General features: G+C 38.4%; 1 protein-coding gene across 5 annotated transcripts; it reads right to left on the reverse strand.

The window, feature by feature from the left end:
- Window positions 1-1,283: 1,283 nt before the first annotated feature.
- Window positions 1,284-108,057, reverse strand: RXFP1 (relaxin family peptide receptor 1). 5 transcript variants are annotated; one of them, XM_055144910.1, is made up of 20 exons: window positions 107,848-108,057; window positions 104,680-104,704; window positions 59,646-59,783; window positions 44,937-45,035; window positions 40,461-40,566; window positions 35,043-35,114; window positions 32,875-32,946; window positions 31,104-31,175; window positions 30,945-31,016; window positions 30,119-30,193; window positions 22,772-22,843; window positions 21,306-21,377; window positions 18,452-18,523; window positions 17,138-17,209; window positions 14,914-14,985; window positions 12,473-12,559; window positions 12,154-12,383; window positions 9,932-10,342; window positions 8,815-9,033; window positions 1,284-7,291 (listed from the first exon to the last, which is right to left on the reverse strand). In XM_055144910.1, exons 1-20 carry the CDS (start codon window positions 107,848-107,850, stop codon window positions 6,990-6,992), a joined length of 2,343 nt encoding a protein of 780 aa, XP_055000885.1. In that variant the 5' UTR covers window positions 107,851-108,057; the 3' UTR covers window positions 1,284-6,989. The 5 variants fall into 5 exon arrangements, with proteins under 5 accessions (XP_055000885.1, XP_055000884.1, XP_055000883.1 ...); XM_055144909.1 differs by lacking the exon at window positions 104,680-104,704 and having other exon boundaries at window positions 14,914-14,982; XM_055144908.1 differs by lacking the exon at window positions 104,680-104,704.
- Between the last annotated feature and the right edge of the window lie 36,122 nt (window positions 108,058-144,179).

Genomic DNA, 144,179 nt, shown 5'->3' on the forward strand with positions numbered 1-144,179 from the left:
AAATGCTTTGTATGAAGGAGGCCTGCATTTAATCCCCAGTACTACATGGTCCTCTAAATACTGAGCAAGGAATAGGATTCAAGCACAGAGTATAAATGGAGCAATGCCAGGTGTGGCCCCAAAGCAAAATAAACAGTAAGAGCAATGCAAATACATTTTAAAAAACCAGCAATTTGAAAGTGATTGTAATTAACAAAAAGCCTCACAAAATAATGGTTGCCAAAATTTTTGTAACCAAACAACTAATATTGGAAAAAGGAAAATTTTTAAAAGAATTACTGGTGTAGGCTGGGGCCTGCAGTTCATGTAGCTGAGCACACGCTAGTATGAATGAGGCCCCAAGTTCCATTCAGGGTGCCCATCCCCTACCCCCACCCGGCATACTGTCTGGTCCCCATAACTGACAATAGCAGAAGAGTCACTGGTGGCATAATAAAACATAAAATTTTATGTTTGAAATTACTATGCCAAAGTGTAAGTCATAGGAAAATAGGGTGTAGTACAACGTAGTACATCTAGCTGAAAGATGTGATTTACATTTCCCCAAAACCTGGTATAAACGTTATCAAAGGGAATAAACATAATGGTATGCATCAAATACATCAACTGATGCAAATCTTACTTGAAAGAAAAAACAGCAAACAGGGCTGGAGCTAGCTAGTATAGCAGAAAGGGTCTTTATTACATGCATTTAGAAATAGCTTTGGGGGGCTGGAGCGATAGCACAGCGGGTAGGCATTTGCCTTGTACGAGGCTGACCCGGGTTCGATTCCCAGCATCCCATATGGTCCTCTGAGCACCTCCAGGGGTAATTCCTGAGTGCATAGCCAGGAGTGATCCCTGTGCATCGCCAGGTGTGAGCAAAAAAAAAAAAAAAAAAAAAAAAAAGAAATAGCTTTGAGTTGACATAGGGAATGTGTTGGATCTGGAGTATGATCCATGAATTTTGGACCCAAGTTATATTCTGAGTTAACGTAATGCTTCATTTGCACCTCCAGGGAAGTTAGCTGTAGCTACTTATGTGGCATATTAGCAATTGCTTGCCAAGTTAAATTCAACTGAAGTGACTCTGGCAAGCTATAAGTATGGAAGCATGTGGAATGAGAAGACAGAAAGCCAAATCATTTCTGTAAGGTCATGTTCTTGTAGACAAGTGTTGTCTCTCTCATCTATGATTACTGTAGAGTTGATTATTGTAAGTTTGTTAGAAGTATACTGCATTCTTGTAAAATGTAGTATCCCAAGAGAGGAAAGAAAGGACTCAATGCAGTACATGCGTTTGATAGAATTTACTTTCAGGTAATTTATTTTCAAAACAATGAATACAACTATATATTCAAACATGTTTCTTATTCCAGTATTTTTGTTTCACTTTGGTGTGTTTGAAACACCCAAAACCATTTTATTCCTGTTCAAGATTTTCAAACTATGAAAGCAAAAAACTTAAGTAGCTTAGTTAGATATCAGAAGGATAACTAGTCAGTATTTACGAACTTGCTGGTTGTGCAAACAAGATAAATATAAGTCTATCACAACTATATCTCTCTAGATTAAAACATGTAAATACAGAAGTTGCATTCTGGAATTAAGGAATATTTTTCTTTTAGCGATTTTAGATAAAAATCACATACCGTTAAATTCATGGGAGATAGCAAAATATACATCAGTACTTCAACACACAAGAATCAGATTATGACAAATACACAACATATTTAATAGTGACACATTAAAAGCTTTTCCTTTAAGATTTGTAAAAGATAAGAATGTCCACTCTCACTATCACTGTATCACTGTCATCCCTTTACTCATCATTTTGCTTGAGTGGGCACCAGTAACGTCTGCATTGTGAGACTTGTTACTGTTTTTGGCATATTGAATACACCACGGGTAGCTTGCCAGGCGCTGCCATGCGGGTGAGATACTAGTGGTAGCTTGCCGGGCTCTCCAAGAGGGATGGAGGAATCGAACCTGGCTCGGCTGCATGCAAGGCAAATGTCCTACCCGCTATGCTTTTGCTCCAGCCCACTATTACTATTCAGCATAAGTTTTTTGTTCTAATGTTCTAATCAGAGCAATTAGGCAACAAAAAGAAAGGGATCTGAATTGGAAAATAAAATATTATTTGATATAGAAAATCCTGACTCCTCTGAAAAAACTACTAAATAATGCATTTAATAAAGTGACAGGATGCAAAAATCAACACACAAGTCTTTACATTTCTTCTTTTGGATTTTGGATCATACCCTGCAATACTAAGGGTTCGTTCCTGGATCTGCACTCAGGACATGCTTGGGGGACCATACAGGACCCTACGGGTTGAATTATGGTTGGCCGTGTGCCAGGCAAATGCCCTAGTTGCTGTACTATCTCTAGCCCTTATTACATTTCTGCACATATATAAATTAAATGAATTATAGGAAATAAATAGTTTTAAGAGAATAAAACCATTCATCATCTTTCATGCAAATAATTACCTTTTTTCTTGGCTGGTTGGAAGTGTAAAACTTAAAAGGCCATGTTAGCTAAAACTATAGGTACAATGTAACTCCTGTTTTTTTATCCTTTGGAAAATGGGACAAATGATATAGAATTTCAAAGGAAATAGAACAATTCCAAAATATGTATGTAGCCACCAAAGATCTGACTCAGCCAAAGCAATTCTGAGAGAAGAGAATAAAAAAGACAATTCCCTAACTTGAAACTATTACAAAGCAAGAGTAATTAAATAATATTGAAATGAAAAAGCACATAGACTAATGGTTTGGAAGAGTCTAGAAATAAATCCACATATATGTGGACATCTAATCCAAACTGCTTAAACTCTGGGTTGTGACCCCCTATTGGTGGGGTGAGGAGTCACATAAATAGGTGTGGTGTGTGTGTGTGTGAAATTCTTTCCTAAAATTTGTATCAGTCAATGTTTGATTTGTTATATTTATATATCCGGGGTCATTTCAAAATTTTTTTTTGGGAAAAAAGGGGTCTTAGTGGAAATGTTTCAGGAGCCCTGATTAAATCTACAATAAAGGAGCAAAGAAATACAAGGGGGAACGTGTCTTCAGGAAAGTGGCTTCATGTGCAAAACTAACAAAATGTATTAAAAGCTTTGATATTAAACTTGAAACCATAACATACACAGAAGATAATTATGATACACTCCAGAATTTCAATATCAGAGATGTATTTGGAGACTTAAATCCACTGTCTAGGAAGACATAAGCAGGAACTAAGGTAAATTCTTACAATTACAAAGTTTTTGCACAGGTAAAGAAGCTATCACAGAGCCAAACATTCAGCACAGCTATTGGGAGGAGATAGTACCACATCACACCACCTGGCAAGGAGTTAATACCTAAGATAAATACACACAACAAAAAGGCAAGTAACTTGGCTGAAAAATAGTTGAAAGACCTCAAAAAACACTTCCGGAGACATGGCCATTGGGACAGGACAAAGTGGCATCATTTATTACGGAAATGCTAATCAAAACCCCAATGTGACGTCACCTCACACTGGTGAGCAGGTTTCTTTTTTTCTGTGTCAAAAGGAGAAAATATGGCAAATGAAGAAGAGGGAATTGTGATGCACTGTTGATGAAAAAGTAACATGGTGAGCCTCTTTGGAAAACGGTATGGAGAGTCCTAACACTTTATTTTCATATGACCCAATATATTTTAGACTTATCTTAAGATGATGGAAACAATAATGTTCACATCTTCATGTTCATAGCAGAATTATTCACAATCATAAAATCTTAACATCAACCTAAACACTCATGGGCATATGGATGAACAGATGCAGTATGTATATGCAGTGGAATATTACTTTGCCACACAACAAGATGACTTGCTGTCATTTTTTCATCATATTTGCATCATATTTGTTTAAATATGATGACTAGCTGTCATCATATTTGAACACAATAGAATGATCTCTAGGTGATTATGCCAAGTGAAATAAAGAAGTCAAAGGCTACTAGATGGTTTCATTCATGTGGAATATGGTGGTTATTGGAGGGAAAGAAGGAAGGATATAGGAATAATGGGTAGAGGACTATTTTATTTTTGTGGTAGAAAAGCATAGAATCTCTGTAAATCTAAACTCAAGTTCCATAATGTAAATCCAGGATAAGTCAATGAAAATAGAACTTAAATGAGCTTAAATTATAAAAATATACAGTAATAGTTTGCAGTTTGATGACTTTTAATAATCTCGTAATTGTTTGTCAATCATCAAATATTTTCCAGAACCATTATCCCACTGAGAAGATTGTCTTTGAGACTTTTCCCTCCCAACTTCATCAACTCCCCAGTAGCCTATTTTTTGTTTTTAGGAGTTTGCTCATCTAATTTTCCCGTGTGAGCAAAATCACAGTACTGTGAAATCACTAGCTGGCAAAAATCACTGTCTGTGATAAACTTTTGATAAATCCCCAAACTGTTTCTACAGTTATTCTATCATTTTCTATCCCCACTAGCATGAAGAAAGATTTAAATATACTCCTCACCAACATTTTTTTTCTTTTTTAAAATTGTTACAGCTCTCTTAGTAGGTATGAAGTACTATCATTGTGGGCTTAGTGATATTTAGCCTCTTCATGTATCTTCTTTAAAAAAACAGCTGTCCAAAGCCTTTTCTCAACTATAATTTATGACTTCCCCTTTCTCTTCCCTGCATTGCAGTTACTGCAGTGACTGGAGTTTGCACACATACCTGTTTGCGGTGCTCAAATAGTCAATCAGGGTACTTGCTGGTGGTCACATGTGTCTATACACATACCTGCTGAGGATGGGGGGGGATGGGGCGGGAGGCCGTGTCACACTTAATTCTGTGGTGGTGCCCGGTGCACGTTGTGATTGTAATGCCTATTGGGGGAGGGCTTCCTGTGGTCCCAGGGGATGCACTTTTGACAGCAGTGCTTGTGTAGTTTTTAGTTGTGATTCTTTCTGGGCCTCCACATGTTATCTGTGTTTCCTGCAGGTTTGCCAGAGTTCAGAACTCTCTCATGGTGTGGGGACCCCAAACAGCAGTGCTGCTGGCAGCAGGCTCTTAGGAAACCCACATGCAAGTTAGGCACCCCCCCCAACACATACACCCGGCACCCCCACTGTGCTATCCCAGATCCCTTAAATTGAATTGCTATTTTAATTTTAATTTTTGTTGTTGCACAATTGTAGTTCTTTATTTATGACAACTATTAAGTCTATAATGTTATCCATAGATTTTCTTCTAAGATATATGACTGACAGAGAGTTTAGCCCATTTTGTGGGTTGTCTTTTTTCACTTTTTTTAAAATAATCCTCTTTGGAGAGATAATGTTCAGTGAAAACAAGTCTTTGATCACAGAATTGAGGTTCCCAAGGAGTGGTGTGGGGCAGTTGAGAGGGTCCATTGGACTGTGGAGGAACACGGATGCATCAGGCTTGAATATGGTATGATAACACTGCACCCCAAAACATAAACATTTGCACATTGTGAGTCAATCTTACCTCAATAAAATATAAATTTAAAACAAAATGACCAAAAAAACCCTTCTGATAAACACACTTAAATTTTTAGGTGAAATTCAATACCTTCCATTTTGTTGCTCATAGTCTTGTTATTTCCTCTTCTTCTTCTTCTTCTTTTTTTTTTTTTTGGCTTTTTAGATTACACCCGACGATGCACAGGAGTTACTCCTGGCTCTGTACCCAGGAATTACTCCTGGCAGTGCTCAGGGGACCGTATAGGATGCTGGGACTGGAACATGGGTTGGCCGAGTGCAAGGCAAATATCCTACCGGCGGTGCTATCACTCCAGCCTCAGTTTTGTTCTTTCTAAGTAAGAGTTTTCAAACTTTACCTACGAAAATTTACTTTTCTCCTGAGATTTGTCTCATATTTAGGTTCTTGATTCACTTTGACCTAATTCCTATATCTCATATAAAGAAGGGCTGCAACTTCTTTTGCACCCAAATTTCTGGTTGTTCCAGTATTATCTGCCAAAAAGTCTTTTTTTCTCTATTTGTTTTTGAAAACCAACAAGGTAAACAAATGTGATGTAACTATGAGGGTTTATTTTTATTTGATTCTCAGTTTTATTTCATTTAGTTGAATGTCTTTCATTCTAGCTGATTCATTCAACCTTTTTCAATCTCATATGATGGTGCTTTTCTAAAGCAAAAGAGACAAGTAGACAGAAAGTGACAGAGTAGTGCTGTTTCAAATTTACACCAGAGCATCTTCTTTTAATAGAAATAAATGTGTTGTTTTGGCTCTCAGGAATATCTGTATTTTGAAAACAGCATCACATTTATGATACTATTATATTGAGTCATTGGGCTGGAGCGATAGCACAGTGGTAGGGTCTTTGCCTTGCACTTGGCCGACCTGGATTCGATTCCTCTGCCCCTCTCAGAGAGCCTGGCAAGCTACCGAGAGTCTGTACGGCAGAGGCCGGCAAGCTACCCGTGGCATATTTGATATGCTAGAAACAGTAACAACAAGTCTCAAAATGGACACGTTAATGGTGCTTGTTCTCTACAACTGTATGGAAATTCCTATTATTTTTATATTTGCTGATACACAAAACTCTACCTTAAGGTAAGAGCTACAATTAATTGGATGTTATATATACTGTTTCTGTTAAATAGAACTTAGCACTGCAAATTGAAAACGCTCTGTACTGTCTCCTTTCAGGAATTTACCAAAATGCTGTGCACAAAATGAGCACTCAATAAATACCTCGTAAAAGAATAGTGAGACTGAAGGACATTTTTCTAAGTTTTCTAAGCAAAATATGTATAATGATATATACACATCATTATAATTTATTTCTCACGATATGGGCATCAGTCACTTTTATTCCTCCTAAATAATCTCATGTTACAAGCTACTTTATTTTAGTTATTTTTATAAATTATTCATCTTGTGGTATTCATTTTATAACAGTAACTCCATTAGCAAGCATGCCACAATATTCTCTAGGAAGAAATGGTTCCCAGAGGCAATTATGAATAGGAATTGAGTCTAGTTGACTGAGAAATCAGAGACAATTCACAGGGGTCTGTGAAAAGAGCTGGCTTCATCAACTCAGGCGGCATCTCCTGCAGTGGCCACATTTCTACCCAGAAATATGACGGAGCATATGTTTTCTGACTTCCTTTGCTGTCAACAGATCTTCGTTGCCTGAAGTTATACCAAAACTGATGGATCATTTCTTTGAATGGTCTTGTAGTCAGAGTATAGAGAATTGGGTTCAGAGCACTGTTGATAGGCAGAATAAAAATCACTACCCAAGAGTTTATGGTACCTGGAAGAGAAACATCAAATAGTTTCATGTTCAAGGGTAATTTGCAAGTTAGAAAAACTCACTTTCCTATCTTCTCCCCTAGAACCTTTTGACTCTTTGTTTTCTCACTTTGATGTGATGTAATTCAGTATCAAGTCTATATGCATTTTCAGGACAGCTTCCAGAGTGCAAGGGTTTAAGGGTGATGGTGGTGCTGCCTCCCCAAAGCCCACAACAGCTTCTTTACTAAGAAACTTTCCTTGAATATGTCGACAAAAGTATTTCCTTAGAAACATTTATGTTTCTAAGTAAATATTCATTAAATATTTAGTAGTGAATGATTTCTACCCAATGAGTGGCTATTATTATGATATGGTTCCATTATAGGAAATTTTTTGTTTTAATTATCAGATCGAACATTAGTATTTCTGAGAATATATAGATTTGTCTTTAAATAGTCTTTTTTTGGATGCTTGTAGTTCAAGATAGAAAAGTGTTTAATTTTTTTTCAAAACTTTTTGTACCGGAGGGCTGGCACGATTACACAATAGGTAGAGTGCTTGCTTTGCATACAGTTGATCCAGGTTTGATTCCCAGCACCAGATACGGTCCCTCAAGGCTCATGAGAAGTGATCCCTGAGCACAGAGCCCAGAGTAAGCCCCGAGCATTGTTGAGTGTGGCCCCCAAACAAAAAGCAAAACAACAACAAAATATTTATTATGAGAGTGCTGGGATGCACCCTGAAGTATCCAGGATCTATGCCTCTAGTCGTGTGAGGGGCTGACAGAAAAATATTTAAGGCTTTTTATTAGCTATTTATTTAAATTAAAATACCACTGGATAACCCAAGATATTAAAAATTACAATATCCAAGGATAAAGTTCAGGGTCAAGTGCCTCCTTTGTATGTGTGAGGTCATGGATTTGATTCCTAGGATGGCAAAAAACAAAAACAAAAACAGAAATGAAAACAAAAAATCACTATAATATATAAAGTGATATCAGACATCCAGATTTTTATTATAATTTAATTGATACACAAAATGTTTCGATTTCTCTAAAATTTGATAAGTTTCAGTTTCAAATAATTATTTTATGCTTTTGATAGTAGCCATCTTAATGAGTACATTGCACATTAGTTTTAAATATCGAGAGTGTTTGTGTCTATCATCTCTCATAACCTGGGATAATGTTATTTTAAATTGCCATGGACTCCAGGAAGAAAATTTTCTTATACGTTAGAAAAGCAAAGGAATTACACCTGATAGTGATTTTGACTTCTTTTCCTTTCTGAATGTCAACCACATCAATCTATTTCTTTCTTTTTATTTTTGTTCCAGTGTTATATTTATAAAAAAGAGCTGACCAGTTTTCTCCCTGCAAACATTCTATTGATGAATAGAGCCTGAAGTAAATATAATTCTGATGTATAGTTCTTGAAACAAGTAATCCTTCAGGCTCTTAATTTTATTTTTTAAAGGAACATGGTAGAAGCAGATATATTATTCCTTAATGAAAGTTTTTTTTCTAAAAAAAGTTTATACCTGGTATTTCTACCTGAAGCAATGAAAGAAATTTCAGTACAAATATGGGTATCCAGCATAATGCGTCAGTTAATACAATAAAGAAAAACCGTTTGGCAAGGATCATCTCTTTTTTAACTTGATTCCGTATTTCAGTCGCTGTTATGGCACTTTGATGAATGCTGTAAAACATGCTTCCATAGGAAAAAACTATGATGATAAATGCTGCCAAGTTAATACCTATGTGGGACACAAATATGATTATTTATGTATATGAGCATTCTTTAAAGACAAACACAGCACATCCCTGACTGCCCATTATTAAGGAGAGGACACAAAGAAAACAAAATTTGTATTTTGTTCTTCACAAGAGTTACCCAAAAGTCAATGAAATCTTAAATTTTGAAATATTGTTGAATGAAGAATGAGGAAATGTTTGATTTTGAATGATGAATTAAAATGAAATTATAAAGTAGATATTAAAACTAAATTAAAATTATTGTGATTAATTGACTATCCTAGGCCTGTTAAGTTTGTTCTTGAGTTTTTTTCATAATTCAATTATTTTGCTTTATCCCTGGGAATATTTTTAAAGAAAAGCACTGTGTTTCTACTTTGAACTCAAAGACTTATATGTGACTCATTTGAATTTGTTCAAGGCAACTGTTAAAACATATCTTGTTAAGCATAATTAGGATAACTGCATGAGACACAAGTGTGTAGTATCTTGTTTCTTATTGAATTCTATCAAGTTGGAATAAATGTGATAAAGGGGAAATTTAGCAAAGCAAATCCTTCTCAGGGATCCTAAGAGAATTCTCCCCAATATCAATGAGCAAAAGAAGTTAGAATAGTTGATAAAAATCTGTAAACAGGGCTGGAGCAATAGCACAGCGGGTAGGGCGTTTGCCTTGCACTAGGCCAACCCAGGTTCAATTCCCAGCATCCCATATGGTCCCCTGAGCACCTCCAGGGGTAATTCCCGAGTGCAGAGCCAGTAGTAGTAACCTCTGTGCATTGCCAGGTGTGACCCAAAAAGCAAAAAAAAAAAAAAATCTGTCAACATTAGAAGGTATAGTTTAATTCATGCTTTATTCTAACACTGGAATGAAAGAATGAATAATAGAGAGTTTCTTACCAAGAAAGATAGCTACTGAATAAATCTGGGCCCCAATGCTTTCTGCATCTTCTGAGTGAAGAGGGAAACACACTCCATTGGTGCCGTAGTAGTTTTTGAAAAATTCCTTATTACTGAAGGGAATAAAAGCCACTATAAATCCAGTAATCCAAATAAGAACTAGAACGGTAATTGTTCTGCATTTCCCAGGTCTTAAATATCTGAAAGGATATACAATGCAGATGTATTTCTCCAGTGTCAGAAACGTTAAAAGTAGCACTGATACTTCCGTGGAGAGAATGGCCAAAGACCCCACCAGCTGACAATGAATGCTCTCCATCCAGATCTGCGCATGCTTATTGTATTCGCCACGAAACTTCAGGTCAAAAGCACCAATCACAAATAAATATATTCCCATTAGGCAATCAGCACCTAGAAAAATAAGTAAATTTCACATATTTTGAGAACCAAATAGATCTGATAGAATAATTGGTAGTAATATGACTACTATAGTAGTATAAAAACAAGAAACAAAAAAACTAGTTTCTTCTAATTTTGGGGTTGGTTAATTTTCATTCTGAACTTTTTTTTTTTCTTTTTGGGTCACACCCGGCTCTGCACAGGGGTTACTCCTGGCTCTGCACAGGGGTTACTCCTGGCTCTGCACTCAGGAATTACTCCTGGCTCTGCACTCAGGAATTACTCCTGACACTGCTGAGGGGACCATATGGGATGCTGGGAATTGAACCCGGGTTGGCCGCGCAAGGCAACCGCCCTACCCACTGTGCTATTGCTCCACCTTCCCCCATGCTGAACATTTTGAGAAAGAACTTCTTTATCAACTTTCTTTGATAATCACTCCTATAGCACATTCATAACCAATTACATAGTAATTGTTTCTCTTTTTCCATCTAATATATGAAACTGTCAGATAGTGAGGCTACTAGAAGTGTTGAATAAATGACAAAAAATGTAATTCCATCCAACAGCAAGATGGGGATGTCATTTATTTCATATCATCCATTGAAATTCTTCTAGCTTAACAAGCTAAGGATATTATCCAAAATCCTAGAAGAAGTAATTCAAAAGTTTTATAGTGAAGTAATGATTATTAACATTGATGCCTGTAACCTAGAATAGAGGAATAGTTGTGAAGTACCATGCTCTTAGCGCAATTTAGGATGGCTATAATTATTTCCTTCGATCTGGTCTAAGCAAACTGTTCTCTCATCTTCCCCAAACTAGTTGTCAACATCATCCATTACTTAGTGCTTGGTGTACTTACTTTTTTTAGTTTGTGTTTTGTTTTTGAACCACACCCCATGGTGGTCAAGGGCTATTCCTAGCTTAGTAATTAGGGTCACTCCCAGCAATGCTTGGGGGACCATGCCTTGACTGAATTGAACCCAGGGCAGCACTCATGCTAGACAAGCATCCTTCCACTGAGCTAGACACTCTGCTTTTGATGCATTCACTTTCAAAGCAAATATCAAAGTGAGTGAGATTTTTTTTACCTTATAAAAGCATTTTACACAAAGTTCCTAAAATCATGTCACTATACAATCATGTGACTGACACACTCTCCTTAAACGCTGGTCACATTCTAGTCTTCATCAAGTAAATTGAGAGTACTCAAAAATATGTAGACACCCATATAAAAGACAATATCTGAGTTTTGTTTGTTGGATAACTTGTAATGAAAATTTAGTTTACAAAAGGGAAGGATGACATCAAACAGAACACATGAAACAGCAGAACATTGTGTTGATTGAGGTTTGCTTGAGGGAATATGGATAAATGACAGGCCATTTGAAACACATTAGTCATGGTTTCTTGCCTTTTTTTTTGTGGAATTCACATCAACAATTTAATGGAGAAAGTTAAAAAAAATTCTCATGATTCTCCTCTTCCTCCTCTTCCTCCTCCTCCTCTTCCTCCTCCTCTTCCTCCTCCTTCTTCCCCTCTTCCCTCCCTCTCTTCTTCCCCCTCTCCTTCTTCTTATTCTTTTTCCTCCTTTTCACTTCTTTGTGTTCAGGTTTTATTCCTGGCTCTGTGCTCAAGGATCACTCTTGGTGGTACTCAGGGAACCCTATGGGGTGCCAGAGATTGAAGCCGGGTTGGCCACGTGCAATGCAAGTGCTTTACCCACTGTACTATCCTTCTGGCTCCTGTTTTGTATTCTCTGACAGCATTGATATTATATATTTTAAAACAATAATGCCTCTCCAGTTAGAGATACTCACAGCAAAGAGAAATGATTGACATTGCATGCAGCTTGTTCTCAGATCTGATATAAGGTCTCATACAAATGACAAAAATGTTTCCAAAGCACGTTATTGCAGATACAACCCAGACAAATACTCTCTGAATAATGCTTGCCAAGAGATTCTCTAGAGAGGAGATTCCATCAGTATTTGGCTTACAGCTGCGAACATGTGGTGCATACCCGCAGTACTGGAATTTCTTAAAATATCTGATGTACAAAGAGAAGGAAAAATATTTTAAATTAAATTCTAAGTCACTATTAATATTTATTTTTTATATTAACGCCTGGCCGCCCACCTACGAGATGGTCGGACTTCTTTGTCAAGACCACGAACAAGCAGTTTGAGGCTCTTCGTGTTCCTGGAGCGAGCAGACGCCATCGGGCTACAGTAGTACATGACAGGGATGAATGGAGACATTACTGGCGCCCGCTTGAGCAAATGGATGAGCAACGGGATGACAAGTGATACAAGTAATATTTTCTCAGCAGCAAGGACATGTCTTATTATGAGACTAAGAGGAATATAAAACATTAGGGGTACTGAAGTTTTTAAGTAATGTTTAATTCTATAAAATTGATTTCACGATAAGAGAATGTGTGGGTGAGAATAGCAGATAAGCATACATAATATATTAGTGTTAAATATGTCTTAAACGGTTAGCATATGACCAACAGAATTAAACTGTCCAAGGAAACTGGGTTTCTAGTGTTTCATGTAACGATTCTGTTACACAGGTCCTATTGTTGCTGCAACTAATGGTGTTTTGGGGGCTTTGTTTTGAGGCCATATCCAGATCTGTTGGAAGCTTACACCTGGCAGAGCTTGAGAGACCACATATAGTGCTGGAGATTGAACAGGGCATGGCCACTTTCTTTTTTTTTTTTTTGCTTTTTTTTTGGTCACACCCAGCGATGCTCAGGGGTTACTCCTGGCTTTGCACTCAGGAATTACTCCTGGCAGTGCTTGGGGGACCATATGGGATGCCGGAGATCGAACCCGGGTCAGCCATGACCACTTTCAAGGTAAGTGCCTTGTCTCCTGTACCATCTCTCAGACCCTGATCTTGCATTTTTTTGCCATCAGGGGAAGAGAGGCAACTTCTTCCTCTTTTGTATTTCCATGTGTTTTCTACTATAAAAATTGTTTTAAACTTTATATATTCAATAGTGCCAGGAATTGAACCCAGGGTGTCATACAGGCAAGGCAAGTGCTCTACCACTGAGTTACAGCCCCAACTACTTTACCATAGAACTTTTTAATGTAATCTATTACTAGTTCACATTTCTGTCCCTTGTACTGGATTTGGCACACGGTATCGAGGAAGTATTTGAATGTTTTATTTCAGCAGGTGTTCAATAAATGTTTCAGTGAATTATTTCATTTGTAGAGAAACCTCCCTTTTTTTTTTTTTTTTTTTTTTTTTTGCTTTTTGGGTCACACCCATCGATGCTCAGGGGTTACTCCTGGCTTTGCACTCAGGAATTACTCCTGGCGGTGCTTGGGGGACCATATGGGCTGCCGGGGATCGAACCAGGGTCGGCCGCGTGCAAGGCAAACGCCCTACCCGCTGTGCTATCGCTCTGGCCCCAAGAGAAACCTCCCATATTGATAAAAAAAAACCCCACTTCCTACTGCCACAACCAGCACCATTTACTGAGGAACAAAAATAAATTCCTGAATCAATGTCAAAAGACAGACATAGTATAGTACAGGGTAGGTGACTCTTCAGGGACAAATTATTGGCTAGGATATTTTTTAGCAAATAAATTAGTATTTAAATTTTGTTTCTAAATCTATGTGTTTTTGCAAATTAATACGATTTTGCTAGTATGTATATATTAGCCATAATTTAACTAACTGGTAGTCTTGATTCCCTAAGTTCCTAAGTCTGTTCCTTCAAATTTATTTTTTGGATTTTGTGAGTTTCATACTTTTTTACACTAAGATTCCTTTTGATGAATTTAATCAGGATTCTTTATGTATATTATCAAGTAAATGTTTATAAGCATTCTCTATCAGGAATTATGGAGAAAATCACAGACAATCTTATGTTAGTCTTAAAATACAAGGAAATTGCAAAGTTCAAGATTGTTAATATGGTACCTGCTAAATTACTGAGAACTACCATAGCCTGAAGATAATTTTATACCTTATACAAGATTTTATTTAATTAAAACAAATGTTTTTAAAGCATGTGCTCAATGTTAAATAGGCCACAGAGTAAAACATTTTTCAAAGTTTATCTTTTATCTATACAGACTTGCTCAAATTATGCTTGGATATTGAGTGGGGGTAAGGGGCAGTTTTCACTGCATTCCTCATTTTATGGAAATTATCTGTAATTGTATATCACTTGTGTTAACTATTACTTCATCTTTTATTGAAGAAATAATAGAAACACTTTTATTGTCTATACAAATTGCTAACTCATTTGGCAAACATCAATATATGCATGATATTAGAACTGAGGAGAACTTAAACACTGAGTATGTACCTTCATATTCATGTTATCCGACATTCAAAACAACATCTTTGATTGTATCAAACATAAATACCTTGAGTGAATTATTATTTAGGCAATTTAATCATCATAAAGTAGTAAATAGTAAAGTATACAATAGTAAAGACTATAAATACATTGAATAGACTGAATATATTGAATATGGATGTATTAGCACAATACATGTGGAAACAAAAGATTAAAATCAAAGTAAAGAGCAAGAAAGACATGCTTACATATGAGAGAGATTCACAAGAGGTTTAAACATCCTTTGTTGAATATTTGGAATTTCAATTCCTTCTAGGCTGCTAAAAATAAAACATCACTTATCAAAAGAACACATATTATGCAAGAGACTTATGGCAATTTAATAAAATTCTTCCAGTTAGCACTTATTCTGTACCAAACATACATACTCACCTACCCTACATTATTCCTGAACTCTTTTTTGATTATTTGATACACATATATTTCCCTTAATTGATTACTCTGTGTCTTCAGTGACTATGTCACAATGCTTTGTTATAATAGCCAATCAATAAATATAGGTGGACTAAAATGAGCAAGTACTATCTCTTAGAAGATGTAACAATAACAGAGAAACTATATGTTTTTGAAATTTATGTAAAAGTTTTATTATTTGGGAATTATTTCCCACACAGTACCTAAGAACTCTGGACACCCCTCCTGGTGATTATTATCCAACCAGGCCTATGGTACAATGAGCACTTGAGGATGTGGTGATGCTTGAGCCCTGTGGTGCAAAGAGAGGCTATAGGGGGGAAGGGGGAGTTTGACTTAAGGCTGTACCAGAGATGTTCTGGGGCTTATGTTCTGGGCTTATGGGAGCCACGCCGGGGTGAGCTGAATGCTAGGCACACACCTTGGGGCTCAATGAACTATGGTCCTCTCACTGCATGCTTTCACCCCAAAAATTAAACATTAAAAAATAAAATCTAGGGCTGGAGAGATAGCACAGCGGATAGGGCGTTTGCCTTGCACACAGCCGACCGGGGTTCAAATCCCAGCATCCCATATGGTCCCCTGAGCACGGCCAGGGGTAATTCCTGAGTGCAAAGCCAGGAGTAACCCCTGTGCATCGCCAGGTGTGACCCAAAAAGCAAAAAAAATAAATAAATAAATTAAAAAAAATAAAATCTAGCTCTAGGCACACTTCTTAGCCCCTCATGCTCTCTTGGACCCCTATAATTAATTTCAAGCAATGTTTTGTATTGGGGAATTGTTTTGAGGGATTTTTTTTTTCTATTTTGGGGGCAAGCCAGAGGTGATCTGGGGCACCATGCATCTTTGAGGGTTGTACCCAGGGCTCTGCATGCAGAAAGTGCGCTCTAGCCCTTTGAGTCCTCTCTCTGGTCTTAGGGAGTTATCAAACTAAATGTAACTTTGTTTTTTAAAGTCAATAATTAGACCCTACATAGACTTTCTGGGAGGTGTCAAGTAAGGGTTTATATAATCTAGAACATTCCATCTTGAAATAAGAATGGCTGTAATAACACCTAATCAGAGAGAGAGAGAACAAAAGGGAATACCCTGCCATAGTGGCAGTGTGTGTGGGGGGTGGGGAGACGGGACTGGGGAGGGTGGGAGGGGTGCTGGGTTTACTGGTGGTAGACAATGGGCACTGGTGAAGGGATGGGTTCTCAAACTCTGTATGGGGAAAACATGAGCACAAAAATGTATAAATCTGTAACTGTACCCTCACGGTGATTCACCAATTAAAAATAAATTATTTAAAAAAAAAGAATGGCTGTAATAAATTCTTAGAATCCTCGTGCTGAGGAAGGAGTATACAAGGATAACTTACGTAGATCAAGACAAACAATTCAGTGCAGTTTCCTGGTGATTATAGAGAAATATAAAATGATTTATCATTACCTACTTTTTTTTAATTTTAAATTTATTTATTTAGTTTTGCTTTTTGGGTCACACCCGGCGACGCACAGGGGTTACTCCTGGCTCATGCACTCAGGAATTACTCCTGGCAGTGCTCAGGGGACCATATGGGATGCTGGGAATTGAACCCGGGTCTGCCGTGTGCAAGGCAAATGCCCTACCCACTATACTATCGCTCCGGCCCCTTACCTACTTTTTAATTTATAATTATATGAGAAAACTAACAGCTATTTTTCTAGCAAACACCATGTCTGTTTGTGGAGTTTAATTTCCTGGGAATAAAGTTTCTAGTTTAAAACACATGTTTAAAACTTTTTTGTTTGTTTTTGGGCCACATTGGTGGTGCTCAGGGCTTAGTCCTGGTCTGGGCTCAAGTATCACTCCTGACTTGGCTTGGATGCCAGGAATCAACCTGGGTTGGCTTGTGCAAGGCCAGTACCCTACACTCTATGCTATCTCTCCGGCCCCTTTAAATTTTATTTTATAGAACTATTAACTATATGTAACAATTTCACTATAAAACTCTCCCCATTGGTATATACTTACAGAGACTTGAGTTTGACAAGATGATCAAATTGGTTTGCTCGAATGTTCTGGATTGGATTATGTGAAAGGTTCCTATTTTAAAAAAGGCAGCAAAAGGTCATTTCTAAAATTTGTTTCAATAAAGAGAAAGCCTTTTATCATAAATATGGAAAAGCAATTCCTATAACTCAAAACCAATAAATCACATAAGTAAAAATTGGGCAAAAAACTTGAATAGATTTTTTTTCTCTAAAGAAGATATACAAGTGAGAAACTAACACCTGAAAACATTCTCAGTAATATCAATAAATAGGGAAATGCAAAACAAAATCACAATGAGATATAATTTCACTTTTATTAGGTGTCTATTATAAATAAATAGAAAATAGCAAGTGTTGAGAATGTGGAGAAATTGGCGCCCCCTTGCTTCACTATGGGTAATGACAGCTTATAGCCACCATAGAGAACAGTGTGGTATTTTCTAAAGAAATTAAAACTAGAAATGTATGGGTCAGAAATTCTACCTCTGGAGCTATATACTCCAAAGAATTGAAAACAAAGCTCTAAATAGATATTTTTGCACATGTTCCTAGCAGCATTACTCAAAATAGCTAAAAGATGGAAGCAACCCAAGAGTCCACAGAGGGTGAATATGTGGTAAAACATGATATAGCATATGATACAATCATTATTATTCAGTCTTATAAAGGAAGAAGATATTATCATGTGATTCACTCCATTATGAACCTTTCAGACAGTACATGAAATGAAATTGGCTAGTCATCAAGAACAAATATCATGTGATTCTGTCTGTATCAGACACTTATGTGGTCAAAGTCTTAAACACAGAGAGGGAGATGCCAGTGTGGTTGGGTTGATGGAGAGTCACAGATACGCAACTTCAATTTCACTGTATCATTGTCACTGTCATCCCATTGTTCATCGATCTGCTCGAGCGGGCATCAGTAACGTCTCCATTGTGAGACTTGTTGTTCCCGTTTTTGGCATATCGAATACGCCACGGGGAACTTGCCAGGCTCTGCCGTGCAGGTGGGATACTCTCGGTAGTTTGCCAGGCTCTCCGAGAGGGACGGAGGAATTGAACCCAGATCGGTCGAGTCCAAGGCAAACCCCTAACCTGCTGTTCAATCGGAAGAGAAAAACATTTTGGATATGGACGGTGATGATGGCTGCATAATAATGGGAATATGTCACTTAGGTGCTACTGAACTGTAAGCCTAAAATACACATAAAGCTCTAATCTTCACATTGAAATCAGTTACAGTTTTTAAAAATGAAATAAAAGAGAAACGACAAAATTAATAGCAGTCTTACAATTGCGAGAGTTCCTTCAAATTCTTAAATACATACGGTGGAAGATTTTCAATCCTATTATTTCCTAAGTCCCTAGGGAAATAATTACAAACATGTCATTTTTCAAGATTTAAGTCTTTGTTGTGCAATTCATTTGAAAACATTATTCAGCATTTTAACAGTGATGTTGACAAATTACAGTATCTACCCAAAATCAGAATTTTAAAAAGGAATAGTAATGAGAAAAAATATTTTATTGTATTTCATCTCTTCCTCAAAGGCAAATACTTGATTGTATTTGATATGGTTCAAATTTACCCGGTGTTTGACTTCAAGCAGTATGTGTGATATGGCCATTCTTACTTCCCTTAATACCCACCCCCCCCTTGTCTATTCCCTTTGTTTCTTTTTTTCTGATAAAATAGGGATATGTTTGAAACTTAAAAGCTTCCTTTGCTTGGATTTATTAGGACTATCAAGTAGAAGGAACTCTTTCAGCTGCAGCTTTCTTTCACAGATGAAAAATACTGTCTTATCTTTTCGTGGGGCAGGACAGTTACACCTTATGTTGGTCTGCCTAACGTGGTGTGACTTCGGAGCTTAGTTATAATGCTTTTCATGGCAGCAGCTCTTGTGGTAGCTTGTAGTAGGTGCCTACCTTTCCTGCTTCATTTCTTTTTTTTCCCCTACACTATCAAAATAACTTTCACCCTGGCCTGACAGTGCTTCTGTATTCTAACTTCTTTGCTTTGGTTTTTCCTTCTACCTTGATAACCTCTAGTTTTTGTCCTCCTGGTGAATTCCCATTGATCTTTCAAGATTTTACTCAAATGTTGTTCCTTTGTGACCAGAGGCTATAGGGATGTCTTTCCAATTTACTTCTTGCATTCACTAATATGATAGTAATTGTAATACATTTAACATATATAGCACATATAATAAAATATTAACATTTTATTCATATATATATAGTGCTTCACTCTTGATGGATGTGCAAACTCTTTTAGAATGAGAACCATATTTGTTGATTTGTTGACTGTCTGCTATATAAATTAGTGTTGGGCTAGCTATTCTTCCCATCCTTACCTAGAAGATGATTAATAGATTAAATCTGTATTAATTGATTAATTAATACAGTTAATCTGTGTTAACTAATTAGTTACTCTGTGTTAACTAATTAATCTGTGTTAATATGTGTGCTTCATATTTAGGTACAGCTGGAGGCACAATTCCAATTACTAATATGGGAAGTCAAGTATATTGGTCATCTTCAGAATATGACATAGAAACATACTAAAGTAGAATTATCACTGGGATATTGAACTTCCAGATATCAAATTCAACAATTTCTGGTGGGAGTGCTAGTTTTGGTTATCAGGCCAAAACCTGACATAAAGTTCTTGCATCTTATACCATGCATTGGGATACCGCTAGCATAGATTGTAAGTGACACGTAACACATAAAGTACTGTTTTCTCAGCTTTCCTCTAGGAAAATTGATCTATACTTAACTGGGTGTGGGGTCACTTCTGAGTATTCACTGTTGTCCACTGAATGCAGGCAATGTTTCCTGAGAGTTGTTCTGCCTATGGTTTGTGTCTTCTGCCTATCTCAGTGTGAAGGTAAGGACCCCCCCAAATATTCCAGTTATATTCTTTGTTGGGGGACAAGACATACCTAGAAATACATAGTGGTGCTCCAGGGAATATATGTGGTGTGGAAGACTGAACTGTGATTCCCATGCAAGGCAAGCACCTTACCCGGTGTACTATCCCTCTATCCCTAAAGGCAAAGTTTTTTTTTTTTTTTCTTTTTGGGTCACACCCGGTGATGCACAGGGATTACTTCTGGCTCTGCACTCACGAATTACCACTGGTGGTGCTCAGGGGACCATATGGGATGCTGGGAATAGAATCTGGGTTGGCCGCGTGCAAGGCAAACGCCCTACCCACTGTGCTATTGCTCCAGCTCCCGCTAAAGGCAAAGTTTCATCAAATTTTCAAACCATTTGAACCTCTCCATATTCCAGACTTGTTCCGGAAAATGCAAAAAATCAAATTAGTATCTAGCCTCTACTTTAGGAAAACATAATTGGAAAATAAATCTTAAATATTTAAAAATAAGCGTGCCTGAAGGATATATGCTACAATGATCTATATATACATATATACATATATATAGCTGATAAACAGATACTATGTGCTTGGACAACAAGGATTTGGTTTATCATAGAGTTGCTTTAGCGCTCTTTGGCATTGTGTTTTCTCTTAAAAGGGGGCATTATGGCTAGCTATTTTAACTTATCTTTCTCTTTATTGTTATAGATTGGGTGTGTCTGAAATAAGGGTATCATGGGACTGGAGAGACAGTACAAAGCTAAGGTGTGGCACGCATGCAGCTGCAGGCTGTAACTCAGGTCGAATCCTGGCACCATGGATGATTCCCTAGAACTGCAAGCTGTGGTCCAATCCTCTCCCCGAAGGTGGAGATATCTTCTAAAAATTTGCCTAATCTCGGAACCCTAACTTTTTAGTAAATTTAAAGAAAAATATGGGGTCCCTTTCTAACAATGAGAAAGAGTTAGATAGTGTGTATTATACCTATTAATTTTACTCTGGCTTATTCTTTTTCTATAACTATGTTCTTTATTATATCAGTTTACTCAAAATTTTTAAAAAAAATTTCCTCTCGTATATATTTTTGCTCACCGTTTGAGTTCTGTTGTGGCCTAAGATACATAAAAATAGTGCTGGAAATAAATAGCTAAAATTTAAAATAAAAATATTTCCCAAATATGTAAAGGCGTATGTGTATAATAAATGTAAAATACAATAGGAAGACATTTTGTTATCAATATATATTTAATCAAACTTACAATTCATCTAGTTTCTGGAGAGATACAAAAGTATTTTCATGTAGGTGATTGATTTTGTTTTTTCTGATAACCCTGAAAGTAAAAATGGAAAAAATAGCTGTAATTTCTTGAGAATATAACCCCCCAATTAGAGGAAGGTAAAAGACTGCTGAAATAAAGATAGTTATAAACAGTGCATTTCCCATGTCAAGATAGCTAAAATTACATCATGATAACATCATGATAACATTCCTAATTTTATTTTAGTCTTAAGCATGCCAAACATTTTGTTGATGATAACAAAACATGAAAACATTTTTATTAAAATAAGGGCCTGAATAGAGATGAAAACTTTAACACTTGAGAATAGGCTGTATATCATGCAACCCAGAGCACAGAAAAAGCCACCCCAAGTAGGCACAGTCCATATGTGAGGTACATATCCCATGTTCCGTAGCGCTCAAACTGACGTAGTCATTGATGTGATTTGGGGTGATGGATCACCTCAGTATTTCCAGTTTGGGCTGTTGAATCAGACCAGAACTCTTGATAGTTCATTCTGCACAAAGAACTAAACTATAAGAAAGTTTTATTCTTTTGTTTTTTAAATGTTTTTTTGATCTAGTTGTGCTCAGGACTTACTCCTGGCTTTGCACTTGGGAATAACTCTTGGCAGTGCTTGAGGGATAGATGGGGTGCTAGAGGTCAAACCCAGGTTCACTGTGTGCGGAGATAGTACCACCTACTATACTATCTGTCACTTCTGCTTTGAGCATAACTTCAAAAATTCACTTCACTTCTCTTCCAGATCATCAAAAATGCTGGTCTGGACAGACAGCATTGCTTTCATTACCAGCATGTGCACTGCAAGCCAAAGTTTGAAATCGCTGTTCTGGAAAAGTAAACTGTCAGTGAGGCAGCTCTATTTTTATTCTGAAGGAAGCTCAGCATCCTTTACTTTTATGGAAGAGGCAACGTGGAGTTAAAATAGCAGAGAGGAATAGGCAAAATTCCACTGCTGAACAATCTGAGACCCATCTCTAAGGATCATAATCATAGCCTCAGCGTTAGGACAATTATATACTATTTTTTCGTTTATTGTGATAAACTTCTTTTCTGAATCTTTGTAGAAATAATTCACACAGGGAGAGTGTTATTAGAAAATCAGAGTTCAAATATCCCCAAACGTGACCCAACGATTCAAGGTAGTTTGTCCATTAAAATGAACACGACTTAACTTACAAGGAAACAGGTTTTAGAAAATATGATGCCCTTCTGATGATTCATGTATGTTATGAATCTGCAGCTACTTTTGGTGTGAATTGCCATAATTTTTCCCACATGCTTCTATTTCAAAAAGATTTTAAGTTACATGTAAACTTTTATTATCATTACTTTATGCATTTATTCTAGCTTGTTGCCATGAATGATTGTGTTTATACAGATACATATAACATTACTTTAAAAGTAAATAAATCATTACTTACAAGACAGTCAAATTGTTGCATGAAATAAAGGTCAAATTCTTTAGATTATGGATATGGTTGCCTTCAAAGTCCCTAGAACATAAAAATAGGAGATGATAAGCCTGAGTGTAATAATAGGCAGAAATAAATTGGTTAAAAATTGTTGCCTTCCAAAAAATACCTTTTCCCACCATACTATTTATTTCATATAGATTTTTCCATATTCCTAGTTTTGTAATATTTGAAATAACATACTTAATGGTCTCTTTTTCTATGTTAGCAATAAATTGTTTTGAGCTAATATCTATAGCACTTATTTATATGAATATATATGTTATCCTGAAAAATATAAAGGAGAATAAAGATTTAAATAGAAAACCTTTATTATGGTAGATACTGACTTTGCTAACAGATAATTAAAAGTGAACCATACTAAATAAATACTAGTCTAGATTCTTAATTCAAGAGCTACAAATGATTGTTTCTAAGGGGTGGTATACTATTTCATGACAGCCTGAAGACTATTCTAATATTATTATTCAAATGACCACTGGCAAAACAATTTTTATCCTTTAACTCCTTTTTGCCGAAACACTCCTCCAAAATCCTCAAGTGCTTTTTAACTTACATATTCATTCATTTTTAAAAATAATATTTTAAATGAAATCATCATGACTTAAAAACTTATTTATGATTGCGATCTAGGCAGACAATGTTCCAGCATTAGTCCCTTCACTGGTTTTGATTTCCCTCCAATAATGTCCCCAGTTTCTTTCCCACACCCCTGTATGCCCCTATGAAAGTCCTGTTTTTCTTTGTTTGTTTTAGGCACTGTGGTTTGCAATTAAATTAGCTTTACAATACTGAGAAGGTATCATGAGTATCACTTTACTTCCTTTCAGCACCCAGTTCTTCTCCAGAGGGATCACTTCCCTCCATCATTGTCATAGTTTTCCTTTCCTTGCCAAGTGTTTCCTACAAAACCAGTGCGATCTCCTGATCTGGGTTATGTGTAACCGCCAGGCCAGCGCAGGAGCCAGGCCGTCCGTGGGACCTGCACATTGAGTCCCCTTGAGCTCACTGTAGTGTGATGTTATATGACCGTTAGGAGTTTTGTCTGAGTAGTAAAATTTGTCAAAAAACTTGTTTTGTTATCTTCATAGTTATGATGATTTTCTGTAATGCCCCCCTTTTATTGGTAGGTTTATAGTGGAAATTTATAGGACAAGACTTAGCTGAGGCAAGGGATATATTTTCACAAGAAAGTGCTGGTGGTTAAATTTACTGGGTCTCTCCTAAAACTTAACATGCCAGTTGTCATATAATATAGAGCCACTTGATGCTGGCAACTAAAATATATAAACTGAAATGTGCTGCAGCTGCTAAAATCTGTAAAGGAAGCATGAGTAGCACTGGTAGGAGTGCCTGCATTCTGATAAAAACTTCATTCTGCTGGGTAGGCTACTTTGGACTAAGTCAGCTGTATTTTGGAAGTGGAAATAAAAACGGTCCATGTTATAAATTATATCTGGAAGATTAAAATCTCAGGGGTCTACGTCAAGTCAACAGAAGGAAAGGGTGTATTTCTAACAGAGAATAGGGGAGGGGAAAGAAAAGAAAAAAAGAGAAATTTTCGAAGTTAAGTCAGAGAAGAAACAGGTTTATTTTTTATGTTTCTTCAAATTGCTAAATTAGATATACTGGATGAAAGACACAAAATCACTTAGATTTAGCTCATAAACTATAGTATCTAGAGTATAAACTAAAACCATTCAGATTTAACTCATAATATGGTATCTAGAGAATAAACCAAGTGCTCCAGAGACAGCGTACTCTAACACAAAACTTTGCAGATGGGATTTCTCTAGTGTACGGAATAGCACTGTAGCACTGTCGTCCCATTGCTTATCGATTTGCTCGAGTGGGCACCAGTAACGTCTCCATTGTGAGATTTGTTACTGTTTTTGGCATATCGAATATGCCCTGGGGAGCTTTCCAGGCTCTGCTGTATAGATGGGATAGAAATAATTACTAATAGGAGCACTGTAGGATAATTTATATAAAGTATGTAATGTAGGGAACCCAATTTGATTCTGGGAAGTGGGTGACCCCCCACACATTGCCAGAGGTTAACTCCTGAGCACAGAGGCAAGAACAGTCCTGAGCAGTGCTGGCTGTGGCACCAAACCTCTAAATAAAAAGAACTAGCTGGTAGCACATCATAAACAATACGTATTAGTTAAGAACACCTACATCATATTAAAAAAATCTGCATGTATAATTACATAAGGCACTCAATGTTTAAACATGTTATAACTGCTTATTCTTCATACCTTGTCAATAGGTTCACAACAGTAATTCAAATCAACAAGCTTTACTGGCACCAGTGGACAGCTGTTAAAGATGATATTTTGGGATCTGAGCATCCTGCCTACTATAGTATGCACCGCCAGGATTGATTCCTGAGTGCTGAGCTAGGAGGAACTCCGAGTTCCTGGTGTGGCCCCAAAACAAATAAATAAAATCTTTCAGCAAAGAATGTTGTATTAAATCTTAAATCTGGGTTCTGAGCATTCGAAAGAAAAATCCCTGTTACTGTACTAAATTGGAAACCAATCATTTTGGCTTCTTTCTGTTGCTGTTGCAATTAGGGACCGCCAAGACTGTGGGTCTCTTACGACAGACTAGCCATTTCTGTTCCTATTTTATTGCCATTCCCATTATCTACCAGCAGGTGGTGACGCTCTCTAAAGCTTCACAAAATCTTAAATGAGTTGATAGTAGCTTCCCCCTATAGTAAGTTAGCAAAAATAATTAAACTAGTTCAGTTAAACTAATTTATAGAGAAGTACTAACAGGCATGTATCAAAATACAAATTAGGAATTTTGTGGTGATATGGAATTTGATGATATGGTTATTTTAAGTTTAATTTCGAGTTAAACTTTTATTTATGAATTGGTTTCCACTTTCTCCTCTAGAATAGAGGTTTTTGGCCTTGAAATGCAAGGACAGGGTTTACAACACACTGATCAGCGGAGGTGTGCAAAGTTGCTTCGTATCCCCGGAGTTTTGTGTGGACCATTTTTGTCTAGATCCTGAGTCTAGATTAGTTTTTCACTTAGTGTCATGCCTCTGATTCCAACCACTTAAATTTTCTTTTTATACATGATAGAACTAATATCAAAATGAAAAATTGCTTCTTCTCGCTGAAGAACAGTAAAAAGCAGAATGGCTAAATCTCAGCAATCCTACCTTTTTCTCCCCAATTTTATTATTCTGTTGGCTTTTTTGGCGATACTCAAGGGTTACTTCGGGCTCTACTTTCAGGAATCACTCTTGGGGGTATTCAGGAAACTAAATGGGTTGCGGGAGATCCAACCATTTTTTTTTTTTGCCTTGTGCACAGCAAACACCCTACCTGCTGTACGTATCGCCCCTGCCAGACAATTTTGTTTCCTTTCAGCAGCATGAGGATCTCTTACTCTTTGCATCCTTCCCTATCTTTCTGGCTCCTATTCAAAAGAGCAAATGCAGAAAAGGAAGAAAAAGTGCTAAAGGAGGAAAAAGCCCCGACTTGTATGAACTTACCTGTATAGACACACTGACCTCTGTCTAGTCTCAGAGGAATAGATAACCCTGCTGCTTTGGGCTAATCCCTCCACCTGTTTCTTTTCTTTTCTTTTCTTTTTTTTTTTTTTTTGCTTTTTGGGTCACACCCAGCGATGCTCAGGGGTTACTCCTGGCTTTGCACTCAGGAATTACTCCTGGCAGTGCTTGGGGAACCATATGGGATGCCGGGGATCGAAACCGGGTCGGCCGCGTGCAAGGCAAACGCCCTACCCGCTGTGCTATCGCTCCGGCCCCTCCACCTGTTTCTTTATTTTATTTTTCTAGTGGGAGCAGGGCACATCAGGCGGTGCTCTGTGCTCAGGGATCACTCCTGGTGGTGCTTGGGAAACAAAACCTGGTCCGGATCAGGTCTGGCCACAGGCAAGGGAAGCGCTCTGCCCGCTGTGCTCTCTCTCTAGTGCCATGGTCTCCTATTCCCGTCCTTGTTCTTAATTAAATCATTATTTTTTCAGATTCTTCATATTACCTTATTTTGCCAATATCTAAACTTTTATAGTACATTTAAAAATAAAAGTGTATTCTCTCGATCTTTAGTTCATCTTTGGCTATTATACATTTCATTTGGCTATTGTATAGGTTTTTTTTTTCTTTTTGGGTCACACTTGGCAATGGTTTATTCCTTGCTCTATACTCAGAAATCACTCCTGTTAGTGCTCGGGGGACCATAAGGGATGCTGGATCTTCCATAATGCCAAAAGGAGAGAGAGAGTATGGGGAATATTATCTGCCATGGAGGCAGGGGAAGGGTGGGAAAGGGGGCTATACCCGGGATATTGGTGGTGGGGAATGTGCACTGGTGGAGGGATGGGTGTTTGATCATTGTGAGATTGTAACCCAAACATGAAAGCTTGTAATTATCTCACAGTGATTCAATAAATTTTTTTAAAAAAGGGATGCTGGGAATTGAACCCGGGTAGGCCTCCTACAAGACAGACACCCTACCTGCTGCGCTGTCTCTCCAGCCCTATTATGTAGATTTTTTATTACAAAAACTAACTTCCTCCCTCCTCCCTTACTACCTCCCTCCTCCCTCCCTTCCTCCCTCCTTCCCTCACTCCCCTTCTTTCCTCCCTCCCTCTCTCCCTCCCTCCCTCCCTCCCTTCCTTCCTTCCTCCCTCCCTCCCTCTCTCCCTCCCTCCCTCCCTCCCTCCCTCCCTCCCTCCCTCCCTCCCTCCCTTCCTTCCTTCCTTCCTTCCTTCCTTCCTTCCTTCCTTCCTTCCTTCCTTCCTTCCTTCCTTCCTTCCTTCCTTCCTTTCTTCCTTCCTTCCTTCCTTCCTTCCCTTTTTCTTTCTTTTTAGAACACACCCAACAATGTCCTGGGATCCTGGGGTCACTCCTGGCTCCGCCATCAGGAATTACTCCTGGCAGTGTGCGGGAGGAACATAAAGATGCTGGGGATCAAACCCGGTTGGCATCGTGCAAGACAAGCACCAGACAAACTGTACTATCATTTGGGCCCAACTTTCTTTCTTTTAGAATTTCCAAAGTTTCATTGTGATGTTTACAGATTTTGTTGCTTTGAAATTTCTGTGTTTTATGGGGCTGGAGTGATAGCACAGTGGGAAGGGTGTTTGCTTTGCACGTGGCTGACCTGGGTTCAATTCCCAGCATCCCATATGGTCCCCTGAGCACCACCAAAAGTAATTCTTGAGTGCAGAGCCAGGAGTAACCCCTGTGCATCACCAGGTGTGACCCAAAAAGCAAAACCAAAAAAAAAAAAAGAAATTTCTGCCTTTTAATTTGTAGTATGTTATATTGCTGTAATTTGTAAGTGTATGTTCCTGGTTAGTCACATGCCTTTTACTTTATGTGTATTTTTCTACTAAACTTGAGTAGATTGCATTTTTGCAAATTTTTAGTCAAAATCAACCAGAATTTTCAGTTTTATTAGGTGAAATTAATGTTCAGGGCAAAAATATTATAAACATTAAAAAAACTTGTAAAACAAAAACTATTATGACTGGAAATAAAATTGGGCTGTTTACTATCAGAAATTCATAAGGAATTAGTTCTTTTAGAAAGAAAAGATTTGTAGATGATAACTTTACTGATGAGATTTTTTAAAAGTCCATTACTTTAGTGACAAATTTTAGTCATTTGCATTTTCATCTGAAATGATATTTGGTGTCTTTTGAAATGCAAATTAGAGGTGTACAATTATATGTGCATAATATATCCTAATTTTGCTTCTGGGCTCAATGCATTCATTTTAAGTGGTATATTTACCCAATGTATCTATTAATTGTATTCAATTAGTAAGTTTGAATTATCGAACTTGTGGTAACTGTTAATGCATTCATTCGACTCCAATTCAGTTTGTTAATACAAACGATAGTGAAGATAGTTTACCCTTCTCTGATGATGTTAGCTTGCAATAATGGGTGTACTCTACCCTCAGATCAACATGCCCCCTGGATTGACAATGGGATTGACGAAGTTTGTCTTTCCCTTGATAGACCCAAACTAGTATGTTTTGAATTATTATGTCTCCTTTTTTAGAGTATGTCTTGCACCTGCTTTCTCTTTTATGGTGAGGAGTGTGGTGGGGATAGTTTAGGCTACACCTGGATATACTCAGGACTTAATCCTTGCTCTGTTCTCAGGAATCACTCCTGGTCACTCCTGGCATACAGAGAGGTCACATGGGTTGCTGGGTATTAAATGAGGGTCAACAGTTATGCATTGCAAGCATCATTTTTTTTTCTTTTTGGGTCACACCTGGCGATGCACAGGGGTTACTCCTGGCTCTGCACTCAGGAATCACTTCTGGCAGTACTCAGGGGACCATATGGGATGCTGGGAATCGAACCCAGGTTGGCTGCGTGCAAGGCAAATGCCCTACCCACTGTGCTATTGCTCCAGCCCCGCATTGCAAGCATTTTAACCTCTGTACCCCTTGTATCTGCTTTCTTATTAGATTAATCGTCATTTCTCACCAAAATAATTTTTTTCTGACTCTAACATTCCCCTGTATTTTTAATTTGGTATTTATGATGAACTTTAGAAATATAACAAGAAAGCATTAAAATTTGCTGCAAAATGAGAAAAAGGAAAATTTTCATGTAACAATGTAGATGCAGTTAATTGGTTGAACTTATCAATAACTATTTCTCTGATTTATCTCTTTATTTTGCCTTTTTTAACAGACAGTTTAAAATGCAACTTAAAATACTTAAAAAATTTATAGTTGATTATTCTGAATTTAGGGATGAAATGAAAAGGATGTTGTCTTTTTGTACAAAATGAATAGATAGACAGGGTGAAGAAGGGAATACTTTATAGACATGATGTTTTCACTTCTGTCTTCTTTCTTTCTGTCCTAAAGGTTTTATTTCTATTTAATTTAAATTGGCAAAAACCACTTTGGATTCTGAGTCACACTCAGGGATTACTCTAAAATCAGGGATTACTCCTGATGGTTCTTGGGGATCAGATGTGGTGCCAGGGATTTATCTAGGGTTGGCCTTGTGCAAGTCAAGCATCTTAACATCTGTGCTATTTCTCTGGCCCCTGTTTACTACTTTGTTTTTTAAAACAGACTTTCTACTTTTACAATGCATAGGAGAGTTTGTTTAGAATGTGCCTGTTTTATTGTAAAGCAAAATTGTGCTGAAGTCAATCAAAAAATAAAAAGTGACATATTAACAAACTATCATTAAATAAAGCCTAGTATCCAAAATAACTAGACCCAACGAGAAATGTTAGCTGCCTTTTCAGAAGATGATATAGCAACTTACAGCCAATGTAGCTTTGGCATGTGTTGACAAAGAGGCTTATCAGGTAAACGGGTGAGGGCATTGTTCATGAGCACTCTGAAAAGAAGAAAAGAAACCAAAGGAGCCACATATTTCTGACTCATTTCTCAATTTAATTCAAACATGGTATTAATACTATTTTTTAAATAAAACCATGAATCATTTGTTGCAGTCTCTGTGTTTCCTCTGAGTCTCCTTCTATTTAAACACCTGTTAGTAATAAAATTCAATTGAGAGCTTTCACATGAATAATGGAACAACGTTAGCACGTGGAAAAAACTTCTGCTCTTCATCAGAAAGTACTAAAAAGGAAGCGTTTTACAATTGTTTTTTTTTGTTTGCTTGTTTTTTGATTTTTTTGGGTCACACCCAGCACACACTCAGGGGTTACTTTTGGCTCTGCACTCAGGAGTTACTCCTGGCAGTGCTTGGGGGACCATATGGGATGCCGAGGATTGAACCCAACTCGGCTCCGCGCAAGGCAACCACCCTCTCCTCTGTCCTATTGCTCTGGCCCCTGTTATTATTATTTTTAACTGAGATTCATATAGGGCAGTGACGGTGATCTGTTATGGCAGTAATGGCCTAAGAATATTGTCATAAAATAGTCCATAAGATGAGGCCATATTTAGTTTGAACGGGCTGACATTTTAGAACACTGAAAGTTTTATGTGAAAAATATGATTGAGATAGATTTTAGGACTTCTCAAATTTTAATAATTCCAAATTTAGTACTGTCAAACTAAAACCATTACCTTATTTATGTTTTTTGTCAATTAAAAATTTTGCCTTATTTTTTAATACTTACAAGAGAATAAGAGAATTTAGTCCATAAAATGTTAGTGGGGAAATTCGACTGAGGTGGTTATCTTCAATAATCCTGCCAGTGCAGAAAAAAATTATGCAGTAAATATATTTTTAGAAAGTAAAAGCAACTAGTTTAATATGCCACAAAAATTAAACATACAGCCATTCCAGTCTATGTAGATCTTCAAAAACACCAGGCTTCAGGAAGGTAATTCTGTTATAACTGAGGTATCTGAAAAAGAAAAAAGGACTCTAATAAGTTTGTAGGTTTTGGTAGCTTAAAACAAGAAAAGGAAAATTAAAAGCCGTTCATCTTAAATTTTCTGCAGTGCAATTACTTCTGATCATCATATTTCCCTATCTCTGGTTATCTAAAATCTCTTTTTCTCACTTACCTTTTAATAGCAAACTTTTAATTTTCCATAAATCAATATGATTGATGATTTCATTAATCTAATCATTTATTCTTTAATTGATTTTGGATACTAGCTCCCTGGCTATGCAGTAGGCATATTATCCCTTTTTTTAGACAGGAGATAACATATGAAAAGCTTATTAGATCAACATAGGGAAAATATTGACATGTAAAACAAATGATTGGTTTATTGAAGAGTAGAAATCAGCTGGCTTTCCTGGCAGTGGGGAACTATGTATCTTGGAAGAGTGAGGAAACAGGAAGACTAAACTAAAGGAATGACTGGAAAGAGTCTTGGATGAAAACAGCTTCCCTAAGAAAGGTTAGAATGAGTGCTGGTGTGGATAATGACTAAAAAGAAACCCACATTAACTGTGAATGTGAAGGCAAATTGGCACAACAACTGTTGTCCCGTTGTTCATCGATTTGCTTGGGCAGGCACCAGTAACGTCTCCGTTGTGAGACTTGTTGTTACTGTTTTTGGCATGTCTAATACGCCATGGGTAGCTTGCTAGGCTCTGCTGTGCAGGTGGGATAATCTTGGTAGCTTGCTAGGCTCTCCAAGAGGGATGGAGGAATCGAACTTGGGTCGGCTGCGTGCAAGGCAAAAGCCCAACCTGCTGTGCTATCGCTCCAGTCCGGCACAACCACTACAAACAATATTATGGAGAGTTCTCTAAATATAACAGTACCATGTGATCTTTCATTTCTTTATCCCGAGAACAAAAGACAAGGTGAATATTCACAAAAGTATTCACCCCTATATTCATCATAGCATCACTTATGGTAAACCAGAAACAACCTAAGTACCCAAAGATAGATGACTGGTCAAAGGAAATGTGAGATAGATACACAATGGAATGCCAGCCAGATATTTGAATAAAGAAAATGTCTTTTGTTACAACATGAATGGAACTGGAGGAAAGGATGAAAAGCAAAATAAATCAGGAGAAGGAAATAGCAGATAATCTAATTTATGTGTGGTGCATGAAAATCAAACTAAGGGGTTAGTCCAATGAAAACTAGTCCTTGCTACAGAACTGAGGTTATGCAGGGCCAGGAAGAGGACTTGCAATGGGGAAGGGGATGGGGTGGATTGTGGTATAGGGATATTTGAACTTTAGTGTTGGGTGGGGTGTGATGACATTGTCTCCCTAAAACAAACATTTATACTCTCGTAAACTAGTGTTGCCTTGATAAAAAATAAATTAATAGAATAAAATAAAACTTCCTTTACCTAAAAAATCTTTGTTCTTTCAACCTTATAATGCTTTTTTCTTTTTTCTTTTTTTGCTTTTTGGGTCACACCAGCGATGCACAGGGGTTACTCCTGGCTTTTCACTCAGGAATTATTCCTGGTGGTGCTCAGGGGACCATTTGGGATGCTGGGAATCGAACCCAGGTCAGCCGCTTGCAAGGCAAATGCCCTATTCGCTACTATTGCTCCAGCCCCCTTATAATGCTTACTATATTGTACAATTGGTGAATGGGTGAACTAACCCTCACTGTTACTTACAGTTTTGTAAGGCTGTGCAGTCCTCTGAAAGCATAGACAGATATGGATCTAATCTTATTATGTTGTAGACACCTGTGAAAATGATAGTTAAAAAGGAATATAGAGAATCGTTTCAGTTTTGTAAGATTCAAGAATCCAGTGAATGGATGATGGTGATACTAACACAACCATGAGGTGATACTAACACAACCATAACCAACCTTATGCCTTTGTATGAAAGCTTTGACATATGGTACAATTTATATCATATGTATTTAGCCACCATTTTTAAAATTAGGAAAACCTAAAAGTATAACAAAAGTTATGTATTTTTAAACTATTAAATCCTTGTATTATTTTGCTAGTTTTCATTTAAAATTCTAGGTATAAAGGTGCATATATAATTTAGCTACAATTTAATATATGAATTTTCTGTGAGTGACATGCTTAACTGGAGTCAGAGTGGAAGTTTGATTTGGGCTCATTGGAAGTAGAGGAAACAAACCAGACCACAAGCAATGACATAATATATAGACACTAAAAACTTTGCACTTTCATGTGTATCCAGCTTCTGTTGTGGGGATGATAAAGGAAGAAGTTTCAAGACTGCTTTCTTGTTATTTGCAGGTCACTATTACCCTTCATAGTGTTCAGTTAAAATATAATTAAAAAATTAAGGCTTAAGATTATTAATGGAGAAAGCAGATGCTCAGCTAACTAGAAATTTATGACAAAAAATCTATTTTTAAATGCAAGAAATATATACTAATACATTATTATTAAATTTATTATGCACAATTTTTTTGTTTTCTTTTGGGGGTCACACCCGGCGATGCACAGGGGTCACTCCTGGCTCTGCACTCAGGAATTACCCCTGGCGGTGCTCAGGGGACCATATGGGATGCTGGGAATTGAACCCAGGTCAGCCGCGTGCAAGGCAAATGCCCTACCCGCTGTACTATCACTCCAGCCCCTTATGCATAAAATTTTTAAGAGAAAATTGTTGTGGATTCAATCCTACAGAAGGTAATGTCACCTTCTCACTGATCTACAGCAAAGCTTCAATATGCATTTGTTCATTTATCTCTACTTGTTGCAATGACCAAGAAATAAACTTTATTACCTGGAAACTGAGTCAGGTCACGCTTTTAAAAACCAGCAAGGCAAATCATAATACCCAAAAGTAGAGAGAGAGTATGGGGGAAATGATCTGCCATGGAGGCAGGGGGAGGGTGGGAAAGGGGGGTATACTGGGGACATTAGTGGCGGAGAATGTGTACTAGCAGAGGGATGGGTGTTCGATCATTGTATGATTGAGACTCAAACATGAAAGTTTTGTAACTGTATCTCACAGTGATTCAATATAAATAAATAAATAAATAAAAACCAGCAAGAGAGACTGAGTATATGCTTTGCAGGCCAGGGCCAGGCTTTGATCTATAGTAGTGCATGAGTCCCAGAACAGCTAGCTGTGATTCCTCAACACAGAGTCAGGAATAGTTCATGAGCACTGTCTGGTGTGCCCCACCCACAAACCAAAATAAAAACAACTACCAACAGCTACATATTATTTTTTAGCTATTTCTTTTTTTTTAAAAAAAACACTCTTATTTTTTTTTTGTTGTTGTTTTTTGGGTCACACCCGGTGATGTTCAGGGGTTACTCCTGGTTCTGCACTCAAGAATTACTCCTGGCGGTGCTCGGTGCTCGGGGAACCATATAGTATGCTGGGAATCAAACCCAGGTCAGCCGTGTGCAAGGGAAATGCCCTACCCGCTGTGCTGTTGCTCCAGCCCCCCAAAATCTTTTCTTTTTGGTGCCGGGCATGAAATATCATATGTGAAAGCGTATACTAAGCCACTGAGCTATATCCCTGATCCTGGACTAGACTCATTTGATCTCTTATTACTTGAAACAAATGGTAGAGTTACTCCAGTGTTTATTGTGCCAGAATGCTAAACTACTATGTTGATTAAACTAACTGAATCTGTTTTTTTCTTTTTTAAAATCATTTATATTTGAAGTCCCAACTCCTTTTAAAAATGTGGACATAAGGTGGTGCTGTAGATCAGAAAATATTCACACTCCAGCACTGGCGAGGGGTTATTCTCTGCAAAAGACACGGTGGAAGAAATAGGCACACACACAAAGTTAGCTAATTCTGATACAAAAAATAAACTGTTTCTCACAGCTTCTGAAGATCATGGTACTTCCTGAAGCCATCAGGAGGAAGTTTTCTTATTAAGTTCCACTGAAGTGACCTAAAACAAATGCAAAATTGAGTTCTTCCTAAGCTTTTTTTTAACTTTTAAATCTCAACAATACAGGTAATTATAAACATTATTTATTTTAGCACTAGATCCTATTATATTTATAGTAGCATCTAAATCAAGTCTGACTGTTGATTTTGTATTTTAGAATAGTTCTAAAACTTAGGTTTATCATGTTGTAATTATGACAAATCATTTTATTTATGGTTTCTTTTAAAAAGGGTCTCCTCAGCAATGCTTGGGCCCACCACTCCTTACTAGTGCTCAGGAGGCCGAGAGGTGCTGGGGATTGAACCTGGGGCCATCTGCATGGCAGACATGAACTCCAATCCTTCAAACTGTTTTCCTGCCTCCCCCTCCCAAGTTTTAAAGTGAATAAAACTGGGGAAATCATTTTCATTTACATTCTTCTTAAAATTTTTATTTGACACATATTAGGAGGCATCTCATATTTTGAGTGACAATGAAAAGTGTTTTTCTTTTAAAACACATTGAAGAACCTAAGTCATTTCTTCTTCTAAATATGTCACCACTCGTGATCCACCTTATTAGATTGTCTTTAAAATAATTCTAAGGAAATCAGTTCAATGGTATGTATAAGTGAACTGCTTTACTCAAAAAGTGATTCCATTCCAATTTCTAATAAACTATGCATAAATATTTCCCTTCTCTTCCCTTCTCGTCACAATGACCAGACCAATTTCATAAAAATGTACTTTTTTTTTTTTGCTCTTTGGGTCACACCCAGTGATGCACAGGGGTTACTCCTGGCTCATGCACTAAGGAATTACTCCTGGCAGTGCTCAGGGGACCATATGGGATGCTGGGGATCGAACCTGGGTCGGCCGCATGCAAAGCAAACACCCTACCCACTGTGCTATTGCTCCAGCCCCTAAAAATGTACTTTTAATAAAACCTCTATTATTATTAAAAATATAATGAATAAAGACAAAATGAACCAAGAAAACAAAACAAAAACAGTAAGTTTAGAGTGATGGTCGCTGAGGTCCCTTGCATGAATCATATACAATCTTTCCAAGCCAGTGTCTTAACTGGAAGAAAGGAATCTGTAGAGGATCTCCAAAAATTTATATTATTGTTATCAAAGAATTATGTAATATGATTGCATATTCTCATTGATATATGAGCAATAGGCTCTCTGGTACAAACAGAAATACTAGGTAGGCAGAAAGGACTCAGATTACCCCACTGTTACACTAGAGGTAATAACAACATTTGCTGTCATGTTGGTTTTGAACCAGTCTTGCTTAAAGCTGGTGATGAAATTTTACAGGAGAATATTTTCTGAGTCCCCAGGAAAAATTTTATGATATAATTTGAGAAATATTATTGCAGAGTAAGACTATACACTTTCAGCAGGGGTCTTACTGGTCTAATGGGATAAAAATTAGTTAAGTAGAAAAAAATATTAATTCCTTTATTTAAAAAAATTATTGAATCACTGTGAGATAGTTACAAGCTTTCCTGTTTGGGTTACAATCACACAATGATCAAGCACCCATCCCTCCACCAATGAAAAATAGTAATTCCTTAATGGAGAAAAAACAAGTATTCACGAGCAGTTATCTAGTATATCTTTAGTATTAGAATTTTAAGAGGGAATACATTGGTAAACTGCCCAAAAAGGGTCTGGAAGGGGCAACAACTAAAGGAAAAAGATTCAGAAACACTGTACTATACTTAACAAATCTCTCTTGCCTACTGGGTTGTCATCAAATATTATTTCCTTCAGATATTGACTTATACTGAGAATTATCTTGAAAATCCTTATATTGAGAATTCCTTTTCTACAAATGACTCTCACTTATTTTAGATCCTATTAATTTGTATTGTGTTATCAATAAATTATTATGTACCCGATTTTATTTAAAGACATTAATATAATTTGGTGTTATTGGTTTTGTTTTGGGGCCATACTAAGGGGTGTTCAGGGCTTACTTCTGGTTCTGTGTTGAGGGATCACTCTTTCGGGGTTCAGTGGACTGAATGGGGTATCCAGGATTGAACCTGGATTGGTCTGTGCAAGACAAGTACACGCGGTACTATCATTTCTGCCCCAATTTGGTGGCTTCTGAAAAGTGTACTTGTTGAGTCATTCATTCACCAAACATGTTGAATGCCTTTCATTTGCACCCTGAAGAAAAGCAATATTGCTTCCCTAACGTTCAGTACAAACAGATTTTTCTATTGAAAGATTTCTTTTTCTCTCTATATGTTTTTTCATATTTTCTATATGAAAATAAGGTACGCAGGGCTGGAACGATAGCACAGTGGGTAGGGCGTTTTTGCCTTGTACGTGGTCGGCCAGGGATTCTCAGCATCCTTTATGGTCCGGAGAGCACTGCCAGGAGTAATTACTGAGAGCAGAGTAGGAGTAATCCCTGTGCATCGCTGGGTGTGATTGAAAAAAAAAAGCAAAAAAAAAAAAAAAGAAGAACAGAAAAGAAAAGAAGGTACCCATGGCATGTCCTTGAATAATAAAAGATTTTCTACCGTTTAAGGCTAACTCCTAGCCTCTACTCTGCAACCTTCAGTTCTAATGTAACAATTTCAGGATGGGGAAGGGAAACTGCTTAGCCTAATTCATAGAAATAAGCCTAGGGAATCAAACAAAAAAAGGAGACGGAGGAATTCACATCATTTGATGAATCAAGACAAAACCCTTAAAAGTGGCTGGGACGGAGCGCGGGGAGGGGTGTCGGTGGGGAGGATTGTGTTTTGCAGAGGAAAGTGGGGGGAGGATTGTGTTTTGCAGAGCAAAGTGGAAACGGACAATCCGAACAAACTGCTCAATCAAAGCACAAGAAACTTTTTTAACAAGAAAATGAAACAAAGTGTTATAAACAAACTCCTGAGCCATTCCATTATCTGCTAAATCCTGCTGGAAATCGCAACTGAGTAGCTGGCTTGTTAACCTTAAATTGAAAACATTTGAAAATTGGTGTCTAACTCTTTTCCACTTCCTGTCACTGTCTTCCTATTCTTATATCAGTTTAATTCATCATGAAAACTTTGGAGTCTTGAACCTCTCCTTCTTTCTTACTTCCTAAAGCCAATCATTTGTGAGGGTTTCAACCCAGATTGTTTTCTTTACACAAAGGGCTTACAACTCACGACCCATTGGTTTGCACACGTTTTCATGAATCTCCATTAGAAATACCTCTGTCCTCAGGTAGTCTTCTATTGAGACTCCTGTTGTTTCCTTTAAACAGTTTTATTTTTAAAATTAAATGGAATACCTCAAGACATGCACTCTCTAGACATTGCCTTATTCTCATTTATTCTTCTAGCTATCTCCATTTCTTCTCTTTTTAAAAATAGGTAGATAAAAGTAAAGTTTAGTTGCATTGTTTAGAATGGATCAAAATTACTTGTGGGAAAATATAAAATGACAATGGCAGCATCAACATATTCTTTGGTTTGGACTTTCTAATATACCTTGATACAAGGAATTTTTCTTGTATATCTTGTGTTTAAATTTGTACTTAAATTTTCTTGTATTTGAAAATAAGATAAAGGCAACCATTGTAAACTTTATACCTAGCATTTTCAGCTATATTTAACTCCTGGAACATTCTCCACAAAAACCTTAGATTATTTTTTGGGGGATTATTATTTTCTAGTAGAACTAATTGTAATTTATAAGAACTGTGATGATTTGAGGCTAGGATAGAATGGTATCTTTAGTTCAGGTGAGAATGTCATGTCTTTGAAAAAGAAGTCTTTGTGGCTTACCTGTTTTATATTCTCAATTTATTATCAATTTGGCTAAATTCCTCAGATAACTATCAACTGGGTAAATTTCCCAGATTCTGCTAATTTGATGGTAACTTTATATACAGAAATTCTAGTTTTGATTCTTTCCCATAATTGATGTATGTCAAGCATATGAGTTGCAGTATTTAGTGATATTGTTTAAAAAAATCAGGATTTTCCAACCTTGGTAAATTTAAGAATTTTATTTTATTTTTGTCCTTATAACCCCAAAGTGAGAACACAAATCTGCAAAAAATCTGGATAAAAAAATAAGAGAAACAATAATCATGTTTGAAAGTATCTATACTCTACTTCTTTTAAAAATTTTAGCCAAATATAAGTGTTATTGATGTGTATATTGCTGATTTTTTTAAAGATTAAAATTAGTGCTGGGTCAACAAACTTCTATAATGAGCATAATTTTTTCTACATGTGTTATTAAGGAAAAAACCAGCATCAGTATCTCTGAGTCAAATGTCAAATGTGGGAAGTTTTATATGTGAAGCTCTGGAAATCTTTTATCTGTTTCTTTATACACATCAGTTTATAAAATTGGGCATTAAAATTTATGCCCAATAAAGTTTCAAAGAATTATTGAAATAAGCATCAAGTAAAATTTTTATGAAATAATGAAGCTATATAAACTAGTTTCTTGAACTGTGGATAGTTAATTTAATGTTGGGGTGTTTATAAATGTTTGTTATGAAATAAATTTATGAAAAATAAATTTATGATTTAATATCTATGTTTTTTTTATTTTTGGGACTGGAATGATAGCACGCGGCCGACTCGGGTTTGATTCCTCCATCCCTTTTGGAGAGCCCAGCAAGCTACCGAGAGTATCCCACCCAGACAGCAGAGCCTGGCAAGTTACCCGTGGCGTATTCAATATGCAGTATGCCAAAAATATTAACAAGTCTCACAATGGAGACGTTACTGGTGCCGGCTTGAGCAAATGGATGAACAATGGGACGACAGTGCTACAGTGCTGCAGTGCTTTTTGGGTCACACCTGGCTATGCTCAGGGGTTACTCTGGCTTTGCACTTAGGAATTACTCCTGGCAGTGCTCGGGGGACCATATGATGCTGGGAATAGATCCTGGGTCAGCTGCGTGCAAAGCAAATGCCCTACCTGCCGTACTATCGTTCCAGCCCCATTATGCATATATTTCTGATTTGTATAACCAGGGTCTTATGAAAATTTTTAGGTGAAAAGGAGACATAAATGGGAAAATTTAAGAAATCCTGATCTACATAACAGTTCAACGGATTGCTTACTTTCCTAAGCACATAAAATTATAATTGATGGCACCATTTATTTAGAAATAATGTGGTGATACTGGTTCTTCAAAGAACTGCTAAAAAGGAAATTTAAAGAATGGAAATTTAAAGGGTTTAGACCTTAATAAGTACAAAATAAAAATCATCAATCATTTTAATTGACAAGGAACAAAGACATAATTTTGAATAAATACAGTATTAATAATGACAAAACTTATTAATTACACACTTGTAGATGCCAGTCTGACTGTCAAAATGAAGCCATTCTTTTCTACTTACATTATAGTCACATTTGAAGAAATTGATGGAATAGCTCGTAACTTGTTCTTATCACAGGCAATTTCTAAACCTTGGCAAAGACATTGCATTGGCACAGACCCGAGCACTGAATAAAGAGGGAGCAGTAAGGAATGGGGACCGTGAGGGGTGAGGAGGAGGGGGGTAAGGAAAAGAAAGAAATGAAAATCTATGAGAAAATTATTAAGTACAAAAGCAAGTCATGTTTTACCTAAACAGTTTGGGCAAAGCTTTAAACTTAAGGTTTCAAAGTTAGCTTTTCATTTTATGTTAAAATGATGCTACAACATTAAGATAAGGAAATAAACACACTTACCAGCCCATGCATTTTTTTAAAAATGGAGACTGATCTCCATTTGCTCCAAAATAAAGTATTCTCTTAATTTTACTCACCCTCAAAGAGCAACTATATTCAAGGGTGACAAGCTAGTGAGAGAAGCTGTAATGCCTATAAGGAAGGCTCTTCTTAGGAATCGGGTGTTCATAGCATAATAAAACCTTTGTGGAGAACTATGTCAGGTTATCTGCTGAGGAAGAGGAGATCCAAGCACTATACTTTAGTGGTGACAGAATTTTATTTTCCTTGGAAAACTCAAAACTGTGTAGTTATCCAAGCTCACTGAATGGCACAGAGTAAGAGAATGGGATGTAGTGATTGTGATTGTAGTGATGGCTGTAAAGATGTGACTGGGTGTTTCTGATCCCAATTAAATACCTGCTCTACATACATGATGAGTTTATATAGCTAAAGAAGAAAGTGAAAGTATTCCTTAGTATCAAGTTTGCTTTATGTTTTGATAGGAAAGGGACGATTACTGGGAATGATGAAGAGTGTTTCTCTCCTTTGGAGACTTACCATGCATGGGTGAGCTAACAAAAGCAAACCTCTACAGGAAACAGGCAAACAAAATATCATTGCCCAGATATCTCAATGGAGGAGCTTCTCCATTATGTCACAATATTAAAATAGAAATGTGTGAAGCCAGGTCAGCCAACTTCCTCGAAGAAGCCAGAAATACCATGTTTTACATAGAATTACCGATGTTTAAAATGATAACAGCTAACTGAAAAGATTTTAAAAGAGCTTAGGACCAAAAAAACTTTCTATGACAAAGTTTTTACTTGCAGCCTTCTCTTAAAAAATCTTTATAGTAAGGCTTCTAGAGAGTTTTATGTGTTTTACAGGAAATAGGGACTGGATCGATAGCACAGCAGGTAGGGCATTTGCCTTGCATGTGGCCAACCCTGGTTCAATTCCTCCGTCCCTCTCCAAGAGCCCGGCAAGCTACCGAGAGTATCCTGCCTGCACTGCAGAGCTACCCGTGGTGTATTCGATATGCAAAAAAAACCAGTAACAACAAGTCTCACAATAGAGATGTTACTGGTGCCCACTTGAGCAAATCCATGAACAACAGGTCGGGACGACAGTGCTACAGTGCTGCAGGAAATAGAAGATTTCTGTGGGAAAACTGGTGGATTAATGCCATTGAGTGCACTTGGCTCTGAAACATTAGTATCACGTTGTTCAGATAATGAGTGATGGATATTCCTCCTCTCAAAACCACTGCATCCTCCTCTACAGAACAGGAGACATGTAGACATCTAGGTTGTAATTTGGGTTCTGTAACAGTTTCTGCCAAGAATTTCTAAAAAGTAATCATGTTGTTTATGGTTCTCTGAAAACTGATTCCACCTCTTAAGGTCCAGTTTAAGATAAGTGAGTGTTTATATGTGGACCGGGGGTGGGGGTGGGGGCGAAGGTTAGTAAGGGGGATAAAGGTCCTGAAAGAGAGAGAAAGAGAGAATAAAGAGGGTAACATGGAAGACAGTGAAGTTAGTATTGATTCCAGTGTGTTTTTGTCTATTGATAGAGCTTAATTAAGATAATTCATATATATTACTTATAAGGCTTTCTTTTAGAGGGGAAAATAAAAAAAAAGAAAATGCTTAAATTTTTTAAGTTTCCCAAAATTAAAGAATTATGAAAAGCTATATCACTTAAATATACATTATAGTACACTCTTAAGTGTATATAACACAGATACCTGATTATGTCAAAATGCTAATGAAAATATGATAAAAATGTCTGCATTTTATCAAAATTTCCAGGACATTTTTTTCAATCACAAAGGATGATATTTTGTGCCAATAATAATCAGACCCAGTATTTGCCTGTAGCAAAATTTCCTGGTCAGATTATGAACCTATAAACAGAAATTTTATTGTTGTGACAAAGATTCACCAGTCATTGAAATTATTCAGCTAAACAAAATATTTGTATTTCCCCCCCTTTTTTATAGTGAGCACACTCAGAAGAGCTAAGGGATCCAAGGTAACTCTCTGACCTTATTGTGATGCACGACCTGGTTTTGTGGTGCCGATTGGTTGGGGTGTGTGGTTCCACCCTCACATGCTTGCATTGTGCTCAACCACCTGAACAATTTTTCTAGAATAGTTATTTTTTTAAGTACCAGCAGTAAGCACTGGTAGCTTCCAAGTGGTGTAATTATAATCAACAACTCTTTCCAAACCTCTATATTTCTCCAAATCTCTAAAATTAAACCTGCGAATATATTGAGTCACGTTAAATCTAGCATCTTCCGTCATATTGTCTTGAAATGTAACTTGTAAAAGTTAAGTCTATTATATATTTTCATCCAGCCAGAAATGAATATGTCATTTCAGTTTCATTTTCAATACATCCTTAAACAGTAATCTAATTCAAATAAGTAAAACAGCAGAAACCTCACATTTTATTCCTTAGTTTTCATTCCATTCTATGCAGCTTTTTATTTTGGAAAACATATTTGATTACCACCACTCCTTGAATTAGGTTTAAAGCATAACTCTTTAAAAATGCTATGTTTGTTATTTAATAAATAGTGGTGAAAATTATCTCTGCATTTTTTTACACATCACTTGTTGGGTAACTCCATTCCTTCATGAAATTAGATTTGTAACAAAGTTCTCCTGGACTTCAATTCAGGCAAAAATTTATTTCCCTTTGTGACTTCAATTCAGGCAAAAATTTATTTCCCTTTGTGACTTAAAGTAACCCTTCCCCATTTGTTTGTTTTTGATTTCCAAGGCTACTTAGCTCATTACTTCCCCTTCTTGACTGGATGATGACAAATTCAGAACTAAGTTTTGAATGTGTGAACTTCATTAGTGAAGAACCCCTTATATTACTTTTCTTTCCCATTCTCTTTTCAGTTCACTATTGAGTTTTTTTTTTTTGGTCATGTTGATGACTTAAGTCTGTTAGAAATCAGATTTTTATTGTAAACTGCCAAAAATATTTTTGGGGACAAGGTGAAGAATAAAAAGATAAAATTAAAAATTAATAAGTGAAAGAATACACAGCAGAAATGTAAAAGTATATTTTTAACATAATATGATAAAATTCATCTTTTGCAATATGTAAGTAGTTTATCTTTTTTCTTTCCCTAGCATTTTTAGGTTTTTAATTACCAAGTAATTTTGTCTCTGTGCTATAAGAGATATAGCACAGAGTATAAGGTGGAGAAAGTATAAGGTGGAGAAAGATTATTGAGTAAACTGTGTATCCTCTCAACTTAGAGAACACCGACTTTCTTTTTAAACTATATTTTTCTTGAATACTGAAGTCAAATAAAATATTCAAAAAGTTGTGTTTTGCCATTTATAGTAGAACATGAAGGAAAGATTATAGTATTATTCACCAATCTCTGATTTATTTTAGTCAAGATTTTGGAAAACTAGGCTAAAAATGATCATTCCATGAGACAAATGTATATTTATTATAATACCAAACAACTATTTTAAAGCGTACAATTTACATAGATCTTTCTGATAGAAATTGGATAGAGTAAATTTTCAATGTTACACAGTCCTATACTTGTGGTGTTTTTTGCAAATTTTTAGTGTAAGACTTTTGTAGATCAAATGCAAAGACCTTTAACCTGATTTTGACCCTTCTCCGAAAGAAAATTGGTTAGCATCCCTTCCTCCAATCTACGTTATTTAATCGAACAAACAGAATGCACCTCATAGTTGTACCTGGAACTAATCTAGCCCTCCCAACCATCTCCCACAAGTGGGAAAATAAAAATTTGAAAAATAGCTTACACCCCAAAAGATTTTTCACTTGCAAACATAATCTTTAATCAACTTATGTTTTATTTCACCACTTCCTTTATATCAGAGCTTATTACAGCTTTCTGTGAAAAGGAGTAAATAGTAAGCCTGAATGAATGACAATAATTTTGCTCACAACAATACCTGACATAATTTATCACTTTTGCACTTAAGAACTTGAGTCATTTTTAAATAAAATTCTCAAACTATGGCTGTCTGACTAACAGAGTTTGAAACTAGAAAACTATAACTAAAACTTTTCCAAATATATTGGGTCTAGTTACTGAAAACATGGTTCCATAAGTTTATAAAGAACACAGCTCATTTCCTGAGATTACTTACAGCATTCAGATGTTTGTGTCTCAAAGGGATACTGAGAAGTAATTTTGTAGTAAGTGGTAAAGTATCGGTCAAATTCCACTGACCATCCATTGTTGTCCCCTAAGATAAAAATTAGAGAGTAGAAAAGTTCAAGAAAATAAATATTGTGAGGTATTGGAGAAAATAGTTACTCTTCAAAAATAAACAAGAAATACATTTTTCCCCTTGCTCACACCTGCAGGGCCTAGGGACTATATAGGGTACCAGGGATCAAACTTAGGCGGGTTGCTTGAATATAAATACCTGCTATATTATGGCTCCAGCCCCCAAATGAGTGATTTTTAAACTTAGGAGAATAAAGCCTTATGTAGGAATTTGTTTACAAGTGTATATATCTGGGTCCACACCTAGAGGTTCTGATTTCTTAAGTTTTGGATGGATCCCTTCATTTACATTACCAAAATAACACTATTGCTGATTTTTTTTTTCTTTTTGGGTCACACCTGGCGATGCACAGGGGTTACTCCTGGCTCTGCACTCAGGAATTACCCCTGGCGGTGCACAGGGGACCATATGGAGTGCTGGGAATCGAACCTGGGTCGGCTGCATACAAGGCAAATGCCCTACCCGCTGTGCTCCAGCCCCTATTGCTGATTCTTTAGCAAATAGTGTTTGGATCACACTTTAAGAAACAGTTGACTAGAAGTACTAAAACTCCACAATGATGTGCTGAAAAACAGTTTCAGTATATTAATTATTCTTTTAATCTTCATCCATTATTAGAACTGATGTTGAAAATGTATTGAGATGAAGAAATAGTCATGCTGGTTAAATTGCAAAAAGAACGAAGCATGATCTCATTCTTTTCGAAACCTTCCTAAGTTCATCAGAGATGTTAAGAACTATTATTCTAGGCTGACCAGATAGTTCCAATGACAGAGTCCATGCCCTCCATGTACAAGTTCCTGGGTTCAATCCCCACCACCTAAGGCTCCTCACACACTGAACCCTCAAGTCTGCACTTAATGGTGTGGTCCTCTTAGAAGAAATGAGTGATTATTCACATGTGCTTTCCTGTTGTCTGTCTATGTTTGTTCATTATGACATTAAATTACTATTTCATTTTTTAAAAAATAGCAGCACAAAAATGGTAAATATTCTCTGTTGTGGTGAAAAGAAAAAATAATTTTTCTTTACAAGATGCCTGGTAACTTTTCATATTTGTAAACATGGAGAAAATTAATTCAAGAATGAATGAGAGCAGGAATACAGGAGCAGTTTCCAAGGAGATCCTAAGAGTTGGTCAAAGCACTTTCCTTCTGGGAGAACTTTAAATGTGATCTTCTCCAGGGATTTAAAAAAATTTTTTTCCCCCAGAATGCTGTTTAGACTCTTTAAGGATGCAAACATGGCCCCCAGTGACAGTCCAAGGGTCAAGGCGCTTGCTTTGCATGAGGCTGACCCATGTTAGATCCTGGGTAGCATATCGTCTCCTGAGTATCACCAGTAAAGACCCCCCAAGCACCAAGACAGGAGGAAGGTCTGAGGACAGCTGGGTGTGGCAAAAGAAGCAAACATATAAGTAGATGAAGATAAATTTGAAAAATTTTGCTTATTTTTTATCAGTAATCAAATTTTATTTGATTTATCAAATCAAAGCTAGCATTGATTTGACAAATTACTTCTACCATGTTTATATTATACAGATAAGCAACGTTGCTCAGTTACATTAGTTTGGTGAAATTGCCTTTACTATACCATGGTTTTGACTTTTATTTTTTGTCACATCCAGTGGTTTTCAGGGATTCCTCCTGGTTCTGCACTCAGGGATCACTCCTGGCTGGGCTCCACGATAGAACCTGGGTCTGCCATGTGCAAGGCAAAAACCTTACCCACTGTAGTGTGTGTGGTCCTAGCCCCTCATGGTTTCAACTTTAAGGAGAGTACTTGCAAACTATACCTTGAACTTGCACTTTGCTTTTGAGTCTTAGGCAGTGGGGTTTAGGGCTCAGAGATTAAACCCAGGTGTCTGGGATGTAAAGAATATGCAGCAGCTTTTTGAGTCACCCCCCCAAGCCACCAATTCACACTATTTCTACTCTATGATATGCACTTGTTTGATTACAGATGCCTCAAATTCAATATGAGTAAAATGAAATTTTATTATCTTTCCCATTAAATTTACCATGTCTCCCAAATTTTCTAGAATTGTAAATGAGACTTAAAATTTGTTAAACTGGACAGAATAGAAAGGTTTAATTTTATCAGAATATGCCCATTACCAATTCAATATCATTTGTATGATTCACCTCTTTAAGGAGATTATTTGTTTTTATTTTTATAGCTCAGTAACTCCTCCATGAAGCTAGCAATAGGGAAAGAAATCCTCCCAAAATCTTAACCAGATTTTCCCCAAATTTTAATTATTTAAGAATTTTAACATTAATGTTATATATACTTGTAAGATTATTTTTATTTTTACACCAAGAATAAAAAAATTGGACATAGGTAACTTAAATTTATCTATAATATTATTCTTCCTTTAGCATTTCTCACTGGTCTCAAAGATTTTTTATAGTGGATGATTACAAAATACACAAAAGTAGCAGAGTAGTGTAATAATACACAAAACAATAATACAAAATAATAGTAATAAGTATTACAACAATTCAGAGGAAGATAACTCATGGACCTCAAATTACCTATTGTAGAATTAGCATGAAACTCTGCTGGGGTGGATAAGGGCAAAACCCAGAAAAGGGCAAATACTAGCCACTAGGTATGCAGGAACCAATTTAAGGTAACCCTCAGTCCCTAACATCAGAACATTTTTAGGCAGAGAAACAAGAGGCAGAAATGTGAAAGTTTGGGTTTATATAGTCAGAGAGAAGCTACAATTTGTGACTGGTGGATTTTGTGTGTTTGCTTCTTCCTCCAGCTACCTTCTGTTTCAAGAGCTTTCTCGTGATATTTAAATTTGTTTTTTCAGATCGCAAACTATTACAGTCCTAGTTTGTGAAAACAACTGGGGACTTCTGCCAATGATTTGCCCTAGAAACAACTTCTATGAAGTTGTTTCGATAGATAACATTTTAAATTCAGTCACTGTTATTTTCATCTGAGTCCATTTTTTTTTCTGTTGAATTTAACTCTTGTTTTCTGCTTGCTGGCTTTTGCAAGGATTTAGATTAACCCTTGATTTAACACCTTAATACCTTTCCATTTACCCGGTGCCATTTTTCATATATTTCTGGACACTCTAAGTGCCAAATTACTTAGCTAGGAAGTGCTGAGGGACCCGAACTTGGACTTAACTCCTGTGTCTTACTTCAGCTTCCCGGGGCTCTGCTTAGTGCCTTCAGTTCCCAGGACCCGGCACTTAGCCCGCCGTTCAGCCATCCTGGGCTTCCCTGCACCCCGCGGTGCGGCCGTCAGAGGTGCAGGAGGGCGTCCCTGTTCTGGCCACTCCAGCAGTTCCCTTGTACCCCTTCTGCACGGAGATCCGCTCTTCTTGCTGTCACAGATGTTTCTGGATCTTAGACTTCTGACTATGCAGGTGACTCCTTGTGGACAGTAGCAACATACTTAGTTGTTACATCCATAGTGTTCCATAAAAATTCTTCTGTAAAGAATGTGATTCTGTAAAAATTCTTCTCAGTATGAAATCTCTTTTTTACCTTAACCCCCTGACACCTCCAAATAAAATCCTGTGTGATTTCTGTTTCTGCTTTTCAGAGTGGGTTGAACACAACAGACTCTCAAGGATAGAAACGTGAGAGTGACTCTCCAGTACTTTTTTGGGGGGAGGGGTTTGGAGGGTGCTGGGGGGAGGTTAGGGGTGGTGTGTGGGACGAACCTGTTAGTGCCCAGGGTTTACTCCTGGTTTTGTGCTCAGAGACCATTGCTTGGAGGACCATAGGTGGTGCTGGAAATCGAATTTGGGTCAGCTGTGGGCAAGGCAGCACCTTCCCTACTGTACTATGTCTCCCTGCCCCCACCCCCACTCCATCCCAACCGATGCCTTAATCCAGTTTTAAAGACAGTGACAATCCTGTTAAGCCATAATGCCCAAAAGTAGGGAGAGAGTATGAGAATATTTCCTGCCATGGAGGAAGGGGGAGGGTGGAAAGGGGGGGTATACAGGGGATATTGGTGGTGGGGAATGTGCACTGGTGGAGGGATGGGTGCTTGATCATTATGTGATTGTAACCCAAACATGAAAGCTTGTAACTATCTCACAATGATTCAATAAAAAAAGTTAGTGACAATCCTATTGCCATTAGAAATGGAACTCTCATATATATGGTACTGTACTGTAGCACTGTTGTCCCGTTGTTCATCTATTTGCTTGAGTGGTCACCAGTAATGTCTCCATTGTGAGACTTGTTACTGTTTTTGGCATATCGAATACTCCATGGATATCTTGCTGGGCTCTGCCGTGAGGTCGGGATACTCTTGGTAGCTTGCTGGGCTCTCTGAGAGGGACGGAGGAATCAAACCTGGGTCAGCCACGTGCAAAGCAAACTCCCTACCCGCTGTGCTATTGCTCCAGTCCATTTATGGTATAAAGTGACAAAAAAATTACTGCAAGCAAATAACTTCAAACAAATTTTTCAGGTTTTTAAAGGATTTTGTTCTTGGTTTTTGTTTTTTCTTTCTATCTTCATTCCTTCTTTCCTAAAGCATTTTCTTCCTCCCACCCATTACTTTCTCCCACTATAAGGCAGAACATATGACATCGGAATTGTCTCTTTAGTTGCAAAGTTGGAAAGTGAGCATTTTAAAGAAAACAGTTTTTGTTATATGTGTTTGATATATTTCAAATGTTGTATCTTTCACATTTTAAGAGACTATTATGGGATAATGGAAAGAAAGGATTTTCAAACTTTAGCAATGTTTCTTGTAAAATTTTATTCTCTGGTTTTTCTTGAGACATTTTAGTGTAAAACATGTTTCACTAGAGAAATATTGTATTAGGGGATATGTTTTCTAGTACATATTGGGAGAGCTATACAAGCAGTGTTGGTTAGACAAGTATGTATTGACTAATTTTTTTCTTTTTAGCTAAAATGATTCAATGATATTGTGGATAAGAATTATATTTATCAAGAAAAATCCATTTTACTAAGCTGTGTGAGCTCAACAAATATTTGTAATTGAGTGAATGAATGATTGAATGGGTCACTGTTCTCAGAGGCACTTTAGAGAAAACCCTGTCTCGCTCAGGCTCCAAAACATTTGGGAGCTGGGACATTTATTATAAACATAATTTTCAGATTTCTATACTAAAATAGATCATCTATTTATAGGATCTAAATTCTCCCAAATGAGTCTTTGAGCTGTTTTGGAAGAGCTGCATTTTGAGATTTGCCGTGATCAGCTAGAACCCTTCTCATTACTCTGGAGGAGAGCTTAGATTTATTTTTTAAATTTTAGTTTTGGGACCATGCCAGGGTGTGTACAGGGCTTACTCCTGGCTCTGTACTCAGGAATCATTCCTGGCAGGCTTCGGGGACCATATGGGATGCTGGGGATGAACTCTGAGTTGCCTGTGTGCAAACCCAATGCCCTACCTGCTGTACCATCCTTCTGGCCATTAGGAGGGTTAAGATTTTAAAAATAGAAACTTGGGGGAGGAAATCGGCATACGTTGGTGACGGGTGTGGTATTGGAATTATGTCCATGAGAAACCATTATTAATAGCCTCCTAAATACACAAAAGTTAAAGAAAAGAAAAATCTTGTTTATCAGAGGAAGTGTATGTCCGAAGGCTCTTCGGAAAAATACAGATCCCATAAACAAATAACAATCCTCAGCAGAGATATCTTTAGCACAGTCGCTGATTGTCAACAAGCAACATAGTCTCAAATGCTAAAATCAGACTGCAAATACACTATTAAGTGACAGAAACGCTTTCCAACAAGGGGTGTGGGTGCCGAGGCTGTCTCCCCGCAGAAAGCAATTCTTAGACACCAGCAGGATGCTTGTGAAGTTGACTCAATTTTGACTTTTTCTTCCCATCGAGTTCCACAAATTCAAGACATGATTCCCTCCCCCCTTCCTGACTTTCAGCTCACAGACTACCCACAATCCTGGGTTATGTATCTCACCAACCCACTGTAGATCAGATGTTCTCACATCCTCTCAAGTTTCAAATTTCAGGGGCCTGGTGCGGGTCCAGATTATTTTCTGTGTTTCTGACACATACAGATTATAAACCAGAGGTATGTAGGAATTCTCTATTTGACAGGGAGCACACAGGATTCAGGAAACATGTCTACTCACTAAATTAATTTGCAGTCCCTAAAGAATACAGTCATAACCAGATAGATGTGACACTGAGGACAGATACAGAGTAAAGGCACAGAACTCCCATGTTCTCTCCAGGCATACAGGCATGTCATGTTGCTCAAATCTTTCCATGTTCATGGGGCTAGAGCAATAGCACAGCAGGTAGGGTGTTTGCCTTGCATGCGGCCGACCTGGGTTCAATTCCCAGCATTCCATATGGTCCCCCAAGCACCGCCAGGAGTAATTCCTGAGTGAATGAGCCAGGAATAACCCCTGTGCATCATCAGGCATGACCCAAAAAAGCAAAAAAAAAAAAAAACTTTCCATGTTCAAATTTAAAATTAAGATCTTTCTTAATTTTAAATTAATTTAAAATGGATTTCTTTGACCCTATAAAAATCATTCTTATTCAGGGCTGAAGAGATTGCTTAAGTGGTAGAGCACGTGACTAGCATCTGTCAAGGCCTGTGTTCAATCCTGGGTGACCCCTCAGCACCACGATGAGCGGAAATACAGAAATATAAAATAGATCTGGGATGTGGCTCAGCCAAAAAGCTCATGTGTTGCCTGCATGCAAATTGGGTTCGATCTCTGTCTCCACAAAAATTAAATAAAATTTAAAAAGCCCTTACAAATACATTTTAAAAAATGTTTGCTTTGCATAAGGAGTATGCTCAGATAAATGTTTTTCAAAACGTAGGTCCTAGGCTAGCGAGGTTATTGCAGGGAACTTCAGAGAAAATCAAGTTATTGAGCATCATCCCAAGAGGCATTGTAGGAACGCTGCTGATGGGGTCCAGTCATCTGTGATTTAACAAGCCCTCCAGCTGGTCTGATGCTTGCTAGAGTTTAAAAACCTGCTATAGCCTAATGGATCGCTTTCTAGGGCACTTGGTTTAATTCCCTCTATGACAAGAGGGACAATTGTAAACTGCCTTCTACTTACCTTATTTACGCATAATTGCTATTTTTACATATATCCCAGTGACTACCAAGATACATTTAACATAGTTAAAATGTGAGATTCTTAGGTGATTTTACCTGGGTAACAAAATTGTACCCATGAGTAAGTAAATTATTTGAAAACTGAATGGTTTAATATCTATTTGTGGTGTTTGTTAACAATAGAGATTTCTTTTGTTTTTCCTTATTGTTTGTTCTTTTGGGGGACACCCAGTGGTGCTCAGAGCTTGTTCCTGGCTCTGCCTCTGCACTAAGGGTTCAGACCAAGGCAGGGCTGAAAGTATAATATGGGGTACCAAAGATCAAACCTGGGCCGGACACATGCAAGGGAGCACCCTACCTGTGGTACTATTGCTCTGATCCCTAAAAAAGTCAATTTCTGGGTTTCATGCCTACAATTTCCACATTTCTGTGGTTGGTGCTTCCTCCAGGATTCTGTACCTTCCTTCAGACCCCAGGACTCAGAGCACAGTTCCCAACATTTCCACCATGCCAAGTCCCTCCAGTGAGGACTGGAGTTTTATTTTTTTAAAATTTATTTATTTTTTAAATTTTATTGAATCACCATGAGATAGTTACAAGCTTTCATGTTTGGGTTGCAATCTCATAGTGATCAAACACCCATCTCTCCACTAGTGCACATTCCCCACCACCAATATCCCCCATATACCCCCCTTTCCCACCCTCTCCCTTCCTCCATGGCAGGAGATATTCCCCATACTCTCTCTCTACCTTTGGGCATTATAGCTTGCAACACAGACACTAACAGGTCATCATGTTTGGTCCATTATCTACTTTCGGCACGCATCTCCCATCCCAACTGGTTCCTCCAGCCATCATTTTCTTAGTGATCCCTTCTCCATTCCATCTGCCTTCTCCCCTCCGCTCATGAAGCAGTCTTTCAGCGATGGGGCAATCCCCCTGGCCCTGGTATCTATGGTCCTTGGGTGTCAGCCTCATGTGATGTTATTTTATACTCCACAAATGAGTGTAAGGACTGGAGTTTTAATGCTCAATGGTTAAAGGACTTACACCAGTATCAGAGAGGAGGGCGTGAACAAAGAAGGGTGTGGAGGCAGTGTGTCTCAAGTAGCCCCATCCTTCACTAAATGAAAGAGTTTAGTCTCCTGCTTACAAAACAAGCATTCTTCTTGATTAATGAATGGACAGGTGGTTAATTTATCAAGTTTGCATATATGAAATGTTTAACATTGCTGATTCTCAAGATTTGCTTATTTTTTTAATTATTACTTTAAAATTTTTTACTCACTTTCCTTCATTTACAAGATTATTCATGATTAAGTGTCAGGAGTACAGTGTTCCATCACCAGCCCCTTCTCCAGTGTCCACGTCCCTCCACCTGTGTCCCTGGGGTCTCTCTCATCTCCCAGTCTACATTTATGAAAGGAGCTATTTTCTTTTTCTCTTCCTTACAAGGTACTGTGGCTTACAATAATATAAGTTATAGGGTATCATATGTGTTGCTTGACCTCCTTTCAGCACCCAGTCCTCAGATTTGCTTAATTCTTAACTCCCACTCTTGAAACACCAAGACTCTTGAGAGACCCGCCATTATAATCAACTTGGGTTTGATTCTAATGAGGTCAGGCAGAATCAGTCATCAAAGTGGTTGTGTGGTATTTCCTTGAGTGTTAATGACTACAGCAGTTTGCTATCTGACATGCACTCTGCATTTTTTGTATTTTTCCTTCCTTTGTGACTATACCGCAAAGAAATGAAGGAGTCTGACCTTAGTCCTGGCATACTTAAAATGATTATTAATGGGGTTCTATCTAGGTTGTATTGTGAATAGCAGCATTAATACTAATGTTTTTAGGACGATGTTGTTACTGTTCCACACCCACTGCCGGAGTGCCAGCATCTTCCTACCACTGTATCTAATTCCTCTCTCATTTCCTGTCCTTCCTCTGCATTCAGCAAACACAGGTCTATAGTCAGACTCTTAGTTGGCTATGCTGACCCTTATTCATTTCTTACTGTGTCTCCCTATCCTTCACAGATGAGTATTTGTCATTCCTTTTGCTCATTGTATTATTCATGATCTCCTCTAACTCTACACCAAGCATGTTTATGTTATTTGTTTATTTTGGGGCCTCACCTGGAGTACTCAGGGCTCTGTGATCAGGGATCACTTCTGGCAGGGCTCAGGGAACCATATGGGGTCCTGGGAATTGAATCTGATCTACCTTGCACAAGGCAAGCACCCTACCCATTGTAGCATAGCCCCAGACCACTACACATATTTTAAAGAAAACTGCCCTTATGTCCTATCTCATTGAAAGTGTTCTGAAGTAAAAGTCTTTAAGCAGTTAACTGAAACATCACTGAACCATTGTTCAAAATATGCAGACAAAAATATTTGAGGTTCTAATGAGGTCTGCATTTATAGGAAAGCTAATACTTTGGACACAGTTATTTCCAGTGATCTTTTAAGAATAGTAAATAGAAAACCAGTTATTGTTAAACATACAATGCATAGTTGTATATTAATACACATGTTTATGACCCAGGTTTAAGGTTTTTAACCTTAAAAATTAAAAAAATCCAAAAAAAAAATGGGGGCCAGAGCGATAGCACAGCGGGTAGGGCATTTGCCTTGCACGCGGCCGACCCGGGTTCGATCCCCGGCATCCCATATGGTCCCCCAAGCACCGCCAGGAGTTATTCCTGAGTGCAAAGCCAGGAAGTAACCCCTGAGCATCGCTGGGTGTGACCCAAAAAGCAAAAAAAAAAAAAAAATTAAAAAAATCCTCCAACTTAATGGAATATTCTAAAATAAGAATAGCTAAGTTCTATATCAAACTGCCTGGCATTGCCACTATGCTGGTAGCTGTATAAAAAACTCTATTTAGGAAATCTTTGAGTATTTAGTGTTCCAGAATTTTAAATGCAGGCTTAATTTAAAATAATGAGGTCAAAGATATGGTTCAAGTGGTAGAGCACCTTCCTAGCAGGTGTGAGGTCCTGAGTTTGATCCCTAGCACACTTACTTCCCCACACAATACAGTTGAGTGTGACCCTTATAAAAATTAAGAATCCTGAGGTTGGAGAGATATTACAGAGGTTAGGGCCTTGCCTAGACAACCTGGGTTCAGCACCTGGTGCCTGCACGAGTGATGACTGAATACAGAGCCAAGAATAAATCCTGTGCAGAGCTGGGTGGGGCTCCAAGCCAAAAAAGTAATAAATGAATTTATTAATAATTCTTGGATATATTTCAAATATTTTTATATTCCTATTTAAATATGTGTCTATAAATCATTATAAAATGAACCCCAAATGAGTATAGTTTAATTGACCTATATTTGTAAAGTGTAAAGATAGTAGCAGGAACACATTCAAGAAGTAACACAGATTTAAAAAAATTTTTTGTCCGTTATTTTGGGTCACACTTGGAGATGCTCAGGGGTTACTCCTAGCTCTATCTCAGGGTCCAGTGCTGCTGGTGGTCAGGGCACTGTATGGGATGCCAGAGAAAGAACCTGGGTCAGCCCCTCGAAAGGCAAGTGATTTGCCTGCTGCACTATATATCACTCTGGTCCCAGGTTTTGTTTTATTTTTGAGTTCCTCTTTTCCCAACCATTTTCTCTCTAGTTGACATATAGTCTTTTCCACTTTCATTGCCTTGGGAATGGAATCTCAGAAATTTGCAGACAACAAAAAGATTCAGTATTTGACTTTCAAAAGGGCAACTTGAGGCATCAACAGTAAATTTGGGAAAAAATATAAAAAAGACTTGAACCAAAGAAGGCATAAAGAAGGGGGGAGACGGGGCTGGAGCAATAGCTTAGCAGGTAGGGCATTTGCATTGCACTTGGGTTTGATTCCCAGTATCCCACATGGTCCCCTGAGCACCGCCAGGGGAAATTCCTGAGTATAGAGCCAGGAGTAACCCCTGTGCATTTCCGGGTGTGACCCAAAAAACTTTTTTCTTTTAAAAAGAAGGGGGAAAGTATCTCTCTCTCCTGTTCTCTCTCTCTCTCTCTCTCTCTCTCTCTCTCACACACACACACACACACACACACACACACACACTCTCCCATATCAACTACCTGGGCTAAATCTGGGGGATCCCACAAATTGCCAAACTGATCTGAGAACTCTAAGAAAGGGTTTGATCTGACTGTTTCTCTTTCATTTTGGGACTCCATTTCCTGGCCTGACTGTTTTAAAATCATAATTACCTGAAGTAGAGAGATAGAAAAAAGAAAATTCTTGCCATAGAGGCAGACCTGGGGTGGGGTGGAATGGGGGGGTGGGGTGGGGTGGGGTGGGGTGGGTGGGAGGGATACTGGAAACACTGGTGGGGGCAAATGTGCACTGGTGAAGGGATGGTCCTTGGAACTTTGGGTGACTGAAACCCAATCATGAACAGCTTTGTAACTTACCATGAGTCAATTAAAAAATTAATAAAAATTAAAAAAAAAATCAAAAGAATCCCTCTCCTACGCACCCTTACATTGACTGCTTCTATGAAGAAGCTAGGCAGAATAATCCATGAGGACTTGCCTGTGAGGAAATAAAACGAGGAATTTCTCAACTACTGTTGCTGCCCTTTCAGTAGTTACGGGAAGATCAAATAGGTAGTACCCAAGCCAATAGCTTGTAAGCAGGGTCAGGATAAAATGTAACTACCTTGCTGTTTTGTCTCTTCTGATGTATAGATCACAATAAGATTATAGGTCATAACAACCTGGAGAATTTGACACTACTAACCGTACAAACAAAGCCCAGAAACCCTGTAGGAACGGATTGTACTGTTCTTGATCACCGGACCATTTGATGTAAGCAATTGATGACCCCTTTCTTTCCTAAGATATAGAGTCTCACTCCGGTTTGCAACTGGCAGAGCAGGTTTCTCAGAGCAAAAGCTTTTGCCTGCTCCCAGGTTCATTTTGATACCAAAAACCACCTAATTATCACTGATATCTTTTTAGTTCGATTAATGTAAGAAAAACCTGCAGGTGTGCCATATCCCAGGGAATTAATTGTTCACTTGCATAGGGGGTAGACGGTGAAAATGGACATAGTTCCGTAGATCCAAATACTATTGTAACAGGGCTCCAGGGCTCCAGGTGAATATATTTCTTGTGAGTTTCAGAGCACTTATGATAAAGCAGAAGAGGTGCTGACTAATACACGCATGAGATGACAGTGGTGACCTCTGGCAAGGATTGATGTCTGATATTCCCACTCTCACACATGAAGGCTTTGGTAACCCCACACAATGTCCTACCTCTATGGAGACTCTTCATCAACTGTTGCGATCTGTGGGTTAATTGCAATCCCAGTGAACGGTCATGAATAAGACTTTGAAGAGCTTTGGTTTCAGTTTCTGCTACTTGGAAAAATTGACATGTAATAGTAAGAACTTTGGCCATAGTCTTATTTGGCCAAAGTCTTTGGCCATGCTTTATTTTTGTATTCACTTGTGAATGTGAACTGGTTGTTATATTTATCAGGTGTAGGTATGATTCAATTTTCCCATCTTTATTTATTTATTTTGGCTTTTTGACTCACACTCAGTGATGCTCAGGGGTTGATACTCCTGGCTCTGCACTTAGGAATTACTCCTGGAGGTGCTCTAGCACAGCGGGTGGGGCTTTTGCCTTGCACTCGGCTGACCTGGGTTCGATTCCTCCGTCCCTCTTGGAGAGCCTGACAAGCTATTGAGAATATCCTGCCCACACGGCAGAGCCTGGCAAGCTACCTGTGGAGTATTTGATATGCCAAAAACAGTAACAACCAGTCTTACAATGGAGACGTTACTGGCACCTGCTCGAGCAAATCGATGAGCAATGGACGGCAGTGCTACAGTGCGACAGTAGTCAAACAGTACTTCATTATGAATGTCAGTATTCACTTATTTTAAGACAGTATTTTTTTAAAGAAGAAAACACCTGTGAATAGCCAACCAAATTAAAAGTAACTATAGTTTAAGCTCACCGGTTTAATGCACTTAACCTAGAATTACCACTTAAAGATTGTTCCAGGAAGCTTAATTAATTCCTTCAAAATGGTATCTTAAAGTCTGTAGTATTTAAATGAGTGGAAATGGCAAACCCTCTTTAACACACCAGCTATCTATGTAGCAGGAAGAATTGTTATGCCTGTCTTGTCCTCTGAAACTAGTACCTTATTTTCTCAATCAGTGAAGAAATTCATCATATTACATTATTAATTTAAGCTCATGTTTCTAGTGAGTCAGCGCCAGACAATTGAAGTTTTTTCTTTAATAAACTTAAGTTGTACAGTATTTTACATTATTTTACATTATTTTCTCTGCCCATTTTTCATTGCTAATGTAAGCTCATAATTCCAGAGACTCAGAGCCAGACAATTGAAGTGTTTTCTTTTTAATAAACTTGAGGTTTTTTGAGAGTTCAGAAATTTAAGCAAGATCCTAGCTTGAAAGCCAAAGTTTCTTGATATTGAAATCTGGAAGCCCTATTTCTTGACTTTACAAAACCATTATAGGGTTTGTGGATTAAATAATAGGTAGGCTAGATTTATGTCTATACTTCACATTTTGTCTATTTTTATAGGGGGGTCTTCTTAGTGGTACTACAGGACCTGGGGCCACTCCAGGAGGTTCTTAGCCTTCTACTGGATTGACCCTTTGGTACTCAGTCTAATGGGACTCGACAACATCTGAGCAGAAATGCGAGAATCAAACTGGATTGATTGGAAGGCATTGCTGCACCCACCACCCTGGCTCCTTGACTTTTTATTTTCCTGGAGGTCTCTCATTTCTCCTCCTTAGAGGTGGTACGTAGAAGAGAAGAAGGGGTAGTTGCAGTTAATTCTTGGTATTGGTTGTGTCTGCATGCTTCTAATCCTTCTTGTTTAATCTAATTCTTCTTGTTTAATTATCCCAAATTCTCTTATTGTAAGCACAGAGGGAAGTGTTCTAACGTGTGCATAACTAGTACAATTCTTATGTTTGCATGATTGGTTAATGTTGTATCAGAATTCAAACCCAGGAGTCTGCTTCCAAGGGTTTATACCATTCTACTTCCATGACATTAAACAAGCAGCTTTGCAGATTTCAAAAGGGGACAATGTGCACATCATTATTTTTTCTAAAATATTGACTGTGATACTAATATGAAAGAATGGATATTTGGCGCTGGAGAGATAATACAGGGTATCTAGCCTTGCATGTGGCTGACCCTGCTTTGATTCCTGTTGCTACATATGATCCCTCTAGTGACCATTAGGACAGAGTCAGAGTAGCCTCTGAGCACCTGTGGGTGTGGCCCTCGCCCTAAACTTACTAGATATTTTAAGCTAATGAAATCTATGTGAAATTCCCTTACGCACCCCACATCTTCTATTTCCACTTTGTTTTCTCTTTTCCCATTTCTCTTCAGATTACAGGAAGTCTCCTCGACTTCACGTTTTAGTCCCTTTGCCCCTGGTCGGTCCTGCTGGGAACACAGGCGATTCACTCACCACAGTTGTCCTCATCAGCCCGATTCCCACAGTCGTCCACACCGTTGCAGTGAAGAAGCTGGGGCAAACACTTGGTGATATTCCCGCAGGGGAAGTAGCCGAGGGAGCACCTGACTTCCTGTCCACTCCCTTGAGCAACTGTGATGAGGAGAGTGAGTGAGAGTTAATACTCAGGCACTGCAAAATGTGCTTCCCTCCCAACATTCTGGAAACACTTATTCTTCTCATCCTGGTATGCGCAAGCTTCCCTATGGGTGTCTAACCCTGTTTACTAGCCTGCTGCCAACTGTTTTCCAAGACTCTCCCCGCTAATAGATGTTCTTTCCTGTGTCTGAAGAAGATGCCAACATCATTCTCCTCCTTGCCTTTTCTCATGCTACTTCCCATATGGAATGTACTGCGCAAATTAAAAAAATATTAAAATAATGGTTATTATTGTTTTTTTTGGGGGGGGGGTCACACACGGTGATGCACAGGGGTTACTCCTGGCTTTGCACTCAGAAATTATCCCTGGCGGTGCTCAGGGGACCATATAGGATGCTGGGAATTGAACCCGGGTCGGCCGCGTGCAAGGCAAATGCCCTACCCGCTGTGCTATCACTCCAGCCTTGGTTATTATTGTTTTAACAAAATTTAAGTTCTACCAAGCTGTCCTTTTCTTCAAATGCCTTTTGTCAATCCTGCTAAAAATCTTGAATTTCTTACATTTGTACCCCTGGCACAAAATAAAGATATCTGGTATTAGAGAAGGACAAGAATATAGAGGCTAAGAGAAAAATAATGGCTTTTTGTACATTGGAGAGTTCCTAAGTGGAGACTGAGCAAGATTTTGTATTCACAGCATTTGAATAAAATACAGTTTCCGCCCTTTTCATGTTAGCTTCATTATATGTCTGTATGCATTTAAAGAATATTCATGCCTTAATTTCCCCCCTCCCTGAGCACCCAGACTGTAAGGCAGTCAGAATCCTTTTGGACAACACCAGTGATTGTGTGTTCTAGGTTCTTTCTAAACCACTGAGATATCTTCCAGGGGATCAAAGACAGAAGGATTTCCCTGATGACCTAGGCATATATAGTGGACCAGGGTTTGAACTCATAACCTTGCACTTGTTAGGCAAGTGCTTTAAGCCATTGTGTCCTCTCTTGGACTCCTCCAGTCTTCTCATGGTTTAGCATGTATTTCTTTTATTTTTTTAAATGACGAATACTATTTCATAATTCAGCTGTGCAGCAGCATATTATACATGCACCACTAGAGGGAAGCTTGGTTGTATCCAAGGCTTGGAAATCATGAATAAAGATACCATATATACCCTAATGCAGATTTTATTGTTTGGCTATTTTAACTGTTACTTTGAAACTTTTCCTATAGTCTTCCCTTCTGGCTAGGTCTGGCAGTACCTGAGCCTGTACACACACCGGAACTCTTCCCTAGCTAGGAGCCCAGCTCCACAACTCCTGAACTTTACACATTGCCATGCTATTCCAGTAGAAACACAGCAAACTCCATAAGAAACAGAACACAGAGGGCCCAAACAACACCAGCCAGCTTAGTATTCCTTGGATAATGACTTTAGTGACTCCATTGTGACGATCTTTGGTGAGATCAAAGAAACAATAGCACAGGTAGTTAGCAAAACCAGACATGTAGAAAAAGAGTACTGAAGTGAGAAAACTACAAGCAGAAATGAAGAATATGGTAAGTGATTAAAAAAAAAAACTCAGTAGAAGCTCTCGAAAGTAAAAGCAGCCAAGCAAAAGATTAAGAAGCTCCAAGATGAGATGAAGGAAACTGCTAAAAAGCAACAGAAGATGGAAAATAGTCTAAAAGGAAATGAACAGCATGCCAGAGAACTACAGGATGAACTCCGGGAGGATCAATACAAGAATCATAAGAGTTCCTGAGGAACAAGAGAGGAAATTTGGTGAAGAAACAGTATTTAAAGAAATTATGAAAAGGAATTTCATAGAGTGAAGGATTACAGACACTGAGATCCCAGAGGCCTGAAGAGTCTCAGCAAATATAGATCCAACTAGGAAAACTCCAAGACCCATTGTGTTCAAAATGAAGAATAGAAGATAGAGACAGAATACTGAAAGCATCAAGATCAGTAAAGCAACTTACATATGAAGGAGTTCCCATAAGATTCACAACCGATCTATCAAGTGAGACAGACTGAAATGAAGGGATAAATTACAAAAAGTCAGTGAAATTTCCCAGTCGTAAAAATTGGACACTTTAGGAATTTTACACTTTAAATGATCATTTGGTTCTTTTCCTATTCTATTAATGCAACAAGATTTCAACAAATGGTCTTTAATCTTTGTCTCAAGATCATAAAAACAATTGTGTGAGTATAGGTACAGCTCCAGAGGGCAAGTAGCTTTAACTACAGGGCAGGGTATGATCTTCATGTAGTACAAGCAGTTTGGTTTCCCTGGAGTGCTTCAGACTGTCAATTACGTCTCCATGTAGGCCTGGAAAGAATGCCCCGTGTTTCTCTCTCACACTGTGTTCCTGCTGCGAACAGTGAGCCAGGCATCGGAGTTAAGCACTGCTTCCATTCACTGTTTACGCTGGAATTCTTTTCACCCCATGGAACATAAGTAAAATTAGTGCTTGTCACCAATAAATGATAATACTAAATCTTTTTGGTAATTTATTAACAAATACAGGGTTCCCTTCCAAACGCCCTCTTCTTCTTGTTCTTGTTGTTGTTGTTGTTGTTGTTGTTGTTGTTGTTCTTCTTCTTCTTCTTCTTCTTCTTCTTCTTGTTCTTCTTCTTGTTCTTCTTGTTCTTGTTCTTGTTCTTCTTCTTCTTGTTCTCCTTCTTCTTCTTGTTCTTCTTCTTCTTCTTGTTCTTCTTCTTGTTCTTCTTCTTCTTCTTGTTCTTTTTTTTTTTTAATTTAAATTTTATTGAATCACCATGTGGAGGGTTACAAAGTTCTCATGATTATGTCAGTTATACAGTACTCAAACACCCTTCCCTTCACCCGTGCCCATATTCCATCACCAACCACCCCATTATACCTCCCGCCCCCTCCCACCCCCCCAGTCCCCGCCCTTGTAAGTGATAAGTTTCACTTCGTTTACGCTTTATCTTGGTTACAGTCCATGTTTCAACACATAATTCACTATTGTTGCTAGGGTTTCCCCCCAAAAAAGAGAAGACAGTCCCACTGTCAAGGGAGCATTTGATGGCTCTCCATTGCTGAGAATGTAGAGATATTAAGTCCCGCTGTTTGTTACATAACTTTTCTATTTTTTTCCCCCCTCGTCCCGCGCCACCGAGATCACGCCTGTTTAGTAATCACCACGCTGCCTGACAAAGGGAAACAAACCAAAAGAGATGGTTATTTCTCGTCATCAGCCGGCGTGGGGCTCTAGCTTAGTTTATAGTCTGGTATAATGTCTGCAAGCAGTTTCTGGAACCAAAAGTAATACGATGGTATTGGCCCCGGCTCAAGGTTCCACCAGCGTCCCGCTGTTCCAAGTACATAATAATTTATTCCCTTGCATCCGATTCCCACGCCACCAGGTCCGTGTCAGCTTAATGGACATCATACTATGGTTAACGCCACGCCGCGTTTTTTCCCGAGAAAGAAGGATATTTCTTCTCAGCCGGCGTGGCGATATGGCTTAGTTCAGTCTATAGAGATGGCTACCACTTTGGTGGCCTTCAATATTTCAGCAAAAGACTTACTATTCTTGTTAGGATTTCCCACCAAAGTCCGACCCGTTAAAGTCCAGGGAAAATTCTGCCTAAAATTCTATCGCTGCAATCTTTTACCCTTTAACAAAAAACTTAGTACTATTGTTTGGAGTTTCCCCCCACGTTAAGCCCTGCCAAAAAGGAACATTTACACGTTGCTGACAATCAAACAATCAAAAGATATTAGGTCGCGCGGCTGCTATTGCAGCCGCGCGGTTTTGGATTTCTATATGAAGTCCAAGGAAGATTCTTTTGGTAATTGCATCACTCGCTGGCAACGCCTGGGCCAGAAGCTCCCAGCACACAGTTTGGAGGCATTTTGGGGGCGCCGCTCGTGTCCAAAGTGGTTCAGTTGCCTCCGGGGTCGATCTCGCGCGGGGCCGCAAAGGAGCGTCCCCACATGGCTCTCTGCTTAAATGTCGGCCGGCACAGGGCGGATCCGGGAGTCCCGCCCATCGGCTATCCCAGACTTCCTGTAGAGTCTAAAAACCGGCTATAGCCTCGCTGCGTTCAAACAGAAAGAGTTGAGAGAGAAAAGACCATACCCTGCCGGTAGCGCCTGGGCCAGAAGCTCCCAGCACACAGTTTGGAGGCATTTTGGGGGCGCCGCTCGTGTCCAAAGTGGTTCAGTTGCCTCCGGGGTCGATCTCGCGCGGGGCCGCAAAAAAAGCCTTCTTCTTGTTCTTCTTCTTGTTCTTGTTCTTCTTGTTCTTGTTCTTGTTCTTGTTCTTGTTCTTGTTCTTCTTCTTGTTCTTGTTCTTCTTCTTCTTCTTCTTCTTCTTCTTCTTCTTCTTCTTCTTCTTCTTCTTCTTCTTCTTCTTCTTCTTCTTCTTCTTCTTCTTCTTCTTCTTCTTCTTCTTCTTCTTCTTCTTCTTCTTCTTCTTCTTCTTCTTCTTCTTCTTCTTCTTCTTCTTCTTTTTTTAAAGAAAAATCTTTGTATTGCTTGTGAGTCCATCTGGGCAAAGTTCCAAAGAACTTTATAAGAAACCATTGATACATAAACAAATACTCAGGGGAAAAAAGCTCCACGAAAAGAACGCCTCATCAAGAATATTCATCCAGTTATATTATCATTCAGACTGAAGCAATGACAAAAAGCTTTATGGATGGGCAACAGCTTAAGAATTCATAGCCTTGAACAAGAAGCATCAAAGGAACTTCTTTCCCTCCCCCCCCAATTAACAAACTGTAGTTATTTTTCCAAAGATACATTTTCCTTCCATAAACATCCATCATATGTTGTAACTAAAAAAATACAGCAGCATACATGAAATAGAAAATTAATGAAAATTCCATAGCATGGTAAGAAGGACAGGACAAACTTCTCAGCACGTGGCACTGAGTATGACACTCACTCATGGTCCTAAGGGTGGCTTCTGCCAGGTTAAGGAAGGTTTGTCTATTCATAGATTAGTAAGAAATTTTATAAATTTTCAATCATGAATTAACATCTTTTACATTAAATGTGCTATGTCTTTTTAATATTTTCTTTCTCGGGATAAAACATTTTATTCTTTTATAGGTTTATTTGGATTTTCCCTTTTAAACTTTCTTAATTCTCTTAACTCTTATTAAATTTTACAGTTGTAAACATTACCTATTTCATGTCAAATATATTAGCAAAATAATATACTTCCTGAAATATATATTAGCAAAGAAAAAATATTTTATTAATGACAGGGAAGTTAGGATTATTACCATAATTAGAGCCAAGTATAAAATATAAGTTAATACAACACATTTGGATTATTGTCACTGTTCATCCCATTGCTCATTGATTTGCTTGAGTGGGCACCAGTAACCTCTCCATTGTGAGACTCGTTGTTACTGTTTTTGGCATATGGAATACGTCATGGGTAGCTTGCCAGGCTCTGCCATGCGGGCAAGACACTCTCAGTAGCTTGCCAGGCTCTCCGAGAGGGGTGGGGATACCAGAGTTAAAAAATTATCTGTGCAGACTAGATATTATATTATACTGCATTAAATGATTTTAATTTCTTTACTTACATTGGTTAACATCATATAGTTATAAGTTATTACAAGTGAACTTTTACTGATTTGTTTTCTGATAACTGTGTTTGCCATTCCTCTAAATTTTCTTGGGTCAAGTAATAGGAAATGAATTTGTTTTTTTTTCTTTTTTTCATCTGGACTTTATTGATCTAATAAAATTACTTTAAGAATTGAAATGAATTATACATTATTGTGCTCATGTTTCCCCCATACAAAGTTTGAAAATGAATTTGTTTTTTGCTTGCTAAGGGGGATGGTGGGGATGGTGTTGAGGGAAACTGAATATTGGTTGGGGGAAGGTCACACTGATGGTGGCATTGGTGTTGGGATATTGTATGCCTGAAACAATAGTCTGAAATGACTTTGTAAGTCACCGTGTTTTAATTAACATAAATTTAAATAAAAGACAGTAACTACATTAGAATGCCTAAATAATCAAGTATAATTCTATTGCTTATAATTTTTACAGTTTTTAAATCATAGAAAATTTCAAGAATAATTTTCCACTGTCAAGAAATGAATACAATAGTTTGAATAGTCAATAAGACTTTTCATATAAAATATATTTGTGGTTTACTATCAAAACATGAGAAAGATAAGTGTCTATAAATATATCTTGCTATGATTTAGTGGGGTATTTTAATAACAGATAAAGTACTATTCTCATAAAGAAGCAATTCATCTTTTTGAGGCATTCATTGTACTTAGTTGCTGTAGAGTTCAAAATTGATGAAGAAAATAGATCATTGGTTACTTTCGTATCAATGTGAAATTTATGTAATAGACTGTGTTGCAATTAGTGTGCTACTTGTAAATATATACAAAAAATTTTCAGGGTCAGTAAATTGATAAAAACAATAAAATAAAGGACTAGTGTACCGCAGGATGCCATTGAGTAGCGTATCACATGTTACAAAGACCTTGGGTGTAAAAAAAGTGATCTGTGCTGAGATTGGTTTTTTAAAAGCTTATTAATTATGAAGAAAAGGTATTTCAGGGTTGTATGAAGGCTCAATTTCTGGATTTTTAACAAATGCCAATATTTTTTCCAAAAAGGCTGGACCATTCGGCATTGCCACCATAATAAAGAAGAATCCCTTTCTCCCCACATCCATGCCAGCATCGGTTGCTCTTGTTCTTTTTGATGTGTGTCAGTCTCTGTGGTGTGAGATGATGTCTCATTGTTTTGATTTGCACTTCCCTGATGATTAGTGATGGAGAGCATTTTTTTCTATGTATCTTTTGGACATATGTATTTATTCTTTGAGAAGGTTTCTATTCATTTCTTTCCCCCATTTTTTGATGGCATTGGATGTTATTTTCTTGTTAAGATCCTTAACAAGTGCCTTATATATTTTGGATATTAACCCCTTGAAAGATGGTATTGGGTAAACAAATTTTACCAGTTTGTGGGCTGTCTTTTTGTCTTGATCACTGTTTCTTTTGAGATGTGGAAGTTCTTTAGTTTAATGTCCCATTTATTTATCTTTGTTTCCACTTGCTTGGTCAGTGGTGTTTCATCTTTGAAGATACCATGGAGGTTTATGCCCACATTTTCCTCCATGTATCTTATGGATTTAGGTTTGATATCGAGGTCTTTAGTTAATTTGGATCTGAATTTTGTTCATAGCGTTGGAAAGAGGTCTGAGTTCACTTTTTTTTTTTTGCACGTAACTGCCCAGTTTTCTCAGCACAAGTGATTGAAGATACTCTTCTTGTTCCACTTCATACAAAAAATGTCAAGGACTTAGAGAATTCTTTCAACTGTGAGCTATAGCCATTGTTACTATTTTTTGTTGTTGTTGTCTGTTTTGACCCACACTCAGTGGTGCTCAGGGCTTACTCCTGGCTCTGTGCTCAGATATCACTCCTCACGATGTTCATAGGACCATATGGGGTGCTGGGATTCGAACCAGAGTCAGCTGTGTGCAAGGCAAACACTCTACCCACTGTGCCCACTGATACTGTTTGAAGGTGCTTTCAATATTCATACCTGCAGTTTAAATTTTTTTTCTAAGAAACTTCTATGAATATTATGTTTTAATTTATTGCATTTAAAATTTATATTTTGAGTAAGATGTATCATTTTATGGTTGTGTCATAAAGCTGGCCTCAAATTTTATGCAATAATTCAACATGTATATTTAAATCTTCAATATAATTAATTTTTTTTTGTTGAATCACTGTGAGAGCAGTTACAAAGCTTTCAGGTTTAAGTCTTAGTCATACAATGGTCAAACACCCATCCCTTCACCAGTGCACCACCAAGAACCCCAGTATATCCCCCATCCCACTCCCCACCCTGCCTGTGTGGCAGATGATTTTCACCTTACTCTCTCTTTACTTTGATTACATTGAATGTTTGGACAGAAAACTCACTATTATTATTTGGAATTTTCCTCCAACAGCAGACCTACCGAAAAGGCATAAATTGATAATTTTTTTCCTATTGCTGGTAATGAATAATATATGATTTTGGATTTCTAGTATTTTAGTAATTAATTCTAGAGAGATTTCTGCCACAAGCCGCTAGGTTCTGAAATTTGTTTTTGTGCCTCTGGGATCATGGCCTTTCATGAGTGGACGAGCCGTTTGTGGGTGGGATCTCGTCTGGGTAGGGAGCAGTGTCGGCACTGCCACCCCCATCCACAGATTTCCTGCACGCCCCGTCACTGCAAACTCGTACCTCCGTCCAATGGGCTCTGAAAGATGGCGGCCATGCCGCTGCCGTGGAAAGGAAAGGCCGAGGGACAAAAACCTTTCCCTTCCTGGGGAAGCATGGAGCTGTATCTTAGTCCACAGTCTAGAGGCATTTCTGCAAGAAGCTGCTGGGTTCCGAATTTGGTATTTGTGCCTCTGAGGCTCTCTCTATAGTTTTGAGCATTATATTTTGCTTGGATATTCAAAACCACCATTCAAGCCTGCCTTCTAGGGTCAGACCCTAGATCATCTATTTTCCCTTGCTTACTTTGTATATCAAGAAGGGTCACACAGCCGTGTAGGTTTGAGAAATAGTCCTGGTCCCCACATACTGGACTCATGTTTGTAGGAGCTCAGAGTTGCTGGGATTCATCTGGAGAATGCAGGGAGACTGCACCTCCCCCATCTGGGGCACCCTCGTATTATCGGCTCGGTTTGGGGCTCGGAGCATTCTCCGGTGTTGCATTGCCCACTGGCCCTAAATCTTCAATATAATTTTAAAAGATAGCACTGTAGCACTGTCGTCCTGTTGTTCATCAATTTGCTCGAGTGGGCACCAGTAACATCTCCATTGTGAGACTTGCTGTTACTGTTTTTGGCATACCAAATATGCCACGGGTAGCTTGCCAGGCTCTGCCATGCGGGTGGGATACTCTTGGTAGCTTGTCAGTCTCTCTGAGAGGGACGGACGAATTGAACCCGGCTTGGCTGCCTGCAAGGCAAACGCCCTACCTGCTGTGCCATCGCTACAGTGCTTTTAAAGATAATTTAACAATTTTAAGATGCTCTCAAATTTAAGAGCAGGAAGTACAGTATAAACAATGGTTTCCTACCCTGATCATTTCAGGAATACCCTGAATAGATGCTCTATCACCCCTAAAAATACTTTGATACTTATATTTCTTATAAGCAAGAATATTCTCCTATGTAACTGAAGAGAACTATTAAAATCAGGAAATTAACATTGATACGTAACAACAATTTAAACCTCAGTACCTATTCATATTTCACATGTCATTCCCCCAAAAGTTCTTCATAGTTCACAATTCACTGTATCAGTCATCCTGTTGCTCATCAATTTGCTCGAGCGGACACCATTAAGGTCTCCATTGTGAGACTTGTTGTTACTGTTTTGGAACCATTTGTAACTATCACTTTTCTTGTCTTTCATGACCTTGACAAGCTTGAAAAGCATATTTTAGTTGTTTTGTAGAGTAGTTCTGAGTTTGGTCGTTTGATGTTTCATTACTGTTTAGTTTGGATTTTATAACTGGCAAGAGGTTCACATAAGTGGTGCTCATTGCTTTCTTGATTAAAATGATGTCCCCAAGCTTCTCTACTGTAAATTTAGCTTAGTAATCATTATTCAGAACACTTTGAAGCTATGTAAAAATTTTGTGATTCATCAGATTATTGATTTATTCACATTTTTATCAGATGAACTTGTCTGAGTAAGAGCATTCTACTTAGTGGTTAAATCCACTGTCATATTTAATTTTGATGTTTAAATATAGTTCAAGATTCATCCAGAAAGAATTACTTTAAGTTCATATACTTTTGGCATTTTCCCACCTCACTTTTGAGTTGCCTACATGCACCTTCAGAGTTGGTGTGTTGGCAATTCATACATGAAGTGAGCCAATGCCATTAAGGATGAAAATAACAGTAAGAGAATGTTTTCATTTAAAACTTACTTTAAAATTAAACACATTTAGTCCAAATATAATAGCAAATTCTTTCAGGTACAAAGAAAAAATTTAAGAAAATGAATTTAGTACAATGTTGCTAGGCTTATTTTTTTTTTTTCTTTTTGGGTCATACCCAGCGATGTACAGGGTTTATTCCTGGCTCTGCACTCAAGAATTACCCCTGGCGGTGCTCAGGGGACCATATGGGATGCTGGGATTCGAACCCGGGTCTGCCGCATGCAAGGCAAACGCCCTACCTACTGTGCTATCACTCCAGCCCTGCTAGGCTTATTTTATAAGAAAACTGTTATTTTTTTAAATAAGTAGATGTATTCCTACATAGGTTTTGGAAGGCTTTTTGAGAAAAATAAATGAGATATTAAAAATACTTGAGTATAGTTCTGTACTTGGGATTCGTAAGTCACTGAGACCAGGAAATTAAGAATTTCAACAGGTGGTTAGTAAGACAGGTTCAGAACTTTGTTTAAGTCTTTTAGAGGGAGCAAGAGATCAGTCAGTGGTTATAGCATATGCCTACGTGTGTCCAACCTGGGCTCAATCCTAGGCATCATATGGTCTTTCTGAGTATCACAGGGTATAGCCAGAGGCCTCTGAACACTGCTGAGGTGGCCTGGGTAATCCCGAGCACCTCAGAGATTCTACATTATCACATCCTTGAACCCGGGCTTTGAATGGCAGATCAAGTTAGCTGAAAATTAACGGTGGGACCTTTGGGCTACCTGAGAATAGCGTGGGAGTCTCTGCTCCATCCTTTTACTCCCTCACCCCCAAATACCACAGCTCAGCTCCAGTAATGTGGCTGGATAGCAATGACCGTGTGGTAATGATTGGACATTTGGCTCTAATAGTATGGAATTAATGACAATGTACAGTTTATATCACTACATCTAGTAATAAATGGTACCTGAAATAAAAATTCTGTGATTACAATGTTTGAGTAGGTTCATATAGTATAAAATCAATCATAATTGAAATTTATTTATTTGGAGGAGACTTTCCAAGCAGTGGTCAGGCCGATGGGCCACTTGGCTACTCCCTCAGCAGAGCCATGTGGCTCATTGCTAGGGCTGGGGTACAGCACTGCTAAGGTCCCACAGAACTGGGGCCACCAAGGACCACCTTAGGGTGCTCGGAGGCCATGAAATGCTGGAAATTAAACTTGGATTCTTGTACATGCAAGACATATGACTCTGACTCCTCAGCTATTTCCCTGGACCTTAGATTTATTACTTTTTAAGTAAACATCCTAACAGAAAAATTACTCTAAAGCATAAGAATGCACATAAATATTACAACTAAAAATTTGAAGAAACTTGGAAGAAAATAATCATTTTAATGGCAGTAGCAGAAATATTTTTTGATAAAGCATTTAAATCTTTCCCTTCTCCTGGAAATCCTTTGATGTTAGGTTGATGGAAAAACAGAAAGTCATGTAAGCTGATTGCCAAGTGAGGTCTAAGTACTGAGTGAAGATTAGTGAATTTCTTTTTTTCTGTAAGAGTAATTCAGTCTGCTATGTGTAGACATTTTCCTATGTCTAAAAAAATATGTGTGATCCAAAAGAACAAAAGCAACCGCTGTTGGAGAGGATGTGGGGAGAAAGGGACCCTTCTACACTGCTGGTGGGAATGCTGGCTAGTTCAGCCCTTTTGGAAAACAATATGGACGATTCTCAAAAAACTAGAGGTTGAGCTCCCATTTGACCCAGCAATACCACTGCTGGGAATATATCCCAGAAAAGCCAAAAAGTATAGTCGAAATGACATCTGCACTTATATGTTCATCGCAGCACTGTTTACAATAGCCAGAATCTGGAAAAAACCCGAGTGCCCTAGAACAGATGACTGGTTGAAGAAACTCTGGTACATCTATACAATGGAATACTATGCAGCTGTTAGAAAGAATGAGGTCATGACGTTTGCATATAAGTGGATCAGCATGGAAAGTATCATGCTAAGTGAAATGAGTCAGAAAGAGAGAGACAGACATAGAAAGATTGCACTCATCTGTGGAATATAGAATAATAGACTATAAGACTAACACCCAAGAATAGTAGAAATAAGTACCAGGAGGTTGTCACCATGGCTTGGAGGCTGTTCTCTCATTCTGGGCAACTCAGAGAAGGGAACACCAAGTAAAATGTGGTTGGAGGTCATGTGGGGGAAAGATGATGCGGGCCGAATATAGACTAGAGACTGAACACAATGGCCACTCAGCACCTTTGTTGCAAACCACAACACCTAATCAGAGAGAGAGAACAAAAGGGAATACCCTGCCATAGTGGCAGTGTGGGGTGGGGGGAGACGGGACTGGGGAGGGGGGGAGGGATGTTGGGTTTACTGGTGGTGGAGAATGGGCACTGGTGAAGGGATGGGTTATCAAACTTTGTAAGGAAGAAACATGAGCACAAAAATGTATAAATCTGTAACTGTACCCTCACGTTGACTCACTAATTAAAAATAAACTATTAATAAAAAAATTAAAAAAAATAAAAAAAATGTGTGTATGCTTTATATGCATTTCCTGGGGTCTGTGTGAACTTTAGTGCAGAGGAGAAAAATGCTCTAGATTTTGTATAGTTACTGGAGACTTCTTCTTGTATCAATTTGGTCGCAATATAAATGATGGACAAAAGTTAGAGAGTAACAATGTAGTTTTATATAATGTGGCTTTGGAGAAATTCTTTTCATAAAATAAGTTAAGTCTGCTGTGGCTGATTATCATTTTTTGGGAGAGACACATTTGACCTGGGTTATGTCTAAATCTTAAATCTGTGTCTCAGAACTAAGACCCTAGGATTTCAATAAACTTTTCATAGAAGCTAAGTTTTTAATGATTTATCATTAATCTAAAGCAATGTAGTGCTTACTTTTGTCAGTCCTAAATTGAATCATACAAGTGTATATAATTATGTCTAGAAGACTTACAAAAATACGGACTCCATGAAATTATAGCTTTTATTCTACAAAGGCACTAAATGTTAACATAATAAATGTTTAATAGGATTGCCCTGAAATCAATATAACCACTACATTAAATGCAATTCTATTTGCTTCAATTTAAAATAGAGAAAGAATATAATTGCTAGATTTAATTTAACTGTTTATAGTGTTTCTGTTATAGCTGACTTCTGCAAGCACCATGAGTTTCATTAGGTCTTTGTATTCCCAGTATTTGAAATCCTTTTATGATCTATGGAAATATGTGACACTCCTATTTTCTTAGAAAGTAACCCACAATATCAAAATGGTAGAGGTAGTATGCTAAAATGTTTTCTTAGAAAATTAAAATCTAAAACCAACCTAACCCCCCAAACCCACAAAGACATTCAGACAAACTTTTTGCATTTATTTTTTAAGATAACTTCTGAGCCTAGAGAGCTAGCTCAAAAGGCGAGATTGCGTCTTTGCATAGAAATGCTGGTACATACCCTGAACCACATGATTCTTAGAACAGAGAGCCAGGAGTACCTCCCCGAGCACTGCTGGCTGTGGATCCACCCCCCAAAACTAACAATAAAAATAACTTCTATTATAAATTATGATTATTAATAACTCTTTCAAATATCTAAATACAATAGATATAAAAATATCAATTGTTACATGGGAGTGCTGAATAAATTATATAGTGCAAGACTGGAACTGTATATTCCATTATATATACACTCATATATTCAATTAAAATTTTTTAAGTGAGGGAGAAATATATCTACAGATAAAAGATTTTCATTAAGTTAGAAACAGCATATAGAAGCAATCTATAGTGTTTGGTCTCATTTTCATAAAACAAAGGACACATATTGCTTGTGATTACAAAATTCTCATATGTTAGCAATAAACTGTTAACAATGGCTATCTTTAGGGATAATATCAAGAATAATGATAGGGAAAGTAAAGAATAAGCCACAAATAATTTCAGGCAATCTGAATTGCGCCTTGAATCTATGAACAACATAACAGTTGTTTAAAAGAAGGTATCATTTAAAAGGAAATTTTAGATTTCAAATGAATGACGTAGGTACTTTGCGTATAAAAAACTTAAAAATTTATTGTTATATTTCTCAATAAAAACTGAAAAAATAGTGAAATAATTTAACTGTCCTGATAACATCTAGATAATTCATATTTCATGGTATTATCTTAGCTCTTTCTCTCATTTTAAATCTTAGTTTTAGTGCTTTCCCATAAGCTTTTCTACTCCAGATAAATTGAGCTGAAGTTTCCCAAGATTTATGCCTTCCTCATTGCCTATCTGAAGATCTCACACAGAATTGATCCAAAGACAGAATTGTTTTGTCCCCAATGTGCCATACAAGTTGACACGGCCTACCCAATAAATAGCCGTGAGGTGATGATGTGATTTATTTGATTACTTGCTACAATACTTTTTTCAGGATTCAGATATCAAGCCTTTATTTGATATCTGAAAGTCTTTATTTTCTCTCTAGTGTGCATCGTATGCCTCTTTATACTTTAAAAAATTAATTAAAATTCTGCGGTCTTCTCATGCTCCTAAGTTCAATAGCACACCTAACACCAATGTTCCCGGCTCCCTTTCCCAAGGCCCCCAATGTGGTGGTGTGAATTTGAACTGAATAAAGCAAGAAACTTATCCTTATACTATCTTTCTGGCATCTGCAGGATATTTTATGTATTTTATCTCTGTGGTCAGCTCTGTGAAGGCAGAAACCATGTTGTCATCATACTCTCTGTGCTTAGTGGGGTAGCATGAGATGGCAATATCATTGTCACTGTCATCCCGTTGCTTATCGATTTGCTTGAGCTGGCACCAGTAACGTCTCTCATTGAGAGACTTATTGTTACTGTTTTTGGCATATCCAATATCCAATACACACGGGTAGCTTGCCAAGCTCTGCCTCTCGGGCTGGATACTCTCGGTAGCTTGCTGGGCTCTCTGAGAGGGGCGGAGGAATTGAACATGGGTCTGCCACGTGAAAGGCGAATGCCCAGCCGCTGTGCTATCGCTCCAGCCCCAAGATGGCAATATATACTTAAGAATTCACGAGAATGTAAAATATGTATCTACTACCATGCTGATGCCCACATTACAATTTGTGTTAAACCAAAAACTGGCATCAATGTGTTGAATTGAATAGAAATAGACTTTATTAGCATTGCCTACTCATTGTTAACAGCTACCATGGTCATGGCAGTGACCCAGTCCATGCCATATACATAGTCTCTGTATATTATTTTCCTAAAGGAGCATAAGGACATGTATACTTCAGGTAAATTCTCCTGAATACGAAATCAAAAGCACCTAGAAAATCAGGCAGAATATGTTAAAGTTTTCATAAGATCTTATCTTGCACATGTTTCCATCACACTTGAGTTGATTTTTTAAAGAACCTTAACTCGTTTGTGTGGGTCTTATAAGTTAATGAAATAACAGTTGAATAATGTGTCTGAGGACATTTTTCTTTCCTAAAATAGTTTGTTGTTGGCTTGGCACTTTATTTATTTATTCAGTGATATTCATTGCTTTGTAGGAAAGATAATTATAATTAATCATCAAGAAATTCCTACATCAATTAGTTTATGAAACAATATTAAAACTGGATTTCCAATGCAAAAGCTAAAATTGTGGGGCATACGCTCGGGATGGGAGATGCGTGCTGAAAGTAGACTATAGGCTGAACATGATGACCACTTACTACCTCTATTGCAAACCACAACACCCAAAAGGAGAGAGAGAGAGAGAGAGAGAGAGAGAGAGAGAGAGACAGAGAGACAGAGAGACAGAGAGACAGAGAGACAGAGAGACAGAGAGAAAGGGAATGCTCTGCCACAGAGGTGGGGTAGGGTCGGGGGACGGGATGGGGGAGGTGGGAGGGATACTGGGATCATTGGTGGTGGAGAATGGGCACTGGTGGAGGGATTGGAATTCGATCATGGTATGATTGAAATGCAAGCACGAAAGTTTGTAAGTCTGTAGCTATACCTCACGGTGATTTATTAATAAAAAATTAAAATTAATAAAAATAAAAAATAAAATTGTAGGGCACAAAATAGTTATTATTTTTCCTAAGCTTTAAAAACTGACTGATTTGTTGACTATTTTAAGATGGGAAATAGAGGCTCTCCACTGAGATGTGATCCCGGGGGCCGCACGTGTGCGGCCTCTCCGCAGCTGCAAGAGCATGACTCCAGAGGCCAGCTAAACTACTTTTGGTACCGGCAGCTCTTTGCAGAATGTCTCCAGATCAAGAATTAAGCCTCGGCCCCATGCCTGCCCTGGAGAGGAAAGGTTTTTCTCTCTCTCGCCTTTTCCTTGCTGGGGGAGGGAGGGGAGGGCATGGCGACCGCCATATTATGAAGTCCACAGATGAGAGTTACAAGCTTGCAATGATCCAATATCTGGAAGAAATTTCCCTGGACTTAGTTGCTAAAATACAGAAATCCAAAACCTCATATCTCTTCACAACAGGTCTGACTCTAGTGGGGAACTCCTAACAATAATAGTGAGTTTTTTGTCGAAATATTGAATGTAACCAAAGTAAAGAGAAAGTAAAGCGAAATTTATCAGTTAAGGGGGGGGGCGGGCGGGCAGGATGGGACATATACTGGGTTTTTTTTTTTGGTGGTGGAATATGGGCACTGGTGAAGGGATGGTTGTTTCAGCATTGTATAACTGAGACCTAAGCCTGAAAGCATTGTAATTTTCCACATGGTGATTCAATAAAATAAAATTTTAAAAAAACATTCATTTCATTTAAAATGTTTACTTTGTATATGGATGTATTTAATGGTTTTTATCAACAATAATCATTTTGATTTATTTTAAAATAGTTCATTTATTATCAAAACTAAAACCAGCCTATATATTTTCACTGTATATTCCTTTTGAAAATATTAATTTTATGAAATTAGCCAAGTAATAAAATGATTAGGCTCTTTGAGTTTGCATAAATGTAAATACACCAAATTGCTTACTTTTGTAAAGTGTAATAATTTAAAAATCAAAGAACAATTTATTTTATAGATGCATTTGCTGTGTTGTAACTCTGAAATCCAGGAGACATTATCCATATTAAACTTAAATTCATGGGGGCTGGAGTGATAGCACAGCGGGTAGGGCGTTTGCCTTGCACGCGGCCAACCCGGGTTCGAATCCCAGCATCCCATATGGTCCCCTGAGCACTGCCAGGGGTAATTCCTGAGTGCAGAGCCAGGAGTAACCCCTGTGCATCGCCAGGTGTGACCCAAAAAGCAAAAAAAAAAAAAAAAAAAAAAAACTTAAATTCATGAAAAATTAACATGATTAAAAATGTGGCCACATATGTGATAAAAAAAAGATGGGAAACAGAGTATCAAGTCAGTAAAGAACTGGAGGAATTGGTTGGTATCAAATAAAAAATCAAGATAAAGGGGCTGGAGCAATAGGACAGTGTGTAGGGTGTCTTGTCTTGTACATGGTCAACCTGGGTTGGATCTCTCACACCCCTATGGTCCCCCAAGCTTTCCAGTTGTGATCACTGAGCACAGACCTAGGAGTACACCCCAATCACTTCTGGGTGTGGCCCCCAAAATACACAAAAGATAAATTCTCATAAAAAAGTATTCCAAATTTTTACAAAATGGAGAAAAAACATTCATCAGATAAAGAATTCAAAATAAATCTTATACAGTTGTTCTCTAAACCCACTCAGATGAGCAAAGATCTCCAACAAAGAAACAAGATAGAAGAAGATTGCAAACAAAAGTCATATAGCTGAAGAATATAAGAGGTAAATAAAAAATATACCATAGGTCTTTATTCTTTTATTTATTTTTTAAAAATTTTATTTACCGTGAGATTTTCCATGAGATAAAGTTTTCCTGTTTGAGTGGCAATCATGCAATGATCAAACACCCATCCCTCCACCAGTGCGAACTCCCCACCACCAATATCCCCAGTATACACCCCCCCTGTCTTTCCCACCGTCCTACTGCCTCCATGGCAGACAATATTCCCCATAATGTCTCTCTACTTTTGGGCATTATGGTTTACAATGCAGATACTGTGTATCATAGCTCTTTAAATCCAGGTGATGAAACTAATAAAAACAAGAATGCTAGAAGATACATAGAAACTAAACAAATTGAAAAAGATTAAAAACCTCAGAAAGGGCAAGAAAGATAATACACAGCTAAGGCATTTTACCTTGCATGTAGCTGACCTTGATTCAATCCCCAGACCCTGGAGGCTGTCAATTAAAGTTTGGGAGTGGGCCTGGATAACTTCTGGCACAGCAGGACCCAGGCAGTTCTCTCAGAATAAGCATTGAACTACTGGCCTGGCGGGCAGCAAATTATTGGAAGGGGGCTCCCCGGGATAAAAAGAACAATAAAAACCCTGTCCCCCTCCCCAGCAAATCAATCCAGAAATTAATTTAAGGGAAATATGGGACAAATAAACCATGCGGGACAACTGAACAACCATAGAGGGACATATTCAAGTTTATGATATTGATTAAGGGAGTTTATAGAAGGCTACAGGAGATTACAGAAAAGAAAGAAACAGAAAAATCTATTTGAAGGAATGTTGGCACAGAACTTCTGAACTTCTTTAACATAGAGCAAGACACATGCATTCAAATCCAGGAAACACAGAGCGCTCCAAGCAAATTAAACACAAAGAGGCTCCACCAAGCTATATTCTAATTAATTGTCAAAAGTTATAGATGAACGGAAAATATTAAAAGCAAGAGATAATTTGCTAGCAACAAAGGAACCCTCATAAGGTTATCAGTAATTTTCAGAAGAAACTTTCAGACTAGAGGGATTGACATGATATATTCAAAGTGCTGAAAGGGAAAGCAAAACAAAACAAAACAAAACTTGTATCCAAGAACACTTAACTGGAAAGGTTATCATTCAGAATCAAAGGAGAAGTAAAGGGCTTACCAAACAAACAAAACCTAAAAGATTTATCACCAATAAACTGCCTTGCAAAGCATATCTATAGACTAAAAAAAGAAATTGGACTAAAAACTAATGAGAAAAAATCGGAAGGGAAAAATCTTACCAACAAAAGTAAATACGTAGTGAGGCAGTCACATTTAAAGATAGTGTGAAGGGCACAAGGTGAAAAAGCAATATAATTTGATACTGTCATAATCCACTAACGGTAAGAAAGAGTTGAAAACTTGCCATCAAAACATAATAGGAGGGAGACAGAAGAGATAAATACAGAGCATTAGAATGAGCGCATGATTAGCATACTATGAATTTAAAATAGAAAATTACATTCCTAAGAAGGTCCATGTGACCTTCATGGTAACCTCATAAAAGATCTATAGTAGGAATACAAAAGACACTGGGTGTGGAATCTCAACACAGACCCTAATACAGTTATGAAACCATAGAGATGAGAGCACAAAGACAGAGGGTAAATATTTTAAAAAAGGACAGAGATAGGAGGGTTCTCCTTCATACTCTTCTATTTTATGAAATGCTGCAGAGGAGCAAAGAGTGTCCTAAAATCTACCACAATGCCCATAATAAACAAGCAAACTAGGAGAAATATCATGAGTAGGGGGAAGAGATTCACAGGAATACATGTGAAACAGGCAGCAGGAGAGGGCTGGTGAAAAGGTGCTTCTGCAAGGTAACAGTTCTCACTGCCTCAGGGGAACAGGAACTAAGGACTGATTTTCAATCTGAAGACCCCATAGTGACCCCCAAAAGACCAAAAGCACCTCTTCCCTGTAAGTCTCTGAAATAAAAAGCATGGCCATAGAATTCCTACAGAGAAGAGATGTGGGGGGTTGGAGAGGTCTCAACTGGCAAGACCTTCACCAGGATCATAGTGGAAGAAATAAAATAGGAAGGAAACAAAAGTGATTGGGTTACCCAGAAGTCAAAGATTTCATTTCCTGTCTTTTGCAGAAGTGGATGCTCAAGTTCGTTTTAACTGTAGAGTAACAGACAAGTTCTACGATACTGTATTTAAGTTGCAAGGAATTTCTCTATTTCTGTTTTACTTTGGTCTAAATTGTATATTTTTCCAGTATAAACTGTTAGAGACATATTTAAAAATTACAAGTCATTGTAAATATGTAATTAATGAATTAACTATTTTGGTTTTGGGGCCAGACCCCATGGTGCTTAAGGGATATTCTCAGCTCTCTCTGCTTGTGGGGTGCACTCCACTGGTGCTCGGCAGACTATGTGGTGCTGGGGGTTGAATGCTTTGCAAGACAGATAAAGAGTTTGTGTTTAGCTTTAATACGCAGATTTTGGAAGATGAACGAATACCATGTTAACTTTGTGAGTATGGGCTATTATGTTAAATGGTATTCTTATGACCATTGAAATAGATCTGTGTTCTGTATAGTTAGTTATAGCCTTCTCTGTACTTTTAGAGTACCTCCAACCTGCAAAGGACAATTCTCCAGCCCCCGTGAATGTGTATTTTACTTTTTAATTTGTTTGTTTGTTTTGGGACCACATCCGGTGATGCTCAGGGTTGCTACTGGCTCTGCACCAAGGAATTATTCCTGGAACACACGCGAACACGTTACTAAGGAACACATGGGATGGCAGGTTTTGATGCCAGCTCAGCAACATGCCAAGCGAGTGCCCAACCTACTGTACTATCTCTCCAGTCCCATGAATGTGTATTTAAAAAAACAGATTAAGAGCATGCATTGTGGTATTCAAAATATATTTCATATGGACTTTTCCAGAATTACAGATCACTGACACGAATTCCAACCTGTATCTGCTCAAAAAACACTAAATTTTTACCATGCAAATCCTTTCTGGTTGGAGGCAACCATTTAAGCAGTGTGCAAGTTCAGCTCATGTTCACTGAATGAACCCGCCTTACTCCTGTCTAGAATTCGCCCGTCATCTGAGCTCTTAATCTCCCCCACTCCTTCCTTCTCAAGATAGACACAGTGAATATAGCAGTATATCCACTATATTGTGTACATAGCAGAATTTTCAACATACACAAAACAGTGACACTTTCTCCTCCAGAGCATTTTCAACTTCTATCGTTTTCCTGGATCATTCCCAATAGCCAGAAAACATGTGAATATGTCTTTAATCTTAAGGATAAGAAAAAATAAAATGAAAGCATAGGTTCATTTCCCAAACCAACTAAATCCCTATTTCTTTTCTTTCCTGGAAAAGGAAAAAGCTTTTCAGAAATACTTTCACGCTGGTGTCTCAGATAAAGAGTTTGTGTTTAGCTTTAATGTGTCTCAGATAAAGAGTTTGTGTTTAGCTTTAATGCCCATATTTTGGAAAATGAATGAATGCCATGTTAACTTTGTGAGGCTGGGTTATCATGTTGAATGGTATTATTATGACCATTGGCATTGATCTGAGTTCTATAAATTTAGCTATAGACTTGGCTTTTCTTTTAGAGTTCTGTCAACATCTATAGATTTCCTCCCCAATTCCTCACCAGCGGTCACAGGAACTATCATTAATTTGTCTCCGTCTGTAATCTCAGCACTCTGATTACAATTTGTGATTTATCACTTGAATCTGTTGAAATTGAAAATGCATGTACTCAGACGTGGTAGCCTTTTGTGTAAAAACAGAACAAATAAGTATAAATAGGGGTTCAGAAATAGACAAGATTTCGTTCTTTCCTTTATAAAAGGCCTGGTTTTGTTAAAACAGTTTTTCAAGTTCCAGCATAAAAGATCTCAATTTGGTGTTATGCTATTGAAAACTTGCTTAGGGCTTAGTTTTAGGCCATCATAAACGTTATAGTAAACGTTTATTTAATAAATTTATATATTTTCTACTTTTATATTTCTACATATTTACTATATGTTTTAAATGAAGACAAAACTCTTTCTTGACTGTCTAGTATATTTTAGTCCTACACAAACTGGCAAGTTGAAAACATTTTGAATTGTGCCAGAGAGTTGGTACAATAGGTAAAGCTTTGCACATGCCCGACCTGGGTTTGATACCTAGACTGCATCTGGTTCCTAAGCACCTCCAGGAGTGATCCCTGAGCACAGAGTCAGAAGGAACCCCTGTGTATAACCTTACATTGAGGGAAATTCAATTCATTATTAAGAGATTTCACTTAGGAACTCATTTCCAATCTTATTTTCTCAAATGTGATTTCAACATGTATTATCTCATGTCTGAGTAATATTTTTTTCTCAGTTTCATATGAAAAATGGGTTGAACCAGGAACCTTGCACATTCAGAGAATGTCCTGGCTTCCACCTCCTTTGTACACAAGCTCCCTACCCGCTGTGTTATCATTCCTGCCCCTCGCTGGGGTATCCTTTGTTTGAATTTCCCATCTGTTCCAAGGTACTTCCCCTCAAGGTCAAACCCTTACATGATGCATCTAAATAGTACTCTTTCTACTGCTTCTTGGCAGGCATATTAGAAACAGCAGCTTTGTAAGTTCAAATTTATGATTCATAAGGAGCAATAATTTCTGATGAAGTCAATAGCTTATTGCACTAGCTTCACCTTCCTTCAAATTTAAAGAGTAAATCAAAGATATAAAGGAGAAATAGAATTCTCTCATTATTTTTCCTCTTTAGGTAAGCTTCCAGGAATAAACAATGAATTGATGACATCTCATGGAAAACTTTATATTTAAATGCACAATATGTGGGTCAAACAGAAGAGAGCGGAAAAAAAAATACACCATTCATTCTGAGTGGCAGGTACTAGAATATTTAGTAGAGCTGTATTTCATCCTTGGGTGTACTCTGATGGCCCAAGTCAGATAAGTTTATTCACTTGAATGTCAAGTTTCTTCACATGTCAAATGAAGAGGCACTCTTAACTTGTAATATTACTTGATACTAAGTAAGATGACGAGTTAAAAATGTTTGATGTGAGCTGGGGAGAGAAAGGAAGGAGGTGGACTGCATGCCTTGCGTGTACAACCCCCTGAGTTGATACCTGCCATTGCATAAGTCCCAAATGTTGCCAGATATAACCCTGGTGGCCCCTGAGCACTGTAGCCTGCAGAACTACTGGGTATGTACTTCATTTATTGCTGGACCTGAACACTAAATCATTAGGACATGTAGTGTTGGGAGTGGGCCGTACCAAGTTCCTGCTCTTTATGGGGAAGGATTGAAAGGTTCTATAGGATTTCCTGCCCCTGACCCTCTTACCCCCCACCCACCAAAGAAATCAACAATAAAAAGTTTGATGTTAATTTTTCATATAGAAGCCACCTGATGGGTTTGTATATTCAAAAAATAAAACTTAAAGAAATAAAGAATTCCATTTGCAGTAAAAAACATTTTTAAGGTGTGTGAAACTCCTCTAGGATCTGGGACAGTGCAAGTATATCCACTTTCTTCACTGTCACTCATCAGAGTATTGGACATCCTAGATACAAAAGTTAGGCAAGAAAAAGAAGAGTATTTGAAATGAAGAAAGGATAAACTATCACTATTTACATATAATGTATTTGAAAACCCTAAAGCCTTCATCAAAAATACTTTAGAAATAATAAATAAAATAAAAGTGGCAAATGACAGTGTCAATATCCAAAAATCCCTTTCATTTCTATATGCAAATGATTAGTAGAGAAAGAAATTTTGAAAACTAGAATAGTGTCCCCAAATGTCAAGTACCAAGGAATCAACCTAACGAAGAATATGAAAGATTTACACATCTAAAGCTATCAATCACTGTTAAAATAAATGGAGTATAACTCAAAGAAATGAAAGAACATTCTGTTTTCATCTATTGGAATAACTAAAAAGTTATCAAAATCACCACACTACCAAAAGCACTATTCTGATTCAGTGTAAGCCTTATCAAAATTCCAGCAACTTTATTCAAAGGTATAGAATAACTACTATTAAAGTTTGTATGGAACCAACCCTGTAACCTTTTCCTCTCAAACAAATAGCAATATAAAAAGGTAGGAGATACCCTGGTTTCAATTTTACTGTAAAGTAGTAGTGATAAAACAGTATGGCACTGGAGTAAAAGTAGATGTTCAAATGAGTGGAATATGAGTCTAGAAGTAAATCCCCAGATGTGTCAGTAGTTAATGACAAAGAATTTAAGTGTTTTAACTTGAGAAAGGAAAGCTCTTTAAAAAATGGTGTTGAGAAAACTGAATAGCCACATGTGAAAGACTGAAATTGGACTTTATCTCACGTAATACACAAAAGTTAACAAAATGGGTTAAAGGCCTACAAGATTATGCTCGAGTCCACAAATAGATCTGGGAAAACTGCCCAGAATATCGTTGTCAGAGATGTCTTCAGTGAGTTGAATTCATTGTCAAAGAAAACAAAAGCAGAAATAAATTAGTAAATGGGACTATTTAAAAAAAAAAAAGCTTCACTGGGGCCCCTCAGAGGGGGGTGGGTTGAGTTTCCCTCTCCTCTTATAGTCTAGTTCTCCCTCTCGGAGAACCTGGCAAGCTACCGAGAGTTTCCTGCCCGCATGGCAGAGCCTGGCAAACTCCCCATGGCTTATTCATGTGCCAAAAACAGTAACAATGATGAGTCTCATTCCCCTGAGCCTGAAAGAGCCTCCAATGCGGCACCGTTGGGAAGGACGAGTAAAGAGAGGCTGCTAAAATCTCAGGGATAGGATGAATGGAAACTTTACTGGTGCCCACTTGAGCAAATTGATGAACAACGGAATAACAGTGACAGTGATACAGTGATTTTTAAAAAAGGTGAAAAGAAATAGGGTCAAAATAGAAACACCTACTGAATGGAAAAAACTTAATATTATTAAAATGGATATCTTATCAAAGTAATATACAGGTTCAATGCAATTCCCATAAACTTTCTATAACAATCTTTAAGGAAATAGAATAAATATTACAGAAATTGTATGGAACCACAAAAGACCTTGAATAGTCAAAGCAATCCTGAGAAAGAAAATAAGAATGGAGGAATTATGCTCCTTCACATCAAATATATTGTAAAACAACAGTAATCAAAATATTATTATATTGGGGCAAAAATATAAACAAAGTAGAATTGAGTCCCAAAATAAATCCACAGATAATTTATAGCTAAGGAACCATGAGCATACAATGAAGCAAGGAAATTATTCTCAACAAATAACATTGAGAGAACTGGACAGCCACATAAAAATGGAATGAAATGAGGCTACTATATTATGAAATTTTGAAGAAAACTAATTTACTAAGGATTTGGCTATAAGACCGTAAATGATAAAATATATAGAAGAAAACACAGATTATGCTTTCCATTGCAATGGTCTCAGTAATGACTCCAGGACTTCACTCTCACAGCAAGGAAAGCAAAAACACTAAATCAGCAATGGGACTACATAAAACCAGAAAGCTTCTGTATGATTTAAAAAAACTCTCATAAGAATACATCCTGATGGATGAAAGAAATATTTGCACAACATACATCTGACAATAAATAATATCCAATATTTATAAAGAACTCATGCTACTGAACAAAAGCAAAAGACTGAATATTAAAAATGGGCAGAAATGGGTAAACAGATAAATGGATAAATAGATAAATGTTCCAAAGAAGACATACAGATGACTAACATACGTGGAAAAAATGCTCATTATCATTAACTATAATTGAAAATCAATATAAATTTATATTGATTTTTATGACTTTAGCATGTGAAAGGGCTAGAGTGATAGCACAGTTTGTCTTGCATGCGGCCAACCCAGGTTCGATTCCTCCATCCCTCTTGAAGAGCCTAGCAAGCTACCAAGAGTATCCCACCCTCACAGCAGAGCCTGGCAAGTTACCAGTGGTGTATTTGATATGCCAAAAACAGTAACAGCAAGTCTCACAATGGAGATGTTACTGGTGCCCACTTGAGTAAATCGATGAACAACGGATAACAGTGATACAGTGATACCAGTAGATGGTAGGTGTAGGAGAAACTGTATAAAGGCTAGAACCATTATACATTTTCCTCTTTACTAATGAAATCTCCATTTTGTTTATGGTGACAATATATTCAGTACCAAGAAGATATGATGAACTATTCATTCAATAGTTCCACTTATGACTTCTCCTACCTTGGTAGTAAGGCATGTTTAGGGACCCAAATTCTGAAAAAGGGAATCTAAGAAGTATGTCATGTGTAATTTCTGGAAAAACATCGATTTCCTGATGAAAGGGGAAAGATGGAGTTTTGCTAGGACTCTCCTTCTTCCCTTGAAGAAGAACATCATATCTTGAACTTCAGTGACCTTCTTTTCATGATAGGAGATAAACGTTTAACACAATCGCTAATGCACCTAATATGGTGGGAGGGGGTATGTTATGCGCCCAGCATGGTGGGAGGGGGTATGTTGGAACTGCTAATCTGATGCTAGAGAGCACTTGCTTCTTCTAGACTTGTACTGATGGGAGAAAAAGGTTTTATTATCTAAGCCACCACGGCTTGGACGTCTCTTTGTTGAGGCCCAACCCTGGAGTAAGCCTCAACACTACAGGCACATAGAAAAAAGGAGCCTGGAAATGATTATCAACACACGAGGTCGTGGATTTAGCATGAAGGCCTCACAGTGACTTTGAAAATCAGTCATGATAGATAAATGTGCTGTTTTGTTTGAAGATTGACTGAGAACAATGAAAAGAACAGTGAGATGTGAAAAACAGGAAGTCCTGTGAGTCATCAATTTAACTAGAAATTGATGCAAATCCGAAGAGATTCTTTAACAGATAAAACCTCCAAGCCCAGCAGGACGCCTTCCTCCCCTATATCTTTATGGACACCTTAATAACTGTCTTCTGCTTAAATGGTATACTATTGGCTATTGATAAGAGGAGTGTTCTTGGATCAAACACATCTAAATTGAGGACTAATCTATGGGAACAACTAGCCGGCTCATATTCTTCTAAATTCACAATATTAATCTGTTTAATCTGTTTCCAGATAAAAGGAGAGGACAAAACTGTGACTGTGGAAATCAAGGTGTGTGAACTAATCCAGGATTAAAAAACGAAATATTTAAATATATGTATAAAGCACATAATTAGGACAAATGATGACTAGTAAATATATTAATAGAGAGTCTTTCTTGATTACTATTGTTTCCTGAATTTGGTGATGCTCTAGAGGCTAAACATCATCCTTAGCAGATATGTGTTGAAATATTTATGGGTGAAGGGTCATTATGTCTGCAACTTATACTCTTATCATTCAGCTAGAAAAAAAAATGACTGTGTGTATGTTAGCAAGAGATAGGAAGTAAATATGGGGAAAAGGTTAGCAATGGGCAATGCTATTTAACAAATAATTTTGGTAAATATTTTTATCTCTTTTATTTATTGTGCTAAGCCAGTTTCTATAGCTTCCAGGTTAAGCTAAAATTTTTAAATCATTTGAAGATGATTTAGCTCATTGGCCTAATATTTGAGTGTATCTGAACTCAGTTTTTGAATAAAATATTATATTGCCTAGACTCAATACTTGTGTGTATGTGTGTAATGTGTCTGTGTTTTAACCTGAGAGATATGACTGGGTAACAAAGGATATTTTAAATTCCAGGAATCATATTTGCAAGACATGTTGTTTTCTATCACTGCTGCATTTATGACTACCAGTCTGAGTTTTCCCCCATCTTTTAAAGGATAATTATGAAGGCATCTCACAGGTTAGGAGAGGACAGGCTTTATAGGCTGTGACAAAAAGGTCTTTTGATGCATGGTGGAAATAAGATCTTTTAGGATGGGAAACGCACTAATGCTTTTCACCACATAACCTCTGCCACATTTTTAATGAATAGTGGCAAATATTCTACGCATGCTAATGTACCAAGACAGTTTAATAAAAACAATTTTTAAGCAACACCGGCCCAATAATTTAAAAGAGCTTCACATAATTGCATCTCATGTTTTGACAAACACTTTTTTTGGCCTAAGATCTGCAACAGTTTGTTGGCGAAATACAGTCTACAGAGGCTGAATGCCGTTTAGGGACAGCTCAGGGCAGGGACAGTTGACAACATGCCCGCAGGTCACCAGCTAAACAGCCTGTTTTCTTTGAAGAATTCCTGTGGTGGCTATTATTTTGCTGACAACTACCAGGAGCTTCATTTGAATGATTTCACATAAAGTGTCTATAATTCAGCAAAATCAAAGCAGCATGTTTAAAACTGGGTGCTGTGGTTCCCTGCGTTTGCTGTTTGCTGGAATTCCCACCACTCTCCACATCTGTACTGCATTTCTGTAGCCGGTGGGCGGCTCCATCAGGCAGAGAAGCAATTGCCTGAAATTTCTAGCTGTTGCCAGTGTGGACTTTTGTGTAGGTCTCTGAACTTCTGTTTCTAGAAGACAGGAATCAGCATATCCTCCTGTTTCTTGTTTTCTTTTTTCTTTTCCTTTTTAAACCTGATTGGATGAAGATGAAGGGATGTGAGAGCTTGTCACTGCCATTCACAGAAATCACACCTACAAAATGTGACTTTCCGGTCTACGTCCATTGGTACTAGTTTTGACATTATTTCTAATGCAAGACATATCTGTGTTTTAACGATGTGTGAAGAGTCTCTGCTATCGGATCGAACATTCCGTAAGAGGGTCAAAAACATGGGCTGAATACTGGCAAAGAGGCAAGATTCCATGGGGCTCTTTGAAGCTTGGACCTTCTGGAGTTGAGTAGCCATTGCTTATGTCTTCTTACTATTTTTCTGGGACTGATGAATGCTTAATCTTTAATCTTTAGCAGGGCACCTCTGTCTTTAAACTTTTCACAGTTAACTTCCTATGAGCATAGCTACCCAGAGGATGTCGTTTTTGCTGCTGACTACCTGGCTGCCGTTTCCAATTAAGAGTGAAGCCTGAGATGGGGGGAGATTGTTAATTCAGGCCAACAGGTTAAGTAGTGAGGAGGAAATTATTTTCTCTTCTTTGGTCATACTCTCTTGCCACCTGGGCTCACTGAACAGTTGCCATCTGTACTCAGCTTAATAGACCAACAAATGGGTTGGAAGCTCATCTGTGGCAGCTAAGAGGAAGCACAATTCCTCCGAGATTGAATTATTTATTTAGCAGAGAAATCATAGACTATAGGATAATTTTCCTTTATGTTCTCTCCTTCGAAAGGAAGTTCCTTCATGCCTACCACAGAAGCAGGCTGGGTGGGGTGATTTAAGGAGGTGGGAGAGAAACTGGGGACATTGGTGCTGAGAAATTACACTGGTGGAGGGATGGGTGTTGGAACATTATATGACAGAAACCCAATCATGAACAGCTTTGTAATGCTCTATATCTCATGGAGATTCAATTAAAATAAAAATTAATATTAAAAAGGTAAAAAAATAGTTTCTTTAACTTTCCAACCTTTCCAATTCTTTCTAAATTCCCTCATCTTCCAAGCAAGAATAAATTCTACAACTCTTAGCTCCTTGCTCTCCACCTTCAATCTTTATAGCAAGTGCTGATATTTTTTTTTTTTACAGTTACTCTGAGTGATCATTTCTCTTATCTCACAGTGTCAGTCAATGTCATTTCCTAGTTGCAATTATTCCACACTGGGACACCTTGGATTCACTCTGCCTCTTTGCAGCCTACTTTCCATACACCAGACAGAGGATTCTTTCAAAAAATGAGTTAGGGGGCCAGAAAGATAGGACAGGAGGCAAGGCAACTGCTTTGCTGTGAATGACCCAGTTTTCTCTCTACCATCACACGTGGTCCAGAGAACCATCAGAGGTCAGGCCTAAGTAGAGAGCTAAGAATAATGCCTGAATCTGCAGGGTGTGCCCATCCCCAACCAAAGTTTGATCATGAAAATATCATCTTTGATACTTCCTACTGTCATCTCATTGTTCTTAGAAGAAAATCCAAACTTCCACCTTTGCCTTTTGCTTATACACAAATAAGCTACCCTCCTTCATTGGTGCTCTTTCTTCCCGTTATTTTTCTGTTCTTAATTTGCACCACATTTATTGTCTTCTTCGGTCTTCCTTGCTGATCTCTGGGTCTCTGCGTTAGCTGTTGCCTATACCTACGTGTCTAGTTTGCTTCTTCCTTGCGTCACAGCTGAATCTTTCCTCATTCCTCTGGTCTTGGGATAAATGTCTCTCCCTTAGAAAGAATGCTGTGATCACTTTATCTAAAGCGCCTCCGCATTCCTTGCTAATTACTATTCTATTACACTCTTCTCTTTTTCTTTTTTCTTTTTTGCAACATTATAAAGAATTTTAAAATATCATCACTAGACTGTAAATTCCGTTTTGTGTGTGTGTGTTGGGGGGGTCCATCGTTAGTTTTAGTTTTCCTTTTTTCTTTTTTTTTTTGGATAACAAATGGTGTTACTCAGGGCTGCTCTGGCACAGTGTGGTACTCAAGGGAGTATTCAGGGACCCATGCTGTGTTGGGAATAGACCTTAGGACTTCCTCCTGGAAAGCATGCACTTCAGTCTTTAAGTCATGTACCTGGCTCCATCACTATTAATTTTTGATACCTTCATTGATTCTAGGCATAGTACAAGTTTAAAAATTAGTTAAAAAATGAGTAATCCCCCATAGATTTGAAACACTTAGGGTAATATTTTAAGTGGTACAGGGGGTATCTTTTTAATGGCTATGGCGAGTGACCTGTCCATAGTTTCCCTTTAGCTGGGTCCCAATTGGCATCCTAGAGCTGACCCTAGTGCTATCAGCCACAAAGTCTCTGCTTTCCCACAGAGGTGAGCACTTTACTCACATCACACAATACTAGAGGCCACAAAATGTTACCTATGAAACAGCCATAGTAGGCCTTAGATGTTTTGGGTACATGAAACAGAAAGAACAAAAAAAGAGAGAAAGTAAAGGAAATAAAAATTAAAAATAAAATATTTCAAAATGTGTGGACTAGCAGCTTGCTTGTAATGCTAGTGGTAGGAGAATACCATGTTTGCCAGGATTGTAATTGTCAAATGATAGAAAAATCTGCAAAGAGAAATGATATTTTATATTTTAAATCCAGAATATAGCCGCACTAACTAAATGGCCAAAACCCATTTTCCTTGATTAGCTATGTTTTTATACACCATACCTTTTGTAGGTATAGAATTTCTTAGCCATCAGTACAAGTCCTATGTTGTACACCATTACAGCTGCATAAGGCATATGATTCCAAGACTCTGTGATTATTATAGAGTTAGGACATATTTCCAAACTGCATTTAATTCATAGCACTGTAGCACTGTCATCCCATTGTTCATCGATTTGCTCGAGCAGGCACCAGTAACGTCTCCATTGTGAGATTTGTTGTTACTGTTTATGGTATATCAAATACGCCACAGGGAGCTTTCCAGGCTCTGCCGTGCAGGTGGGATACTCTCAGTAGTTTGCCGGGCTCTCTGAGAAGGACAGAGGAATCGAACCCGGGTCAGCCGCTTGCAAGGCAAACGTCCTACCTGCTCTTCTATGGCTCCAGTCCCAATTTAATTCATATGAGAAAGAAATTGACCTGTTGGAAGAATTTGAATTAGTCTAGCTAAAAGCAAATCAGCTGTATCTTCATAAGTGAATTAAACCAATTCACAATTTTCTGTGACTTATGACATTTCTAGCGCATAGAAACTGTCAGCAACAGTTTTAATATAAAATCTACAGTATTTGTAAAAAGAGACCATTTTAAGTTATATATCGCTATTATTTCAACCCGTGAGTTATATTTACCTGTAAAAGTGATAGGATTGGAGCTGGAAAGATAGTGCAGTGGGAAAGCACCTGGTTTGCATGTAGCTAACGTGATTCAGCCTGACATCTCATATCATACGGCCCTCCTGGCTCTGCCAGAAGTCATTCCTAACTGCAGAGTCAGGAGTAATTCTTGAGCACCACTGGGTGTTACCCCCCTAACAAAGACCAAAACAAAGAATGTTAAAATTTTATTTCAAAGGTGTTTTTATTTTAAAGGTGTGCTGGAAAAGATATTTTTCTTTTTCTTTTTAAATTTTTTATATTTTATTGAAACACCATGAGATAGTTACAAGCTCTCATGTTTTCTAGAGAACATGACTGTGCTTCTAGAAATTTTAGGGAGATTAAAAAATGTTGAGCATTAAAACATCTCTGTTGTGTCTTTTTCAAGCCCAGGCTCTCCCTTAAATATACATCTTTCTATATCTCTTTACTTGCTTGTTTACTCTTTCAAACTGTTCTCCCATGAACATGTATTTCTTTCTGTCTACCATGTTCATATCCAAGTTTTATTCAGTAGATGCTATCCTGCTTCATCTAAAAGAAAGAAATATCTCTGGTGCATTTTTAGTGATGTATCTTAATGTTCAGAACCATTTTTTCTACTCTTATTGTGACCTTCTCACCATGAAATCCAAGTAAAATGTCATGAACATGCATGTGCATATAAAAGCTATTATGGGCAACGTTATTGAATAAAATAAATCAAACAAAGTAAAATTATGCTCTTACAAAATCTTAGGCTTTGGCCCCATGACTGTAATGTTTTAAATTATTTATATAAATGCTGTTTTCTTTTGTAGTGAGTTTGCTATTGCTGAAAAAAGTTCCTTCAGTTTGTTGACATATACTTAGTAATAGCCTTGCATTTCAAAGTTACTGATTGATTAGAGTACATATTGTCCTAGATAGTTCCTGAATTCAATGGGACCCAAGTGACTGTGTATAAACACTTTGTTCCCCTGTTGTCCACTGTAGTATGCACCTTCCTTATGATGCCTTCAGTTTTTCCTGTTGTTTTATTTGCAAATAACACCTAAAACCTTTGGTGTGAAAGTTTTTTATGGGGTTAAATTGGTGAATTAGAAAATAACATAAGAGAAGTAGAAGGGTGGGAAAAAATAGGCACAAAGTAAAGGAAAAACATTCAGGAATGAGAGAAAAAAAGTGTGTTGGAATGTGACATCAATAAACAGAAAAAGAGTATTAAACAAACACTTTGGATTGTGATCCACACAGATTTTATACACATTATAAAAGGGTATATTTTATTTTATGCACTTTTCAGGGAGAAAAGGTCCTCCTAAGAAGATTGTAAATCAGGGGCTGGAGCAATAGCACAGAGTATAGGGCATTTGCCTTGCATGCGGCCAACCCGGGTTCGAATCCCAGCATCCCATATGGTCCCCCGAGCACCGCCAGGAGTAATTCCTGAGTGCATGATCCAGGAGTGACCCCTGTGCATCGCCGGTGTGACCCAAAAACAAACAAACAAACAAAAAAACAAGAAGATTGTAAATCAGTAACAGGCTTGTCTACTCATACATGGTTTCTCTCTCTCTCTCTCTCTCTCTCTCTTTCTCTCTATCTCTCTCTCTCTTTCTCTCTCTCTCTCTCTCTGTCTCACACACACATACATACACAGTTTCATGTAATTTAGCTTATTTGGGGTAAGCTGTCAGAGTTATTTTGTTTAAAAAAATTCTTTGTATTATTCTGTGGAAAAATATCTACCCTACTTAATTACCCACTACTGTCTGAATTCTTGAGTTTGGCACACAAAGTCACCATGAGCTGGCTCTAAGGATTTTCTCTTATTTTAAAGTATTTGTTTTAGCTCCTGCTTAAACCACTCTAGAACATCAGGTCACCCCATAACCCCTCCTGGCTCTGTGGCTTTGCCCGTGTTCCACTTGTTCCTACACTGCCAGCTCCTTAGTCCTGGAGAAGCAATGGGTTTGCCTGAGTCTATTTAACGTAATTGGTAAGTTTGCTCATTTGTAAAAAGAAATATAAATGCTTATCATAAATGGGAGATTATGTATATTGTTACATATCATGATTTTTGGTTTGTAAGGTGGGTAGAAATGACCCAGATTTGGGAATCATATAAATCTCAGTCCAAATATTGGATTAACCACTTATGAGCCTTTCTGAAACTTAGTTCCTTATCTAGAGATAAACAATACATTCATTTTTAGGGTTCATGGGGGGAATTTAATTAGATAAAACTTTCAATTGTTCATATAAGCAGAACTTTAGTAATGTGGCTTACTAATGACAACTTTAGCAATATTGAGAATTTTTACCAATAATCAGAAAATAGTCACTTTGGTCTAGCAAACTTTGTATATCTCAGTAGATAGAATAAAACACATTATGAGATTATTTAAGCCATACAGTTATTTACTCAGAATACAATTAGAAGTAGTAGAGTTTCCTGTGACCAATTAATATCAGTTGTGACAGTATGGTTGCTAGGTGGGTTACAGCATTATGAAGAACATTCTTTTCTTTGTCTCTTCTGACGATTTGTCACAAATGATTGTTTTGGATATTCTATGAGGAAGGATTTGTGCAAGTAAGTTAATGTATAAACAAAAGAATGTGGAATTTTTCACAACTTGAATGAAATTTATTGGTTGGATGTTTTCATTTATAGTAGCATGACTAGTGTTGGTTAAGATAGACAGGAGGTGAAAAACCATGTAGCAAAGTATAGCAAAAATTAAAAATAAAAAGGCAACATAAAAATGATTTAGATGGGAGGAAATTACCTGAAAGGGTACAGGATTTTATGTCATGATGTTTAAGTTAAAAAACAAATTGGGGGAGGCTGGAGCGATAGCACAGTGGGTAGGGTGTTTGCCTTGCATGCGGCCGACCTGGGTTCAATTCCCAGCATCCCATATGGTCTCCTGAGCACTGCCAGGGGTAATTCCTGAGTGCAGAGCCAGGAGTAACCCCTGCACATTGCCAGGTGTGACCCAAAAAGCAAAATAAAATAAAATAAAATAAAACTACATAGATGGTCAGCTAGTTAAAAAAAAACAACAAATACGGGGAAATGCTCTGAGTGATTCAAATATAGAATGAATGAAGGTAACTTATAATGACACATTTTCTTTTAAATTTATTTATTTTTAATTAGTGAATCACCGTGAGGTACAGTTACAGACTTATACACTTTTGTGCTCATGCTTCCTCATACAAAGTTCGGGAACCCATCCCTTCACCAGTGCCCATTCTCCACCACCTGTAAACCCAGCATCCCTCCCACCCTCCCCAATCCCATCTCCCCCCACCCCACCCTGCCACTGTGGCAGGGCATTCCCTTCTGTTCTCTCTCTCTAATTAGCTGTTGTGGTTTGCAATAAAGGTGTTGAGTGGCCACTGTGCTCAGTCTCTAGCCCTCATTCAGCCTGCAACTCCCTTCCCCCACATGGCCTTCGACTACATTATAGTTGGTGATCCCTTCTCTGAGTTGCCCTTTCCCCAGAATGTGAGGCCAGCCTCCAAGCCATGGAGTCAACCTCCTGGTACTTATTTCTACAATTCTTGGGTGTTAGTCTCCCACTCTGTTATTCTATATACCATAGATGTGTGCAATCTTTCTATGTCTGTCTCTCTCTTTCTGACTCATTTCACTCAGCATGAAACTTTTCATGCCGAACCACTTAAATACAAAATTCATGACCTCCTTTTTTCTAACAGCTGCATAGTATTCCATTGTATAGATGTACCAAAGTTTCCTCAACCAGTCATCCCTTCTAGGGCATTCGGGTTTTTTCCAGATTCTGGCTATTGTAAACAGTGCTGCGATGAACATACATGTGCAGATGTCATTTCGATTATATTTTTTGCCTCTCTGGGATATATTCCCAGCAGTGGTATTGCTGGGATAATGACACATTTTTTGATAAAGTGAATCACTCTGTCTACTATGGTCTAACCTTTGAAAATTCAGATTTTCCTTATACACTTTCTTAAAAGTGAAGGCACATGCATATCTTCCCTTATGCCATTAAAATTATTGGTAAATAAACTTAAGCATGTAATGGTCTATATTTTCCAAGTTAGAATAGTTAATATTTTACTAAGACATGCCATTTTAGTTGTTAATTCAGATTACTATGCCATGTGTTTATAATTCCTGCCTGCCAAGCATTACATGTTTTTATCATATACACAAGTATTTTTTTTCATCCTCCACTTTAAAAAATCTTGCTACAACTGGGAAACTGGACTCTGGACTATATTTATTGTCTAGGGAAGAATGGGCACAAGGAAACATTTATAGAATAGTCAATTGCAAAAAATAAATAAATAAAAGTTAGTGAATTGAAAAAGACAGTGGCTGGAGAAAGAGAGAAAAGTTCAAATTTTTATTTGCTTTTTTGAATTGTACCAACTTAGTTTTGAATATCAAGACCAAATACAGAAGAATACAGAGCATTGACAATTCCTACAAGGGAGAAGCTTGTGTGATGCCTTCAAAGCAATTTCCCTGAATTTGGTGATACCTAAGTACGAGAACAAAACATCCTGCTCAAACTTCCTTTGGGGAAGAAGGGAGGAGGTAAAAATCACTGAGAGTTTGAAAGATTGTTCAAACAAAGGAGATTTTTTTAAATTAATTTATTTATTTTTAATTCGTGAATCACCATGAGGGCACATTTACAGATTTATACACTTTTGTGCTTATGCTTCCCTCATACAAAGTTCGGGAACCCATCCCTTCACCAGTGCCCATTCTCCACCACCAGTAAACCCAGCATCCCTCCCACCCTCCCCGATCCCATCTCCTCCCACCCCACCCTGCCACTGTGGCAGGGCATTCCCTTCTGTTCTCTCTCTCTAATTAGCTGTTGTGGTTTGCAATAAAGGTGTTGAGTGGCCACTGTGCTCAGTCTCTAGCCCTCATTCAGCCCGCAGCTCCCTTCCTACACATGGCCTTCGACTACATTATAGTTGGTGATCCCTTCTCTGAGTTGCCCTTTCCCCAGAATGTGAGGCCAGCCTCCAAGCCATGGAGTCAACCTCCTAGTACTTATTTCTACAATTCTTGGGTGTTAGTCTCCCACTCTGTTATTCTATATACCCTCGATGAGTGCAATCTTTCTATGTCTGTCTCTCTCTTTCTGACTCATTTCACTCAGCATGAAACTTTTCATGCCCATCCACTTAAATACAAAATTCATGACCTCCCAAACAAAGGAGATTTTTATTTTAAGGTTTTCTTGACCACATTTGGTGGTGCTCAGGACTGAACTTCTGGTTCTGCTCTCAAGGATTCCTGCTGACAGTGCTCAGGGAACCACGTATGATACTGGGGATTGAATGTAAGTCAGCCACTTACAAGGCCAGCACTCTCCCTTCTGTACTATCATTTCGGCCCCTGGAGATTCTTGTTTTCAATCCTAATAAGCAGCCTGGGGAAGGGCAGGTGTCTACCATATCTGATTTGAAGAGCCTGGTAGCTCTGGTGGAGGGTGAGCGGGAGATGGGGTTGATTATCCTGGTCTCTCTTGGTTTAGAGAGTGGAGGGTTTCCTGTGCTATTGCTACCAGAACACTGGCTACCAGCAGACCATCTTGTGAAGTAGTGGTGTTTGGGTGAGAAGCTTGTGGATTATCTGGCCCTGGGAGTCAAAGACTGTAGAAGAGAATTTTCATGCTTTTAGTTGCTGATGTTGACACCAAGAGGAGTGAGAACCCGATGAACGTTACTCTGGACATTCAACTTCCTACCTGCTCTTCCCCTTTGACATTGCAGCCGCTGCCACTAAACCCACTAAGCCTGGACACTCGTTGGCAGCAAGGGAAAAGGGTGAAGTGCGGAAGAATTATTGTGCTCTAAAGAATGTGCTTTAAAGCCAGAGTGATAGTGCAGAGGGTATGGTGCTTGTCTTGCCCACGGCCAATCTGGATTTGATCCCTGACAGCCCATATGGTCTCCTGAGCACTGCCAGAAGTGACCCTGAGTGCAGAGCCTGGAGTGAGCCCTGAGCACCGCCCAGGTGGCCCCAAAGCAAAAAAATTAGCCCAAAGAGTATGTTTTGCAGAAAATTGGTGGAATTTAAAATAAGCAACTTTGAATTAAAAGTTTATATGCTTTTCATTTTATATTGTAATAATGAATCTTGAATGTACTCATGAAGCCATACAAGTTCATTTTTTTTTACATGTGAGATTTGTGGCATAAAAATAAGAAAAATTTAATACTGCATATGAGATCTTGTCTTGATAGACTTAACACTGATGATAGATCAAGCTAATAGCATTTCTCTTCACCCTTGCATTTCTTCACAGGGAAAGTTGGTATTGCAATTTTTAACCTTCTCTGATTCTTTCCTTTGCCAGTGCTCTTTGAGGTAAAACAACAACAACAACAACAACAATAACCACCACCACCCTTGCCCAGAAAGCTGAGATATGACTTCTGAAAAAAAATAGAAGAGAAAACAAATTTTTGGTCTAGGAAGAACTGATTCAGCAGAGGAGAATGTTAGTGAATCAGGAGCCAGAGACAAGTGAGGGGAGAAATCTCTCAGGTGCCAAGAGTGATGGAGAAGACAGAGCATCAGGTTTAACTAACACTTGGTAGGTTACTAGATAATAAACTAGTCTTGCATCTTTTCAGAAGTATGAATGAAGAGGACTATCCCCGTTTGTGATGAGTTTCTTAAAAAATGAATCTATTCGGGGCTGGAGCGGTAGCACAGCGGGTAGGGCTTTTGCCTTGCATGCGGCCGACCCAGGTTCGATTCCGAGCATCCCATATGGTCCCCTGAGCACTTCCAGGGGTAATTCCTGAGTGCAGAGCCAAGAATAACCCCCTGTATATCACCGGGTGTGACCCAAAAAGCAAAAAAAAAATGAATCTATTCTAGAACTAGACAATGTGTCAGTATCACACTAACATCTCCATTAGCCCATATCATTGTTTCTTACTCTGATATTATAGCCTTCTGTGATTTCACCGAATTATCTGATATCCCAGGGTTTGTTCTCTGTCCACAAGTATTATTATTATCCAGCACCACCTAGAATTATTCTTTCTTTGATTCCTCCATAATGCGAACCCTGTTAATGCAATTCTTTTTGATCATTGTCATAGTCACTCGTTCTTCATCCATCTCTTTACACATTCATTATCATTATGTCATAGGCAAAATGTTGAGGAGATGTATAATGTTAAAACATTTGGTTTTGACCTATCTGTTCATATTTTAATTCAATAACCCAAGCCTTTATCTGTTTATACATATCAATCTTGTGTTGTGAACTCTGAGAGCTTATGAACTGATGATTCAGTAAACCAACTGTGATGTTTGAGTGAGAGGCATGTAGATTATTTGGCCCTTGAAGCTGGAGAATATGCGAGTGTTGACATGCTTTAGACAGTATTGATGCCAACATGGAAGAGAATGAGTTAAACCTTATAAGAAGCTGGTAAAGGGTCTCAAATGATAGTAGCGGGCATGGCTTTCACTCCATGTGGTGCCCTGAACTCTGCCAGAAGTGACCTTTGAGCATTGAGCCAGGAGTAGGTCCTGAACACTGCCATTAATCCTAAACGCAAAAAAAAAAAGAAAGAAAGAAAAAAAAGAAAAAAGAAAAGGAAAAGGAGCGGATGAAGTTACTCTAGATATTTGCCTCTCCACCTGTCCCTTCATAATAATACTGAACTAGCTATATGATATACAGAATATACAGAGAAACTTTGAAAAAAGATGACTAAAAGAGGCAGGGCAAGACTACAGAAAGATTTGTCGACATTTTTCCTCCCCCCCACTTCATCACCCTCATTATCTGAGAGATTTTGACTCTCCTCCCCCAGAAAACATAGTTAATGTAGAAATGATTTGCCATATTATTTCAGGTCAGCATAAAAGTGCTCAGTTCCTGAGAAAAGTTTTTGTATTTCAACAGACAAAGAGAAAACTTTGAATTTTTTCTGAACACTGTGATTTCACCAGATCGAGGGTAAGAACTGCAATGAGAAACCAGAAATAAAAAAAAATCTAAATTTAACTAAGCCAAGCTAGCCATCTCCCTGATCTTAACACTGAAAGGAAGGTTAAACAGAGGTGAAGAGATTCTAAGAGGGAGCTTGACGGATGGTGTCTTCTTATCAGCGTTTGAAAAGCGTTAAAGTAGAAACGGCCATGAGGCAGTTTTGAAATTTCCACAATTTATCTACAACTATGAAATGAAAAAACACAAATCTTCAGGACTACTGAAATGAGTCCAACAGTTCTATTCTGTTCAGGGAAAATCCTTTTAAAATACCCAAAGTCTTGGGTGAGAAACAGAGGGTGTAAGGACAAGATAGGGACCAGGGTTCCTGTGAAAAAAGGTTGGGTCACAGTTTACACTTAAAATTGTGTGGGTTTTTATTTGTTTGTTTTCAGGGCCACACCCAGCTGTGTTCAGGACTTTTTCCTAGCTCCATGCTCAGGGATTACTCCTGGAAGTGCTCAGGCGGCCATTTTTGGCTCGCAGGAGATCACCTTACTACTGTCCTGTTTCTCCGACCCCTTGACTTGTATTCTCTCTTGGAGGCCAATCCCTGAGAATTTAATCAGTTAGGTTCATTCATTTGTAATATCAATTGGGTCTGGATACAAACTTTGCTCAAAGCTTTTAAAGTTTCTCTTAGTAAATCCGGTTGTACACACTTATGCATTTTGTTCAGAATTGGCCACTGTATGGCCTTTCCAATGTTTTTTTAGATAGCATTTCAATTTCAAATATGTTCATTAAGATATATCTAAGTGCCCAAACTATAGAGACCAGCAGGGAAAATTAGGTGTTAGAACCATCTTACTATAATACTACAAAAATTAGCCCAAAATATCCATAAATCCCAGTAATGACAAAATCTGTGTGAGTAATATATTTCTAGTATACTGCATAAGCAATTCTCCTCTACAAAAGTCCTAATTCTTTTTTCTTTTTTTTTTTAACATAGCTTTCATGTTTGAGTTTCAGTCATACAATGATCAAACACCCATCCCTTCACCAGTGCACATTTTCCACCACCAATGTTCCTAGTGGGATTCTGGAAATTGAACCCAGGTTGGCCGAGTGCAAGGCAAATACCTTACCCACTGTGCTATCGCTCCAGTCCACTGGGTGATAGTCAGTGGGGAGGGCGTTTGCCTTGCATGCAGCCGACCCAGGTTTGATTTCTCCTTTCCTCTCGGAGAGCCCGGCAAGCTACCGAGAGTATCCCACCCACCCGCACCGCAGAGCCTGTCAAGCAATCCGTGGCATATTCGATATACCAAAAACAGTAACAAGTCTCACAATAGAGATGTTACTGGTGCCCGCTTGAGCAAAATTGATGAATGTCCCCAGTATTCTCCCACCCCCCATCCCACCTCTTCCCCTGCCTCTATAGCAGACAATTTCTCCCATACTCTCTCTTTACTTTTGGGCATCATGGTTTGTAATATAGATACTGAGAGGCTATCACATTTGGTCCTTTTTCTACTTTTGAGCACACATCTCCCATCCTGAACCATTCCTCCAACCATCATTGACTTAGTGATCCCTTCCTTATTCCAGCTGCCTTCTCCCTCAACTCATGAGGCAGGCTTCCAACCATGGAGAAATCTTCCTGACCCTTGTGTCAACTGTCCTTGGGTGTCACTCTCTTATGTTATTTTATATTTCACAAATGAGTGCAGTCATTCTATGTCTGTCCCTCTTTTTCTGACTCGTTTCACTTAGCATGGTACTGTCCATGACCACTTATAAACAAATTTCATGGAAAGTCCTAATTCTCGAGGAGCGACTATGAGGGGCTGGGGTTAGGAATCATTCTGACTGCAAGGTTTGGGACCAAGAAAGGAGATTTTCTTTCTGTGTGCATCCTCTTCCCGTCCTCTCTTCCCCATGCCCCACACTAGGAGATATGATGGTCTTTTAAAAAATGATCTAGTCACCATGGATTACAAAGTTATTCATTATTGGGTTTCAAGCATATATTGTTCCAATACAAATCCCTTCCTCAGTGTCCTCTTTCCTCTACCTATTTCCCCAGTTTCCCTCCTATCCGCCAACCTGCCTTTATGACAGTTTCTTTGGGGGAGAAAGGGTACACCTGGCAAGGACTGACTCATCTCACAGAATACTCAGGGAATCCGAGGAACCTGGTAATATTTACTTCCAGTTCGGAATCTACTTACTTCTGTAGAGTTGCTAATACCTTTAGGTTGCTTTACACAGCAGTGGGGCTCCATTGCATTACCTCCGTAAGGAAGACACAATATTCTTTTGAGGGAATCTAAAGGGTACATTTAGCACCATAGGTGTTTGGGGTTCTAGCACTTTGGGTGTGTCTAGAGGAAGACAGCATCTTTCTGGACACTTGAAGTATAGTTTATAAATTCCTCCTGAAAAGTTCTTAGTCCAGAACTCTATTGGACCCCTGTGCCACTGCATGATCTCAAATTTCAATCTGCAATATAAAGAAGCGGCCCTACCCTAGGGATGGACCTGGAATGGTTTTTATCTTTGCATGTCATAGAATGGTGAGAAATTAATATTTAAAAGAAATTTAGTTATCAAGGAATATCCCAGGAGCATGAACTGGAGAGGAAGAAGGCTACAGAGTCTTGATTAGTTTTGAGAACTTAACAAATCCTTTCCCTTCAACTTCCTCTGCACTTGGCCACAAACATGGGCTTGAACAAAGGTGATGAGAACACCTTTCGCTCCCCTGCCCCATTCTCTCCTTGGTTGTGAGCATGATTCGAAAAGTTTATCTGTCTGGCAGCTATGTGAAGAATGCACATACCTGCTAGTGGATTGGTGAAGTTTTCACCTTTGAAAAAATATAATAAAACACCCACAAAAAATCAAGGGTCAGGGGGGTTGGTTTTAGGGCCACACCTAATTTCACTCAGGACTTACTCCCGGCTCTGTACTCTTGGGTCTGTACCAGTACTAGTCAGTACCAGTATTCCTGGTACTGCTCAGGGGACCATAGACGGTGCTGAGATTGTGCTTAGATCAGCTGATAATAGACATGCTCCTTCCCCACTTACTTTGCCTAGCTCTGTAATGTCTTCATCTTTGTGCTAAAATTTTGATGGGTAATAAATATATTTTTAATAATCTCATCCCAGGTCCTGTTTTTTCTCTCATGTTAGGTTAATGCACTTTTCTGATATTTTCTTCCCTTCATAAAGATACGACGTGTAGCACCCACATTTAAAGGCAAATAAAAGATAATAGAGCTGAAAACAAAAGGGAATTCAGCCATCAGTCTCCAATTATATTTTTTTACCAGTGAGGAAAAACGAGGGCACTGATAGACTTTAAGTTTCCTTTCAGCACAAAGCCATCTAATTTTATAAAATATATTAAAAGGGTACTTGAAGAGACACAAGAGGAAGCTAAGTAGATTGTAATTCCTTGGAGACCCAGGCTGCTGGATGCAGGAAAAGAAACCATGTTATTGTTCTTTCAATGAATTAGATAAGGATCAAGAGACAAATTTATTAGGGTCCAATAACATAATTAGATGTTTAAATCAATGAATTATCTCACATAAATTGGTATGTGTGTATGACCGCTCACTCAAGCACATTTTTGATCTTCTAAGAAAGAAAAGTTGCTTTAAAATTGTACCTGCAAAAAAAAAAAGTCTTACCTGCTTTTAATAAAAGAGTGAATCTTATGTCAGATTATCTGCTACTTTCCCTGCTCGCCCTCATCTTTTTATAGCTCATTATGTGGGTGACATTGGAATGAACCAGCCCCTTGCTAAAATTAAGCTCCTGGACATAGAATTGAATTTGAAAACTAAGCTCAGGAGCGAGAGCTGTCTTTTTCATTACAGAATGAGAAGTTGAGATCCTGAGGGCAAATGGGAAGAGAAATTGAGGAAGAATGAAAGCTGAGAGCAGTAGAGAGATGAGCTGGTTTGATGATCAGAAGCAAGCCCACCCTGCAGGTCAGAGAAGCCTGTGAGGCCCCTTCCCCACAGTGGGTCTCCTTTCTAAGAATTCCCAGAAATTTTCAACAGCACTGATTTTTTTTTTCTTTTTGGGTCACACCCAGCGATGCTCAGGGGCTACTCCTGGCTTTGCACTCAATAATTACTCCCGGCAGTGCCCAGGGAACCATATGGGATGCCGGGGATCGAACCCGGGTCGGCCGCATGCAAGGCAAACGCCCCACCCGCTGTGCTATCGCTCCGGCCCCCCCCCCTTTTTTTTTTTGAGCACTGATTTTTTAGAAAGGAATATTCATTATTAGAGAAGTTTAAGCAACAAGGTGAGGTGAGCCTTGTTAATTATACGAACACGAACATAATTATCAAATTAATCTATTCAACCTCAAACCAAATGTCCAGCTTAATAGAAAGCGAAGGTATTTAATAAGAAAAAGTCAACTTCAAACACAATATCTTATTTTTATCCTTGTTATGATAGAGAACAAAACTTAAAGTGTCCATATTTAGTATTTGCCCCTGCTTATCCCTAAAGTAAGTATTCACTGGGTCCCTTGAATACATGGGAACAGAGCAACTGGAGTTGTGGAGCTAGCCAGGCAGGAGAGAAAATATCCAGGAGGAGGGAGAGATAAGTTAATATAGGAGTCAAGTCAATATTTATTAGCACTTCCTAGATATAAAGATAGCTTTGTGTGAGGTGCCAACAAAAGTGCTTTCTAAGCAAGATCCTTGGTTCCATTCAAGCCTACTCTTATTTCCCATATCTGGAGTTTCTTACATAATACCCCAATTAATCTGTTGTCAGTGTAAAATGAGACATGTATGTAAAGCAGATGGTAAGAGCTCATAGAAGAGATCCTTAAATGCCAAGCATGGTTTTCACACACTTCCCAGGGCTGGGATGGGCTTTCTACTGTGAAAATTTTGCTTTTATTTGGGTTTATCAGTACTGTGGCCTTGGGCTGGTCAATATTTCTTTATTGCTTATCTCTAAAATAGGAAAAACTATCAGAATGAGTAGTGGGCTATATCAGATTATCTATTAAGGTCCCCTTTAAGATAGTGTAGCTTTAGAAAGTGTTAAAGCTGAATCATGTTGTACTAGCAGAGGTTTTTTCAAGGAATTCCTTGAAAAAATGCAAAAGTATTATTGCAATCCTTTTTGCATCAACTATTGGACATGGTACCAGCCACGCTACTTAATGTTTCTCATTTTCTGTTCCTTATTTTGTCAAGTGAGAACATCTCTTAAGGTTGTTGCAGGGATAAAAGTCAGATAACGTTTGTAAAGCACTTACCACAGTTGGTGGTCCATGGAAAGCTCTCAGTAAATGGTAAATATAAAAACAAAGATTCTCATAATCACAATCAGAGGACTGGAAATCAAATAGTATGAATTTTTACACTTTTTTAGGCAAAATAAATCTCTAACTAGGATACCAAGCAATTCAATTTAACAGAATCCAGGCATTTCAGATATGTGTTAACATGTAAATTATAATTAGTGAAACCAAATGGATCTTCTGCTTCCCTTCAGATAGAAAATGATGCATCTATATGTTTATTGACTTTCTATTTAAAACTTGACAATAGGATGTCAAATTTATTATAGGAATAGTAGAAAACTATTTGGTGACCTTCAAAAATATAAGGTGGAGTACCAGGTACTTTTGAGGTTCACAGACTGGGAAGTTTATTTTCCCATCTTTTGGAAGAGGGTAAAGATGCCAATATTCTTCTTTTTTCAGATACTAATTGTCTATTCTAGAAGAGCCATTTTCCTTCTCCTCATTGATAGAGGTGAGACTGTCTAGAAGATATGATTGTCATTGCCTACGCGAAGACCAGGTTTGCTCATAAGTATTTCTTTGGAATCTCAAGGCAAAGGCTTTCCCAGCTGTGCTGGTCCTTAGCAAACACTGAGGTGATCTGAATTTATGTGTGGGTCCCTTCTGTTTTCTATTTCTTCATTTGTTCCTTGCCTACACAAACTATCAAGCACAGTGATTGGTTTTGCTTCATGGTATTCGGCATCTAGCATTTGCTGACAAGAATTCATGGTACAACTGTTCCGGGGATTGCTTTTATCTTTGAATATTGAGGTAATTCTAGACTCACACCAAGTTGCAAAAATAGTACAGAGAGGTCCTACCTACCCTTTACTCAGCTTCCTCTAATAGTAAAATCACCATAGAATAGCAGTGTTGTAGTATTAAAAACCAAGAAGTTTCGGTGACTAGTAATTGCTTATGTTGATAAAGAGCTTTTGGCTCTTTAAGACCCAATTATTCACATTATCTTGACCAAGAATGTTGATGGGCTTTTAGAAAGGGCAAAGGTGTTGAAAGCATTCAAATCTTGGCATTTGCTGCTTTCAGTCTAGGGACAAGGTAATGAATGGCCAGTCTCTCTTTCCTGTGTGCTTCATTGCATGTATACTCTAGTGAGATTCAAGGCTCCTTAATTTATGCATTAAGAAACAAACATAGGGATTCTGATAGAAAATAACATACCAATTACCATTTACAAACTAAGGCTCAGAGAGAATGTCATTGTTAAAAAATCACAGAGCTAGTACATGATCAGCAGATATCACACAGCCTTTTCAAGGTAGCAGGAAAGTTAATTTAAAAACAACCAACCAACCAACCAACCAAAACAACAATCACTTTATCCTTAAGCTGCTGTTGATCTTTTTTCTTTTCTGGATGCATAAGAAATTCATTTTCTCCTAGGTGGCGAACTAAATCAACAGCTAAGTCAAAGATATAGGCTGCTACTTTAGGGACTTTTTTGTTAAATGTACCTCTATCTCACCTCTATAACTGGCACTTGTTGCCTAGAATCTTGTTTGCCAAATTCTGCCTCAAATAATTTTGCTTTCATCCCCTATTTCTCTGAGAAAGGCATGAATGAGTGAGAAGTTGTAGCTGTCAAGCACTCACAAAGCATTAGAAAACATTAAAAAAGAAAAACCACAGGATACCATTTAAAAGATGAATGACTCTGATATGTCATCATAATTCCTGTTATTTATTTTCTGCACAAGAAAAACATTTTTTATTAACAAATGAGAATATGTCAATAGAACTTTTGTTATTAATCTAAGCAACTGCTAATGTGTTAGCCAAATATGTTTCTCAGCCTGCCCTAAACACCTTTTACATACTCCAGAATTTACATGCTGGCATATCTATTTTGAAAGTATTTTTTTTATTCAATTCATTTACTTCACTGAGATAGAGTAAGGTATGGTAAAATATCTTATTGCTGTATGAGGTGAGGCTGTTCAGCAAAAGTGTGAAAAATGGGTTAAAATGAGAAATATTCACTTTTTTTTTTTTTTTTGCTGGTGGTCACAATTTGGCTTTCTCACCTCTAGTTAAAAAATAGGAATGTCAGTGATCAAAAACAGAGATGGAAAAAACTGGGAATTAGAATACTGCTTTAGGATTTTCAGTTGTTTCTTGGTTGTGTGTCTGTCTACCCTCTGACAATTTAGATGAAAAGTACTAAATGGGCAGGAGGAAGGAGAGAAAGGAAAATAACATTGTTCACATTCCCAGAATTGGGCAATTTATGGTTGTAATTTACTTAGACTCTCCTCAGTAGACTATCTTAATACAGAAGCAAACTTTCGCAAAGTTTTAAGATATTGAGGACTGTAAACATTCTTGTAAGTTTTAAAAATTTCAGTTTGACTCTGTCTTACATTGTGTTGAAGGTACCCCCAAAGTTTTTTTTTAATTTACTTCAATTTTTCATCATTTATTGCTTATAGGAAATAAAAATATTTTTGTTCATAGAGCACAATTTAAATAAATTTTAATGCAAATGACACTTTCCCTTGATTAAAAAAAATACAATTTTCAGAAATATAAACACTGGCACCCAGAGGGCAAAGACTGTGATTACAGCAAAAGTAAAATGTTCATTTGGGTCCTTGTCTGACAATGGTTTTCATTGCTTTGTGCTTTCCTTTGCTTTTCCTTCCAAGAACAGTGAGAATCCTTGCAAATAAAAACGGAGTTTTCTGAATGTGTCTATGAAGAGACACACCTATGTTTCAAATCACAAAAGATTAAGATAACAAGTACTACCACTGCACAGAAGCTAGAACCAATGTAAGGAATTCCTCAAGATTTTTTTTTATGGGCTTATTTCTTAAATACAGTCTCTGTAAGGACTACCCCTTGTGAAATAAAATCACTGTCAAAATAATTAGTTATAAAGCACAGCCTGTTAGGCTAGCCTTGCTTAACTGTTGACTCTGAACATCTATTTCTATTTTAAACACAAACAGCAGAAATGAATTAAGCAGAAAAATTCCAAAGTGAGATTAAAATTTTATCATAAAATGGATTTTTTTCCCTCTTAAAAACAGAGAGGTAAGTAATAAACATTTGCACTTAGGATTGTTCTGTAAAGTAGTGAGATACAGAAAATGAAATACAGAGGATACTTACCATATTTTCCAAAAATCAAGATGTAGAAGAAGACAGGTCCAGGTGTCATTTCCTCTTTTCTGAGCAGCTGATCAATACAAGTGAATACAATTTGGTCTTGGTTTCTGAGTCTTGTTCAGCTCCCGGTGGTGGAGTGCTATTTCTGTCTGCAATCTCAGCAGCTCAAAGGCAGTTCTCCCTTCTCCCTCTCTCGTTTCCTCTCCCTCTCCCTTTCCATCCCCTCTTTTCTTCCTTTCTCTCAGAATCTCTCATCCACACCTCCTCCTCTAAGTCTTAATATCCTCATACACACACACACACATGCACGTGTGAACACACACACACACACACACACACACACACACACACACACACCAACCAGACAAAACAGAAAAGCAAAGAAAAGTTTCAGAGAGAACACACAGGCTTTTCCGTGGACTCAAACAATTTGTTCCTATCCCTGAGACAGTCTGCAAAGGAGGGTGTGTATGAGCACTGACAAATGCCTGCACTCATCAGAGTGATGCTACTAGAAAGAAATTGAGCCAGAGATATATTACAAACAAAAAGCCATCTTCTCCTATGAATCAGAGCTAGGAAAAGAACAGAACTAAACAGGGCAAAGTACTTTGATGCAATTAAGCACAAGGCAAGAATTAAAGTGTAACTATGGCAATCATTTAGGCATTTGTGTAATTGTTTATGGCTCAAAGAAAAATATAAAGGGGTCCCAGGGAAAGCTTAGTTGTAGAGCACCTGCTTTGTAAGCATCAGGCCACAAGTTCAATCCCTGGCCCTGTCTCACATGCTGAGTGGGACTGTAAAGGCACTGTCATTGTGATCCCAACATCGCAGTAAAGTGTGTGATCCCTCAACGACCACAACTAGGTGCTGTTTGTAAAGAAACACAGCTAAAGTATGCAGGCGCTGCAACCAAGTGTGTTTATCACCTCAGTGAGCACCACAGTCAAATATGCAACCCCACCCCTCATTATCACAATCACAACCAAAGGAAGGGAAAGGGGATAAAGAAGAAAAGCATAAGGTATGAAGAAAGATGTAAATTTTTCTTGAGTTCTTGACTTTTACTGTAGTAGAGACTGTGTCAAGTGGTAGTATAAAGCCTTTCTGGATTTGAATTGTAGTCTGTTGCTTTAGAACTGTGGAGGTGCTGGGGCTGGAGCCATAGCACAGAGGGTAGGGTGTTTGCCTTGCACGGGATCAACCCGGGATCGATTCCCAGCATCCCATATGGTCCCCTGAGCACCGCCAGGGGTGTTTCCTGAGTGCAGAGTCAGGAGTAACCCCTGTGCATCGCCAGGTGTGACCCAAAAAGCAAAAAAAAAAAAAGAACTGTTAAGGTGCTTTGGCATCCTGGAGGAAATGATCTACTCAGCAGTGCAGATGTGACAATGAGCAGGATGTCTGGAATAGCTCCTATTGCATTCTAAGTGATTCCTAAAATGCAGGTATTCATATGATGATGATTTTTTTATTAAGTGGGGCAATAGGGCAAGTAAATACAAAGAACATTTTCATGACGTGCTTTTATTCTTTCTTGTTCTCTTCCGTCTCTCCCTCTTCCTCCTCCTTTCCTTCTCCTTTTCTCCTTTTATCCTCCTCCTCCTCCTCCTCTTCCTCTCCCTCCTCCTCCTCCTCCTCTCCCTCCTCCTCCTCCTCCTCCTTCTCCTCCTCCTCCTCCTCCTCCACCTTTTTCTTCTCCTTCTCTTTTTCTTGAGGTCACATATAGCAGTGCACCCAGCAGTACTTGGAAGGGCCTTGTGGTTCCGGAAATTGAATCCAAGACCTTCTCAATGACGGGCATTCTACTTGACCTATTCCCTGGTCCAAAGCAAGAGAACTTTATACAGTCATATCATTTCCATTTCATATTTTACATGATATATATCAAAAGTCAAGAGCATTATGGATCGGGGACCTATAAAAACCTTCTCAATAGTAGAGTTAAAGATCTAAGGAAATTGTTGTGGATATAGCCTGGTATAAAGTAATATATATTTATAGACAGGTTTTTAAAGGTTAGCCTGATGCTGTTTAGTTAGCTTTGTACATGTTGTAAGAGCTGGTATCACAGACACAAATAATGAGTTGTATTTAGATATATTGGTGGATAAATTCCAAGGGTGAGCAAAGTATACTGCTACCATAGCTTGTACCTGGCACTACCAGAGAAATATTTTGTCCATTGCATTGTAGGGTGTTGCATCCCTAGTCTCTATCTACTAGATACTGATTAATAGCAGTCCATAGTTTAATATGCTAAACTAAGTAAATCCTTTGTCTAGATAATGCTAAAGGGCCTGAGGAGGGGTGGTTGGTGTGGGTGGGTGGGTACGAACTTGCTCCTTGTTGAGTATAAATGCATCGTAGTAGAGGATTTCCTCAGGCAATGGGGAATTATTGCTTTTCATCAGTTCTAATTAAAATGGAACACTTTTCACCTAAAATTTAAATTCAAGTGTGCCCTTTGCTTTCTTGTTTTACAGTTTAAAGACATATATTGAAGATGAAAAACAAACAGATGGTATATGTTTTTATCCTCCTCTTCCTACCCACATTATTCAATTATAAACTTGCAGTATGGGCCCAACAGAATCAATCAGTGACGTCATTGCGTCTTTGCCTCCACTGGCTGAGCTCATCAAGGTTTTCACCCTAGATTTGGTGCTCATACAAGCTGAAAGAGGTTAACACCTTTTTTATTGTGGATCCTCTCCCTAAAATCTCACTGAGGCTTTTTGAGTAATAGCAAAATCAATTTGAAAATTACTTCTAAGAGCAGCTTAGTCAAATAAAAAAAGTCATATTCACCTATATAAATCCACAGATTCAAATTTATAACTTGTGATTTTTTTCCATTTCAATTTCACTAAAATACCCTGATGCATTCTTTAAAACCTTATCTTAAAAATTAAATAATGAAAGACAGTGACTGTTGTCTATGTATCAAACCTATTTGCCATCATCTTTCTAATAGTGGATTAGATATTTTACTCAATGTTTGATTGTAGACCTGTGAACAGCCAGCCAAGGAGGTCAGTAAAATTTCAACCTGAGTCTCACTTCTCAGAAGAGAGCAAATCATGTGCGGGATATAAAGATAAAGAGCAAAGAAGCAACAAGTGACCAAAGTCAACAGAACTTAGTTTACCTGGAGGGTGGGCTGGGTGGGAGGGGTTCTTGGGTCACTGATGGAGGGAAGAGGACTCTGGCGGTCGGCATAGTGCAAGACACATCTATGTTATGTATTCATAAAACTGTGTCACTAACAGTATTGTAACCCGTGGTGCTTCAAATGAAAAATTTAAAATATTAAAAAAAAGAACAAATCAAGTCCAAATCAAAATTAAAAATGAGTGCAGACTCATTTTTAAAACAAATTTTATTGAATCACCATGAGATAGCTACAAGCTTTCATGTTTGGGTTATAATCTCACAATGATCAAACACCCATCCCTCCACCAGTGCACATTCCCCACCACCAATATCCCGGGTAAACCCCCCTTTTCCACCTCCCCCTACGTCCATGGCAGACAATATTCCCCATACTCTCTACTTTTGGGCATTATGGCTTGCAATACAGACACTGAGAGGTCATCATGCTTGTTCCATTATCTATTTTTGGCACACCTCTCCCATCCCGACTGATTCCTCCAGCCATCATTTTCTTAGTGATCCCTTCTATATTCCATTTGCCTTCACCCCTCCACTCATGAAGCAGACTTCCAGCTATGGGGCAATCCTCCTGGCCCTTGTATCTACGGTCCTTCGGTGTCAGCCTCATGTGATGTTATTCTATACTCCACAAATGAGTGCAGTCCTTCTATGTCTGTCCCTCTCTTTCTGACTCATTTCACTTAGCATGATACTCTCCATGTCTATCCATTTAAAAGCAAATTTCATGACTTTATCTCTCCTAACAGCTGCATAGTATTCCATTGTGTAGATGTACCAAAGTTTCTTTAACCAGTCATCTGTTTTAGGGTACTCGGGTTGTTTCCAGATTTTGGCTATTGTGAACAGTGCTGCAATGAATATATAGGTACAGATGTCATTTTGACTGTGCTTTCTTGCATCCTCGGGATATATTCCCAGAAGTGTTATTGTGGGGTTATATGGAAGCTCAATTTCTAGTTTTTGAAGGACTGTCCATATTGTTTTCCAGGAAGGCTGGACCACTCAGCATTTCCACCAACAGTGAAAGAGAGTCCCTTTTCCCCCACATCCATGCCAAGTGCAGACTCATTTGTTGAATATAAATAATATAATATGAGATTGACACCCAAGGACAGTAGACACAAGGGCCAGAAATTGATACCCAAGAACAGTAGACACAAAGGCCCCATAGTTGGAAGCCTGTCTCATGGGCTGGGGGGTAAAGACAGCTGGAATATAGAGGAGATCACAAAATCAATGATGGTTGGAGGAATCACTGGGGATGGGAGATGTGTGCTGAAAGTAGATAACAAACCAAATGTGATTGTCTCTCAGTATCTATATTGAAAACCATAATGCCCCAAAGCAGAGAGAGTATGGGGGAAATTGTCTGCCATTGAGGTAGGGGGAGAGCTGCAAAGGGTGGTATACTAGGGACATTTTTGGTGGTGGAGAATGTGCACTGGTGGAAGTATGGGTGTTTGATCATTGTATGATTAAAACTCAAACATGAAAGCTTTGTAACTGTATCTCACCATGATTCAATTAAAAAAAAGAATGAGTGAAGAACTTCGGTTGGCAATTATGGTGAAACATACTTGCAGAGGTATAAGGCTGCATTCTTAATTTTTATAATACTATAAACCTGTGGAAAATAAACAAATGAAAAAAATAGAATAAGCATAATTTGGGGACTTAAATGCGTCTTGCCAAATAGTTCATCATATAATCCACTTCTTTCTTTCCTATTAATTAATTAATTAATTAGTTTGTTTTGAAGCAAGATAGTCTTCATTGAAACTTATTTCAATGAGGGGAGAGAAAAAAGATAAGTATGTGCTCAAGAGAGAATGCCAGCTTCTCCAGAGTGGAAATATGCAAGCAAAGAGACAGAGGCAAGCAAGTGAGAGACAAATTCAAGGGAGAAAGGGGCTTGAAGAGTGAGTCCTGTGGATTCATTTCTAATTGACAGCTATTGGGAAACATATTTGAGACACTCATTGTCTCAAGCCACGTGAAAGAGAATTTGACTTAATATTAATTAAGCAGTTATCAAATAACTGGGGAATGATAGGAAGCAAAATGTGTAACTAGAATAGAGTAGTTAATGGTAGTTAATTACACAGGTGTTTCAAGAGATGTAATTTTTTGCAAAATATAAACAACTCTTAGACATGAGTGACTGGAAGCTGTTTTGCCATTTTGGCTGAAAATCAACTATTGAATGTGGATCGAGTCCCATGTGAATTTGTATGTCACCTTTTAGAGTTGTAATAGGTCCATAAAAGAATTTGGTGATCCTTTGCTACATTGATAGTTTGAAGATGAGAACAGGTTTAACAGTTAATCTGTATCTATCTATCTATTCATCTATCTATCTTCTATCTTTCTCATCATAGTCATCATTATATGCAGTATAACTCATTGGTGACATTTGTTAAGTGCTAACTAGGTATATGTATTAGTATTATTAACATTATCTTATTTAGCGTCCCCGAACTATTACATTTGAGGAGAGACACATCGCAGGCTTATTGTATATAAGTGGCATATGAGAGAAACAATATAATCTATTGATTGAGCCAGTGATGGTCGCTGGACACTAAGCTTATTGTTTCATGTCCAGTAGCCTGTGTGCTCTTATAGCAGTCATCTTCTTTCTTTTTCTCTCCATCAACCCACTGTGCGGTCATTAGAGTTAGGATTCAGCTGCTTCAGATTTGAAGATTGCATTCCAGCTCCCCTGCCACAGTCTTGCTTCTAACCCCAGCTCACTAGCTTATGATTTAGTTTGCTGTTCATTCCATGAGGTCAGACCTACAGGAGATTTAGGACTCTTAGTTGGAGTCCAACAATCCCAGAGATCTCTTTTTGAGACCCCATTAGTCCACAGTTGATGCCTCTAAATGGGTCACTTGAGGCTGCCTGATTTATATAAGGGGCATCTCCTATGAGCTAGAAGGATGCCCGAGTAAACAAAGCAAAAATGGCTTTTCCAATAGAGTTGGTAGAAGAAGGGAATTCAGTAATGGGTTGGCACTCTTACATTTCCTGTTGCTTCCTTTGTTAAAAAACAAAAACAAAAACACTTATGAATTGTGTTACAGCTCTGCTCTTTTATGAAATTCAGTGTTCTATTTTCAAATAGTATACAAACTAACTTAGAAACAGAATGAACATATAGGAATGGCCTTAAAATATTTTTACCAATTCTCAATGAATGAATATATGCCATAAACATAACAGAGTAAAGGAGATATGAGAGAGCAAGAGGAATATTAATGTAGAGTGCTTAATGGAATCAGGAATAGTTTGTTTAGGGAAAAACGTCTGTTGTGAGTATGAGAGATGGAGAAGATCATAAACCAATAGAGAGTGAGAGAAATAACATTTTACTTCAAAAACAAGTGAGTGCAAAGATAAGAATGTGAAAACTGTAGACCAAGACAGATTTATGCCAGAAAATACAAGAAATGGTACTGTGGGCTTGGGGAGTTCTGTAGTTAGCAGTTGGAGGATGTTAAACGTTAAATTAATTTAGGTTAAAGAATGTAAGATATAAACGCTAATAATTTCTGAGCAATAAACTGATATAAACAGAAAAGGACTAATAAAAGAAGACTCTTTTCATACCATGTGATGCAAAAGATGAGAAAGAGCAGAGACTTTAGTCATGGAGATGTGGTTATTGTGTAAGAGATGTAACTCAGCTATTGTGGTTTGGTGTGATTGCAAAGGCATGCAAATTCAAGCTATTGCCAGAAAGAACACAATCTTAATCACGGTTAATCATGAACAAACTTTGACTTTGTAGTAATGATGTCTGGTATAATTAAGATGCAGGCCACTTCTGCCGTTAAGTTTTTCTAGTGGTCACATTGAAAAAAGTAAAAAGAAACAGGTAAGGTTAATATTAATAATATATTTAACTCAATAGAAATAACTATTTTTCAGCATGTGCATTGCACACGTAGCATATCTCAATTTTAACGAGACGTATTTTAAGTTTTCAATGACTACATGTGGCTAGTGGCTACCATATTACTGAGTGGTAGCTTTAGAGAACGGTGAGATTTCCTTAAGAATCCATAACATTGGGTCAAAGATATAGCTCCCGTGTCAGAGAGTTCATAACTTACCCACTGTCCTCAAACACGACTATCTAGGGCACTGGCAGCCCCCTAGCACCACCAGGAGTGTCCCCATAATAACAGCAAAGCAAAGGAGTCTATTCCAAAGTTAAATTTTATTATGTTAAACATGGCTACAGAGACTTATATCAAGGATTATTATCCATTAGTAAGTTTTGGATCTATTGGTCAAACACAGATAAAAATTTTATTATTAAGTAAAATTTTAATTGATAAAAGTGGAGATAACATAAGGCTACCAAGCTTAAATTTATCAAGTCCAAAGATTACTAACAACAAGGAAAGCCTTACTTCCTGTTATCTTAGACCACCATTTCATAAATGTGAGGGCATCTGAATACCACAAGGTTACAGAAGATGTAATGTTCAAACACGAACATTCCTCTAAACTGAATCCATTTTATTTCATTAAAAACAATAACACTGAACTGAGGCTGCAAAGAGGGGAGGGAAAGGACAGTGGTGAAAGATTATAGACACTCTAGGTCTGAGTATGGTGAAGTTGAAGTGCAAATATAAAATAAGAATAAAGAAACATGTAAACCATGTCACTGCAATTAAAAGAATTTTCAAAGGGGGTGGTATTGCTTTCATACTTTTTTTGTTTGTTTTTGGAGCATACCTGATGATGCTCAAGGTTTACTCCTGGCATAGCTCAGGATACCATATGGGATGCCGGGGATTGAACCTTAGTCAGCTGCATGCAAAGCCGGTACTCTACCCACTGTACTATCTCATTCTTTAAAAATTTTCCAGAAACCACGTATATATCATGACTTGAGTGACATTGACCTAAACCAAACAAAGGGTATTGTCAACATAAGTCTTTGACACATCTACCAAATGACAGCAACTGTGGGGCACTCAGCACCCCAACTTCAGGAATCCCCAAACTCTTAACCAAAGATTTTAGAGTCTCGGTCAATGAGTCTAGGCAAAGACGTGATCTCTGTTTTTTCCTTTAAGGCAATGAAGATACTAGGTGAGTGTGTGTGCTGAGCTAGCTCCACCCACTGCCAAGCTACATCCCAGTGACTGGCACTGGATGAAGGATGTTATTGTTGCCTTTGTAACTCAAGGGTTCTCCTGCGAGACATCTCAGTGAAAGGTTGTGAATGCAGGGTTTCTTCATTTCTATGGGTCCTTTCAGGGTTCCTCTTTCTCTACTACTAACTTTTTGGTTTGGTTACAGGGCTGGATTTTTGCTGTGTTATAAACTTATTCATTTTCTGATCTATAATGAGGACTGGAGTGATAGCACAGCGGGTAGGGCGTTTGCCTTGCATGCAGCCAACCCGGGGTTCAATTCCTCTATCCCTCTTGGAGAACCCAGCAAGTTACTAAGAGTATCCTGCCCTCATGGCAAAACCTGGCAAGCTACCCGTGGCATATTTGATATGCCAAAAAACAGTAACAACAATGGAGACATTACTGGTGCCCGCTCGAGCAAATCAATGAACAACGGGAAGACAGTGCTACAGTGCTACAGACCTACGCTGACCTTTGTAGAAAAGGCCTCTCAAAGTTGTTTTATTTTCCTTCTGCTTTTAGAAAATCCTTCAGTAGTATTGCTTTCATCATGCTATAATAAAATGCAACCACAAAATATCAGTTGTTTAAGTCCATTGCACATTATTTCTCATTTTACATGGCCATCAACAGACACTAGTAACCACAGACTTTCAGGATCAGGCGGGTGAAGGTGCCATATTGATATGCACCAAGGAGTGAAGAAGGGATCAGGACAAGTCTCACACAGGCTCCCCTACCTGGAAGTGATGCCTGTTATATATGTTCATGTTTTGTTGGTATATCTTCAAAATGGTCAGGGAAAGAAAATCTAGCCTCGTGCCTAGAAAGAGAGCAGATACACTTAGCTGAACAACAGTAATAACGCTTACATCTGATTTTCTGGTCACCTGTGGGCATCTCACACTGATCTCTCTCCTAAGGGAAACGTTTCAGAAGTTAAATCTAGCCATATAAGTAATGTCTAGCTGTGAGTTCTCTTGGCTGAAAAGACAAGCAATCTAACTTTAACCTGCAGTGGTAGGGTAGGGACAAGATAAGAACAATACACATTCTCAACAAAAAGAGGTAGATTAAGAGAACCCCTGATGACAGTGTGTGATAATTCTCAAATCCTGCTGGGTAAATGAGATGAGGATCCTCATCCTGAAGATGGTGAGTGTTCCTTAATTAGCTCCTCGATAGTTTTGCTTCAGGGAAGGAACTGTCTACCCTCCACCCACAGTGGCGTTTGGTCTGCACTAAGACGGTGCACCATTCCTTTGCACTATCTACATTTTTTTCTAACTAAAGTGAGCACTATCGATAATGTCCAGTGCTGGGTCCTTTGCAGAGTTCAATGCCTCCTGTTTGGACTTCATTTGGATGGGTGGCCAATGTTGTTTTATAAATTGGACAATCTATGTCTTTAAAGAAAAACAGTCTGAGAATCCTTGGAGAAGTACAATTCTTTCAAGAACTTATTTGGATTCTTATTTGATTTGAATCAGTTTTATATGTCAGTAGATAACTTGATAGTTATGTTAATGGAGAAATTTGTTGGACATGATTTTTGACTTGCAATGCCCCACTCCCCTCCAATGACTCTATCTTCTCTATAATAACAGTATCGATAACTTTAATATATTAAATTTTATCAGGACATCACTTCTGTCTTTTTTTTTTCCTGAGCCATTTGGCACAACTGATGGAATTATATTTTTAAGATTTTTTTCCTCACAAGGATTAAGTCATACTTTTAGCGGGCCTAATATTTGATTTATTTTATCTTTATTTTTTTCAGAGGGCTCCAGGACTACCCTTGGCACCGCTCAGGGGACTATATGTAGTGCTGGGGATCTAGCTGGGGTCAAATGCATGCAAGTGCATAAAGCGTTGTAAAATTTCTGAGCACTGGCCTTCACAGACTTTAGCAATAGATTCACAGACTAAAACCTTAATGTAATCTTTACTACAAGAACAATTTTGAAAGATAAGGGCTGTTTTTTTTCTTTGTTGTTAGGAGAATTTTTCATTATCTCTTCCTGATTGTGTTGGAGAAGCATGCATTTCTTGTGATCTCCAAGTTCTAACTTTCTGGACTTTATTTTCTTTCTTATTAAAAAATCTTTTTTGCAAGTTGGCCAATTATTTAAGGCTCATCTGTTTTTTGTAAAATCTTGTGAAATAGACAACAGCCATCATGTGCTACTACATTTCTAGGATTTGTTTTTCTAGATTATAAATTCATTAAGTATGCTGTCTGCTTGCCAGGATATCATTGGTAATAAATTACCAAACGCTTTGTGTCACTACTAAATAACTATTTGTTTAGCTGGACAGCAGTTTTCTTTCTTTCTTTCTTTCTTTCTTTCTTTCTTTCTTTCTTTCTTTCTTTCTTTCTTTCTTTCTTTCTTTCTTTCTTTCTTTCTTTCTTTCTTTCTGTCTTTCTTTCTTTCTGTCTTTCTTCCTTCCTTCCTTCCTTCCTGTTCCTTTCTTTCATTCTCTCTCTCTTTCTCTCTCTCTTTCTCTCTCTCTCTTTCTTTCTTTCTTTCTTTCTTTCTTTCTTTCTTTCTTTCTTTCTTTCTTTCTTTCTTTCTTTCTTTCTTTCTTTCTTTCTTTCTTCCTTCCTTCCTGTTCCTTTCTTTCATTCTCTCTCTTTCTCTCTCTCTTTCTCTCTCTCTCTTTCTTTCTTTCTTTCTTTCTTTCTTTCTTTCTTTCTTTCTTTCTTTCTTTCTTTCTTTCTTTCTTTCTTTCTTTCTTTCTTTCTTTCTTTCTTTCTTTCTTTCTTTCTTTCTTTCTTTCTTTCTCCCATATGACCTTTACACCAATGACACATGTTTTCTTTTAGATGGCAGGATAGCACGTCATATCTATGTATGAGTTTCTGGTCAGTTGGTATATGCTAGGTTGTGCTAGGTGGCGTAAAACACCTCTCAAGAAGGTTTATTTCTCACAATATCATCACCCAGGGACACAAATTGATAAGATCCTCTCTTGATATACATTTCTCCAACTATGAAGAGAAAGGAAAAGTAGGACACCACACTCTATTCCTAAAATACATGAGAGAATAGTTTAATAGAATATATTGATACATACGTAGAGACATTAAAATGATTGTGGTCAACTTCCCAGTCTGGAATGAAAGAATTTCCATTGACTTCACTTCTTATTAACTCAGCAATGTCCACATTATACCATTTCTTATATATGAAAACACACTTCTAATTTTTATATTAGCCAGGATTCATTGGGGGTGAATGTGACAGAAATCTAATTCAGTAGAGGTCATTGTTTCTCTGTCTGTATCTATTTCTATGTACGCCTCTGTTATTTATTGAGGTCAGATATTCTGATGCTTGGGGTTATTTGGGTCACTCCAGGCTGAATTTTGGGGGGGGGCAGGCACTGTAAATGCGTCCCAGACCTTGTACAAGCAGGAAATGTGATCTACCACTTGAATCACTTCCCTGGCCACCTCTCTCTCTCTCCCTCTCTCTCTCTCTCTCTCTCACCTGCTCTCTCTATCTCTGTCTTTCTCTCAGTCTATCTTTACTTATTTTGGTTATTGCCTTAAACACATTTCTTTTCATGGTTGATGTAATAGCTAATGACTGTTGGTAACCTCTGGTTACCAAAGCAAGGAAGGTTATCTTATTCTGTTGGGGAACTATTGATACAGGTCTCTAATCTAATGCACTGTTTGCTCTGAAGTTACCTGTATGTATAGGGGAGTGAGTCATGACTACGAGATTGCCATGTAATTTTTTTGATAATTTAAGATAGTACTGAACACATTACCAGAAGATGGAAGATGGGCAGGATTGTTTGCTAGATCCACAAGCCAACATAACCCAGAAGCCTGCAATAAAAGGAGGATTGAAGACGTCTTCATAGAGATTCAGAGTTAATGAGCATAGGTAACAGGATAGACATTGGACACTTAGGGACAAAAGAAAAGAAAGATAGGTGATGAATGAAAAGAAATATTAGTGACAATTTCCATAATACCCTCCATTATTATGGTAAATAAATGAATCTATTAACGATACATAGTCTCCCAACATTCTCTTTCTCTGTCTTTTTTGAGAGGGAATATTGTCAGACTGTCAGTGTATATGGAACTTGAGAAAAAACATGAAAATTAACTGCTATTGTAGTAGTCACAATGCAAATATTTAAAATATGTAATTAAGCAATTAACTTTATGATTTACTGTCTGAAGATAGAACAGTTTTGTCATTTTACTTTCCTCCTGGTGAGATAACACTCTTCAGGCTCTGCTACAGCAGGAAAAAGGTGTTGAAATTAAAAAATCTGAGTTGTCAAAACAAAAATGTGTCTCCTATTTCACATTTAATCTTCTTTTGGATGCTAGAGTTCAACTCGGAGTTCCTGGGATTTATAAATCATATCCTAGTCTCTTGCTCATGTTAGCGTGTCATGAAATCACTACAGGGAATTTCTTAGCTACTGTATCTTCCAGAGATTTAAAACTTCAGTGCTTAATTGAATCTGAGTATAGAAAGTGAACGAAGACAGATTTTTGGCAACTCCTGTATCTCATTATGTGTATAAGCTGCGATTCACTTTTTAAAACACAAAGTCAAGTTTTGTCAGTGCTTTAATATGCAAACAGATCAAAGAGTCGTGTATGCATCTATCTGCTTCAAACCTGGCACAGGAAGAGAAATTATAAACCAAAGACAAATAGTGCCATGAAGATTCAAACTAGAAACACTAAGAATAAAAATAAGTCACTGAACAAAAATTTAGCAGATGAATGAACTAACGATCATAAAAATAAAAGGTTAGCAGATTATTTAAGAATTAAAGATCATAAAAGAGAAATAAAAGAACCATTGGAAGGAGATTGAGGCTTAGAAAGAGATGGGAACTGGGGCAATCTAACATGATGGACCACTTCTCTCAGATTAAAAATCGGATTACAGGATGCCTTCATGCTCTGATACCTGGTAACAGGTGATTTTCTGGATAAAGGTGCATTAAAGAGTTAGGAGAATAGGGCTGGAGGGATGATGAGTCCAGCTATATTACATCGAATTCGTCAATTGATGGCAAGCTTCCATATCCTTTATATCTTTAATGGCTATTATTGGATTTAACCCATCCACCCTTCAGATAAATAATAACATTTTTTAAAAAAATCCAACAATTTATTTTTCTTTGTTAATTTTGCCAAAATGCTAAGTAAGTATCCACATAATGCTAGTAATTTGTATCCTTTTGAAAGCTGGGAGAACTGGGTGTTAACCCCACCATAAAAATGAATTTTTAAGCAAGGTAATTAACACTGTGCTTGATTAGTGAATTATACAACACACACACACAAAACACAATGCAAAGTTCTGAAAAGTAAACTCCTCTGAGGATATTTTTATCATCATGACAGTTTGCTTATTTACACTAGTTAGTATGCTGCAGAAGCTTTCAGAGATCTAAACAGTAAGAAGTAGTAAACAAACATCCTATTAATTTTTAAAAGTAAGTAAATGCAAAAAAAGAAACATTAAAAAAGGCTTTAACTAGACATAAAAATATGCAGTCTAAAATAAGTTAAAATTCATTCTTATAGATATAAACAAATATACACATGTTTAATATTTTATGGTTTAAAATCTTTGATGAATAAAAAAATTTCTTCTTATTACAATATTATTTAGGAAGCTATTGTGGAACTCTGGTTTATTACAAGAGTTAATTTATTTAACTTTTGAAGATAATATTTGTACTGAGTACCCTAAGGTAAATTGATTTTTTGAATTTTGAAATCCTGCTTATTACATTGCCACAAAAGATAGTGCACATTGGAAATTAAAAAAAAAAACATGATTTTTTTTAAAGAGTCAATAGAACTGGAGGGTGAATGGAGTGCCTGCTTGGCATAGGTCTTTGCCGAGAAATCAATCAAACCAAATCACTGTCACTGTCATCCCGTTGCTCATCGATTTGCTTGAGCGGGCACCAGTAATGTCTCCATTGTGAGACTTGTTACTGTTGTTTGGCATATCGAATACGCCACAGATAGCTTGCCAGGCTCGGCCGTGTGGGCGGCATACTCTTAGTAGCTTACCGGGCTCTCCGAGAGGGGCAGAGGAATCGAACCCGGGTCAGCCTCATGCAAGACGAACTCCCTACCCACTGCGCTATTGCCCCAGCCCATAAAACCAAATAAGAGTTATAAATCACTGGTAGCCAATCACACCTAAATGCTCACAAATCATTTTAGAAAAAAAAAAGCTTTATATCATCACAGTTTGCTTTGCAATTTTGGTGTGTTTGTTTTTTTATTTTGGTTTTGGTTTCTGGGCCACAGCTAGTGGTGCTTAGGGGCTATTCTCAGTGCATTGCTCAGAAGTTTACCTTGGCTCTGTTTGGGGGACCATGAGGTGACAGTGATAAAACCAGGTTTTCCACAGCTAAAGAATCTATTTTTGCCCTTTGAGCTTTTCCTGATTATCACTGTATCACTGTCATCCCGTTGCTCATCGATTTGCTAGAGTGGGCACCAGTAATATCTCCATTGTGAGACTTGTTACTGTTTTTGGCATATTGAATAGCTTGCACAGGTAGCTATCCAGGCTCTGTTGTGCAGGCGAGATACTCTGGGTAGCTTGCCGGGCTCTCTGAGAGGTATGGAGGAATCGAACCCGGGTTGGCCGAGTGCAAGGCAAACACCCTACCCACTGTGCTATAGCTCCAGTCTACTTTATAATTTTTGAAAATTTATAAATATATATAAAGTTAATTTTGACTTAGTTACCTTAAAAAGAGAATAGTTTCTTCAATGTCATCTTGTTCTTAAATGAAATACCCATATATTTTTAGAAAATTATCTATAAGTTAAAATAAAATAGTCTTATAATTTCAGTTTTAGGATAATGTTAGATTATTTGGCAATGTATAAAATGGATACTGATAATTTACTTACTAAAAATCCTTTGAGAAGTATTGTGAGATCATGAGATACATTTTAGAATTAGATGTGTGATTGCTTTAATTTTCCTTACTAGTCACGAAAATGTATTTTCTCTGCCAATGTTTGTTTCTTACAGATCTCTAAGAACTTTAATAAGTCTCACCAGTAATTCTGATATAAGAACTGATAATACTGATAACTACTGGTCCAAGAAAGAATAAAATTTTATGAATTTATATTATTGTTTTTAGGCTGGAGCAATAGCACAGTGGGTAGGGCATTTGCCTTGCACAAGGCCGACCTGGGTTCGATTCCTCTGTCCCTTTTGGAGAGCCTGGCAAGCTACAGAGAGTATCTCACCGGCACTGTGGAGCCTGGCAAGCTACCTGTGCCGTATTTGTTATGCCCAAAACAGTAACAACAAGTCTCACAATGGAGACATTACTGGTTCCTGCTTGAGCAAATCGATGAACAACAGGATGGCAGTGACAGTGACAGTGATTATTATTTTGAGTCTTTTGGGGGCCACAGATGGTAGTGGCTTTAGGACTACTGTTTTGTGTTTGGGGGTCACTTCTAGCAGTGCTTGGCAACCACGTGATGCCAGGGATTGAATCATGACTTCCACTCAAAGCATGGGCTGAGCTTCTTGGCTTTTTCTGAAATTAAAGCATGGAATATAATGAAAAGAAATGTTCTTCCATTAGGTTCTAGTGAATCTTTAATCAGTGCATGTGTAGAATGTTACTAAATGATGTTGCTAAAGAATACTCAGCAGTACTGTTGATTAGACAAAAGAAACAAGAGTTTTTTCATAGTGGCTTTTCAAGTTTGTGATTTAGGAAACAATCCACAGTCAAAATGTGAAAAGGCTTCAGAAAAAAGTATGTTTATTTAATTTCTAGGAAAAATTAATTTTGAGAGTGACTAAAAATTGTCCTTGGGCTTTATTTCATGGACTAGGAAGAAATCAGGGTAGCTGAGAACAGTGTTTCTCAGTTGGGTTATATGGTCCCCTGTGGGCCTTCAGGATATACTAAAAGAACCATGGGTGGGGTTGGGGGTGGTGTTATGGCACGAGATTTGAGGGCCAGCCCATAGGACTGGTCTGAGGAGGGAAGGTGGGTATGGGAAAGAAATAACTTTGGAAGGGGCCACAGCTCAAGGAAGCTTATAAACTACTGCTCTAGAAGAACCAGTGAATCTAAAATAAAAGCAATTTTTATATTTTTTTCTTTTAAAATTTATTTTATTGAATCACCATGTGGAAAGTTACAAAGTTCTCAGAGTTATGTCTCGGTTATACAATACTCAGACACCTGTCCCTTCACCCGTGCCCATATTCCACCACCGAAGACCCCAGTCTACCTCCCAACACCTGTCCCCCACCCCCTCCCCCGCCTGCGTAATTGATAAATTTCACTTCATTTTCTCTTTACCTTGATTACTTTCCATAATTCAACACAAAACTCACTATTGTTGGAGTTTACCCCCAAGAAAGACAGCCCTACTGCCAATGAAGCATTGGATAATTAGTTTTCCATTGCTGAGACCGGAGAGATATGAAGTTCCACTGTCAAGTACATAGAATTTTTTTCCCCCTCCTTCCCGCGCCACCAAGTTCATGCCTGCTTAATAAACAGTCCTCATATTACGGCTGACACCACACCACCTGACGAGAAAAAGATATTTCCTGTCCTAGGCCAGCATGGGGCTATAGCTTAGTTCACAGTCTAGAGACATGGCTGCAAGCAGTTTCTGGAACCAAAAGTAGTTCCTCTGGATTTTGGTTGATCTGCAGCAACGCGGCCGCACAAGAGTGTGGCCACCTGGGTCGAATCTCGGCGGAGCATGCTCCGGTATTGGCCCGAGACTCCCCAAGTGTCCCGCTGTTCCAACTACATAATATTTTTAAATTTTCAAATCCCCCCCACCCCATTCCCACGCCTCTAAGTTCGTGCCTGTTTAATATGGTGGACGCCACACCGTGTTTCTCCCAGAAAAGGGAAAAGAACCGAGAAAGGAGGATATTTCTTTTCATTGGCTGGCGTGGAGCTATGGCTTAGTTTACAGTCTAGAGAAATGGTTGCTACTTTGATTACCTTCAATATTTCAACAAAAAACTCAGTATCATTGTTTGGAGTTAACCCCCACAGTCAGACCTGCTAAAAAGGAACCCTTTCACATTGCTGACAATAATATAGTAGGTCGCGCGGCCACGCGTTTTTTTTTTTTTTTTTTTTTTTGTATGAAGTCCAAGGAATTCTGCCAGTATTTGCATCCCTGCAAGCTTTTACTTTCCTTTTGTGATGCTCATATGGAGAAGCCTGTAGAGAAAAACCCTGCCCCGCTGGCGGCGAATGGGTCAGGGGCTCCCATCCCAGTCTGGGGGCCTCTCCAGGAGCTGCTCGTGTCCATAGTGTCTTGTTGCCGCTGGGGTCGAGTTCGCAGGGCAGCTGAAAAGCGCAATTTTTATCTTTTTAATTGCTTGTTCGGGAACATGTATCTTAACAATTTGTGAGAGCCTTTAAAACATGTTAAATTTTCCTTTAAGTCAGAAAAATTGGGAGCACAGGAGAAAAATATCAATGTGTACCAGAAGCGACACTGCCTTTTTAGGTAGGAACAAGAATAATCTTACAATTTGTATAGAACATTTGAGGCCCAGTGATTTTTAGTAAGTTCTGCCATGAAGACCTAGAGCCAAGCTCTAGTGTTGGATCCAAACCTGGGCCTTCTTGCGTTTTCATTCCAAGCTAAACACCTGTTCTTTTATCACATTGCCGTTTCGAATGCAGTGAAGCATATGGAGCTGTGAAGGTCTCTGGTAGAAGGACTGTAATAGTTGCAGGAGCAAGGAATATTACCAAGTATCATGTTGCATTCTGGTAGAATATTATCAAATGAATGTACACAGACTTATTAAAAAAATAAACACCACTCAACAAACCTTCGAGTTAAGTGTAGTTTCCTCCACTCAACAATTTTCCAATGATACAAGAAGACGATGGTTAGATTTTCTTGATGAATACATTTTCTTGGTTCAGAAGCAAATGACATCGCCATAGTTACTCCATGTCCAGTGTATAAGGATGTTTGTTTTCACTGTGATCAGAATTTTAATTTAAACACTTGCATAGGCTGTTTTTTTTAAAGACATTTTAGAACTTTGCAATTAAAACAAGTTGTGTGACTTGGGATTTAATTTAAAATCACTCATTTAAAAGGTAGAAATAAATAAAGACAAGGGCTATGAGATATCACCAATGAAGCTCAAACAGTTCGTTTTTCTTTCTTATATTCTAATTGGTTTTGGGGCTATACCTTGTATTGCTCGGGGGTTTGGGGGACCATAAAATGCCAAGGTCTGAGTCGAGGACTCCCTTGTGAAAAGCGTGTTCTGCTTATGGGCACTCAGTCTGTTCAGCTATCCTGTCCATAAGGAAACACAGAGAAACAGGCAATTAGGGACATGTCTAAGGATACAAATGCTCAACAGCAAAATGAAGAAATCCCAGAAATCTAATCTTCAGCATAGTGATTATGGTTAACAATACTGTATTATAGACTTCAAAGTTGCTAAGAGACTGCATCTTAATTATTCTCACTATAGAAAAGAAATGGAAGGTGTTAGCTAAAGCTACAGTGCTAATTATATTGCAATATCTAATTGTATCAAATCAACACCAATGTTGTTATAGGTAAATTATACCACTATTTTAAAAAAAAGAAAGAATAAACAGATGGAGGTTCATATTTTCTGAGTCCAAATCAGAAGTTTTAAGAACAATGCAAGCAATATTATATTCCTTAATTTTTATATTCTCTGAAAAATTAAATCTGGGGACTGGAGAGATAGTAAAGCACCTACGGCATTTGCCTTGATACCAGCCAAACAAGGTTAGATCCCCGACATCCCATATGGTGCCCCGGGCACCGTCAGGAGTATTTCCTGAGTGCAAAACCAGGAGTAACCCCCAAGCATCGCTCCTATGGTCCCCAGAGCACCACCAGGAGTAATTCCTGAGGACAGAGCCAGAAGCAATCCCTGAGCATTGCTGGGTGAGACCCAAAAACCCAAAAAAGAAAAAAAAGAACTCCTCTTCCCTCCTAGGTGTGGATTATGAACTGGGTACAGGTGACACCACAGGAAGGACACACAGAGAGAGAGTTTTCATTGTTTCCTAAGAATAAAAAATGCTTTTATGCTTGACTTAAACCCTACACTCTACAATAGGATAATAGGATGGTGGATAATGAAAGTCATTCCAATAATGTAAAATTTGAAAGTAGTGTGATAAGAGAGAAAGGAAGGATGTCAGCAAGCAAGAAAATTTACCTTCAATGGCACCTGCCTGCTTTGCCTGCTTACATTTTCATTTTGCAAGCACGTGGCTGACCTCTGCTTGTACAGAATTAAATTTTCCTTTTTCCTTTCTTGGCTCTATGACCCTGTACAGGAATGAGGACCTGGTGATCACATTTAAAATGTAGCAATTATCCCAAGTGACCATTTAAAGCCAATCTTTGGGGCCTGGAGGCATGGCGCCATGGCACGCCATGTGGCGGCCTTGAACTTTGAACTCAGTGTGGTATGAGTTCAAATCTCCAGTGCTCCATAGGCACTGACTGAGCAAGATTCTTGGTGTTCCACTGTCTGAGTCTGGCAGCCCCTCTGTTTGTGATATCAGGCTACATGCATGATCATGTACACACACATACACACATGCATGTGTGAGTCTTTAAAATATGAGTGTGAGTTTTTAAAATATGAATCAGTTTACCATCAATTCAAACACAGAACACGTTGTCTCCAAGCTCTGATGAATCCATTTGAATTTGCTTGCTCATGTCAGATTGTACCTGAATCTCAGAAGGTAAAAATCAATGTTTCTATATCTCAAATGTTGCTCTGAATATCTGAGTAGAAGTGTGAAAATAATTTGCAAGAGGTTGGAGTTCTTGTTTTGTAACTTAATTATAGCAGGCATTAAGCTGGTCGGATATTTAAAAAATGTGCAATATGCACATAGTCAATAGTGTAATTATTTTTAATTCTCAGCAAATAACATTTTATTGGAATGAGTAGCAGCACTATGTTAGCTGATAAAGCAACTAGTTTTTCCTCCATTAAACACACACATATTAAGCTACTTGCTGCATTTGTATTATAAGAGGCTGTTTGAACTTTGGCTGCCTTTTTGGCAGGGAGAAAGTTTAGCAACTTCTTAAAAACTGCTAAATCTATTCCTCTCTAGCACTACTTGCTGTAGAACAAAATATGTATACCACATAAGTAATAATTTTTATTAATAGGAAAGGCAATGAGCTTGAATCTCAGTGACTAATCTTTTTGTTGCTTATTTTAGTTACTCCGTTCTGTTATTTTCTCCCTTTTTTGTGGTGTGATGGCTCTCTGCCATATTATTTGAGAAAATAAATGGGAAGATTGGCTTACTTGTTCATTTCGTCATTCCTCAAAAAAATGTTTTTGAACCACCTGGATCTAATCTATTTTTAGAACAAGCGAAAATCAAAATTAAATAAAGCAAAACAAATCTTGTTTCTAATGCCACTCAAAGGATCACTCTTAATTGTGTTATATTTTTTTGGAGCCCAGTCATCAGAGACCCAAGATTTCTGCCCACCAGGAAGCAATTTTCTGTTTTTTTGTGGTGCGAGATATGATAAATCAGTCTGTGAGCTGGCGGCGAGTGGTAAGAGAAGGCCTTGCTGAGAGCCAACCTTTGAGCTGTGCCCTGGGTGACAGGATGGGATGTTCTTAAACACGAAACTCTTCGCTTCTCTGAGAGCTAGCTGGGGCTTTCTGCTGCTTCTACTCTCTTGCTATCAGCTTTCCATTAAACTCCACCTTTGACTCCTGTTCTCTGTAGGCAGATAAATGTTTTGCTTCATGGAATGTAATCTTCTTTCCTCAGTCTAGACGTGGAGCGATTGATTTCTGAAAATGAAAACAAAGGTATTTATCTGGGAATAGAGTCCATATTTTTCTTGAGAATGCATGACCTCTACCAGGGGTTAAGGTGCCATCTAGATGGAGACATGGACAAATCTCAGAAAAAATGAAAGTGTGCCACACGTCTCACTCCATTTACAGGAGATTAAAGGAAATCTGCCAAGCAGTTTAGGGAAATTATGGGGACACAGGAACATCAAAGTGAGTCTTCGATCCTGTCTTCCTAGTCAATTTCCACCACATTTATGACTTCACGAGCTCCCCCAAACAGTGAAATCTACAAACAGTTCAGTTGCATGTCTGGGTAGCTACTGCCTTCCATGTATTTCCACTGTATGTTCCATGAGCACCTAGGATGGGGGAACGTTTATCTCCCTTTTGCTTTGTTCTGCTTTGGATCGGATCAAGCAGTGCCATTTCCTGCTACGCAGGCCAGATTTGCTGGTGTTGCTGTCATTCTCTATAATTTTTAATTTCATTATTTTTTTTTTGAGAGGGGGTAAATCTGGTGGTGCTTCGGCCTTGTCCCACAGTCCCCACCCCTTGGTTTTATTTGCGTGGGAGTTAGGAGTAGGTTAAAAGCCATTTGGGAAAACAAGTTGGCTAACTTGGGGTTGTTATGGATTTTGGTTCTAAGTAAGATTTTACTAAGAAACTAGTTTACTAAGAAGCCTGTCTTTCTTGACTCAAACCCCTCACAAAGATGCAAGAGCTAAAAAAGTTATTAATATGTGGTCCCCTGAGTACTGCTGGAAGTGATCTCTGGGTCCAGCCCTGAGCATGACCAGCTGTGACCAAAACAAAATCAATAGCAACAAAAATTACTAATATAGTTCAGGGGCGTTTGCCTGGTCCTAGGTAATTCCCTTCGTGACACAATCCTCACCAACACCCTCGAGTGTAGCTCTAGGCTGCTCCACCCTCTTGTCCCAGCACCAGGAGGTACAGCCCTGGTGTACCTGGCCCGAGCAGGACCTGAGCTCCTGACCCTTGCATTAGGTGTGTGGGTCAGCTGGCTAAGTGCTGCTGGAAGTAAACCCTGGACCCCAGAATATGGATTGGGGTTTCCCTAATAAAACAGTTGCAAATGTGTATTTGCCCGCCCTAATTCTGAGGCAGTTGACATTCTCATTGCTTTTACATTGATAGTTAAGCAGTTCACTTCCTTTAGTTTAGGCCTATACGTCTTTTGAAGCTGTTCAATCTTCTCCTTTTGCATATTAATGCATATAGAAGAACTGGATGCTGATTTTGGTAATTTAGCCCACTTAACAGTTATAAATTATATATGTACATAAACACACACATATATCTCCTAAGATATTGAAAATATTATGGTAGAAGGAAGTTGGGGAATCCTGATCAGATTTCACACATGATATAATTAAGCCATAAACTTATTAGGCAATATCATAAAGACATGAACAAAAAAAAGCTGAAAAAATGTATGCGTGAGCATCAACATATGTGTGATATTGAGCTGGGTAGAAAATAGTGATGGTAGGAGGTTGGACATGTAGCTTGGAAGAAGATCACTTGCCTTGCTAGTGTGTGAGGCCCTGGATCAGGTCCCTAATATACCCAAAGAAGGGACAAACGAGATGCTAATCATGTAGAATGATTAAACATTGATTATACGAGATAAGCAGAGAAGTGATGTTGAAATTTTAAGGGAAGCTTTAAGGGAATTTATTATGGCCGCCAGAGAGATGGCTGCCACAGGAGAACCCTTCTTTTTTTTTTTTTTGGCTTTTTGGGTCACACCTGGCGATGACAGGGGTTACTCCTGGCTCTGCACTCAGGAATTACCCCTGGTAGTGCTCAGGGGACCATATGGGATGCTGGGAATAGAACCCGGGTCGGCTGCATGCAAGGCAAATGCCCTCCCCGCTGTGCTATCGCTCCAGTCTCCGACAGGAGAACCCTATTCTGGGAAATTCCCCACTGTGTTTTGTTTTCACCGCTACTCTGAGGCAGCACCCAGAGAAAGAGTCTCCACAGAGTCTGCCTCTGGCTTCTCACTTCCACAGGAGCATCTCTGACGTCATTTGCTTTTTTCCCTAAGATTGTACTTGTTCATTTTTTAAACCAAATTTAATTAATTTTACTATTGGCTTATAGTAATATAAGACAATGAGGACACAGCTTTACATCCCCACATCCATGTTTGTTTGTGTTTATGCAACCACCAGTGACATGGATGTCGGTGGGCCCCGCCGGGTGACTTATATGAAGTGGGGGGAAGAAAGACAGTCACTTTCTCCCCATCTGCCTCTGCCACCCGGGACCCAGGGTTACTGGGTTCTTATCTCCCCTCGCAGAAAGGAGTTTTAGGAGTAGAAATTAGTTTAGCAGTTAAAATTAAGTTTTTATTTGGAGGTTTTGAAGGGAAGGAGGGAAAGAAAGTGAGAGAGAGTGGAGAGCAACCTGCTCAAGAGAGAGCCCGGGCTTCTCCAAGGGCGGAGAGAGCCCCTACACACACCCCAGCATTAGACATGAAAGCACGAAAGTACACATCTCAACAGGGGAGATGGGGGCAACACACGTGCTCAGGCACCGCATGGGAGCAAGCAGCACATGGGCTCGGGCAGCATATGCTGCGCTTCCTTTGTTCAAGGGGGCCTTTATAGGGTTTCTCCAACCTGCCCCCAGGTGGGGCTCCTACCTCAGGCAAAGTAGTTGCTAGGGAGGTTACCAAGGGGGTTGGGAGTGGTGAAGGTCTTTGAAATTCCTTTCCTGACTTTTGTTTCTGCAGGAGCTTCTGTTGGAGGGGCTTGGTCCGGCCTCCTCAGGGTCTGTTACAGACTGGCGCCAGTTCTCCAAGAGGTCAGGGCTATTACCTCCCAGGAGATTTACTGCCATTGCCTTGGGAAGGGGCCTTGCCTACCTGCCTGCCTACAGCGACATCACAGTACCGAGATGATCTCTACCGCCACCTCTGCTCCTGATCTGTTTTCCCTCTGGTGACCACTGTGTCTCACAGAATCTGAGTGACTCTTGCCTATCTGTGTTGATTATCGACATTCCATACACATATGAAATCATCTAGTCTCTCTCACTTCCATATTTTTTCACTTAGTATAACTACCTCAGTTTCCATCCATATTTTCTCAAAAGGCAAATTTTCATCTATTGTAGTAGTTGAGGAGCATTTCAGAGTTTTTATACCATTTTATACGCTTAGTATATCTAGCACTTTAGAGAGCATTGTACTACTTCATTATACAATATAAAATATACTGTATAAATATAGTATCCTTTATGTAGTTCCTGTCTTTTCTGTGTTATTTGCTTTCCATGCCTTCCTCCAAACTTCATTATATGGTATATTTAAATCTTTCTCCAAACTTCTTTATACAGTATAAAGTATAATGTATTCTTTATACAGTTAAAAATACTGTATTAAAAAATACAGTATTCTTTATACAGTTCCTGCTTTTTCTGTATTATTTGCTTCCTATACCTTTCCCAAAATTTCACTATGAATATATGTCTTAATATCTGATATGAATTGCTTATATATTATTAAAGAATGAGCCAAATGAATTTGGTTTTGAAGTAATAGTTTTATTTAAAAAATACAAGGGAAAGAGGGCAATTATGTGTGCAAGAAAGATCACCAGCTTTTCCAGCAGAGAAAAGTCCAGGATACAGACTCTAAGTTGAAATCTGAGGACATCCCCAAGATGGAGAATGAATCCATTTGCATAAAATATTTTATATGGTTTTTCCCTAACTACCTCTGCTTGGGGCTGGAGTGATAGCACAGTGGGTAGGGCGTTTGCCTTGCACACAGCCAACTAGGGTTCAATTCCTCCATCCCTCTCGGAGAGCCCAGCAAGCTACCAAGAGTATCCCGCCCGCATGGCAGAGCCTGGCAAGCTACCTGTGGCGTATTTGATATGCCAAAAACAGTAACAAGTCTCACAATGGAGATGTTACTGGTGCCCGTTTGAACAAATCGATGAACAACAGGATGACAGTGCTACAGTACTACAGTGCTCTCTCTACTTGGGCCTTTTTATGTAAGTAAGAGTCTGTTGCTGAGACATTGTCTACGGAAGAGCCTTGGGCTTATCAAATACCATGATAAGCCTTTTGCAACTTATCATGGTATTTGTTTTTCTTGAAGACTCTTTTCTGATGGTCCTAATACTTCAGGGATGGTGACTAGCCAACTTCTTTAAATCACATTTTACTTTTATTATATTGTGAAAAACCCACCACCAAGCCCTCCCTCCCCACCGCCGCTTCTACCTACCTGTCTGCAACACTTCCACTGCTGAGTTTGAGGGGGGGCTCTGCACTCGAGGGTCACTCCTAGCATGACTTGGGGAACCATGTGTAGTGTCAGGGAATTAGCCAGGTGGCTGTGTGCCAGGCAAGCCTCTTACCCACTGCATTATCTTTCTGAGTCAGATATATGTTTATCTATATAGCCACTCTGTTTTTATTTACTTTTGATTGGGGAACTCAGAACACTCATATTTAAGATTATTGATATACCGAAGTTAATTTTTTGATTCACTTAAAAATTGAGGTAACAATGAATAAGAATATGAAAATTAATGATGTAGCATCTACTATTACACCATTCTCTACCACTGACCATTGGCTCATTCCCATCTCTCCCCACCTCTTCTCCTAGCAGCCTCCACTCTGTTATCAGAGCTTATGGGTTTGTTTTTATTGAGCACTGTTCCTTTCCTTTATTTGTTTGTGTATCACATGTGAGTCAGACCATCTAGTATTTGCCTAGTCAGAAGGAGTTCTGACTTATTTTTATATTTCTCCCTTAATAAAAATTGAATATTTTTCAGAGGGTTTACTAATTCTAAATCTTATTGTTTATCCCCTTCTATTTGAATCATTATAGAGATTATATCATAAATTTTACTTAAACTTTCCTCTGCTAGATTGAATATATTTGTTATAATTCCATTGATGTGTTCATCTCATTGTTTTTTTCTTTTTCCATATCCAGCATCTCGGCTTGGATTTCATTCTTCTTATAACTTCAATGTCTGTGGTAAAACTCAGTCTACTCCTGCATTTCTTTTACTATTCCATTAATATGCACCTTTTGAGGGTGCGAGGAGAGGGCAATGTGGTCTCACTTAGCTGTGTTCAGCACTATGCACTCCTAAGGCCAGCACCTTATCCACTGCATTCTCTCTCCGACCCTAATGTGTACCTTTGATCTGTCTCATTGATTTTATTTTTAACAGTTATTTAAAAAATGTCTGGTAGGCTGGAGTCATAGCACAGTGTGTAGGGCATTTGCCTTGCATGCGGCCGACCTGGGTTCCATTCCTTCGTCCCTCTCGGAGAGCCTGGCAAGCTAGCGAGAGTATCCCGCCCGCATGGCAGAGCCTGGCAAGCTCCCCGTGGCATATTTGATATGCCAAAAACAGTAACGACAAGTCTCACAATGGAGAGATTACTGGTGCCCGCTTGAGCAAATCGATGAGCAACAGGATGACAGTGACAGTGGCAGTGACAGACTCACAATATTAAGTTTTATTTTTAAGGTATTTTCTTTGCCATTTGTTCTGTAAAGGATTTTATCTTTTTGGAGATCTCGGGATGGGGGCAGTACCGGAGCCGCTCTCCGCCGAGATGTGACCCGAGTGGCCACACATGTGCGGTCTCTCCGTTGCTGGATGACCATGATCCTGGAGGCCAGCTAGACTACTTTTGGTACCAGCAGCTTCTTGCAGAAATGTCTCTAGATTGTGAACTAAGCCACAGCCCCATGCCGCCCCGGAGGGGAAAGGTTTTTCTCTCTCTGCTTTTTCTGTTTTGGGGGAAAGGCATGGCCACCGCCATATTATAAGGACCACTAAAGAGAGGTACAAACTTACAATGATGCAATTTCTGATGGAAATTTCCCTGGACTTAGTTACTAAAATGCTAAAATACAGAAATTCAAAAGAGACCTCATATCTCTTCATTCTCAGCAATGGAAAACAAATTATCAAATGCTTCCTTTTTAGCGGTCTGATTTTGTGGGGGGGAACTCCAAGCAATAATAGTGAGTTTTTTGTGGAAATATTGAATGTAATCAAAGTAAAGAGAAAGTAGAGTGAAAATTATCAGCTACACAGGTGGTGGGTGGGGGTGGAGGGGAGGTATACTGAGGTTCTTGGTGGTGGAATATATGCACTGGTGAAGGGATGGGTGTTCGACCATTGTATAACTGAGACTTAAGCATGAATGCTTTGTAACTTTTCACATGGTGATTCAATAAAATTTTTTTTTTAAAAAAGAATTTTATCTTTTTGTTTGTATTTGCTTTATTTGTCCAATAGGAGGAACTATAGGTCTTGATTTGGAGTTCTTTGTTTTTAGGAGTTCTGGAATGAGTGGCACTGATCTGTCAACTGGGTTTCCTTGAATCATTGACCTGGGTCAAGAGGAGTAACCAGAATATAAAGTTCCTTTCGGTCTTTTTTTCCTCTTGTGACGTCACCTGTTTGCATCTGAGCTCAGTGGTTATGGTCTTGAGTTTTCCCCTAGGTGAGAATATAATCTGTTGACATTAGTGGTTTACCTAGATTTCCATTAATGGTGAGCTAAGATACAGCTTCTACCGAACTGTTCCAGTTCTCTACTGGGTTACACTTCTGATAAAGGAAGCCTCAGTTTCCCTTTGCCAGCTGCTATCAACAGTCCCATTTTTGACTGCCTCATCTTACATTTTTAACATTCCTGGGAATTTCTGTTTGTCCAACAACAACAACAAAATTCTGCCCCAGAGCTCAGGCTCACCCAAAGGCTAAGATAAATGGCAAAGAGCTTATGGAAAGAACTCAATTTTCATTCAAAGGAGCCAATGCAGAATCTTTAACTTCCCTGCATTCTGTAACACAAAGACCCAGTTTTCCTATAAAACCTCCACAAATATTGAGCCAAAGTAAACTTAGTCCTATACTAAGTTCCTTCCTTTCCTTTTCTCTCCTACTTCCTGCAAACTTTTCTACTTCCAATTCTGAGTCTGGGCATCTTTATTACTCTATATTTTCACTTCTGAAAATATTGAAGAATCTGGGAATTGTGGATGAACACAATGACATACCATCTTCGGCCCTACAGCAGTCCCTCAGGGTAGGTTTTTGCAAACTGAGCTTCCTGCCCGCCCAGTGGGAGGGGCTCCAGCCGCCCTCCTGTATACTAAGTTCCTGGGTGTTCACCTAGTGCTAGCTTCCCACTTCAGGGCGGACATGTGCGTTATCCTCTCTTCTGGAAGGAGCTTGCTGGTGTCCTGCTTACAGGATTCCCAAGTCCAGGTGTTTCTAGGACTAATTATGTGGAATATAAGATATTATCAGTGAAAACAAAACAACTCAAGGCATTACTTGGTCTGCTGTCTTTGAGAGTAAGTTAGAGTTATTTACTTTCGATGGATCTTTATCTGAGTCTCATAAAAGGGACAGTTTATGAAAGACATCTTATGAAAATGAGTGCCAGTGAAGATGAGATCTTTTATGCGAGTTTGTATATATTTTGCATTAAACGTGGTTGAATATTCACATCCTGAAGACTTTACTGAATAATAAATCTCCAGGAAATGTAAATCAATCAGTAGATTACATTTCACAATTTTAATGGTGCTCTTATGTTATGTAATTTCTGTCATGAATTTTTATTTCTTTAATGAATATTTCTCATTCCTCTTAAGATAAACTGGTTCCCATTTGGTAGTTACTACTCCCTTTCAATTACCTACAGGCTTTCTCAGTCTGGGAAGCACTGGAAGTCCATCGTGCATCTTTTTTCACAGTACCACTCATTAGTCATAACACTTCTTTTTTTTTTTTTCTTTATGGTTTTGGGCCATACCAGGCAGTGCTCAGGACTTACCCTTGACTCTGAACTCAGGGATCACTCTTGGCGAGCTTGGGGGACCATATGGGGAGCTGTGAATCAAACCTGGGTTGATCCTGTGCAATGCAAACTCCCTATCCACTGTACTGTCACTCTGGCCTGCCCCTAACACTTCTTAATTAAATCTTATTTCTGCTCTTCGGAGCCTTATCCTCTCATTTGCCTCTCTCTGCCCTTCTGTGTTGCTGACATTTACCATCCTCCCAAATCTTTCCTCTCCTTTAGAGCGGTCTAGTCCACTATATAATCGTCTTTCTCTCCACTCTAAGTTTTGCCATTATTCTTTCAAGTTCACATAAACATCATAATTTTTTTTGAGATATTCATGGCATTTTCACCTCAACTGACCTTACTTTTCACTTCAGTGTGTATTCTAAGGTTTTATACAAGAAATCACCAGTATTGCTACAACTTCTGATTAAAATCAAATGCCCCACTTTGGACAACTCATCAATCCTTCTGAATACAACATGTTTCTCTTAAGTCTTACAGAAATTTGGGACAAAAATGAGATGAATTTGGGCCAGAGTGATAGTGCAGCAGGAAGAGCATTTGCCTTGCCTGTGGCTGACTTGGGTCCTATCCCCAGCATCCCATATGATCCCCCAACCAACGCCACCCAGCACTTACAGGAGTGATTCAGAAGTAATCCCTGAGCATCTTTAGGTGTGACCCAAAACCAGAGAGAGAGAGATGAATATCAAAGATTCATGTTCTCTTCCTTAATAAAAGGTTTTACTAGGAATTGACAGCACAGTCTAGTATTATATTCCTCCCTTCCTCCCTCCCTCCCTCCCTCCCTCCCTCCCTCCTTCCTTTCCTTCCTTCTTTTCTTCCTTCCTTCCCTCCTTCCTTCCTTCCTCCCTCCCTCCCTCCCTTCTTTCCTTCGTGTTTTCCTCTCTTCCTCTTCTCTCTCTCTCTCTCTCTCTGTTTTCCTCTTTTTCTTCATTCCCATTTAAGTACACACCCAGATTTCCCCCCAAGGGCTGAGTAGGATTGATATATGATGATTCTAAGTCCAGGTGGTTAAGAATAAATGAACTTTCTCTAGTGTGTTAGCTAAATGTTGTGTCCATGAGAGATCCTGAAAATCACTACATTGAAATATCAGTCATGTCATTTGTTAGTCTGTATCTGCGAAAAACTGTTTGAGTAGAATCTCTCATGATTATCATGATCATGAACACTCAATAAGTGTTAAATTTGAGTAAGGTATCAAAGAAATATTTGTGTTTCTCACATCTGTTAGCATTGCTCTGATTATTATTAATACTAAATATTTCCACTCTCATTTCCCCGACTTTCCTCTGCCCACTTTCACAATTTTCTGCGCTAAGTTTAGAATCTTTAAGAAAAGACTAACTTTTCTTGCTAATATTAGATTACCTTGCTCTTGTCTCTTCCACCTGGGAAAAAAATCACAAACTTGTATCCATCTGTGTACTACTTTTCTTACATCTCTGCTACTTGTGTTGTTGAAGAATACTGTAGAATTATGTCGTTTGCACCAATACAAGTTTATGGTCTCCTACTTCACATACATACTCAAAACTAACATATTCCCTCCCTTTTTTCCTAAATGAACTTGTTCTCATATTTTTATGATTGCTTTAAATGTTTATTTTTCACCCAGTTTTCATTCGTCATCTTTATTCTTTTCTACTCCCCTAAACCTTTAAGTAATGTTAACTGTGTTGCCACCTCTATGATGTTTAGCTTCTGTGATATATCACTGACTCCCAGTCTCTTGAGTTTTCCTGACTTCTCATTCACAGTACCCTGGAAACTTTTCTTCCACCTCCTCCTTGAAGGTTGGTGTTTCTGAATTTCTATACAGGCCCTACACCCCCTGTTTTTGGCGACACCCAGTGGTGCTCAGGGTTTACTCCTGGCTCTGCACTCCTGCTGGGTTGCAAAGACCATATGTGTTGCCTGAGATGGAACTTGGGTTAGGTGTGTGCCAGACAAGTGCTTTAACCCCTGGATTATCTCTCTGGGCCCCCTAAACAGGCCTCTTGTTTCAAAAGCATGATATAATGTTTGCTACTTCTCAGGACTAAAGGCTTATTTTTATGAAGACGATTCTCCAATTTTTATCTCTATGTCCCGTCTTCCCTCTTAGCTTCACAGACTCATTCCCAGCAGTCAACTACATATTCGTGTTGAAGAATATCCACAGTATCTTAAATATTTTCCCACCACACTTACTGTAAGGTTTGCTTGGACAAAATGGCCACCAGCACCACATGGCAACAGGAATGAGACAGCGACATTCCCGGAATCAGCAGGGATGACCCTGACCCCAGCGAGGAAGACAAGACCTCTGGCCCACCCAGCACCAGGAGGCCACCAGGCTGCAGCCCATGCTTCCTCACCATCGACCCCTACAGGTAATAGGTCAGACCAAGCGCACCGGTTCCACCGGTCTGGGTTCCCTTTTCCCGTCCAAGACAAATTAAAAGCTCCCTTAGTCTCTCGCAGGGCATGGCTGCAGCCCAGCCTCGCCCTTGTAGAGTCGGCCCGGGAACAGCCTCCAATAAACGTCGCCTACTTCCGTCACTTGGCTTGTCTCACTCTCTCTCCCTCTGGGTCTGCTGAGGTCACGGACCTATCACGTATCCACATAATATCCTCTAGATTCATCCAGGTTGTTCCGTGGAGGATATCTAGCTCAATAATATTCAATCAAAGTTTTGATGTGGTTAAATTTAAGTCTACAATTTTACTATTGTTCTCTGTCTGTCCCCTCTTCGTTCTGCTCTTCTTCCTGTTTTTTTTTTGCTTTTTGGGTCACACCCAGCGATGCTCAGGGGTTACTCCTAGCTTTGCACTCAGGAATTGCTCCTGGCAGTGCTTGGGGGACCATATGGGATGCCGGGGATCGAACCCAGGTCGGCCGCGTGCAAGGCAAACGCCCTACCCGCTGTGCTATCGCTCCGGCCCCTCTTCTTCCTTCTTTCTTTTAGATTAGTGATATCATGTTAAGAGTTCCTTGCCTCTATTGAGTTTTCAGTTAGGCCACTTTAAATTAGTTTTAGTGGCTGCTCTTGGAATTCTGATATATTTTCCAAACTTTCATAGCCTCCCTGGTGTTCATATTGAACGACTATGTAAAATGTCAAAATTTGCAGTTCTTTAGGACGATGTACAACGCTCCTATTATGGTACATTGTCATATGTGTTGCATCCACCTACACTATAGATCTCATAGAAGAATATTATAACTTTAAGAACATTTTTATTTTAAATAAAAAATAAGAAAATGATTAAACAAGGAAAATCCAAAGTAAAGCTTATCAGGTAACAAAAGTTTATATTAATATTTCCTTTTTATACTAGATATTATAAAGCTGTAATAAAAATGAACAGTCAAAACTTACAGAACATATGTGATGCATGTATGTGTTTTCCCCTCACTCAAATATTCTGTTTTCATTTTATGCCCATTAATGTGTTACTATTTTGTTATTTTTTAAAATTCACAGTATAAAACTATGTGACCTACAGTAAATGCTGTATGAAGTAAATGTCCTATCATGTAGTAAAATAAACCCTAATTACTAATTGCTTTGAAACTGTGATTAAACGACTCGCCAAGCTTACTTGTACTTAAATATTCATCTCATGAGCATTCTATGTATTAAATTATTCAGCTTAGGATCATAAGATATGAGCAAGATATATTTTGACACTACAGAGTTCAAAATGGAAAGAATCATAAAATATGTATAAACAACTTGACAATAAAATTTTAATCAAGTCACAGTGACCTCTGCTTTTATTGATAGGAGCAGAGTTCTGTTGAACATATAGAAGTTATGGTAGCATGGTATTTAAGAACTTGGTATTTGATGTGTAGGTTAAAGGATGTGTAAGATTCCGGCAGATGGGGAAGATGTCAGTAAGTCAGATGATGACATATATGTGAAATGTGTGTTGGTATCAAATGAGAGAGTGAATGCATCATTAAATTAACAGAAAACCAAATTGGGAAAGAGGACTACACATAGCCGAGTAGCAGGAACTCAATAAATAGCCCAAGAGAAGCAAAGTTGCAAAAACTAAAATTGTAAACTAAGTCAGAGAGCAAATGGCACCAGTATTTATGAATGTGATGAATGTACCCTTACAGATGGTAGTGCTGGTGGCACATGCATGCTTAACCTTTCCAAGCAAGAAAAGCTTCTAACTTCTATTTGAATATAAAGAAGTTGGCTTACTTGTCTCCCTAGCATCACGTGGTGCATTTCCACCACACCCAAGGAAACAATCTGACTAGCTTCTGTTGACTAATTTTCATTATCCTTAGAAGGGGACAGAGATGTAGAGAGAAGGGGATGAGGACACTGGGGGTGAGAAATGTACAGTGGTGGAGGTATGGGTGTTGGATCTCTGACTGAAACCTGATCATGAACAACTTGGTAGCTCTGTATACCAAGGCAATTTAATAAAAAAAAATAAAAAAGAAAAAAGAAGTGAAGATCAGGAAGCTGGAAGTAGATTTTGAGAGTTCATGACTTTGTGTTCATTCTATAAGTTAAAAAACATTATTAAATACACATGTTGAAGGAAATGCAAGAGTATAGAAAGCAAAATATTTTGCATCTCCAAGAGATACTAGAGGCAAATCTTTTAAAGTGCATTAAAAAGCCTTTAATTTGAAACTTTCTTCTCTTAAGATTTGGAATTTCAACTATGTTTAAATTACTAAATATAACCATATTTATTATTTTCAAACACCTTAGTAATAGAAAACCGCATCACCCAAAAGGCTGGTTTAATTGTACTTTGAGAATACTATCTTCAATAAAAATACAATTCAGAGCTTATGCATATTTGAAAACCAGTGTCTGGGAAAGGGAGCATCAGATGTGGAATGTAGTAGGGCTGTTTAGGGACTTAAAACTTAAGGTATTTCACCCTTATTATTCTTTTGAACTGCTTACTTTGCTTGTAATCTGCAATGTGGCAAATGGCAATACAAAATATCTCATTTAAATACTACAGTTATGTTCAGTAAACCATAAGAAGCACAGTCCCAGTGGAGAAAGAAGCTATCAGTTGTAGTCAAACTTTTTGGTATATATGTAGATTATTTTGGGAAGAGTGGATTTTTCTAAATGCCAACAGTGTTCAATAGATGTCCCTGAGATTAGTAGTCTCATATTTCAATAATCCAGTGCAGGGTGTGAAGTAGGTGCAAAGCAATAGATTCCCCATAAATATCAAGGTAGGAAAATTAACCTTTAAAAGCGACTAAATATTTGCTCTCTTAAATATGAATACTAAGTGATATCAAATTGGTATTTATTTAAAAAATTGCAAATGGGTCTTTGTAGTAGTTTATTTAGTCATAGTGTTTAGGCCCTGAAATCTCTTCTGTATATTTCCTAATTCTACAACCGAATTCAACAGTGTAACAATGTAATACCAATCATTTATCTATTTTCTGTCTTTGGGAAATGTAGTGCAATGGGAATTAGGTCGGTTGGAATATTCCCTCCTTTATATGGTCTGAGAGTACTTCTATATGCCGTCATTGTTAAAATTGAGAATTAAAGTTATGTGATCTCTATTGTTTAGAGTTGGTTTACTTGAGCTGCATTGTGGAATTTTTTTGGAAGTCGGAACCGTTTTCTATAATGACTTCTACAAAATTTATAGTTTCATGCCCGAGTACCTGTTGGTGTGAATCACTTCGATAAAGGACAGTGGCTCACGGACACCGGCATGAATTTTCGGCCCAGCGCCTTGGCAGTCTGTCATCCCCCAGCTTTATTCTCTTCCGAGTGCTGCTGATTGCTCTTTATCAGTTCTCCCCAGACAGCTGCTTCTTCCAGAATCCCACAGGCTGGAGTTTCCAATTCTGAGTAGTAAATTATGTAACTAGAGATGTTGTATGCAACGCTGAATTAATTTGTAGAATTGGATGCTAGTAGATTTGAGGCAGCCTCTCTCATCTTCATTAAAGTTTTCATCACTTTATTTATTTATTTGTTTATTTTGGTGGTGATGGGAGGTGGGGGTTGGGGACTCCCGGCGACGCTCGGGTTACTCCTGGCTCTGCACTCAGGAATGACTCCTGGTGCTGCTCGGGGGACCATATGGGCTGCTGGGGATCGAACCCTGGTCGCCTGCGTAAGGCAAACTCCCCACCCACTGTACGTACTGCTCCGGTCCCTGAGTTTGCACCACTTCCTGCATATAAGAATTTTCATTCATTACTTCAGACCACGCCTTTCCCGTCTTCTCCCTGCAGCCCGCCTTTAGATTCCTGGTTTTGCCAGGTTTCTCCCCAGAATTCTCAGCAGCATCGGCAGTTTCCGCTTGTGGCTCCTTCTCGCACCTCATGCGTCACGACACACTCCAGCTGTCCCTGACAGGCGGGGATGAGGGTTTGGGTGGCGGTGGGTAGGCGATGGCCTGGGAATGTTCTTCATGGAAACGGCTCAGAGGATGCTGCTGCAGCGAATGCGCAGTTTGTTTCAGCCAAGACCCCCCCTGTCCTCTGAATAGCTAGACTGGGACTTTCCAGCTTCTGGATTCCCTGCTCAGGGGGTGTCTGGGGACTGGAAACTTCCTTACATTCCTTCAAGCCACTTGCTGAATTGCAGGTGCAGTGGCGAGGGCGTGGGCAGCCTCCGCTTCCCGGTGTCCGCGGGTTTGTCTGAGAGAGGGCTTGGCTGTCCTCCTGGGTCAGTACCCCAGTCGAGCCACGCGGGCCTCTCCCAGCCCGGCCTCAGAGGGTCTCCCTGCACGTGGAGGCCAGACTTGTCTCTCTCAAGCCTTCTTCATTTTTGTTTGTCTTGCCCGCAGGTGCTTGTAGGGGTCTGTCCCTTTGGATGGAAGGAATTGATTCAAGTAATAGATGTCCCAGGTAAAGATTAGCATATTCCTAAACCAAGTTTGTAATCTCTCTCTTTTTCTTTCTTTCTCCCTCTCTTTCTCTCTCTCTTTTCATTTCCCTCTCTCTTTTTCTCCCTCTCTCTCTCTCTCTCTCTCTCTCTATCTCTCTCTCTCTCTTCATTTCCCTCTCTCTTTTTCTCCCTCTCTCTCTCTCTCTCTCTCTCTCTCTCTCTCTGCTTTGGGAAGAAAAATTAAAAAAATTTTTTTTTTTTAATTTTATTGAATCACCGTGAGATAGTTACAAGCTTTCATGTTTGGGTTACAATCTCACAATGATCAACCACCCATCCCTCCACCAGTGCAC

This window comes from Sorex araneus, chromosome 7 (genome assembly GCF_027595985.1).
Source record: "Sorex araneus isolate mSorAra2 chromosome 7, mSorAra2.pri, whole genome shotgun sequence".
Taxonomy (NCBI): Eukaryota; Metazoa; Chordata; class Mammalia; order Eulipotyphla; family Soricidae; genus Sorex; species Sorex araneus.

Bases quoted from the DNA above. Each gene is read 5' to 3' on its own strand.
- RXFP1 (XM_055144908.1), bottom strand. From the start codon at position 107,896: ATGACACCTGGACCTGTCTTCTTCTACATCTTGATTTTTGGAAAATAT. The intron at 35,115-40,460 runs GTAAGTAGAAAA...CATTTGTTTTAG, and splicing joins TCTTCAAATGTGACTATAAT to GTCACTTCAGTGGAACTTAA. The intron at 10,343-12,153 runs GTGAGTATCTCT...TTATTTTTCTAG, and splicing joins GTCAATCATTTCTCTTTGCT to GTGCTGATTGCCTAATGGGA.